Raw genomic sequence first — 144,179 nt, forward strand, 5'->3', positions numbered from 1 at the left:
AATTGAAGAAAGTAGGGGAAACTACTAGATCATTCAGGTATGACCTAAATCAAATCCTTTATGATTATACAGTGGAAGTGAGAAATAGATTTAAGGGACTAGATCTGATAGAGAACCTGATGAACTATGGACGGGGGTTCGTGACATTCTACAGGGAACAGGATTCAAGATCATCCCCAAGAAAAAGAAATGCAAAGAAGCAAAATGGCTGTCTGAGGATGGCTTACAAATAGTGTGAAAAGAAGAGAAGTGAAAAGCAAAGGAAAAAAAAAAAGTTATACCCATTTGAATGCAGAGTTCCAAAGAATAGAGAGGAGAGATAAGAAAGCCTTCTTCAGCGATCAATGCAAAGAAATAGAGGAAAACAACAGAATGGGAGAAACTAGAGATTGCTTCAAGAAAATTAGAGATACCAAGGGAACATTTCATGCAAAGAAGTGTTCAATAAAGGACAGAAATGGTATGGACCTAACAGAAGCAGAAGATATTAAGAAGAGGTGGCAAGAATACACAGAAGAACTATACAAAAAAGATCTTCACGACCCAGATAATCACAATGGTGTGATCACTCATCTAGAGCCAGACATCCTGGAATGTGAAGTCAAGTGGGCCTTAGAAAGCATCACTACGAACAAAGCTAGTGGAGGTGATGGAATTCCAGTAGAGCTGTTTCAAATCCTGAAAGATGATGCTGTGAAAGTGCTGCACTCAATATGCCAGCAAATTTGGAAAACTCAGCAGTGGCCACAGGACTGGAAAAGGTCCGTTTTCATTCCAATCCCAAAGAGAGGCAATGCCAAAGAATGCTCAAACTACCACACAATTGCACTCATCTCACACGCCAGTAAAGTAATGTTCAAAATTCTCCAAGCCAGGCTTCAGCAATACGTGAACCATGAACTCCCTGATGTTCAATCTGATTTTAGAAAAGGCAGAGGAACCAGAGATCAAATTGCCAACATCTGCTGGATCATGGAATAAGCAAGAGAGTTCCAGAAAAACATCTATTTCTGCTTTATTGACTATGCCGTAGCCTTTGACTGTGTGGATCACAATAAACTGTGGAAAATTCTGAAAGAGATGGGAATACCAGACCACCTGACCTGCCTCTTGGGAAACCTGTATGCAGGTCAGGAAGCAACAGTTAGAACTGGACATGGACCAACAGACTGGTTCCAAATAGGAAAAGGAGTACATCAAGGCTGTATATTGTACCCTGCTTATTTAACTTATATTCAGAGTGCATCATGAGAAACGCTGGGCTGGAAGAAGCACAAGCTGGAATCAAGATTGCCAGAAGAAATATCAATAAGCTCAGATATACAGATGACACCACCCTTATGGCAGAAAGTGAAGAGGAACTCAAAAGCCTCTTGATGAAAGTGAAAAATGAGAGTGTGAGATTTTGCTTAAAGCTCAGCATTCAGAAAACTAAGATCACGGCATCTGGTCCCATCACTTCATGAGAAATAGATGGGGAAACAGTGGAAACAATGTCAGACTTTATTTTTGGGGGCTCCAATATCACTGCAGATGGTGACTACAGCCATGAAATTAAAAGATGCTTACTCCTTGGAAGGAATGTTATGGCCAACCTAGACAGCATATTCAAAAGCAGAGACATCACTTTGCCAACAAAGGTCAGTCTAGTCAAGGCTATGATATCCAGTACTCATGTATGATGTGAGAGTTGGACTATAAGGAAAGCTGAGTGCTAAAGAATTGATGCTTTTATACCGTGGTGTTGGAGAAGACTCTTGAGAGTCCCTTGGACTGCAAGGAGATCCAACCAGTCCATCCTAAAGGAGATCAGTCTTAGGTGTTCATTGGAAGGACTGATGTTGAAGCTGAAACTCCAATACTTTGGCCACCTCATGCGAGAGTTGGCTCATTGGAAAAGACCCTGATGCTGGGAGGGATTCGGGGCAGGAGCAGAAGGGGATGACAGAGGATGAGATGGCTGGATGGCATCACCGACTCGATGGAAATTAGTTTGGGTAATGTTCAGGAGTTGGTGATGGACAGGGAGGCCTGGCGTGCTGCAATTCATGGGGTCAGAAAGAGTTGAACACAACTGAGCAACTGAACTGAACCGAACTGAAGGTTCTAACTGTTTTGACCCACATACAGGTTTCTCAGGAGACAGGTAAGGTTGTCTGGTATTCCATTTTCTTTAAGAATTTTCCACAGTTTGTTGTGATCCATACAGTAAAATACTTTATTGTAATCAATGAATCAGAAGTAGATATTTTTATAGGCATGGGTAATTTCCTAGGCTAATGAGTAGCTGAAGTATTCCAGCTATTTGAGGGAAGTGATGGGGATTTCTAAGAATTGGGCCACTGACCACTTTTTTACCTTTATGGTCAAACTTTGAACTGTCATGGCATTGGTGGGTTTGTCATTTAGCTTGCTGACGTGTCAAAATGAGTGTATGCTGAGGCTCAAGGTCTAGTGGAAGTCAACTCATCAGCCATCTTGGACCTATTTTGTTCTAATCAGTTTGAGTCACGTCCTTGGCCTAGGTCCCTCTTTTAAAGGTTGTGCCCTGTCCCTTTCCGTCCCATCAGAAGGACTGGGAAACTGAGCAGATTACTAAGATAAAGTCAGCATCCTCATTTGACATTTTGTGAACAACCACTATGTATTGGGCATTGTTTTGAAGGCCTGAGAAAACAGCAATGACAAAATTAAACATAGTCTCTACCCTCACGGAGTTTATAATCCAGCGATGAAGACAGGTCATAATTAAATAATCCAAGAAATGATTATTAATAATATAATACATGCTGTGAGGAAAGGTACAGAGGGATTTAAGGATGCACAATAGTGAGCCCTCACTGAGTCTGGGAAGTCAAAAGCGTTGCTGAAGGAGTGGCATTTAGGCTGAGATCTGAAGGATGACTTGGCTATGTGAAAGATATGCGACAGAGATAAAAGATCTTAATGAGGAAGGGAATCAACACACACTAAGTAGTCCTGCAGTCAGTAAGTGTTTATTAAGCACCCACTATACACTGGCATTTGGAATACAAAGATCCCTGCCCTTATGGCGTTTACATTTTTGCAGAATGTAAAATGTAAAGCGGAGAGCCCACAGGTGAAAATTAGGCAATGCTAATCACCTCGGTGTGACTAAATGTAAACAGGAGAGTTTGGAAATTAGGTTGCAGATTACAAAATCTTTCATCACGTGGTGGAGCAGGAGATCACAAGGAGCCTACTTTCCTGGATTCTGTAAAGGCAAGGGTGGCATCTCACTCATCTTTGTAAGTCTAGAATATAATAGTGCCTGACTGGTGGCAGCTGCGTGGCAGCATATGAATGAATGAATGACTTTAGACAGGCCAGTGAATAATGAGAAATACATTTTAGAAAGAGAATCTTTGGTATAAGGCAGATAAATTAGGAGCTTAGTGTTAACGTATATACACTACCATAGTATACCCAATATAGATAAACATATACACATAACATAGATAAATAACAAGGACCTAATATATAGCACAGGGAACTATATGCAATGTTTTGTAATAACCTATAAAGGAAAAAAATTGAAAAGAATATATATATTCTTTTTCAGATCACTTTGCTGTACACTTGAAGCTAACCCACATTGCAAATTAACTAATTTCAACTTTTTCAAAGAGATTGGAAACAAAAGATAATCCTCAGTGTAATATACAAGATGGGATTGAGCCCAGACCAGACTAGAAGGAATTGCAACTAGACAAGTGCAAAGATAAAAGATCAGTAGTTGCCATGTGGGTTTGCCTGTTTATTTATAAGTTGTATCCATCAGTACCACAACACTGATACTGTATAGTCGTTAATAAAACACAAATAAAATAGGAATTTTATTATTTTCTTCCTCTCCTCCAGTGGAGACTGTTCTGGAGACTAGTGCTCTGGCTGATGAGGACTGAACACAAACAGAGACAAAGGAGCTGAAGAAGGGTGTGTTTGAGGACAAGTAGGGGTCTGCTTCCCACACAGCACAAGGGCTGGACAGCAACTAATGAGAAGTGTGGATAGACAATGACACCGAACTGTTGCTCCAACAAATTCTACTATCTGACCCACATGAAAGAATTTGGTCAGACATACCTCTTCCAAGATTAGTTGGTGTTTGGCAGGATAACCTGAGTGAAGTAAGAAGACCAAAGGGAAGTTGTCTAAAAGAAATGTGGTTGACAGCAAAGCAAATCCAGGTGCCTGCCTTCTGCTGAGGGTGTTTACTGACCTGATCTACTGTGAGTGAAATCTCACCTGGGGCCTCATGCCATGAAATCAGTTTACAGTTTATCCCCTTGAGTCATGAACCCAAAATAGAGAAGCCTCTAAAGAAGTGAAGTCTCTCAGTCGTATCTGACTCTTTGCGACCCCATGGACTGTAGCCTACCAAGCTCCTCCGTCCATGGGATTTTCCAGGCAAGAGTACTGGAGTGGGTTGCCATTTCCTTCTCCAGGGGATCTTCCTGACCCAGGGATTGAACCCCGGTCTCCCTCATTGTAGGCATACGCGTTTACCATCTGAGCCACCAGGGAAGTATGACCAAAATAGAGATGGGAGAGGCAATAGCCAGGCTTATCACATTGATGATTCATCCACTCTAGAAATCCCTATAGGCAGAAATGATATTTTCTCTGTCTGCCCAGACTCACACTGTCCATCACCTACCCTGGTAATGATGATCACTACCATTTATTGAGCGCCCACCATGGGCCAGGCATTGATCTAGAAAATTTACGTTGACTTAATGCTCACAGCAGCCTTGTGAAGAAGACATTTTGCTTTCCCTGTTCTCATGTGTATACAAGGAAAGTGAGAATTAGGAGCAATGACATTGTACCACCAGTACTTGTCCAAACTGAGATTAGAACTCAAGTATGTCTGACTCTGATTCAGCTCATAAAGAATCTGCCTGCAATGTCGGAGACCTGGGTTCAGTCTCTGGGTTGGAAAGACTCCCTGGGGGAGGCCATGGCAACCACTCCAGTCCTCTTGCCTGGAGAATCCCCATGGACAAAGGAGCCTGGTGGGCTCCAGTCCATGGGGTTGCAAAGAGTCGGACATGACTGAGCAACGAAGTACAGCATCCCTGACTCCAACGAAGTACAGTACGGCATGCCTGACTCCAACTGCATTAGCCTTCCACTATACCTGGGAGCCATGGGCTCTGGTCCTAACCTCCTTTCTGGGCTCGTCAATCCCCATGCCTGCCCTTTCAGGGGCTATTCTCTGCCACACTAAATTTCCTGCTTCTTCCTTACACACCATCCTCTCCATCATGCTTCTCAACTTGTATACTAATGCTATGAGTCCACAAACCACATTTTGAATAACAAGGACCTAGAAACTGACTACAAAGGCAGAATCTCATTTCTGGGCCCCCCATGCTCCCACCCCAGACCTATTGAATCAATCTTTTAAGAAGGTCTCCAGGGGATTTATACATGCATTATAATTTAAGAAGCACTGATCTCAGCCCGAAATATCCTTTCTTTTCTTCTGCACCATACGACTCTTTACTCAATATCATTTGAGCATTTACTACGTGCCAGGCACTGTGTTTAGAACTAAAGACACAAAATCAAATTAAATATAAGGCACAAACTTAAGATGATAATGTATTCATGAGAAAGATATATAATAAATAGTATTTTTTAAAGGGTGAGCACTATGAACAAGGTAAGAACAGGATGTAGTATCTTACATATACAACTGTAAGCACCATCCTATATCAGATACTAAGAAAAGTCTCAATGACATTTCTGAAGGAAAATAAAGAAGGGAAGGCAAAAGACATAAAAGGAAGGAAGGAAATATGATAGAAGGAACTGCACTAAGCTGTAATTTCCGGGGAGTTCTCTGGCAGTCCAGCGGTTAGGACTTTGCTCTTCCACTGCGGGGGCACGGGTTCAATCTCTGGTCAGGGAACTAAGATCCCACAAGCTGCGCTGTGTGCTCTGAAATGCATAAATAAAATAAACCACAATTTCTAAAATGACAACTCAGATGAGACATACTCATCAATGACTTCCCCATGGGGTAGCTTCATTTGGATGCGCAGATATATCCCGATATCAAGATCACTGCAACCCCCAACCCACCAAACTCTCCTTCTCTCAAATTAGCCTAGAAATTTGGATTTATCCTTAATGCTTTCTTCTCCTTTAATCTTATAAAGCTATTAAAATTGCTATTATTCTATTCATTCATGTATGAGTTATTCAGTGTTCAGTGTATGCTCTGAGCAGGAGTTCAGGGGTTGAAAAGATCATAGCTAGCTGAAGTGCTTGCAGAAGGTCTCATGAGTCAGGGGGTCAGAGTGTGTGGTCAGACAGAGATCTGAATCTTGGCACAACCACTTGCTAGTTTTGATCCTGGGGCAGATTCCTACTCTCTTGGCACCACTGTCTGTAAAAGAGGATAATGATACTACCTCACAGACCTAGAGGAGGAATCAGTGAGACATACACCATTCTATTATTATGATTGTGTGGAGCAGGGTGGGATATGAACTTTCAGTCAACAACATAACTTACAAAGAGAGAAGAGGAAAGAATGGAGACCTCTTGAGGGACGGGTGAGCCATCTGCTTGGCCTGAAATCCAGGGTATAGTAGAAGCAGAGAAAAAAAGGCTAGAAGCACTACGTGGGGTTCCATCAATGGAGCACTTCAATACCAATTCAAAAGATCTGCAGTGAATTCAAATAATAACAAAAACTACCTGAAGTTTCTAGAATAGGTGGGATTAGGATCAAAATTTGCTCTGCCTTGATGTGTGGGAGGAGAATGGCAAAGATGGAGAGGGAGGAAGCTTCACCTAGAAACAAGGTCATCAAGAGGAGACCCTGGTTTGCAGGAAGAGAAGTGCCAACTCACTGAGATGAAGAAGTTGGCAGTATGTCCACATGGAAACATCTAGAGGCAGATGGACAAGCTGGTGTTGAGCTCAGGAAATATTTGGGCTGGAGGGAAGAACTTGGAAGACATCACTGAATAATAAATAATTTTGAAAATAACCACCTAGATGTCCATCAGCAGATGAATGGATAAGAAAGCTGTGGTACATACCCACAATGGAGTATTACTCAGCCATTAAAAAGAATACACTTGAATCAGTCCTAAGGAGGTGGATGAAATGGGAACCTATTATACAGAGTGAAGTAAGCCAGAAAAAAAAAAACACCAATACAGTATACTAACACAGATATATGGAATTTAGAAAGATGGTAATGATAACCCTCTATGCGAGACAGCAAAAGAGACACAGATGTATAGAACAGTCTTTTGGACTCTGTGGGAGAGGGAGAGGGTGGGATGATTTGGGTGAAACATGTATAATATCATATAAGAAATGAATCACCAGTCTAAGTTTGATGCAGGACACAGCATGCTTGGGGCTGGTGCACTGGGATGACCCAGAGAGATGGTACGGGGAGGGAAGTGGGGAGGGGGGTTCAGGATTGGGAACACGTGTACACCTGTGGTGGATTCATGTTGATGTATGGCAAAACCAATACAGCATTGAAAGGAAAATAAAGTTAAAAAAAAATTTTTTTTTCAAGAAAATAATAGTTAAAACCAGCAACATGGGTAAATGACTTGAGGGAGTTCAGGCTGGGGAGGAGGGCTTCTTAGGAAATATACCCTGGGGGAAGGCAGGAAGCAAAAGGAGTCAGAGAAGCCAAGAGAACTGGGATTTGCAGAATCCTGGAATTAAAAGAAAGGCTTCAAGGGATATCCTTAGTTGTCCAGTGGCTAAGACTCTGTATTCCCAATGCAGGGGGTCCAGGTTCAATCCCTTGTCAGGAAAGTAGATCCTACATGTTGCATCTAAGATCCAGCGCAGCCAAGTAAACAAATTTTTTTTTTAAAAAAAAAGCACATGCTGTATGTATTTTAAAAAGAAGAGCATCAAGCCCTGCATGTAAGGACTGAGAAAAGGATTTTGTGGCAAAGACAGGCACAAATGACATTCAACAAGATAGCTCACCAACTAAAGCATCCTTGGTAGTGTCTGCAGCCTATTGTAATGCGAGGCTGCTAGAAAAACTTGATGAATACTGGCCACTTGAAGAAGCTGCTGCACCTTGAGCTGAACGCATTCAGCAAAGCAGCCTGAGTCCATTGCCAGGGTCCACTTCCTGTAAGGCTTCTTAGCCGAGCTTGGAAAAGAAACTGGTTACTCTGACTTGAAGTGGTGGTAGGAGGGCTTTACCCCCGAAAGAGTCATTTCTTTAATCATATTCTCTAAGATCTTGAGAATTCAGTTAACCCCTTGCTTGCCTTCGGACCGTCTAAGTCAAATAGAAATTATCTCCCTTTTAAGAAGTTCCAGGGGTAATTCCTCAACAATTTTTGGTGGTCTGTTACAGTCTCTGAAAACTCTTACCAAGATCAACTAGAAAATAGGCCTTTGTGACCCAGAGTTTCCAAAAAGCTCACTTGACAAATTGAGTAATGAGTCAACTGACAGGAAAAAGAAAGTCAGAGACTGACCAGCTTCTGGAAACATGGAGTGTGGGGTCACTGGAGGCTGAGGGAGAGGGTTGTAAAGGGGATACAGAGGCCAACATCCTGGAGAGTGTGCTCTAGGGCTCTCACTCGGAGAACTGAGAGGCTCTGTCATGCGCAAGAACATCAGAAGCATGAAGTACAAAGGAGGAATTGTGTGTGTGCCCTGAGAACAAACTCGAACGAAGTTATTCACAAGGAGTGATTGTCTCTGAGGTCCTGTCATTAAAGCTTTTCCATTTCTTGGTGTTTAGGACTGATAACCTTCGAGAGTAGATAATAGTGCTCAAGACAAAGGGCATTGATTTGACACCAAGCTCAACATTCAGAAAACTAAGATCATGGCATCTGGTCCCATCACTTCATGGGAAATAGATGGGGAAACAGTGGAAACAGTGTCAGACTTTATTTTGGGGGGCTCCAGAATCACTGCAGATGATGACTGCAGCCATGAAATTAAAAGACACTCCTTGGAAGAAAAGTTATGACCAACCTAGAAAGCATATTGAAAAGCAGAGACATTACTTTGCCAACTAAGGTCCATCTAGTCAAGGCTATGGTTTTTCTTGTGGTCATGTATGGATGTGAGAGTTGGACTGTGAAGAAAGCTGAGTGCCAAAGAATTGATGCTTTTCAGCTGTGGTGTTGGAGAAGACTCTTGAGAGTCCCTTGGACTGCAAGGAGATCCAACCAGTCCATTCTGAAGGAGATCAACCCTGGGATTTCTTTGGAAGGAACGATGCTAAAGCTGAAACTCCAGTACTTTGGCCACCTCATGCAAAGAGTTGACTCATTGGAAAAGACTCTGATGCTGGGAGGGATTGGGGGCAGGAAGAGAAGGGAATGACAGAGGATGAGATGGCTGGATGGCATCACTGACTCAACGGACGTGAGTCTGAGTAAACTCTGGCAGATGGTGATGGACAGGGATGCCTGGCGTGCTGCAATTCATGGGGTCGCAAAGAGTCAGACATGACTGAGCGACTGAACTGAACTAAACTGAGGGATGCTAGAGAGAGAGACAAAGCGAGTGGAGGACAAAGAGGTGTCATGCAGAAAGAAGTAGATTAAAAAATATATGTTCATTGGGCTTCCCTGGTGGCTCGGTGGTAAAGAATCTGCATGCCAGTGCAGAAGGTACGGGTTCAGTCCCTGGTCCGGGAAGATCCCACATGCCATGGAGCAACAAAGCTCATACACCAAAACTACCGAGCCTGCACACGCTGGAACCGTGCTCCACAAAAGCAGCCACCACAATGAGAAGCCCACACACGACAACTAGTGAAAAGCCCTCATGCAGCAACGAAGACCTAGCATAGCCAAAGATAAATAAATAAAATTAATTAAAAATACAAAAAAAATATGCTTAAAGTAAAGAGACAGTGCTCATAGTTAAGTTATGGGAAATAGTATTTTATCAGATTAAAAAAATAAATTTAGTCATTCAGACATTTACTGAGCAGCTCCTAGGTCCCAGCCACCAGGCTGGGCAACAGGGCAGATGACACATCCCCTTGAGAGGTGTACAGCCTGCTGAGGGAGACAAGAGTGAGCAAACAACCACGAAAGAGCAGGAAAGATGCTAATAGTGGCAGGTACATGATGCTCACAGAGGCAGGGGAGACTTTACCAAGAGAGGAAGAGAAACTTACAAGAGCAGCACAGAGGCATCGTCGCACTTCTGAGGGCTCTGGTTTGAGCCACATGCAGCAGCCCATTGCTCTTTGCAGACTGAATGTTCATGAATGAAAATAGTCTTTATTGAGTGATCTGAAATATTCCTGTAGTTACTTTGCTGAGACACAAATCTGAATGGTCTGCTAGGAGGCCAGAGTGTACTTGCCACCCATTTACTAGTGAATGGATCACACCTCACACCTGGCATTTGTGCCCCAGCACAGCTTACCTCTTTTCTCATTGGCATCTATGTAGTAATTCTCACACTGTGATTAACTTTTTTTCCTTTGCAGAGTCAGAGAAATATGGAGTTAATAAGGTACATATGTAATGAAGTAAAGAGTTTATTTTAATGGCAAAATTTATTTAAGAAGCTTTAGAAATTACCTTGGCCCCATATTTATAGAACCATTAAGAGTCTAAAAAAGATCCTTTGCATTTTTCAGTTACACTTTACTGCTTTTTATAGGGGAAATTATATGTCATAGTGATATTCATGATTCTGGAGACTCATGAAGGTCATGGATGAACACTTTGAGAATGTCAGGGGTCCACGTCTGTGAATAATGAATTATATTTTATTGGCACTCTACTGGATATAACATGTTCTCATTTTTAAGTTGGAAAAACAAGATATAATCTCTTTTATATGATTTTCTTATAATTTGGAGAAGAGTACTATTGCCCTTCCCTGTTTATGAAGGCTCAGTATGTATTACCAGAAGACAAAGAATAATATTTATCCACAAAATTGCAGCCTGACAAATCAACATAGACAACTAAATTCCCCCAACTGAATGCTTTTCCCTTAGTCTATTTCCTGTAACTTAATAACCACTGAGACTTCAGTCTGGCCCCCTCCCCAAAATACCTCACACTTAACATGACAACACACGACCTCAATCTGCTTCCACTTGTCACCTTGTTTTGGCTATTAGGATCACACGTATTTAATTGCTGAAGCTGGAAAGCTTAGAACTGGCCAGACTCTTCTCTCAATATCTAATCAGTTACCAAGTAAATCGATGTTAACTCTTAAATGACTCTCAAAAGCAGTTGGGCCTCTCCAGTCCCCTGCCACTGCCCTAGCTGAGACCCAAATCATCTGGCATCACAGTATTCTGACACAGTGCCTCTAACCTGTCCTTCCTCTATCCCCCAAGTTGATAGAGAGTAATTTTTCTCAAAATGCAAATCTTGCATTCATTAGTTTCCACTGAAGATAAAAATATGGTTCCATCAATAACTGGCCAGTGAGTCTGATGCCCATGGGTCTACACATAACACTTTGAGAATTGCATTAACTGTGAGCTGCTTACTTTCCTAATTATGCTGTGTTCTTTCATACCTCTATGCATTTTTGTATCTATCCAATTCTTGTGCTGCACGGCCTTTTCACTCCTGTACTCTTACCGAATTTCTACCAGTCCTGCTAGATTCAATTCAAATGCCACTGCTTCAGGAGAGCCACGTGTGAACCTCTCAGTGGCTCCTCTATCTGGGCTCCTGTGGCCCTGAAAACATGCTATTAAAGCACATGTCACAGTTTACAGCAAGAACGTGGTAACAAAGTTATCTTCTTCCATGATCCACAAGCTCTTGTCTTTGAATCCTAGTATTTAGCACGATGCTTGGCTCCTGCCACGCAGTCAGTGTTTGCTGAATGGAAGGACCAGCGATCTAGATTGGTGGTTACATGGTAAAATGAGAGAAGCATGTTATCAAAGGGCAAAAACTACATTTTTTTGTTAACTCTAACCTGAATCAAGATGCCAGGAAAGTTAAAATAAGGATAGGGTACTTTTAGATCTCAACTGACTTTTAAATTACTCATCACATCTGTCCTTAGCTGAAGACTAACTCTAACCAGCGTCCTGTGCAGCCTAAGTCAGAACATTTCACACCTGGACACTGGATCCAACAAATGCTCAATGACCATGGAAGAAATACTTAAAAAGAAGGTATCGGCTTTAAAAATACAAATGGGAAAAAATGCCTAGTAAAACCTTTTTTTTTTTTTTTTCTGTTTGGCATTTTAGAGGGCAATGTCAGACACAGGGCACCACACTGTACACAATGCCCAACATCTGTGGTGGCAGTCTCCACAGAACAGTTACTGTGATGCTGTTTTTTTGTTCACTCATTCATTCACTCACAGAAACTGCTGTGCAGGTACTGCGGGCCAGTCACATGGCACAAGCAAAGGAAAGAACAGGTCCCTGAGATCCAGGATTTTTACAGGACAGATGGATTACTACAAATGGCCCTGGACTTGTACCATTAAGCAGTTACTATTTAAATCCAGCCTGGTTCCAAAAATGTTCTCAAGTTCTCCTTGTACTTAACAGGTCACAGGTTACCTTGGGCAACCTCAAGAAGGCTGCTAAGCATTCTAATGCAGCCAGTCTGTATCGCAAGCCTAACCCGTCTGGGGTCACAGCTACATTCAAAATGCAGCGTTTAGGGTACGTTCACTACTGCTCTAATCTCCCAATGGGTAGGGGTTTGCTGAAAGACGGTTTTCTAAGAAGGAAAAGATTTGGATGAAGGCAGATGATGAGTGAAGCTGAGTTCGAGCTTCAACCAAAACTCTTGGCGTGTTAGGGCACGGAAGAATTCTCTGGATACCCTCACCGTGTAGAGTGGGGCAAAGAAAAGCTTCCAGGGCAAACCCAGTCAGGGAAAGACGTAAATTCACTGCATTTAGCACCATACTGGAGCCCAGACTTCGGCCTTCTTCAGGGTAAAATACTAGGGGAGCTCAAGCCTAATTCTTAACAAACTACATTATAAATGGCGGGCCAATCTCAGATATAGCTGCTCCCTTAACCCTTAGGCTGCCCCAAAGGTTCACTGCCGCGTTCCCACCCAGACTCTGGACAGCGCCCCGCCCTTCTCGGTCCCACCCACCCAACCCAGGAGGGGTCCCCACAACCCCCAAGCCCACCCCTGGAGAGCCACCCACTGCAGCCCCGCCCCTCCCAAGACCCACGTGTCGGGCCCCACCCCGGCGCTGGCGGCCCTTTAAACACCCCCACCCTTACGCAGCACCCCCCCCCCCCCCAGCCCGACCCGAACGGCAGCCGGAGAGGGACAAAACTCATGGCGTTCAGCCAGCTTCCTCCGCGGATCTCGTCCCGGACTGCCCTGCCCTTGGGGCCTTCCACCCTGGGTCACAGCCCCTGGCGGCCCTGAGCCCGCGGCGGCCCGGCAGAGGAGTGTCGCTACGGCCCAGCTGCGGGGCGGGGCCGGCGGGAGCGCAGGTCTCCGCCGCTGCCACGGCTGCCTCCGCCTGCCTCCGCCTGCTGCTCCGGCCGCCCGCTCGCCCGCCGCTGGGTGCGCTGCACGCGGGGGGCCGCCGCGGTGCAGAGGTTCATGCAGCGGCGGCGGCCGCGGCGGCGGCGGCGGCGGCTGCTGCCGCTGCCGCCGCGGAGGCAGACAGACCCGGCGCTGCCGCCGCCGCCGCCGCCCTCCCCCGGCTCCATGCCGCCGCCGCTGCCGCCTCCTCCTCTCCGGCGAGGGGCGGGGGGCTCCGGCCCGGGGTGGGCATCACTCCTCGCAGCGCCGCTCCCCTCCCTGCCCTCCGCTCGGGCCCTGGAGCTGGCGGGGGCGCCCGCTGCCTTCTAGGAGCGCACGCTCTCCGCGCGCCCTGCGGGAGAGAGGGGGCGGGCGTGGGCGGGGGGGGCGGGCGTCGGGGCAGCCGGGACCCCGCAAGGCGGCGAGAGGAGGGGGCTGCCTCGGAGGATGCCCGGCGGCGGCTCCCCGCTCTTAGGCGCGAGCTGAGCCGGACCCAGAGCGGGCGGCGCGTCGCCATGCCGGTGTGACGGGCGCCCCCGGCTGCCCGCGCGGTCCCCGGCGCTGCCCCACGCCGCGCCGCGCCGGCGCCGGGCGGCAGGATGGGCTGTATCCAAAGCATTACCTGCAAGGCACGGATCCGGCGCGAGAACATCGTCGTGTACGATGTGTGCGCCACCATCGACCAATGCCCCACGCGCATCGAGGAGACCTCGCCCATCGTCCTGCGCTACAAGACCCCCTACTTCAAAGCTTCGGCCCGCGTGGTCATGCCCCCCATCCCCCGCCACGAGACCTGGGTGGTGGGCTGGATCCAGGCGTGCAACCAGATGGAGTTCTTCAACACCTACAGCGACCTGGGCATGTAAGCTACCGGCCGCGCGGAGTAGGAGCGGGCTTCGTGGCGGGGTCTCTCCTCACCCCGACCCTCCTCCCCAGCTCCTTCTTACTGCTCTCCCCATCCCTTTTATAAACCTTCCTCCCGCCTCCTTTTCCATCTCCCTCCTCCCTACGCTTTTGTTTCAGTGACAGGGCTGATGTGTGTAGGGAGGCTCCTCGCGAAGGCATTTTCTCGCGGTTTGCTTCTGCTTCCCTACGAATGCTAGGCGCACGGTGCGGGGCGGGAAGAACGCTCTGAGGAGGGTTCAAGAGACGGAGGTGGGGGTGGCTGGCTAGTGCCCTGGGAGTTTCGGGGCGCCGTCTGTGGTTTGCAGGGCTTCTGGGGAAGAGTTTGGGGGAACCTGTAGAGAGTAGTGTGGTGCCTGGGGCGTGTGGGCTGTACCGCGCGTGCTTTGGAGAAACCCGAGCCGGTTTGGAGAGGAAGGTCCCAGGCGTCCAGCCTGGACTTGGTCTGCCCTTGTTCCTTCGACTGTTGACTTCGAGCTCTTGTCCCCCGAACCGGAAAGCCTGGAGGCGTTTCCATCCGGAACCGCACCGCCGACAGCCACCTCTCTGGCTCAGCGCCCTCCGGAAGAGTACTGGAGGTGGTGGGAGTGGGAAGGCTCCGGGCGCGTCCCAGCGGAGCGAGGCTGATGGCCTTGTGCGAGCAGCCTCTGATTGGTGTGGTGCGATACGTGTCTGTGCTCAGTGAAAGTATGGGTCTCATGTCGGTCTAGGGTCTTTACTTACTCCAAAACTTTATTCTCCGGCTCTGGGAGGGATTCCCCAGCGCCCACCGCCGAATTCTGTTGGAGAGCTGGGAGCTCTCCAACTTCTTTCAGCAGCGCCGCTCGGCGCGCGCCGGGCTCCGCAGCTGCGGTGGAGACCCGGGATCGCGGCGACTCCTCTGCCGCCAGGGGCCGACAGCCTGACCCGGAACCGCAGGCTGCTGACAGTCGCGTCCAGGACTTTTTTATTAACTAAATTTTCATAACTCCCTGCCAGACTCCTTTCAGAAGTACACTCTGGACAGTTGGCAACTACAATGGCTAAAAGGTTTGGGGCCTGCATTTTGCCTGCTGTTACAATGTAGGTCTAGAACAGCCTAATTAGCTTGCAGCCCGTAGGGAAACCCTCTTCGGGAAAGTCAGCCTCATTTCATTAGTAATCTAAAACTCCAGAGTTCCCTAGGTTCATCTTTTGAATATGGATATAAGGTGGGAGAGTTTCCATTTTAAAAGGTCAAACTATCTTTTTAACAGCAGTTTGCAGGCTTTTTATTGCACTTTGGGAGCATGTAAGTTAACACTAGTCATAGGTGCTAAAAGGAATTCTGACAGGTTGCTTTGTCTCTCCTGGCTCCCACTCCCACCCTTTTCCCTACCCCAGAGAGTCTGAACTTTCCTCTCTAATCATAAAAATACAATGCTGGAGAAAGCTCCTTCCTAAGGAAGAAGTGTGACAGCCCGGTTTGCTCTGTCTCTGCACCCAGAGTGTTCTTGTCTTTCCGGAAGGCAGCTGGATGTGAGAAATAGAGGAAATCTTATTTGGGGTGAATTCTGATGGCTCAAACAGTAAAGAATCTGCTTGCAGTTCAAGAGATCCCAGTTCAGTCCCTGGGTTGGGAAGATCCCCTGGAGAAGGAAATGGCTACCCACTCCAGTATTCTTGCCTAAAGAATCACACGGACAGAGGAGCCTGGTGGGCTACAGTCTCAAAGAGTCGGACACGACTGAGCAACTAACACACGTGCCATTTAGAAACATACACCCCCTCAAAAGAATTATTATATCTGAACATGTGTGTCTCTTAAAGATTTTTTTTTTAAGAAACTTATTATTTCCAGCTAAATCAGAGAAAGCCCCAGACAGGGCAAGGGCATCCTCATGTTTGTTCTCTTGGCCTGGCCCTGACGGCAGTGTGCAGCATTGGCTGAGGGCAGTAATTGCAGCCTGGGGCCACTCTGAGAGACACTAGGAGGGACTGAGCCGAAAGTCTTACTTTTCCCAAGACTGCACAGCCAAGAGTCTCTGCCGCCTCACATCTCCTGTAAATTAGTAATCTGAAAGTAAATAAATCGTTCTTTCATAAAAGAGAATATATTCTACTTCAGGAGAAGTATAAACAGACATGGTAGTTGAACTTTCTTGACTCTATGAGAAGATGTGTCTACATGGGAACCCACTTTAGGGTGTGACTTGGTGTCTGCTGAGAGGGACACATTCTCCCTGACCCTTCCTTGCTGAGTTCTTGCCTTTGGGATTTAGAGGGGAAAAAAAAAAAAAGTTCTGCCTTTAAACTACCACTTTCAGTATTTTAAGATTCTTGCTTTTCATGTTGTTGTTGGCGGGGGACAAAAATAGTCCCCAAGAAATCATAAAGCATATTATTTTAGATTTGTGTCCAGGGGCCTCCTGTCTTTGTGGCTACAATAATGGCTGTGTGTGTTTAAGGCCACTTTGGAGCCTGGATTTGATTGAACCAATTTCCACAAAATGTTTTGGCCCTGAAAACTTGGCCAATGTAAACTTTCTGATAGAAACCCATACTGTATGAAAGTCACTGCAGCCTATTAGTTATTATGTCCATTTTAGCCAGTACCTTGAGTGGAGAAAACACCGCAGGCTGAATTTTCACCCCTGTGTAATGGTATTGTTACATGAAGCATGGTATGATGAGAGACTATAGGTTATAAAACTGCCTTTTTCAACATTTAAAAGGGCCTATGCCAGAGGAAACCTGCAACTTAAAATGCCAAGAAAACTTTATCTATAGGTTTAAAGAAAACATGAGCTTTCATGGTTTAAATTTCTCCACATTTCCAAGAAAGGGAAGTCTTCTACAGGAGCATTTGAAATAGCTGATGGTCAGGATGGCCAGAGCTTAATTTGAACTTGAACTCAAGTGACTTGAAACTCCCCCTACTGATTCTGTAGGAAGCAGACTATTAATGCTTGTGGCCCCCATTTCTTTCTCATTTGGCCCTGATGAGCCTGCTCCTGCAGCCCTGCAAAGACTGCTGCAAGGCTTCATCCTTCAGGGAGGAAGAACCACGGGATTTTCTCAATCAACTCATCAATAAACAAATGTTTATTTTACCAACTGCCTGTGACGTACCAGTGCCAGCAAAGAAAACAAAGGAATAAGCGGGCAGCTTCAGTGTTCCTCAGTGCAGGAGGTAAGGAGGGGCACAGGCAGAAAAGGCCAGTGCTCCCAAGTAGTATAGGAGAAATGCCAGTGAAAGGGACCAGGCCAAGTGTTCTAGATCTGTAAAGACTCAAGCTGGATGCAAGGGATGGGTGAGATTCAGCCAGGCAAGGAGGAGGGACTAGTTTTAAAGGGCAAAAACAGCAACTGCATGGAGGTAGGAAAATAGAAAGGGGCACAGAAAGGCAGGAGAGGAACTTTCAAGGTGAAGAACAGTGGGGGATAAAGTCAGAAAGGGTCTGTTGGGAAGGCCTAGAAGAGTAGATCTGGAAAAGGGAAGGTTGAGATCAGATCTTCTAACCAAAAGAGTATGAGGAAGCGCTTCATACCCTTTCAGTGACTCTTGGGCATACAGGAGCTTTGCAGTAGAGACTTAAGACCCTTATGATGGAACAGGTCTTTCGTTTTGTTTTGTTTTTTTCTTGCTTATTGATATAGGTGACTTACAGTGTTGTGCCCATTTCTGCTGTACAGTGGAGTGATTAGCCTATATATATATTTGAGAGGGGCTCAGCCCATAAAGAATCCACAGCAATGTGGGAGACTGGGTTCTATCTCTGGGTTGGGAAGATCCCCTGGAGCTGGGCATGGCAACTCACCCCCATATTCTTGTCTAGAGAATCCCATGGACAGAGGAGACTGGCAGGCTACAGTCCATGGGGTCACAAAGAGTCAGACATGACTTGGGTGACTAAGCACAAGCATATATGTGTGTACACACACAGACACAGATACACACACACACATTCTTTTCTGTTACGGTTTATCACAGGATAGAGCACAGTTCCTGTAACAGCACAGTAGGCCCTTGTTTATCTGTTGTATGTGTGATAGTTTGCATCTGCTAATCTCAGGCTCCCAATCCATCCCTCCCTCCACCCCATGATGGAAGTTTTGAATGCTAGAGTACAATACCCAAGAATAAGGAGTGGGGTTCATGTCCCAAAGATGCAGGCAAAGCTGAGGGGGAGAGTCGGCAGTGGCTGAAGGCCCTTCCCGCTCCCTCCGCGCCTAGGCGTGGTGTCTTCTAGAGCTGTAAGGGTCAGCTGTGGTCAGCTTAGGGCTGATGGTGTAGGGCTTGGAGAGCCTTGGCCTGGGTGCAGCTTGAGGAAGTGGGGGCTCACGCCTCACCTTCAGGAGACAGCTCCTGCCTGTCTCTCTCCTCCCGCAGAGCCAACATTACTGAAGGTTTGACTGTACCCACCCACCTCTGTTACCGTTTCAGTTTATTCCAAGCTGGTTTCTCTCAGTTCCACATTTGCGCTTGCTCAGTTCGTCTGGGCTTTCCATATTTCCAGGTCCAGCAGACACTTACCTTTTCATCGACATTCCGCATGGTTGACAGCTTCCTGTGTCTTGAATCACTTCCATCATTTAGCTCTCCTGCTGTTTTTCTGGCTGTTCCTCTATCTGACCTCAAAATGCAGTTCATTGGGACACTTCTCATTCTGTACTGGAGGGATAGTTATTTCACCCATCCCAAGGGCACCAGATGGCCTTTGGGATACAGAGTCACCTGCAGTACAGGCGTATGTGTCTACACAGTTTCCACTTGGCTGGCTGGAAGAAATCTCAAGCTCAATGTATCCAAACCTGCACTCCTGATCTCTGCTATAGCTCCCACCCAAAAGCTGCACCTCTGCCATTCTTTCCCATTTTAGTAATACCTTCAGTCCCTGGGTTGCCTTAGCTAAAAATCTGTTTATCACTGTAGATACTTCCCCATACATTCATTCCATTATCAAATCCTGCTGATCCCATCCCGCAGATAACTAATCCAGCCACCACTTTCTATGCCCACCTCTTCCAGTGTAGGACATGTCATCATCCCCTATCACTTGCTCCAACAGAGGATTTCTGACCAAACTTGCCACCTCTGTTCTTGCCCTCCATCCAGCCTATCCCCCATATGATAGTCAAGTGACATTTTAAAAGTGTAAATGCTGTTGCTTTCTTGCTTAAACCCTTTAATGGCTTCCCATTACAATCCCAGGATAAAATTTGCAAATCTCTTCCCACTCTGAATTTCTGCTCTTAAGCCCCTTCAACCTTTCTTCATTTCTTCAGAGGAACTAGCTTTATCCTGATTCAGAACTTTTCTACGTGCTGCTCTCTGTCTGAAATGCTCTACACACCTACCCTTTTCTAGCAAATTCCTACTCCTCATTCAGGTCTCAGCCCTGAGTTCATAGTTTGTATTAGGGTTCTCCTGTTCTCTTGAGTAACACACTACTCTTTTCGTTGTTACTGTTAGTAAGCAAGTATTTATATGTTTATGTAACTTCTGATTTATCTACAAGACTGTAAGCCCCATTAAAGCAGGTATTATATACACTTTATTTCCCTGTGAATAGTGCTTGGCCCATAACAGGTGTTAAACATTTGATCAAAATAAAGTGAAGTCGCTCAGTTGTGTCCGACTTTTTGCGACCCCGTGGACTGTAGCCCACCAGGCTCCTCCGTCCATGGGATTCTCCAGGCAAGAATACTGGAGTGGGTTGCCAGATCAAAATAAAGGAGCCCTTTTTCTAACCTCAAATAGTCTGTGTCCCTTTCAAAAAATCATGTCTTTCTGGAAAATTAGCCTTTCGTGTAAAACCTAGTGCTAATGCCACAAATCTCTCCAACTCCCGACTCTCCAGCAGTCGCTTAACACACGAGCGAGTGAACTCCGCCGTGCTTTTGTGTCATTTTGAGCTGCATTGTCCCACGAGATTCCCTGCTCCTCAAGCCAGGGCACGTGTCTGTCACTTCCTCTGTTTCCCTGCCGTGTTCTGCACTCAGGAGTGAGGTTCAGTAAACACTGAGGCCCGACTGTCACGTCACCTGCTGCAGAGTGGCATTCAGCGTCAGCCCAAGGAGCTGGGACATGGGAACCGTGTCGTAGCACAGTTCCACCTGCATCAGTAACTCATGGCCCGAACTCCGGGACTTCTGGAGGTGATGGTCCTAGCCAGCACTTAAGCACCTGGCCTAGTAGGGTGATTGCCCCTGAAGCAAACACTGCCCCTGTTCAGGGCAGCATGTGCAGCATAGCTTTGAGCGTGGCCCTCACTGGTCATCGAGATGCCTCCTTCACGCACTTTGCTCTTGCGGACCAGCTCGGCTCATGCGTCCCAGGAGCCGGATGAGTGTGCAGGTGCGTGTCCCACCAGGCCCAGTGTTCCTCAGCAGCTGGTGGCCCCGTCCTCAGTCTCCCTGTGGAGACCAGAACCAAAACCCCTCCCCGATAACCATGACACCCCCAGTCAGGGCCCCCATTATCTGGAAGTAGTGAAGGCTAGTCCTCACCAGAAACGATGGGGACCCTGTCCCAGAGCATCAGATGGGAAAGCAGGATCCAATTCCCCTATTAAAGTCCTGAGTGCCCTTGAAAGGGAGGCAGCCTAACCCTTTGCCTCTAATCTTCTCCATCTCGGCAAAAGAGGAGCAGCAGCAGATTAGCTGGTTTTATCAGGAAGCATTAATCTCACTGGAGATAAAGCACAACTCTGGAGTTGGAGGGGGTTGGAGGAACAGGCAAGGAAACATGATTCAGAAAAAGAAGGGGAGCAGTACGTGGGAGTTAAAATGTGGCTTGTGTAGCATGGGCTGCTGAAACACAGTTGCGCTGGGTGGAGAAAGCAGGACAGGCGAGCTGGGAGGTGTGGGCCTGCAGGGTGTCAGCGACCTTCCATGTGAGAGCAACGGCGGGTACTGTTTGCGGGGTGAGATCTGCAGATGCTTCATGTTCCAGGTTCAAGAAGGCTGCAGGTTGAGTCAGGAAATGCAGAATCTAGTGTGAGACGCAAGATCCCCTTCCCTCCAATTTGTGGAGTGCTCTGATCTTGTCTCACCCTCCCTATTATGACCCTGGGAGCTAGATGCTCTGATTATATCTGTTGAGAAAACTAAGGCTCAGGGGGTCAGAGGACTTGCCTGAGATCATGCATCTAGTTGGTGGCTGAGCTGAATCTTTGTGAGAGGGTGGGGCCAGGAGGGTGGAGTACCAGGTTCATCCATCCCTGAGCTCATTCCCTGGGAGCAGGGGGACACCTCCTCACCTCTCAGGGACCCAAGCTGGCCAGGACTGCAGGTTTTAGTCCTGTGCTCTCTCCTCCAGGATCTTCCCTGAAGCTCACATGTCAGCCCGGATGGGCAGCCCTGGACCCCAGCAGTCACACAGACTCCTCAGTTATTGTACTTGTGAGCCCATTCATCCCTCAAACTCTCCACACAATTGCTGTTTGGACAGGTGATTAGGAGGAAAAAGAGGAACCTCTTCTGGTAGTGGGAAGGACCCCTGGCTCTACCCTCACTTGGCAGAAATTCCGCTGGCTCCTAGGAATTCTTATACTGTTATTGCAAGGTTCACCCAGGCCACTGTGTTAGCTGTGTGGACCCCACTCCCTCAGCAGCTCTGACACAAGCCAGTTGGAACTGTTCACTGTGCCGGTTGAGGGTATACCAGCTATCTTTCCAGCACAGGGATGTGAGTCAGAAGACCTTGGATTCGATTCCGAGCCATATGACCTTCGGCAGATCCCTTAACAATCTAGTGTCTAGTTTGCATTCATGTAAATAGACAGCGAAAAGTCCCATCCTGTCTACTTGGCTAGGGGTCAGGAATCAAGTGAGATGAAAACTGAAAGTGTTCTCCAAACTAGTGTATTGTGCACATGTGTTTTTTTTGTTTTGTTTTTTTATAGAGCATGACTGTTATTGAGCTTCCCAGGTGGCTCAGCAGTAAAAAATCCACCTGCCAATACAGGAGATGTGGGGTCAATCCCTGGGTTGGAAAGATCCTCTGGAGAAGGAAAGGGCAACCCACTCCAGTGTTCTTGCCTGGAGAATTCCATGGATGGAGGAGCCTGGTGGGCTACAGTCCATGGGTTCACAAAGAGTCAGACATGACAGAGCCACTAAAGAGCAACACGGCTGTTGTTACTAGAGGGTGACTCTGGATCAGCTTCAAGGACTAGGGAGGTTGTGGCTTCCCGGGCAGAGAGAAGCATTCACACTCTGGGGAAGGGTCCCTTGTGCTTGAGCCACCCTCCCCCAAGTCCCACTCAGAGTCAGAGGGGAGGAGAAAGGCTCACTTTATATTCAGAGCCAGGGCTGTTTTTCATTCATACTCAGAGGAAGGGGGTAGCTGCTACCTTTTGTCCCACCCAGAGGTTGCCCTTCCAGATCTGCTCTGAGCTGTGGACTCTGGGCAGCAGCCAGGACCCTGCCGCTCCCCGTCCTTGGCACTATGCCTGCATCTCAGCCAGGTCCTCATGGGGACTGCCTGCCCTGCCCCAGACCCCCTGATGTCAGTGTCAGTTAGGCCCCAGATGAGAAGTCAAGGACTTGGGGCTGGAGTGATACTGTGCTGTCCCTTTTCAGGAAGGTCTGGAGTTTCCAGCCTGGGTGGACAGTGAGACCCGCACCTGAAATAATTTGTGTCCAGAACTATTTTTAATACATTCTTCCTGATACATCTTTAGTAGATCTTTAACTTATACGTTCATGAATGTGTCTCTGTAGAAGGGAACCTCACATAATCCTGAAATCATGAGACCTGTGTAGGACAGCCATTTTTCCTATTTTAGATAAGCAAGCTGATTAAATAACTCATGTGCTCAAGGCCACTGTGGTGGGCACTGGTAGAATCAGGGCTGCCTCATGCCCTCCTGTGCCAAGTACATGGTCTGTGCCAGCCCTGTACAGGAGGTGGGGATGAGAGAGGCCATCCCCAGGGTTGTGTACATGGAGCACCAGGGTCAGTCGGTGCACAGGCATTTTGGAGGGCACCATTTATGGTCTCTGAAGATAAGAGTGGGCAGATAGGAACATCCAAATGTGTTCCAAAAAAGCAAACAGAAATTTTCAGGCTGTCCAATTAAGCAAAATAAATAAGGCCGTGTGTCACCTGACCGCACCTCAGTGGGGTTACTGTGACAAGCCTGTCTCAAAAAGCCTCTGGCTGACTGATTCTCTTGAGACCTGACCTTTCCAAGCTGGTGTGTGGGCTGTGTCAGGCCAGGGTGCTTAAAGGCTGTCAGAAGTCTGGCTAATGGGAAGCAGTAAATGGGCATCCTCAGTCAGCAAGCTCAGCAGCATCCTGAAGGGACAGGCAAGCCAGGGAGGTCACGGTTTGTGGGCATAAGTGGTGACGGGGACAGCCTTTGGCAAGGCTGGAAACTGCCAGAAACAGGCAAAGGAAGCGTTCCTTTGCCCTGGGCGTGGGTAAGGGGAGTGAGTCAGGATCTGGCATGTGTCAAGAGGGAAGGATGAAGGAGAATGAGAGGTGGCTTTCTCCCTCCTCCTCCTCTTCCCAAGAGCCGCCAGCTGAGCCTCTTTTCCAAAACGGCAAATGACCGCCTTCACACCAAAGCCTGGGCAACTCGCTTCAAGACCAGGTTTTAACTAACTCAAATATCTGAGACTTTTTCAAATTTCCCTAAATAAACTTCACCTTTTTTTTTTTTTTTTTTTTGAGGAAGGATAAGAGATTTGTGCTAAAGAACTAAACCCAAATTCCTGTTGAAGATGTCTTCTTGGCCCTTGGAGCCAGGGAGCTTATCTTCCTGGGACACATGTACACTTTAAGAAATGGGCAGGCATTAGGCTAGTGTCTGTCTCCCCACGAGGCTGTAAACAATGTATTCAACCTAATGATGATCACAGCCACCATTTGTTGAAGACTTCGCCAGTGTTAGATGCTTCGTATGCACTGAGAGATGGGTACCATACTATCCCCACACTAGAGATGACAAAACCAAGGCCCAGAGACAGTGGGTAACTTCCCCAGCATTACCCAACTCACAAGCAACAGAGCTAGGATCAGAACCCACAATTGCCGTGACTCCTTACGATACTTCACCGCCACATTAAGGCCAAGTGGTCGAGTGAATGGATGAACCCATGGATGAGCAGAGAGCGTTCAGGATAATGCCTTGAGTGCTTGCTTTTGTCCTTGCTGTGGAGATTTAGGGAACAAAGGGGTTAAATCACTTTGGAAGCAGCCAGTCTCGTTGCCTCCCAGCTGGTTTGCTCAGCTGGTCCAGGCATGTTAATGAGATCAGGTCTTGGGGTCAGACCCAGGGGACCCTCCCAGCACCCAGGTCAGCACTCCCTCCCCTTCCAGCTGCCTCGCACAAGGCTGCTTCCAGCTACCAGTCCTAGCAGACTCTAGGTTACAGGGCAGAGGCACAGCCAGGAAAATGTGAGTGGCGGGTCAACAGAGTCACCCTTGACCTGGGGGTGTTAGGGCCGTGTGAGAAATCATGTAGCCCAGCTGCTCATGTTACAGACGCGGACAGTGAGCTCCAGAGAGGCTCACTGATACAGCGAGTGAGTGCTGGAGCCGGGAAGAGACCCGGGTCTCTCTGACTCCACCACCAATGTTCCTCACCACCAGGCTACACTGGGCCTGACGGGGAGCAGGTAGCTCACTCCATGAGTCAAGGCTGGGACACCTCGGTCTGTATTGCAGTCGTCAGGGGTCCGTGCCACCTATTTTCCTATCCCCCCGTTTGTTGAGGGTCCAAGTCTGTGGGCCGCCCAAGGGAGGCCAGAGCACAGCCCTTCCGCACAGAAAGGAACTCAGATGGGCCCGGGGGAACAGCTACCCAGGTGCCAGGACCACAGAGACCAGCCTCTTCCCAGTGTCCATAGGCAGTGATTAGCAAACCAGAAAGGAGAGGGGCTCCCTGGAGACGCCCGGCACAGATGGCAGGAAACGGGAGGGCTTGGCAGCCAGGGGAGGAGGCATGCATGGAAAAATTGACAATTGAGATTCGGCCTGGATGCCCAACAACCCAGAATCCATTTCCTCCACCCCTCAATGCTCCCCATCCCCAGCCCAAGTGCCGAGGCCATCCTCGGACCCCTGGTCCCCTGCCCACAGGCAGCAGGGTAGCTCCAGGGCCCCTGGCAGCTCCAGAAGAAATGAGATCCAAGTGATGTCAGAGATGACAGATTGTGAGGGGGCCAGGGCCCTCCCCTGACAGCAGGGCTCAGCTGGGTGGCCCCTGTGGAGCGGAGCAGATGGGGAGTCTGAAAGGGAGATCCTGGAAGCCTGGAGACTGTTTCTATTGTGGCTTTTAGTTGGGTTTTCTCCATTTTTTTTCCTTTTATGTTTTGTGAACTCGATACAGTTTAACATTGGGTTCTGATCCAGTTGTGCTGTGTCTACTTACTCTGAGGAGGTGAGGGCGGGGAGGAGCAGGAGCAAGCAGGCTGGGCTACAGCACAGTTTGCTTTGCCCTTGTTGGGATCTGAGGGATGGGTTAGAGGAAGAGGGAGCTGACTTTGTGCATCCATCCAGCCTGTCACCTCTGCCTATCTGACTAAATCCAAGATCTTTGCACCACTCCAGGCTGCCTCTCCTGAGGAAGATTCTAGAAGTTCAGCATCATGTCAGGGAGTCTGCTTTCTCCAACCTGGTCCCATTCTAGCCTTGGCCTTCCCTTTCAAAACTTGTGCTAGTGTGGTCCCATTCCAGCCTTAGCCCTTCCTTTCAAAACCTGTACTAGTGACCTACCTCTGGCATTCTCTAGAGGCCTTCATGGAGGAGGAGGCCCCTTTAGGTGTCCTGTCTGATCAGCCTATATTTGGGAAGGCTTTGCCTGCCTTCATCCCTGTCCAACACTTGTGCTGTCTCCGTGTCCATCTCAGTATCTCCTTGCTTGCCCTCTGACCCTGTCTCTGGTCAGGTGCTCTTTCAAGCTGTTGGGCTTTAGCCAGATGCCTGCTCCCAGGCCCCCTGTCTCCTGGCCCTCCTTGTCAGGCTTACTCTCTCCCTCTGAGGGGGGAACACACATGCAGAGGGGGCTGCTGCCAGAGAAGCTCACACACGCCTCTGTCCTCCTTGGACCCTCCAAGCCTGTCCTGGACTTCCACCTTCATCTCATGAGTGTGCATGATCTCTGTAAAGAAAACTGCTTGTGCCTTAAATGGGCAACTAAACTAGTTCTGCAGGTCTGATGAGGCAGCTGGAACACCCAGAACCAGAGCACCAGAGACAGCCTCAGAGCAGGTAGGGGCAGGGATGAGGGGATCAGTGTGACCAGCATTCAGACCTAGTCAGCACACAGTCTGCAGCAGAGAGAGGGGGCATGAAAGGAGGTTCAGAACCTGCTTTACAGCCCTTGGCTTCCCAGCAACCATCAGAAAGGCCTGGGTGTCCAGAGCAGACCCTCAGACAGAGAGGACAAGTGGCAGGGGTAGACGCAGTCCGGGGGAACCATAGGCAGCCTCATTCCTGCCCAGCATGCTGAGACAAGCTCTGGATGCTTTGTCCTCCCAGGTATGAACGTGGGGGGGACTGGCCCATCCTTGTTTGGACCCCACCCCACACGACCGATGCCAGAGAACAACCTCCAGCAGAGGCTTCCCTGCAGAAAAGCCCCCGCAGGAAACTTTCTCCGCATGGGTAGTCAAGCTGAGAGGCTTCTGAGATGGAAGGGAGCCAGGAACTCCAAAGTGGTCTCTCTGCAGCCAAGGCAAACATCCTCCTGCCCAAGCCACTGCCGGCTCCTCTCAGATGTCCCTGGAAGAGTTCCTCTTTTCAGGGCCTAAATCCCACTGGGAACCTAGACCATCTGGCTACTGGTGGGGTTGCTAAATCACTGTTGAAAAGACTTTCAGAAATGGACCTGATACATAATTAGATGGAGAGTTGGACCCAGAGCAAGGCTGACAGAGGGGGGTCTTGGTGCAGATGCGGTGCCAAGGGCCCCTCTCTCTCGCAGAAACCCCCAGGCCTCACCGCCGAATGGAAGGGGAGAACTTGTCCACATGAGAAAGTTTTCATGGAAACTGTCAACCTTAGGGTCTGTGCACTTTCTGCCAAGTGGCCAGTGGGCTTTCACCGAATGGTTGAATAGTGGTGTCGATCCCACACTAAAGCTGAGACATGGGTACAGTCCTCATGGAGGATTGTTTGTGTCCAAACAAACAATGGTTTCCTCGCCACTCACAGAGGCCATAGTTTCTGCAGTTTGTATCAATGCCTTCAGACTTGAGTTTGAGGAGTCAGAGGCCAGGTACCCCTACAATTGGACAAACAACCACTGTTTAATCAGACAAACAACCATTGTTGAGCCAAGAAGAGTGGGGATGCTTCTAGATCAGAACACAAGCATGTTTATGTGGTTATTCTGAGAAAGAAATCCCCTACTTCGATACCAAGAGGTTTTTTTCAAGATTTACCCTCAGCATCTGGTGCCTCCTGAAACGTCTGGTTGTCAGAATTGGTATCTAGAGTTACATGCCAGTGTCTGTGTCCATGAGAAGGAAAAGCACCTTGGAGTGTTGTCATGCCATCTTGAAAGAACAAAGACATTGAAAAAGTATTCTCCTAGAAATATCTCCAGTTAAATGGAAGCAGAGTAGCCAGAGAGAAAGAAGTGGGTGGGATGGTCAGGCTGTCTTCACTGGGACAGGTCAAGGGCTAAGATATATCTACAGTTCAAGAGCGCAGACCAGTTTACAAGGTCACAACGAAACTCCTGAACTGTTAGAAGCTTCATGCGGTTGTTTCCAGTCTTAAGCATTCATTTTCTTCAGATGCATCCCTGTTTGTCAACAGTGGGATATTTACATGACCCAGGATAGAACTGAGGTGGGTCTCCCTGGCAGAAATCACTTTTCATAGGACCTCAAAATCCCAGTACCAGGCCACTCCATTTAACTTCTGAACATTCCCGATGGGCTTCTATGTATGCTTTAAACGAATGTATTTTTACTGTCTCTTATGTCCATGAGCTCAAGCTTGTTAGCTGTGTTATGGAAATAGTCTATATTCTTGCCAAGTTCTATCTGCTCGGTCTATCAGTGACGGAGAAGTCTGTTGGAATTTCTCTCTTGCTTGGGTATTGAAGACTCCTCCTGCAGGGCTGTCCACTGTCATTTTATGCATTTTGAGCCTGAGCGTGTTTACCTGTTTGATTTCCAGTGTCCTCTTCATTTCTGACTCCTGGGGATTTGTTTTGCAACCCCAACTGTGGATCCAGTAAGAAATTTGTAACGGAGGGTTTTTCAAGATATTTAGTCTACCACAATTATGATTTGTGTATGAGATTCTTCTGTTCCTCAACTACAGACAGAGCTTTTAGTGGCTACTTTTTCCAACGTGAAGGGATGCCTTTCAAAGCAAGCTGCCTGTCTAGGCAAGGTGTTAAGGTGCTTTGATAAAAAGAGCTGAAGTTTCTTAGCACTGACATTGAGGGTGAAGAGGGGAGACAAGGCACTGTGAGGATCTTGGGCCCACAGCTAAGGACAGAGTGTCCAACAAGACGCCTGCTCTGTACTGGGCATGAATGACAGGTGCAAACCACTACCTCAGTGGACCCAGTGCCTCTGCAGTGTGGTAAGCGACTGCTGAATGATGATTGCATTTGCCAACCATTTGTACACAATTCAGGGCCCAAGATGGCCTTGGCAGGACAGAATGTTCTGCTGGAGAAGAAGCTGCTTTCCTAAGAAACCTCAAGGCCCCACTCAAGCACAGGCATCCTCAGTGACTCTCTGTAGTGGCAGACACATGAGTTGGCTCAAGATTCCCCACTCTCCTTCCCTGGGCCTTCCCCCTGAGGCTCACTTTGCACTGGCATTTGGCTTCTGGCAAATGGTGAGCTTGTTTAACCTCCTTCTGTTCCAGATGGCTCTGAGAAGGACCAACAGGAGGAAGGAGGGTGGGAGGGCAGCTGGGAGGCAAAGCTGTCTACTATTTGGAAGGCATACCCAGGAACCCCTGAGAAGGCACACATGCCTGGCATGGCCCTGGCACTCAGCAGGCTGACTCTCTCCAGAGGTAGGGGCTGGGGGTGGAGATTCCCTGTATCGAGCTATTTAGGGCTGTGGAGATCTCAAGGTGGTTGGGGCCATATAAAGCTCGACTTTGATAACGAAAGACAAAGCTAGCACATCAGTGTTTACAAAAACGCTTTCAAGTATGTTACCTCTGTTGAACTTCATGCTCACTCTTAGAGATGATATTATTGTCCATATAACAAGGGGAAAACCAAGGCTATGCAAGTTGTAAGTGATTTGGCAGGTTAAGTGAGGAAGTGGTCACACTTGCTATCTGATTCCAAATTGATTGTTCCCTTTAGGTAGCTGATATTGGAATAAAAAACACTGATAGACCTTTGGAAGCTGAAATGATGTTGAAATTCCCTGCTCTGACTGCTTTAAATTTTTTGCAGGTTAAAAGCAGAGAGAAAAAAAAAAAAAAACCCAAACATAAAAAGAGGTAAAAGGAATTGTCCAAGGTCATACAAAAAGTAAAGTGGCAGACCACTTAGCAGTCCTCAAAGGACTGCATTTATTTTAAAACTGTGTTTCTGATAGCATTTCAATTCAGTGAATTTCATTTTTTATGAAAGCTTATCATTTCTTTGGGAAACAAACTCCATACTGTAATGATAGTCTGCAGGAATGGCTAGCCTAGTAGACAACTATATTGGTAAGAAAGGTCCTGAACCACAATTGTCAGCCGGGCCTCCTGAGTTCCAGCTGGCCGAATGAATTGTTTCCTTCCTCAAGTCCATTTAGTACCCATCAGAAATCTGAGCTGTGTAACCCACTTGGCTGTCAGTGTAGGTCCTTTCCTAACCCAGAGATCTATTATTGATTCATCACCTAATAAGCACAAGATGAACAGGAGATGTTAGGTGTTTTACACAAATTGTTGTTCAGTAGCTCAGTCATGTCTGACTCTGCGACCCCATGGACTGCAGCACGCCAGGCTGCCCTGTCCTTTACCATCTTGTGAAGCTTGCTCAAAATTCTGTCCTTTGAGTTGGTGATGCCATCCAAGCATCTCATCCCCTGTTGTTCCCTTCTCCTCCTTGGTTCAGTCTTTCCCAGCAGCAGGGTCTTTTCCAATTAGTCATTTCTTTGCATCAGGTGGCCAAAGTATTGGAGCTTCAGCTTCAGCATCAGTCCTTCCACTGAATATTCACAGTTTGATTTTCTTTAGGATCTGGTTCGATCTCCTTGCAGTCCAAGGGGCTTTCAAGAGTTTTCTCCAACACCACAGTTCAAAATCATCAGTTCTTCAGCGCTCAATCTTTTTATGGTCCAACTCTCACATCCGTACATGACTACTGGAAAAACCATAGTTTTGACTATATGAACCCTTGCCAGCAGGACAATGTCTCTGCTTTTTAATATGCTGCCTAGGTTTGTCATAGCTTTTCTTCCAAGGAGCAAGCATCTTTTAATTTCATGGCTGCAGTCATCATCTGTGGTGATTTTGGAGTGCAAGAAAATAAAGTCTGTCACTGTTTCCATTGTATCCCCACCTATATACCATGACATGATGGGACCAGATGCCATGATCTTAGTTTTCTGAATGTTGAGTTTTAAGCCAGCTTTTTCACTCTCCTCTTTCATCTTTCTCAAGAGGCTCTTTAGTTCTTCACTTTCTGCCATAAGGCTCCTGTCATCTGCATATCTGAGGTTATTGATATTTCTCCCGGCAATCTTGATTCCAGCTTGTGCTTCATCCAGTGCGGCATTTCATGTGATGTACTCTGCATATAAGTTAAATAAGCAGGGTGACAATATATGATCTTGACATCTCCTTTCCCAATTTTGAACCAGTCCATTGTTCCATGTTCAATTCTAACTGTTGCTTCTTGATCTGTGAAACCTATATAGGTTTCTCAGGAGGCAGGTACACAAATTACATCTCATTTAAAGTTCATTTATATTCATCTTAACTCTGTTTCACACATAAAGAAACTGAGGTTTTTGAAAGATCATGTAACTTGCCCAAACTCACAGTGCTAAAAGAGAGAATTTAACACCAGGTTCAAAGGACTCCAAACATACACTCTGACCACCAATATTAGTATATTATTGCTTCACCTGAAAGAAAAATTCAAACTCCAGGCAGTGGTTGAGAATGCTGGGAACACCAAATAATTTGAACATCTGATAACAAAACTATTGCAAACAATCTTACCAAACTGCATGCATATGAAAGGTATTTCAAGACTTATCTGTAAGCCAAAAAATCTCCCTTAACAGAATAGTATCAAAGATTTCAGTTCTTTTTGTGTTACCAGCTTTCTAGACCCCTTACATCTTACCTTGCATTCATCTGGGGTTTCTGTGTAGGTGGACCATAGCATTGGAGACTCATTGTTGTAGTTATTATTGTTAAAGATAAAGCCATAGGTGAACAGGAAGTGTGCCACTGGGGAGAAGAGCATGGCGTTCATAGCCACGGGTCACTGAAAATGCATTGTCCTTTACTCCTCTCTGACTGGAAGCACTGTAGTATTAAGAAGCGTTGACCTTGCAGCCTCTGTACACAGGTTCAAATCCTGCTTCCACCACTTGTGTGTGTGTGTGTTAGTTGCTCAGTCATGTCTGACTCTTTGCGACCCCATGGCCATCTTCTCTGTCCAGGGAATTCTTCAGACAAGAATATTGGAGTGGCTTGCCATTCCCTTCTCCAGGTGATCTTCCCGACCCAGGATCAATCCTGGGTCTCCCACACTGCCGGCAGATTCTTTACCATCTGAGCTACTCGGGAGCCCCTCCCTGCCTCCACCACTTACTAGCTGTGTAACTTCAGGCAGCATAACGAACCTCTCTACACCTCTGCTTCTCCGTCCATAATGAGAGGTAATAATATTTCCTACATCATAAAGTTATTAGGAAGATGTAATGAATTCACATTTATAAAGTGCTTAGTGTGGTGCCTGATGAGTCGCAGGCATTATATGTTTTTGTTGCATTTTTAAAAATGGAAACCACAGTTACAGAAAACTAAACAAACTGATCACATGGACCACAGCCTTGTCTAACTCAGTGAAACTATGAGCCATGCCATGCAGGGCCACCAAAGACGGATGGGTCATGGTGGAGAGTTCTGACAAAATGTGATCCACTGGAGAAGGGAATGGCAACCACTTCAGTATTCTTGCCTTGAGAGCCCAATGAGCAGTATGAAAAGGCAAAAATATATGGCACTGAAAGATGAACTCCTCAGGTCAGTAGATGCTCAATATGCTACTGGAGAAGAATAGAGAAATAGCTCCAGAAAGAATGAAGAGGCTGAGGCAAAGTGAAACCAGTTGTGGATGTGACTGGTGATGGAAGTAATAGCTGAGAAAAGAAGAGAAGCAAAAGGCAAAGGAGAAAAGGAAAGATATACCCATCTGAATGCAGAGTTCCAAAGAATAGCAAGGAGAGATAAGAAAGCCTTCCTACGTGATCAGTGCAAAGAAATAGAAGAAAACAATAGAATGGCAAAGACTACAGATCTCTTCAAGAAAATCAGAGATACCAAGAGAACATTTCATGCAGAAATGGGCACAATAAAGGACAGAAACTGTGTAGACCTAACAGAGGCAGAGGATATTAAGAAGAGGTGGCAAGAATACACAGAAGAATGATAGAAAATCTAAGGTCACTCACCTAGAGCCAGACATCCTGGAGTGTGCAGTCAAGTGGATCTTAGGAAGCATCATTACGAACAAAGCTATTGGAGGTGATGGAATTCCATCGTTGTATCCTCAAAGATGATGCTGTGAAAGTGCTGCAATCAGTATGCCAGCAAATCTGGAAAACTCTGCAGTGGCCACAGGCCACAGGAAAAGGTCAATTTTCATTCCCATCCCAAAGAAAGGCATTGCCAAAGAATGTTCAAACTACAACACAATTGCTCTCATCTCACATGCTAGCAAAATAATGCTCAAAAATCTCCAAGCTAGGCTTCGACAGTATGTGAACCAAGAATTCCAGATGTTCAAGCTGGTTTTAGAAAAGGCAAAGGAACCAGAAATCAAATTGCCAGTATCCATTGGATCATAGATAAAGCAAGAGAATTCCAGAAAAACATCTACTTCTGCCAAAGCCTGACTGTGTGGATCACAGCAAACTGTGGTAAATTCTTCAAGAGATGGGAATACCAGACCACCTTACCTACCTCCTGAGAAATCTGTATGCAGGTCAAAAAGCAACAGTTAGAACCGGACGTGGAACAACAGACTGGTTCCAAATCTGGAAAGCAGTACATCAAGGCTGTATATTGTCACCCTGCTTATTTAACCTATATGCAGAGTTTATCATGTAAAATGCTGGACTGGATGAAGCACAAGCTGAAATCAAGACTGCCAGGAGAAATATCAATAACCTCGGATATGCAGATGATACCACCCTTATGGCAGAAAGCAAAGAGGAACTAAAGAGCCTCTGAGGAGGGTGAAAGCAGAGTGAAAAACCTGGCTTAAAACTCAACATTCAAAAACCTAAGATCATGGCATCCGGTCCCATCAGTTCATGGCAAATAGATGGGGAAACAATGGAAACAGTGACAGACTTTATTTTCTTGGGCTCCAAAATCACTGCAGATGGTGACTGCAGTCATGAAATTAAACGATGCTTGCTCCTTGGAAGAAAAGTAACGACAAACCTAGGGAGTGTATTAAAAAGCAGAGACATTACTTTGCCAACAAAGGACCATCTAGTCAAAGGTATGGTTTTTCCAGTAGTCATGCATGGATGTGAGAGTTGGACCATAAAGAAGGCTGAGTGCCAAAGAACTGACACTTTTGAGTTGTGGTGCAGGAGAAGACTCTTAAGAGTCCCTTGGTGAGCAAGGAGCTCAATCCAGTCAATCCTAAAAGAAATTGGTCCTGAATATTCATTGAAAGAACTGATGCTAAAGCTGAAGCTCCAATACTTTGGCTAGGTGATGCAAAGAACTGACTCATTGCAAAAGACCCTGATGCTGGGAAAGATTGAAGGCTGGAGGAGAAGAGGATGACAGAGAATGAGATGGTTGGATGGTATCAGACTCGATGGACATGAGTTTGAGCAAGCTCAGGGAGCTGATGATGGACAGGGAAGCTTCATGTTCTCCAGTCCCTGGGGTTGCAAAGAGTCAGACATGACTGAGTGACTGAACTGAAACTAAACTGAACAGAATGAACAGTGCCTGATGAGTCACAGGCATTATATGTTTCTGTTACATTTTTTTAAAATGGGTGAACAAATAACTAAACGGACAAATATTTATTGAATACTTGGTATGTGGCAGAAACTGTGCTGGGAAATACTTCATACTGTGAAGAAAAGCTTGCCATGGTTGTGTAAGAACCCTTTATCCTGCTGGATCAGCCTGTTGGTACTGTGCAGCGCCTTGGTACTTGGCACTGTGCTGGGTCCAGGAGGCCCACTCAGAGGAGGGAAAACCCTGTAGATGTGTAAAGACCAGTTGACATCCACCATTAGTTCACCTTTTCATCCAACTTTAGGCAGAATTTCTAGCCATTCAGTTTCCTAGAGCATCCTTGTGGGGTCTAACTTGTTCATCCCTGGACTCTGTTCTCAGAGAAGATCTAGCCTGAGCAGGCAGCAGGCATGAGAGACTTCCCTAGGTCTCCTGTTTACTGATTTCCATCTGGGTGTTATTTTTCCCAGTATCATACCTGCTTCCTATCTCTGGAACCATAGCATTCCAGTAAGAGATACCAGCTGTTACCTTCAACAGCCCCTAGGACTTTGCCGACTGTTCTCACTTCACATACAGCCAGTCTTTCCTGTCCTGGGTTTGAACAAATTTCCTTTGCTTGTGTCAGTTGCTGGCTTGCAAAGCTGTACTTTGTTTTTTCCTAACATCTCTGTGCTCATCTCCTCCTAGATATGGTCTGACTTAAACACCAAGCAGGTGAGATCCAGACCCAGAGCTCAAAGCCCTGGAATTAGGTTATGAACTCAATATTTTTAGGAACCCTGATGGCAGGGGGTGAGACCAGCAAAGAGAGACCCTAAGTCATCATCACAAAGTCATAAACTGAGCTTGAGCACGGACTACTGGGGAAGGCTAAGGAACTAATGCTTCCACAGAAGGAAGCCCAGGAAAATCCCAGGTCCTGCAAGCCCAAATGAAATGAATACTAGTGCTCAGGAGGTTCTTTGCCTCTCCTGAGAGGTTGGAGGAAATGTCCCCCAAGACATGTTCCCTGCTCTCGGTCCACTTTGACATCCTGTTGGCTTTATAATGTGCCACCCCTGGCCCAATAATCAAAAAGGTTAATTCAGAGATAGAAAAGGTGACTCAGACAGGACCCTCAATAAACCCAATGTTTTGTGGTCCCAGATGCCATAAAACCCTGAATGGAGAAGTTAGAAATTGGCCACTGAGGTCAAAAGCCTTTTCGACAAAATGGTGGTGGCAGTAACTCTGAGATATTAGTCTGTTGGACTAAAGGCCTAAAGCACACCTCTGAACTGTCCTCAGGGAAGATTCTGGCCCTTGCAAGCCATGTTACTACTAACCATCCTTCATCCTGGCAATAAAAGCTTACAAAGTGCTTTTGCTTATAGCATTTCTTTTGCTTCTCACAGGAGCTATGAAAGTAATAGTAGAGAAAGTATCATTTCTCTTCCAAATGAAGAAACAAAGACTCAGAAGTTACGTGACTTGTCCAAGGCCAGAAGGTGCAGATGGACGAAAGTATCTTTACCATCCTAATAGCCTTTTGGGTCCTGAATTTGAGAAACAGTTTAATGTGCCACCAACCAAGAGAAAGAGTCAGTCCCCTTTCATTTGGAAACCTTGCCTAGGTGGGCCCCCTTGGGTGCCACAACTGTGTCACACTGGAGATTGTTTTCGATCATATACAGACCCAAGACCGGACAGTCTGCTGACTTTTTCTAAGATAATGTTTTATGGCGTCTCTCAAACTTGTGAAGCAACTGGAAGGGAATTGGAGGAAGCAGCTGACTCTTCCTCCCCCTCCTCCACACCACCCAGAAAGGTGGATGTCCTGTACCATGCAGGCCCTTCCACACATTCCCTCTGCCCATTAGGAAGCCCTCTTTTCCTTTTAAAGCACAGGCCACATGCTGATGCTATGATGGCACCTGGTGCCAACCAGCAGGATGCCCTGGAGGCAGGATGCCAGATGTGCTCCAGGATGATATTTTTTTGCCAAACAGGTTGGGCAGGGGAGTGAGGCAGGTGGGAAATCATGCAAAATGTAAAATCTTGCCTCCGTTCCTTGTCTGGAAGACACCTCTAACTTGGATAGACAAATGTGACAGAGACATTGATGGAGCAGAGGAGAGTCTGAGGCAAGGATGGCTGTGCCTGCAGTCCTTGGCCTCCTGAGGATGTCAGACAAGGGTTCAGTTTTTTTGTCCTCAGGCACATCCTTCACTTTAACTATAATGGACTCAAGCCAACCTGAGGACATCCTGCCTCCTGTCTTCTTTGACAAAGTTTGAGATCTAGGAAACTGGAAGCAGATGTGTGCCTTTCAAATGATAGTCATGTCTGGCAGGTATTGAGTCCCCACAATACCCACCCCATCTTTTGCTTTTTCAAAGAAACCCCAAAGTTCTCCCTTTCCCAGGCAGGAGGTTGGAAGAGTTGCTTTTCTTATGGAAAGATGAATGAATCCCTAAGGAAGCCTAGGTGAGGTACCTCCATAGAGAACAGAGAGGGGGCTTCCCTGGAAGGTCTGCCCTTCACCCATAGGTTCTGTACCTTTGGTGTGCTTTTTCCCTTTGCAGCAGAAGATCTTGCCCTGAGCAAAGTTAGTTTACACCTTGTTACTGAAGAAAATAGCTGAGTTTTGAGAGATAAACAGCCACCCACTCCCTGTCTGTCAAGAGCCAGTACAGCTGAAGATGAATGAGAGACCTCACTCTGCTCCCGTCTCTGCCCGCCCCATTACTCTCTAATTCTTCCTGCTCCATCATGGGGACAGCCAGCCGCCTCTTCCCGGTCCTTGCCTCCCACCTTCCAGAACTGAGCTTATCCCTCAGGAAATATTTAATGTTCGTATGCCTCCCTTGCATAGAAGCAGTTTAAGGGTTCCTGTGATCCTGGATTTAAATCTGTCTCTTTCATTTTCTACAAATTTATTGCCATCTGTTGATTTCATTCCAGTGACACCCACAACACGATCATTCATAAGGAGAATCAGACTCATTCCTAGACCCCTCCCTTACTCACAGCTCTTTCTTCCCATCCAAATGCTGGAGCGTGCATGAATTTGTAAAAATATAGTCTCTCTCTCTGTCTCTCTCTCGCACACACACACATACACGCACACACACATGCATTTGACAGACTGCAGACTATCAGGCAATTTTACATGTTGGTATTTATTTCCTGAATCATTAGCAGTAGAGACCCACCAATTCCTTTATGCCTTGGGACCTCTGGTTACTGTGCCCACTAATCTGTGTTCAGGATTTCTTTGGTGCCTTTTGTCAGCTGTTTTGGCTGCCTCATGATTACTTACTCCTTGATAAAATTTCCTTTTTGATTTCTATCAAAGGTAAGTTAGTAGGTAGTGTCTTATCTGTCCTTCCCTCGTCCCTCCACCGCCCCTATGAAGTTTGCAGGGTATGAGTAAGGACTAAATGAGATGATCCATGCTGGCTATTAAGCCCAGGGCCTGACACGTTGTTGAGGGCTCCATATGTATTATTATTGTTGGTAGTTTAGTATCTGCCAGTCTTGTTGTTTAACATGACTTATTTAACTAATCTTTCTGGGATCTGTCTGTCCTTTTCTCTCCGTCCCCACTTCTTTAGTGCCAGCCTCCGCTTCTCATCTGCCTTACTGCCATGGCCTCCTAACTGGCCTCCCTGCCTCCCTTCTCCACACTCTTCGCCTCTACCACCCATCCTCTGCATCACAGTCAGAATGAGCGTCTCACAGTATAAATATGATCAAGTCACCCCCTCCTAAGGTTCTGCATGCCCTTCAAGATAAACTTCAAACTCCTTAGCAACTAATGCCAGACCTTCCCCACTTAGAAAATCCGAGGCATCTCTTAACCATCTCATCTGTGGTCCCTCCGCCAGGTCCCATGGACACAGTCAGTCGTGTCCAACTCTTTGCAGCCCCATGGGCTATAGCCTGCCAAGCTCCTCTGTCCATGGAATTTTTCAGGCAAGGATACTGGAGTGGTTTGCCATCTTCTTCTCCAGGGGATCTTCCTGACCCAGGGATCAAACCCACATCCCTTGTGTCTCGTACATTGGCAGGTGAATTCTTTACCATTAGCACCACCAGGGGCAGTTCCCAGCCAGGATATGTCATCTCCCCAGAGAGTCCCCCTGGCACCTTCCCCCAGCCTGGATTCAGTGTCCCTTCCACCAGCCCAGCTTCTTCTATGTGTTAATAACTAGCACTTACGTGTTTCCAGATACTTCATATATCTTAACACATTTAAACTGGGATCAAGATTGCCGGGAGAAATATCAACAACCTCAGATATGCAGATGACACCACACTAATGGCAGAAAGCAAAGAGGAACTAAAGAGCCTCTTGATGAGGGTGAAAAGGGAGTTAAAAAGCTTGCCTCGACATTCAAAAAGCAAAACAAAACACAGCATTCAAAATATTAAGATCATGACTCCAGTCACATCACTTTATGGAAAATAGATGGGTAAAAAGTGGAAACAGTGAAAGATTTTATTTTCTTGGGCTCCCAAATCACTGCAGATGGTGACTGCAGTCCTGAAATTAAAAGACGCTTGCTCCTTGGAAGGAAAGTTATGACCAACCTAGACAGCATATTAAAAAGCAGAGACATTACTTTGCTGACAAAGGTCAGTCTAGTCAAAGTTATGGTTTTTCCAGTAGTCATGTACAGATGTGAGAGTTGGACCATAAAGAAGGCTGAGCACCAAAGAATTGATGCTTTCAAATTTTGGTGCTGGAGAATACTCTTGAGAGTCCTTTGGACTGTAAGGAGATCAAACCAGTCAATCCTAAAAAAAATCAACACTGAATATTCATTGGAAGGACTGATGGTCAAACCAAAGCTCCAATATTTTGACCACCTGATGTGAAAAGCTGACTCATTGGGAAAGACCCTGATGCTGGGAAAGATTGAGGGCAGGAGGAGAAGGGGACAACAGAAAACGAGATGGTTGGATAGCATCACTGACTCAATGGACATGAATTTGAGCAAACTCCAGGAGATGGCGAAGGACAGGGAAGCCTGGGATACTCATTTCATGGGGTCACAAAGGGTCAGACATGAGTTAGCAACTGAACCACAGCAACAAAGCATTTAATCCTCACAGCAACCCTATGAACTAGGCACTGTTACTGTGGCCACTCACAGATGAGGAAATTGAGACAGAGAGAAATTAACTGATTTGTCCAAGATCTCACAGCTTGGAACTGGGATTTGAACCCAAATGAACTTGGCTCACGAGTCTACACTTGTAACCACTGGGCTCTGTCGCCTCTAGTGCTGACGGCCAAACCACAGTCCTCTCTGGTCTGAGCCCCTTGACCTGAGAAGCCCTGTGCATGTTTGATCCTGGAGCCTGTCCCGCTGTCTCACTCAGGGTGTAAGCACAGTTCCGTTTCAGGTAACCTTTCCACCAAACCATCATCCTAAGTCTGTGGGACTCAGTAGATTTAAGATTAACCCAGTTTGCCACCAGTTGCCCCTGCATCATTCCATAAAAAAAGGTCTAGAAGGCCTTCATGTGCTAAAACTTTGGAGTCAGAGACATAGAAGATACAGCTGCGCCCTTGGGAGACTTGTAATTTGGTTGAGATAGAGAACATTATGTGCAAGCCTAAAGTAATGATATTGATTCCTCAAATCACAAACAAAATCAGTTTCTTTGTTTTATAATCAGTGCTTGTGTAAAAATAGTCTCCCATTTGTCCCCACTAGATCCCGAGTCCCTTGAAAAGAGAGCGAGTGAACTGCAGCTCCGTGCCCAATGCTCAGCAAGTGCTTCTCTGTGAACCTAAGGCTTCTGCAGCTGCAATGGGTCCTAGCTTCAGTTATGCAGTCTTCCCAGGCCTGAGTAATAAAGAGCATCTGAGAGATTCCAGGTTGGAAGTGGATTTCTGGGCACAAGAGTCCCAAGCAGCAATAGACCCAAGTTGTTCAGGACACTGGAGCCTCAATAAGTACAGTCTGACCCCTCCACTCGTTACCGGTTGTTTTCCATTGCACAATAGACTCTACCAGGCAGCTGCCTCCATCCATGCAGACACGCCCTAGGGCAGAGCAGGGCTGCCTGCCACTGTGTCAGTCACCCCCGTAGCCAGTCTGACCACAGGGAAACTATTCTCAGAACAAGGAAACCCAGGACCTCTCACAGTTGGCACATTTTGCCAGGATTGCAAAAAAATACCACATTTTTGCGAGAGCAGCTCACTACCTATCAGCCTGCCTCCTCCCCTTCTCTACCTCACCCGGCCCAGAACAGTTTCCCTCTAACAGAGTCAGGGGCACTTGCAGTCTATCCCTGGCTTGTACAGCTTTGCATCCTTCAATGTGGATTAAAAGACAACGCACACTGTCAGGGGCTGCCTCTAGAAGCACCTTGGGCAGCCAGAGTGTTGCCCACTCTTCTATAGGTCACTCTTTACCAGGTCCCACGTGGATATCCAAGTCCTGTCACCTTCTAGTAGGAACACACTTTTCTCTTCTGTAAAATGGGAATAAACATACCTACTTTGCAGAGTGTTTGTGGAGATTCTACAGCTGTTTGTTTCACAAATATTTAAGTACCTATTGGGGACACAGCTTCCAGTACATAGTAAACACTCAAATGTAATAGCTTTAAAAAATTCTGTCTTAGACAAAGTGGTTTCAAAACAACATGGAAAAACACACAGGTAGCAATATTCCAACTCTTTCCCTTCAATTGTTTGATGCTCTTAGAATATGCAGGGAAATAGGGTCTCAGTAACTAGAGTCAAACCCACAGAGATTTTCATGTCTCTGAACCTCTGCTTGTGGTGGGATGTTTGCCCCTTTAGTCATCTGTCTGACTATAATGTAACTGTGTGTTGACTTATCTCTTTGTTGCACTAGGGACCATGAGGGCAGAGACTGTCTCTGCACGTTACATGTTGTTGTCCCAGTGGGCACATAGTACAGATCTGTTGGCCCATGGCGGGTGAGCCATTTGTGAGCATTTTGCCTGCTCACTGACCCAGCCTTCAATATCAAGGGAGCATCGCAAACACATAAAGGTGTCCACTTTTTGGACACTTCAGTTCAGTTCAGTCGCTCAGTCATGTCTGACTCTTTGCAACCCCATCATGCCAGACCTCCCTGTCCATCACCAACTCCCGGAGTTCACTCAGACTCACATCCATCAAGTCAGTGATGCCATCCAGCCATCTCATCCTCTGTCGTCCCCTTCTCCCCCTGCCCCCAATCCCTCCCAGCATCAGAGTCTTTTCCAATGAGTCAACTCTTCTCATGAGGTGGCCAAAGTGCTGGAGTTTCAGCTTTAGCATCATTCCTTCCAAAGAAATCCCAGGGCTGGTCTCCTTCAGAATGGACTGGTTGGATCTCCTTGCAGTCCAAGGGACTCTCAAGAGTCTCCTCCAACACCACAGTACAAAAACATCAATTCTTCAACAGTCAGCTTTCTTCACAGTCCAACTCTCACATCCATACATGACCACAGGAAAAACCATAGCGTTGACTAGACGGACCTTTGTTGGCAAAGTAATGTCTCTGCTTTTGAATATGCTATCTAGGTTGGTCATAACTTTTATTCCAAGGAGTAAGCGTCTTTTAATTAGATGGCTGCAGTCACCATCTGCAGTGATTTTGGAGCCCCAAAATATAAAGTCTGACACTGTTTCCACTGTTTCCCCATCTATTTGCCATGAAGTGATGGGACCAGAAGCCATGATCTTAGTTTTCTGAATGTTGAGCTTTAAGCCAACTTTTTCACTCTCTACTTTCACTTTCATCAAGAGGCTTTTTAGTTTGGACACTTAGTGCCCCTCTAATTCAGCTACTTTCACTTACAGAGGCAGCCTGGGCTTTAGTGTCCGAAGGTCAGATTGTAGTCACACCTCTACTGTTGGTTGCCTGAGCAAGTTGCCTGATTTTTCTCAGCCATCATTGTCTCTTCATCTAGAAAACAGATTGTAAGATCCCAGCCTCGTGGGGATGTTCTGAGAGTGAATAGGATGATGGGAATAGGAAGATTTTTAAATTTCAGGGCACTGTCCCTCCTCTCTTGCTATAAACCAGTGGTCAAAACTGATACAAACCATGGCAAAAAAAAAAAAAAAATTAAGTCTTCTTTGTAGTTGTCTTATCAAGCATTTTCTTAGAACCATCCACTGTTTCCTTATATTCAGCAACTTTGCCCACTGTTTGCAATAAGGGAAAATGAGGCACATCATATGACTTAGCATTGGCAATCTAGAAAAGGACAGAAGCCTTCTGCAGGTCAGTTTCCTCATCCCACCCTAGAGCAGCGATGAGGGTGCCTCTTTCTCTCCTCTGGCTCAGATTCATTAGTTGCCCTAACGATCATTTTCTGAAGGCCCAATGCTCTGTAATGCTGCTGTCTGACTTCCCAGGTTTATAATCAGTCTCTAGCCCCTAACAATGTCTGGATTCTAATCTGCATATTCACTTTCACTGTCCAATCCAGATCCCCCAGGCTGCAGTCTGGCTGGGGCTGGTTCTGTCACCTAATCGTGGTTTCTGCTCTTCCCTCCTCTCTCCAGGATGGAGGCAACTCTTAGGAGTCATATGTTGGTGGTGGATTGTGAGGTGGATGAAAGAATGAATAAGGAATCTGCACATTTGAAGGCTTGATGGGGAGGGGGATGTGACGGGTAGATAGCAGTTCTGCTCCTGGAATAGAAAGGCTATCTTCTAGCTAAGAAGAGTCCAGCCCTGCTGGATGGTGTCAGAAACACATGTGCTCTGCAGCTCTCTTTCCTGGTCATTTAAAGCAGTCCTCCAAAAAGGTTTGGAGAAATCTCCCTCCACCCTGCCCCACATCCTGTATGGCCTTCATTACGTCCTGCCTTTGAGGGACCCTGGCAATGGTGGTAGGGAGGCTGCCACCCTGGCTCCGCATCGTGGTAGAGTTCAGCCTCTAACCTTCATCCCGAAAGTAGGACAGCCCAACTTGGACTTGCATGATAAAGCAACAGCAACAGGCTGTTCAGCTCTTTGGCCGAAAGAATGTATTTCAGGGGCAACACAAGCCTGGCTGATGGTGTCCACAGGAAGAGTAGCCCATGGGATTTGCTAGTATGGTTAAGACCATCCCTGCACCACCTCTGCCAGCTACACATCTTGTATATATCAGGGTTCAACCTGAAACCAGTGGCAAACCCAGATCAGGCATGTCTTGGTCGTGCTTATTGGGGCTCAAATGCTCCTTCCTCCTCCAAGAAGCCTACCCCACCTCCCTGACACTGACTTAGTGGCTCCTCTCTCTCTGTTCCCTGTTAACTCTGCCCCTATATCACTGTGGCCATTTTGTCTGCTTGGGTTTCTCCACTAGACTGTAAGTGGCAAGTGTATAGAAGTGCATCAAGTGTTTCTTCCTCAGCTTTGTAGCCTCAAAGCCCAGCACAGTTCATAACATACACTGACTTGTCAACAATGCTCTTTGAAGAAATAAAAAATCTGACTAAATAAAGAGCCATAGTCATTAGTTTCCTTTTAGAGACACCTATTTATGCTACTCACAGGGATAGCATCAAAAAGTTGGGAAATACATTGGGATTTATTTTACCTACAAAGTTTCTGCATCATAGAGCTTATCAGTTGTTTCTGATGTTGGCCTGCGTGCCTGCATGCCAAATCACTTCAGTCGTGTCCGATTCTTTGCGTCCTTATGGACTGTAGCCTGCCAAGCTCCTCTGTCTATGGGATTCTCCAGGCAAGAATACTGGAGTGGTTGCCATGCCCTCCTCCAGGGGATCTTCCTGACCCAGGGGGTGAACCTGGGTCTCCTGCATCTCCTGCACTCCAGGTGGGTTCTTTACCACTAGTGCCACCTGGGAAGCCCTCATGTTGGCCAACCTGCTACTTAATAAAGATTTGAGCCCAGGCCTCTCCTCCTAGCACAGTTGCTGTGCCTTTATGTGTCTCCAAGTTTGTGTCTAAAGTGAGAACATGGATTAGCTCGGAAAACATCAGACATCCCCCTTGCTGTCTTGTGATTCTGGAGTACGTTCAGAGAACACCCCAAGATGGTAAAAGGTCTGGATATACTTCAGATAATATTTAAGGGATTGTCAGTATTTAGGGATGGAGGAAGAAGACTCAGGGATATCCCAGTTGTTTTTAATTATATGAGGTGCTATAATATATAAGATAAAAAGGATCAGACTCTCTCAAAAGGCCCTGCGGGCTAGAAAGAAGACCAGTTGTTGTTCAGCAGATAATTATTAAGCATCTTCCATATGCAGGCACTATTCTAAGCAAGGTTGTTGTTTAGTCCCTAAGTCATGTCCTACTCTTTTGAGACCCCATGGACTATAGCCCACCAAGCTCCTCTGTCTGTGAGATTCCCCAGGCAAGCATACTAGAGTGGGTTCCCATTTCCTTCCCCAGGCGATCTTCCTGACACAGGGATTGAACATGCATCTCCCATGTTGCAGGAGGATTCTTCACTGCTGAGCGACCAAGGAAGCCCTATTCTAGGCAATAGGGATGCAGAAATGAATAAAAGAGACAAAAACCCCTTACCTTATGGAGGTTACTATCTAGCGAGCAGTGACACGCAAAAATAAAATAAGTGTATTGGGTGGAGTTTCTTGGACTCCCAAAATGGGCTGCCTAGGAGCTAGTGTTTGCTGTGTTCAGGGATACTTTTATAAATGAGTCACAAAGGACTCATATATCCGTATTTATAGAGTTGGAACTGAGTGTTAGTTCAGTCGCTCAGTCGTGTCCGACTCTCTGCAACCCCATGGACTGCAGCACAGGGGAACTAGTGCTGGGACCAGAATATCTGACATGATGAAAACGCACTGGACTAGTCGTCAAGAGTCCTGGCTTCAGATTTCACTTCTGCTACAGTCCAGCTGTGTGACTTCAGATACATTAATTTTAATACTTATGATTTTTCTCCAGTGGCTGGTTAGACTAGAGCTTCTTAATGCCTTTCAGCCCTGCAATGTTATGAATCTAAGGCTAATTAAGATGAGTGATCTCTCTGTATTCTAACACCTCTAGGTTTAATAATGGCCTCTACTCTGGTGACTTTCATTCTGGGAGAAAAGGTAGATGCCGTGGCTGTTTTTATGAAAGGAATGCAAACCCAGTACTTCACAAACGTGCATGGCAAGGGGTGGGTGCTTTTTCTTGATATCACTGTGATTCTGAGGCTGAAGAAGGAGGACTTCAGAGGCTATGCAAGTCGGTTGAAGAACCAATAAGAGTGAGTCAGAAAGAGGAGGAATTAGCAAGCCGGAGAGATGGAGCCTTTGATGAGCAGAGTGAGGTGGGAGCAGAAGTAAGAGACAGAGAGAAAACCCCTCAATGCAAAACCAGAAATCCCAGCTCGCTCCCCTGTAAACCCTAATACTCACAAGCAGGGAGGCTGCCTGCAGCCCGGAATTCCAGCCACACAACTCATGTTCATTGACTAGGTCTGGGACATGTACTCTGGAAAGTAGGCTAGAAGGATGAGTGGGATATAAGAGGACAAAGCTTCTACCTCCAGTCCCATGCTCTCCTCTACAACATACACAAGACCGACTGCCCCCCAGGGGTCTGAGGACTGCTTCCCTGTCAGCCTTGCTTCTCTCCCACCCTGACTGTTCCTGAGCTGAGCCCGTTTGGCTATAGAGAGAAAGCCTGCAGGTGTGGAACAGATGCAGCTGAAGAGAATCTAGGGCTCCAGACTCTTCCAATAATACTGCTTTGCATTTTTAGGGCTGCTTTTGCCTTTCAATGTTTTCATGTCTATTGATAGCATCGTGGTGCAGTAGCAAGAATGTGGGCCTGCAAGCTTCAAGTTCTGGGATTCTAGCATTTCATTTGGTTTTGAGTAATTCTGAGACTGATAAAACAGGGTTTTATCTCCTCTAATCTGCACGTGAGGAAACAAGAGTCACAGGGGACTCATTTATCTGTATTTGTAGAGCTAGAACTAAGTATTGGGGCCAGGATATTATTATGAAATAGTGAAAATATACTGGACTAGTAGTCAAGAGTCCTGGCTTCAGATTTCACCTCCCTTCCGTCTGTGTGGCTTTGAATATATTAATTTTGTAATAGAATTTATTATCTATAATACAAATAGGTAGACTAGAAAAAGAAAATATGACGATAGATAACATCTTTGGTTCTGTTCGCCCTTTCCAGACCTGTGGCAGACATGGCTGATCGATCACAGCATACTTCTCCCCTCCGCAGCCCCAGAATTCTCAGTGCCATGCTCCCAGGGGGTCGGCGGCCACCACTGGGAATCAGAGTTCACACATAGAAGGAAACTGCTTGTCATCCCCCAGCTAATTCGCCAAGTTCTTTTCTATCCTAACATTCTGGGGTGTAGAAACCTGGCCTCCTCCCTTCCAACTCATGCTGTTTCTACGAAGTCAGCCTGGGACATTCCTTTTCTATAGACATTTAGAAGAAGTAATGGAATGAGACGATCTGTGTTCAGGCACTTTCTCTCTCTTTTAGAGACATAGTGTTCTTGACTTTAATTTGAGGGTCAATAGCACCATAGTAATGAGAAGTGAGGGGATGAGGTGAGCAAGCACTTTACTAAACTATAGAATGCAGTACATGGACAGACACTTAACAGACAAACACTCAGTGAGCACCTGCTCTATGCCAAGCACTGAACTGACACATGGGGTAGAGCCTTATTTGTACTGGGCCAGGCCAGGACCTTGAACACCCCACCAGGCATCTAGATCTTCTTCCTGCCCAGGGGCGGAGAGCCTAGACTCTCTGGAGCAGATACATTCCCAGCTATGGGCAGGGTGGCCCGGGACCTTAGGCAGGAGGTAGATTTGTCCACCCCATACTTTCCATGTGCTCATTGCTTTTTTCTTTTGGCACGTCTTTCTGTTACCCCCTTTACTCACTTATCTGCTCTTTGGCCCTCTTATTTTTGGTTATTACTTAATAAAGTTCTGCTGCCATAAAGAAAGTGAGAAGTAAGGAGTCACAGTTTGGAGTAACACTGGCAGTGAGAGCTGGCAGCACCGGCAGCAGCAATCAGGGCAGAAGGATAAGGCGTCTGGATATGGCTGTCTTGCTACCCACGTCACTGATCCGCTCTGGGGGGCCAGCACACAGCTACAAGTCTTCTTCCCCAACCTTACACCCTGTCCGTGAAGGCTCAGGCTTTCCATTACCTAGGCTCTGGGAAGATTAACGTGTCATCTTTAAAGCACTTGGCACTTCTTGGAATAAGCCATGCTGTGAATTCAGACATTGGTATAGATTGAACTCATTAAATCTCTGACACCCTCCATGCATTAGAATTCTTAGAACCTTGTTCTGTTACATCTCTTGTGTCCTTTGCTAGTTCCCAGCTGGTCTCATAGACAAGCAAATTACTGGCAGGGTTTGGTTAAGGCACTGTACTTAGCCCATCTTGAAATACTGGTGATTGACAAGTTCCCCTCAAAGGGGCTATTTGAAAAGACTTAGTGTTGAGGCTTGCTATGTTTATACATTCTTTCTGCTCCATCTTACAAATGCAGGAACCCCTGGGGATTTCCTGGGTCTTGGGAGACTAGATCTCTTCCTAGCAGATCGAAAACTGGCTTTTGGAAAGTGGGTTTGGTCTATACTGATTCTAAAATACCTCAGATTATTAACCTTTGCACTATCTCTGTGGAATGCATACAGATTGTAAATCTATTTAGAGGAGAGAGAAGCACATTTGGGCACCAGCCTCTACTCTCCTCTGGACAGACGCCATGGTGCTGAACTAGAAGTGCTCTGTGCCTGTGTTGGTTGGGGCTGCTAACCCAGAACCCTGCACCTTAGAGGAAACTGCTCCATCTGGAATTCTCTCTGGCCCGATTGTCTCTCCATCCCTTTCCTGTCCTGACCACAAAAGGAGACTCGGAGGGTGCCATCTAGCTGTTCTTTCTTTGAGTCTTTAAGGAAAATGTCTTCACCCAACACGTCTCATGCTATGGGCTGAATAGAAAACAACAGATACTTATTCTTTATTGTTAGTGAAACAGGGTCGGGGGGGTGGGGAGCAATGCATACTTTCATTAAATCATGATCTGGAAGGGTTCAAGTGATGAAATCTGAATCTTCATCAAAATGGTGTTTCCTGCTGTCCCATCTCCCAGCTTTAGCTATGGGAGTCAGTTAACCATTCCCAACATACCTTTGTTCAGAAAGGAGTTATTTTCGGTTTTGGACTTTGAAAACAAAGAATGCACTTTCACGATGTCATTGCTATAAGACTCTAGTTATAGGTTATATATCCCTGCCCCTCAGACTCCCTGTTTTCATTTTTGTTCTGGGGAAGGCACAAATCATGCCCACACAGGCATGTAAAGAAAATTCCTACTGAAGTAGATTCTACCCGGAAGACATCTGGAGAAGATAAAGTCCTGTAGGTGGACTGAACTCTTTCAGGAAACTTGTAGGAACCTCAAAATTGGCCTAATTAACGTTTTTGCATAGTAAATATACCTGTTTTCATTGTAGACTTAATTAGCTGCTTTAAAAATAATTCTTCAGGTGAAAGATGTTAATGGCTTCTCGTCCTGACCTGCTGAGCACAGCTAGAGAGCCTGATAGTTTTAGGCCAATAAAAGGAAGTAGTGCTTTACACTGTAGGTAGTGAATGTGTGAAAATCGTTGCTCCTAGAAACAGTATGGGCTGAAATTATAAATCGATTCCAGGAATGAACTTTTAGAGTCATAGATGACAAATATAAATTGGGTTAAGGAACCCAATAAGTTCGGGAACATTTTCCAAATGCTTAAGTTAACATTAGAGATGAGTCTCCCATAGTTTCTCTGACCCTTGGTGACACCACCATTAGGGGCTCTGGATAAGGTGGAGTGAATGTTGGTCTGACTCACTGAGGTGTTTTAAACTCTCATACTCCATTCTTTTTAAGCCATTTTAACCAATCGAACCTCTTGTTTTTTCTTTCTTTTTCATTCTTTTCTTTGTTTCTGCTGTTGATGATTATAATGTTCTGATCGTTTCACCCAGCCACTTTTTCAGAATTCTCTGAAATAGTCTGAAAAACCTACAGGGGATTAGTGGAGAAAACATAAAAATTCTAAGTAGGAATAAAGAAAAAAAGCTTACAGGGTACTACAGTCCAACTGTAAGACAGGGCCGCTGAGCTCCAGCCCTGCCTCTGCCGCTAACTAGGCGCTCAACCCTCCAGGGTCACTGCATTTGTCCTGCCTGGTTTTCATCTCAAAGAGAGGGAGTTCCGTCAAATGCCCTGTGAGGTCCCATTCGTGGTGAAATTCTCTGAATCTATAAATAAGTATGTTATGCACATTCATTCAAGTAATTCGTAGAGTAAAAGAATAGTGGGGTGGAAGGGTTGTTTTGTCTTGTTTTACAATAGGGATAAAGTAGAGAACTTCCGTCTTCTGATAGGAAATGGACATTGTAAGGGCAGTGCAAGGAAGCCGGTGTCAGCACCAGGAAGCGCATAACTTCCTTTTCTTTGAATTTGGTAGATGATGTGAGACAGAGATGGGGGAGGAACTCACAGTGTATGTAAGAGTGAGGCAAAATCTGAATTCAGATGTGGCCCAGTCACCAGCAGACTGCAGTCTTTTGATGGTAAAATGGAAATAATAATGGAACTTGTGGCATTGTGATGAGGCTGAAATGAGATTAGTGGCATCAAGTGTTTCTGGTATAGAGTCAGTACTTAGTAAATCATAATGTTTAGAGAAAGGAGAGAGGTGTTCCAAAACAGAACAGTTATAATGGCAAGCTCCTCGTTAATAGCCTTCAATGAAGGAGAAGCTGGTGCAGCTGAAGGAAGCAGTCTGGGAAAAGTTGCAGCCTGCAGTCCACAGCTGTGCAAAGTCTTCTGCAATTAATTAGGCATGAAATTAGCAGCAGAAAACATTCCTAACCAGTAAAAGTCAGATTCAGTGTTCCACATTATATCCATGTTTTTCTTTAAGATTGCTCAGCTTTGCATATAATGTTGTTCAAAAGTTGTACGTGTTTTAATAAATCAGTGGACATAACAATTATACACTTGTGGAGTTTGGGGAGAGATCTCCACAGAAGCTGATGTCTTGTGTGGTTCACATCATTGTCCTCTACTGGCCGAGTATGTAAATTGCAGGTTCTTTCAAGAAATTGTACCTTTGGGGTACATCTTTAGGAAAGATAAACCTAAAGTTATACAAGAACAACAATCATCTTTTCCTGAGATGTAACCTGCTCTTCAGAAAGGAAAGAAGAGGGCCTTATTAGGAGTTTCAGGCACTGCATTCAGCTCCTAGATCAGGACATTCAGCTCTGCAAAACTCAGCCCCTGTTCACCATAAAAAATGCCAAGAGAAGAACACTGGGGTCCAGACCCTAGGAGAAATACTGTTCTCAAAGATGAGAAAGAAGCCACTTTGTCCTTCTTAGAGTCAGCAATACCCCTTTCCTGCCAAGATCCTGCCAATCTAATAAAAAACCCATACCTTCCCCCAGTATTGGAAGCGCAGTTGCCCAGCAAATACCCAGTACTGCTGATGACATTGGACTGGCCCCAGAGAGTGTCCCCATATCCCTGAAGAGACACATAGGACAGTGGACACCCTTACAAACTGCTCTTCCTGCTTTCATCAGGCTTCATCTTCAGAAGCCAGCAGATATTATGAAATATTGCTTCATCACACTGATAAGCCAGTGTTATAACTCAGGTCACTGTTTATCTGATAATACTTGGGGGCCATTAGCAACAAAACTGACCTTCCTGGTTCACATAGTTGATGAACTATACTATATAGTTGTTCCTTCCCAGCAAACAACTGGAAGTGAGTGACTTTTTAGCTTTGTGCCTTCATCTTAACATGAGAATCTCTGTCTAGTTGGGCAGAATAATTTAGTGAGAAGAACAACTGTTGGGCGGAGAATTGTGCAGTGGAGGGAGGCACAGGAGACTCTTCCTCTGCTGCCACCTACAGAGGTGCAAGGAGAGGGCGATGCCTTGGGAAAGCCCTTTGTAATGACGGCTGACATTCAGCAGCCACGTGACCACACTTCCTGTGTCCTGTATGAACATCTCGTTTAATCCTCAGCAGTCACCCTATAAAGGTAAGTAGTCGTAGTATCCAGATTTTACAGATGAAGGAACCACAACGTGAATATTACATGACTTGCCTAAGGTCATGCTGTTAGATTGCAGTGTCAGATTTTGAATTCAGGAAGTGGCAGCCAACGTCAGTGTGTCATTCTCTTCATACTGCGAGTGTTGAGGGGGAAGAGGATTGGCTCCACCCCCTCAGTAACAAAGTGAGAACAGAAAAACCACTTTTCAGTTGTTTACTGAGCCACTTAGTCCCCATGTTACACAAAAGTAATAAGATATCACTGCAAAATTTCAGACCTAGGTCTTCAGAGTTCAGCTGAACGTCTCCTGCTGTGTGGGGGCAGGGCTTTTTCAAGTCACATCTCCATCCCAGACAGATCATAAGCTTAGACCCCTCAATTGTCACATTGTCACATAACCTTGCTTTTTCTTTCATAAAGCACACAGGATTTTGGAGATATCTAATTGGGAACTTCTTCAACATCTCTTACTCAATCCCAGTGATATGGAACCGCATGCAGTTGTATACATTGTCTCTATTCTCTCTCATATTGGGCCCACATCTGTCAAATTTTATCCTGTCCATGAATCCCAGTTCTACCTACAAGAGCCCCCAAGATAATTCCTTGTCAGAGATCCACATGGCTGTTGAGGAAGTGGTCATACCCACCAAGCCTCTGCTCTCCCCATCAGTCTTCCTCAGCCCCTTTCCAACGTATTGCTCTCCTGTTGATGATAGGTTTCAGGACATGGGCTCAAATGCTAAGAAAAAGTGGTATCTGTGTCTGTCAAGCCCTCCATGCCAGCATGCTGCCTCTTTTGAATCAAGGAATTCAGTAAGCAAGCCTTGGTGTAGGGTTTCCCAGCATGGCATTTTCATCTCTGGGTATTGACTCTCATTGGGCCTCTTCCCAGACTTCATACAACACTTGGAGCAAGGAAAACTGACCTTGATACTATTTGGTCTCCACAAAGCCACTGTCTGCTGGAGGGTTCAGTAATCTACTGATGGGAAGGACTGGTGTTTTCCTCTCTGACACCCTTCCCAGTGTGGCACAGTAGAGTTGCTTCAACCCCAGAGCAATCTGGCCCTACCTACTGGGATGGGGGCCCACTGCCCTCTGGCACTGCCTTCTACTATCTTGTTCAGTTTGGAGGATCTATAGAAGAGCATCGTGGACCAGGAGTGGGTGGTAGACCAAGTTATCCAACCTGGGCCTACCCGTGTGGCTGTTTTGGCATCAGCCAGGCTTAATAATAGCATCTTGGTCAGGTCTGGTGCCTCTGACTTCCTGCCATGGTGTCTGCTCTGCAGATGGATGCATAATCTAAGAGAAAGAATGTAGGGCTGGGAACCTGGAGTTTAGACAGAGGAAAATTACTGTCACTTGAATGGCTGTGTTATCGTGGGGAAATCATCTGTCTTGTCAGTTTTTCATCTGGATTATAGGGCTAATATGCCTGTTTTACATTAATCCAGGGTTTGTCAAAAATAGCACTATTTATATTTTGGCCCAAATAATTCTTTGGTGGGGGCCGGAGTAGAGGACTGTACTGAGAATCGCAGCATGTATAGCAGAAGGCCAAGCCCCTGCTCCCCAGATGGCAGTATCATTTCCACCTTGTGACAACCTTAAGTGTCTCTAGACATTGCCAAGTGTCCTCAGGGGGGCAAAACTGCCCCCTGTTAAGAAGCACTGCATTAAGTCAGAAGATTATCTGGATACATGAAGTAACAATATGTGCAAATACAGGACATCATAGTTGACATCATCATTCTTTTTACATTTTGGTGTTCTCTGATTTGACTATAATTCTGTAGAAGCAGAAACACCCTCTTCCAATGACACAAGAGAAGGCTCTGCACATGGACATCACCAGATGGTCAACACCGAAATCAGATTGATTGTGTTCTTTGCAGCCAAAGTTGGAGAAGCTCTATACAGTCAGCAAAAACAAGACCGGGAGCTGACTGTGGCTCAGATCACGAACTCCTTATTGCCAAATTCACACTTAAATTGAAGAAAGTAGGGAAAACCACTAGATCATTCAGGTATGACCTAAATCAAATCCCTTATGACTATACAGTAGAAGTGAGACATAGATTTAAGGGACTAGATCTGATAGACAGAGTAACTGATGAACTATGAATGGAGGTTCGTGACATTGTACAAGAGACAGGAATCAAGACCATCCCCTTGGAAAAGAAATGCAAAAAAGCAAAATGGCTGTCTGAGGAGGCCTTACAAATAGCTGTGAAAAGAAGAGAAGTGAAAAGCACAGGAGAAAAGGAAAGATATACCCATTTGAATGCAGAGTTCCAAAGAATAGCAGAGAGATAAGAAAGCCTTACTCAGCAATCAATGCAAAAAAATAGAGGAAAACAACAGAATGGGAAAGACTAGAGATGTCTTCAAGAATATTAGATACCAAGGGAATATTTCATGCAAAGGTGGGCTCAATAAAGGACAGAAATGGACCTAACAGAAGCAGAAGATATTAAGAAGAGGTGGCAAGAATACACAGAAGAACTCTACAAAGAAAGATCCTCACGACCCAGATAATCATGATGGTGTGATCACTCACACTCACCTAGAGCCAGACATCCTGGAATGTGAAGTCAAGTGGGCCTTCATCACTGTGAACAAAGCTAGTTCGTCACTATGAACAAAGCTAGTGGAGGAGGTGTTGGAAATCCAGTTGAGCTGTTTCAAATCCTAAAAGATGATGCTGTGAAAGTGCTGCACTCAATATGCCAGCAAATTTGGAAAACTCAGCAGTGGCCACAGGATTAGAAAAGGTCAGTCTTCATTCCAATCCCAAAGAAAGGCAATGCCAAAGAATGCTCAAACTACCGCACAATTGCACTCATCTCACACACTAGTAAAGTTATGTTCAAAATTCTCAAAGCCAGGCTTCAGCAGTACATGAACCATGAACTTCCAGATGTTCAAGCTGATTTTAGAAAAGGCAGAGGAACCAGAAATCAAATTGCCAACATCCGCTGGATCATGGCAAAAGCAAGAGAGTTCCAGAAAAACATCTATTTCTGCTTTATTGACTATGCCAAAGCCTTTGACTGTGTGGATCACAATAAACTATGGAAAATTCTGAAAGAGATGGGAATACCAGACCACCTGATGTGCCTCTTGAGAAACCTATATGCAGATCAGGAAGCAACAGTTAGAACTGGACATGGAACAACAGACTGGTTCCAAATAGGAAAGGGAGTACGTCAAGGCTGTATATTGTCACCCTGCTTATTTAACTTCTCTGCAGAGTACATGATGAGAAACGCTGGGCTGGAAGAAGCACAAGCTGGAATCAAGATTGCAGGGAGAAATACAATAACCTCAGATATGCAGCTGACACCACCCTTATGGCAGAAAGTGAAGAACTAAAGAGCCTCTTGATGAAAGTGAAAGAGGAAAGTGAAAAAGTTGGCTTAAAGTTCAACATTCAGAAAACTAAGATCATAGCATCTGATCCCATCACTTCATGGCAAATTGATGGGGAAACAGTGGCCAACTTTATTTTGAGGGGCTCCAAAATTACTGTCAGAGAAGGTAATGGCAACCCACTCCGGTACTCTTACCTGGAAAATCCCGTGGATGGAGGAGCCTGGTTGGCTGCAGTCCATGGGGTCGCTAAGAGTCAGATATGACTGAGCATCTTCACTTTCACTTTTCACGTTCATACATTGGAGAAGGAAATGGCAACCCACTCCAGTGCTCTTGCCTGGAGAATCCCAGGGATGGGGGAGCCTTGTGGGCTGCCGTCTATGGGGTCACACAGAGTTGGACAAAACTGAAGCGACTTAGCAGTAGCAGCAGCAGCAAAATCACTGCAGATGGTGATTGCAGCATGAAATTAGAAGACACTTACTCCTTAGAAGGAAAGTTATGACCAACCTAGACAGCATATTAAAAAGCAGAGACATTACTTTGTCAGAAAAGGTCCATCTAGTCAAGGCTATGGTTTTTCCAGTTGTCATGTGTAGATGTGAGAGTTGGACTATAAAGAAAGCTGAGCACTGTAGAATTGATGCTTTTGAACTGTGGTGTTGGAGAAGACTCTTGAGAGTCCCTTGGACTGCAAGGAGATCCAACCAGTCCATCCTAAAGGAGATCAGTCCTGGGTGTTCATTGGAAGCACTGATGTTGAAGTTGAAACTCCAATCCTTTGGCCACCTGATGTGAAGAGCTGACTTGAGGGCAGGAGGAGAAGGGGACGACAGAGGATGAGATGGTTGAATGGCATCACCGACTCAATGGACATTTGTTTGGGTAGACTCTAGGGGTTGGTGATGGACAGGGAGGCCTGGTGTGCTGCAGTTCATGGGGTCACAAAGAGTCAGATATGACTGAGCGACTGAACTGAACTATAGAAGCAGAAAGTTGTTTTTTAATCACTAAGTCATGTCCAACTCTTTTGCAAACCCATGGACTGTAACCTGCCAGGTTCCTGTGTCCATGGAATTTCCTAGTCAGGAATACTGGAGTGGGTTGCTATTTTCTTCTCTAGAGAATCTTCCTGACCCAAGGATCGCATCTATGTTCCCTGCATTGGTAGGCATATTCTTTACCACTGAGCCACCAGGGAAGCCAGAAGCAGAAAGTAGAAACCACATATTCTATACCATATCCCTGCATGGTTCCGCGAGTAACTTGGTAAGTCCGTTCTTTACTTCATGCAATTCAGCTGTTTCCTTTTTTAAACATATTTGGTATCAACTGTGTGTTAGGTGAAGAGCCAGAAAGATGAGTGAAAGTGAAAGTGAAGTCGCTCAATCTGTCCCACTCTCTGAGACCCCATGTAGCCTCCCAGGCTCCTCTGTCCAAGGGATTTTCTAGGCAAGAATACTGGAGTGGGTTGCCATTTCCTCCTCCAGGAGATCTTCCTGACCCAAGGATTGAACCCAGGTATCCTGCATTGTAGGCAGACACTTTACCATCTGAGCCACCATGGAAGTCCTTTTCCCAACATATTTAGTATCAACTGTGTGTTAGGTGAAGAGCCAGAAAGATGAGTAGCCATGCCTATTTTCATGGATGATAAATTCCAGTGGGAGGAATATTTAAACACAGAAATGACCGGAAATAGAGTATACATACCTAAGACAGAAAGAGGCACTCAGGTAGCAGAGAGAAAATACTCATCTAAGAGGTTCTTTGGGGGACAGGCCCTGAGGGTCGAATGGGATTTCAGTAGGGAGCGGTGTGATTGAGCGAAGAGAAGCACATAGGATTAGACGACAGGGTGGCAGGAGAGAAGACCCTGTGGCCTGTTCATGAAGGCTCCAAATGCCATGTTTGCACCATGTCTTTAGCTTGATGGGGGAACCATGGAAATTTTCTGAGCAGTGGGATGGCAGGGTCAGAGCTGTATTGAAGGGGTTTGGCAGTAGTGTCAGGGATGAATCTGAGTGAGGAAGGGCCAAGTACAAGATGCCTGAGGGGTCAGACTGGAGTGATAGTGGTTGGAATGGGGGGTGAGAGAGTGGAGAAGAAGGTACGGGGGAGAAATAACAGAACTTGTAGGAGGTGAAGGAGGAAGGGAAGGAGGCAGAGAGGACATTGAATCTGATCCCTGAGAAAGAGGTTTCCATTAATAGAACAGGAGGAGATGGAGGAAGAACCAGGAACCAGGAACTTTGGGCATTGGAGAGGAGCCAGGGAAAAGCATTAAATGCGTGTGTTTCCCGAATCCTTCCACATCCATGCATGACGCAGTCTAGCACACTTCCTGTGGGAAAGGGCACACTGTCGCTTGCTCAATGCTTTGTTTTTTTCAATGGAGGTGGGCTTCTCAAATCCATTTATCATTTTTGAGGGACTACTTATGTCCCTAACATTCAGTGACAAGAGGAGGGAAATAAACCTCAGCTTAGGGCCTGAGTGCCTGTGCAAAGCACCTTTTATAAGCAAAAAGAATCAGAGTTTGGAATTAACTAAGTTAACAGTAGGAGCAGAATTGCATGCAGAGTATATGCCATATGCTGTTTTTTCCTAACATTCTAACAGTACACCAGGACACTCTAAATCCATATACACAAGTGTGTGCCCACAGCAGGGGCTCTGAGCTCGAATTGGTCCAGCTGGGTGGGCTTCCTTCCACTGCTCACACACCCAGTCAGGAAAACAGCCTGGACCCTTGAGTACTGGAGCAGGTATCCCCATGCTTATGTTGCCACAAAAGCTTCACCTTTCCCAGGGACTCCTCTGTCACGTTCCCATCTTGTCCTGTCAGTAGGTGATAACGGTTTTGGTTTATCTTTCCTTTATCCTGACCCCCATCCCACCCTCACTCTTTATATTATTTTATTCCAATAAACTCTGCAATTACGATGTATCTAAGAAGGGACAATCAAAGGGATGGCTCCCAGGACACCCATCTGTCTTCCACCCTACATACATGTTTAGTCATTAATTTTTATCTGTTAATCAGCTAAAGAGATCCTTCATGCATATGTGCGGCTGTCACAGGAAAGATGGCCATCCTGCCTCAGCCACTCTCATTGACAGCCCCATGCTGCGTTCACTCTCGGTGGGTAGTGGGAGGAGAGGTCCAAGGACCAGGTGGTCTGGCTCTGGTTTATAGAAGTTGGCAGTGGGAGCCAGCTGTGAACCTTCTTCCCTCTGTTCTCCAGCAATGATCAAAAAACCACGCCTTACCTGTGGATACCTGTTCAAATTGATCAAGAATTTTCATCCACATTAACCCAGCCAGCTGGCATGATGGAAACTAGCATAGGTATTAAGTTGCCCCTGCTTTGTAGGGGACTGAGGTGCAGAGAGGTGCATGGCTCACCCAGGGCCACACAACTCCTTTGTGCCAGAGCAAGGACCGGAAGCCCAGTCCTCTGTCCAGGCTCCTGCCCCCTGGTGACTTCTGTCAAGTCGGTCACCTTTGCTTTCCTTTCTGCTGCTGCAGGCTTCCCCTGGTCCATTCCACTGCTGATCAGGGCCGCCATGGAATGAGGAACAAATAAGGGAGGAAAAAAATAAATGCATAAAATAAGTGACTTGGGGATGAATAAATAATGAGTAAATAAATGAATGAGGAATGACTTAACTAGAGGAATAAATAAAGAAATGAAAGGATATGATGTACAGAGAAGCAAAGTTTAGCTCCTGGGAATAGATCTAATTATAGTGTCAAAGTGATATTTGTTGGCTGAGCTCTCCTATTTCTCTGTTTACCCATTTCCTTTAGCTCCTGTGTCCTGGGCTTTTGTTTTATACATGTTTCCTGAGATTCCTACAATAAAGTTTATACTAGTGAGGCCAGCTTCACACGTGCTTTTTATCTCGTAGAGAAATGCCTTGTCTGATATGATGGCTCTACGTTTTATATTGGTCACTCTGAAGATAATCACAGGTGCACACTCAGTAGTTCTGTGCAGAATATCCGTTTGCCGCCTGACCGACTAGGACTGCCGCAGGCGAGGTGTGGTCTTGGTACCGGCCCAAGGGCTAACCCTCGCAGGCAGTCTGTGCTCTCGCATCTTGGTGCAGCTCTGTCACTGACTTGCCCACACATGTCATGGCTGTTCAGACAGATTTGTGAACTAAATTTATCTTTCTCTTTCCATCATTAAGTTTTCCTTCTCCAGTGTCTGTTCAAATTGGCAAGACAGTTTTGGTGGCGGTGAGTTCCATTTCTACTAGTAATAGCAACAACCGTTTATCAAGTACCTACTACATGTCTCTCACTCTAAACAGAGCTGCAAGTGCATACAGTAGGCCCAGCTGATAGGAGAGGAACTGCGGAGACTCACGGTTGGGCACCTCCGGAGGTGAGGGTGGAGGACAGTGGACTCGCCATGCACAGGGACAGATAAGGGGGACGGTGCCCCACAGTCCCAGGGGAACTCCAGGCTCCCCACTATATTGGCAGTGATTGCAGGGAGGCTATCAATACATATCCTTTCTCTCCATGTTGTTGCAAATGTCATTATTTTATTCTTGTTTATGGCCGAGTAATAATCCATTGTGTGTATATACCACATCTTCCGTCAATAATAAGGACAGGACCTACTATATGACAGGGGCTCTACCCAATATCCTGTAATAACCTATGTGAGAAAAGAATCTGAAAAATAATGGATACATATATATGTATAGTTGAATCACTTTGCTGTATATCTGAAACTAACACAAAATTATAAATCAACTATACTTCAATTAAAATTTTTAAATATATATCCTGTCTCTGTTTGAGACAGTGTTGAACTTTGAGATTGGATTGTCACTGATTGCAGCTCCAAGAAGCTGGGGGAGGAGATAGGAAAAAAAAGATGAACTGCAAGCGTTTTTCAGAGCCCTGGTACATATATCATTTCATCTAATCTGCACGACTACATGAGGCAGGAGTGATTGTTTCCATTTCACAGGTAAGGATACTTGTCAAATGTCATATGACCTGTCACCCAGCAAGAGGGAACACCCAGGCTTCAGCCACAAAGTCTATTGTTCCTTCCACAATACCAGAATTGGACAAGAGGATTTCTAGCATTCCTTGCAAGTTCAGAAACTTCTGAATCTTGGGTCCCACTCAGCCTAACTTGGTTGACATGGGAGGCTATCAAGAAACTTCCTGGTTTGCCATGTGTGGAGATGGGGGTATATAGTACTAGGATATGCACATGGGTTGTGATTGTGGTTAAAGCTGGTTAATTCCCGGCTCTAATACAAATCGTAGCACGTTGGGCATAAACTTTCTCTGCCTTGGTTTGCTCATCTGTAAAATGGAGACGATAGCAATATTCATCTTGTGGCCTACAAAGCCCCACCCCACGTGGTCCCTCGTAGCCTCTCATCCTCACCTTTCCCACCTCACTTCTTCCCAGCTTCACTGGCCTTCTCACCACTCCCTGAACACTGCCATTACATTTCCACCTTCAAGCCTTCACATTGGCCATTCTCTCTGTCTAGAATGATCTTCCTCTGTCCTGCTGCTGCTAAGTCGCTTCAGTCGTGTCCGACTCTGTGCACCCTCATAGATGGCAGCCCACCAGGCTCCCCCGTCCCTGGGATTCTCCAGGCAAGAACACTGGAGTGGGTTGCCATTTCCTTCTCCAGTGCATGAAAGTGAAAAGTGAAAGTGAAGTGGCTCAGTTGTGTCTGACTCTTAGTGACCCCATGGACTGCAGCCCACCAGGCTCCTCCGTCCATGGCATTTTCTAGGCAAGAGTACTGGAGTGGGGGGCCATCGCCTTCTCCACTTCCTCTGTCCACACAGCCTATTCCTTTACTTAAAACAAATTTTTGCTCAGCTATCATCTTCTCAATGAGGACCATACCCCAGCACTCCCAGTCCCTCTTATCTGTATTTCTGTTTTATCTATAGTATTTTTCCCTAACCAACTTCATATTGACTTTGTAGTTTACTACTTGTTTATTATCCATATTGCTTGCTGTCTATATGCAAGTTAAAGGTCATTGTCTGTTTTGTTCACTACTGTGTCCCAGGTGCCCAATACAGAGCCTGGCATATACAGATGCTCAAGTCATAGCATTGGAAGGATTTACTGGGAAATCCTTTGTGAGATTGGTGAGAACTAGAGAGTGCTTCTTAATCACTTAGCTCAAAGCCTGACCCATAGCAAACACTCAATAAAAGGCTGCTCTTGTATCTGACCTTCACGTTGATTAATTTGTTGGGTTGAGGTCCCACTGGAGGGAAACTCAGGGTATGTTCCACAGGCTCATCCATTGTAGGCAAGTTGCTACCCACCTTCCTAGTGGACACAGATAGAGCATTTTGTGAAGCTCTGTGACCCTCTGGGGCTGGAGAAGCCAAGTCAGGGAGCACTTGGTAGCTGGTTTAAGGAAAGATGGAGAGTCAGATACCTGCCTGTGTGGCCATCCAGCAATGGTGGGAAGGTGCCGCTACACTGAGGAATGCCTCAGCCCTGGGAGAGAATCCCCTCGGCACGGTGCATCCCAGTGCTGGCCTTACCAAGTTATGGGTGGAAAAGAACTGCAGTTGTCAGAGCTCAGTGCAGAACCTTCCTTTTTTGTGCCACTAGACAAGTCTCAGAAAACTGTAGAAGCCAAATTTGCCTAAAGAATACGGAGACAAATTGGAGAAAAAGAAAGTGTGGCCCAGTCAACCAGAGATACTCCACAGAAATGGCCTGGTGGGCAGCAGGGCCCGGCCAGCCTGTGTCGTGTCTGTGCCCATGCCCCACTCCCTACCCTCCCCCGTCCCGTGACCGTCAGGGCACAGGCGATGTGAGACTGGACTCCTCTGATCCCGTTCCTTCCTCGGCCCTGCACACCCAGGGGCCCAAGTAGCCTTTTCCTCTTCCTTCTTCCTCCTTTTGTCTCCCAACAGAGAAGGTTCTGTTGAGTCCTGACTGGCAGTGTTTTGTGAAGGCCCGCTCAGCCATCACTAGCCATGTGAGGATGGTTGTCACTGTCCCTGAATCAGGGGTTCCAGCCCAACACTGCCAACTGAGGCTCCTCAAGCCATTTCTAGGGACAGTAATTAGGAATACAGACCCAGATCCATCCTGGGTTTGAACCTGGCTCCTATAGACAGAGGATCCTGGTGGGCTGCAGTCCACAGGGTCACACAGAGTCAGATACAACTGAAGCTACTTAGCACACACTAGTACTTATTAACTCTGTGATCTTGGGGAATGAGGACTAATAATAGTGCCTATATTGTCAAGTTATTGTAAGCTACAAATGAATGTCAAGTGCCCAGAACAGTGCCTGGCATATAGTAAATGCTTGTTTTTCTTGTCATTATTATTGTTTAGTGTTATTCTGTAATAAGCGCTATAAAGATTCACAGGGGTTCTAGGAGTCCAAAAAGAGACTTTAATCTGGGAAAGATTCCTGAAAGAGGTAACAATGACCTGAATCTGGAATGATAAGTAGACATTACCCCAGTTGAGAAGGTGGAAGATGGTGCAGGGAAGGGATGTTGATAAACCACGAGTGTGATGTACCCGAGTGTGTTAGGACCTTCACGGAGGCTAGTGTTGCTTCTGTTTTGAGGTTCGAGGCAGGATACTAAGGGTTGAGGCTGAAGCAAGGTCAGATCATGGGGGATTTTATTAGCTCAGCACCTTCTTCTGAATTCTGTTAGCCCAGATCCCGCTCTTCTTCTCACTTCCTCCAGGTCCAGGTAGCAGTCACCTTCCCTGTACTACTGGCCACAAGAGTTTTGGAGAGATCGGTGTGTGCCCCAAGCTGGCCATTCATAATGGTCCCCAGGAATTTCTGCTGGGGCCTGGGAGGACCAGCCCACGGCTCCTCGTGGCATATCGCTGGAGGAGTGTGGTTCTGCGGAACTAAAGGCCTCTTTCCAGCCGTAACATGGTCCCCAGTCCCAGCCTCTCAGGTCCTGAGACTGCCCAGGTGCCTGCAGGCCTTCCTTCTGTGCTGTGAACTTTCCCATTGTCCTGCCAGCAAACCTGTTGGTAGAATCTCAGCTTCTTCTAGGGAGTTTCTGGCATTTGCAAATGAAAAAGGCCTGACTAATAGACCACGCCAAAGAGCTGGGATTTCATCTGCTGAGAGTGAGGAGCTATTGAAGGGTGTTAAATTGGGGTCGGTTGGGCCTCTCAGAGACATCGCCCTGACAGCACTGTGGAGGATGAATTAGAGAGAAAGATTGCAGATGGGGACACCAGGTACCGGCTGTCATCCTCAACTAGGAGAGAAGTGGCGAGGGCCTGACCTGAGAGAATTGAAGTAGGAATGGGGATGACAGGCGGATCCTAGAAACGGAGGCAGGTGCCTGAGGCGGCCCAGAGCAGGAGGGACCAGGAGCTGACCGGCGTCAGCCACGTCCCCGCCCGTGAACCCCAGGGCCTGAGGCCTCTCGACCCGCTGCAGGTGGCCTGGCTTGGAAGGTCAAGGCCAGGTGGTGGCAGAGACAGGGAGAAATTCTGTTCTCCCCTTGCAGCAAAGCCTTTCTGCTCAACACACTGTCACCTGACTGTGGAGGGTCTGCCCCCACCCCCCGCCCACCCCAGTGGTCTGTTATCTGTCACTGCTGAGGGGTTTCTTTTAAATGTGTTTGTCCATTTTCCCATCTTTCTTAGAGTGATTCCTCATCAAAAGTTGGCCCTGCTCTCTGCTGCCTTTGTGCCTTCCCGGGGCTCCCAGCCTGACCATGTTTCCCCCACATGGAAGAGGCCTCCTGGAGCTGTGAAGAGCCTGCCCCATAAGGGCCTAAAGGCGGCATGAGAGAAGCTTGCCAGGGGGAGGAGTGGAAGGGGAGACGGCTTACGTGTAGAGGAGAGCACGTTTTAAAAGTACATTCTACGGGAGGAGCTTAAGTGCCCATCAACAGACAAGTGAATACAGAAAAGGTGGTATATGTATATATTTATAAATGGAATACTGTTTAGGCAATAAGATTGAAGTTTTTTCACTTACAGCAACATGGATAGACTTGGAGGACATTAGGCTGTGAAAGAAGTTGGACAGAGAAAGACAAATACTGTATTATGATGTCACTTATATGTCGAACCAAAAAGTACAACTAACTAGTGACTATAATGAGAAAGTAGAAGGCTCACAGAAATAGAGAACAAACTAGTGACTTCCCGTAGAGAGAGGGTATGGAGTAGGGAAAAAAGAAAAAATGGTTACTGTGAGATTATATAAAACCATGTATGTGAACGCTTATAAAATCGTAAAGCACTATAGCATTTGAAGAACCTTTCATTCAAGTTTTTAAAATTTTAAAATTAAAAAAAAATTAAGAAAAAAGTTCATTATATAGACGAGAGACTTTACAAATATCATTTGATTTAATTCTCACAATACCTTGGTAGATACTTTCTACTCCATTTTACAGGTGAGAAAGCCAAGCTGTTAAGGGAAAAAGAAGTTTTGAGCCCAGCTCCTTGATCATTCTCACCTTTAGACAGTTTTTGTTTTTTTTTTCCTTGCCATTTTAGAGTGGGTTGCTATTATCTAAGTCCAGCAACTATAATTATCTAAGATGTGAGTTGTTGGATATCCAACATAGCGTTGGATAATAAACTTTACAAACATAATATGAAACTGATGGTGTTTTCTTCACTTTAATTATCTGATTTGAGTAGAGATGGGTTGCACTTTTTAAAGAACCAGGTTGAGGTACAGAAGTTTTCTTTTTGTTGGTTTGTACTCCCCCCCCAGTTTCAGAGCAGGTACCATCACTGGCTTCTAGACACTGGATCTTGGCCAAAAGGCCAAGAAGCAATGCACTGGCTTCTACAAATCTCATTCATCTCGGGTGTTTTCCACCTCTCACATTTTAGGCAGATCTGTGTCCTGAGCAGAGCAACTGTTTTCTGGTTATCAGCTATGGCATCAAACCACACGTGCCCTCAAACCATGCTTACCCCTTCCTTAGGGAAGATTCAATTCCTTATCTCCGCTAAATCAAGGGAAAAAATTCATCTTCTAAGTTACTTCCAACTCTTCAAAATGATTCTTCAGCAAGTCCACCACACAGACCTGGGAATTAATCTGTGATTCATCAAAGGCATCAGAGATGAGGGATGTGACAAAGTTATTCCAAACATTCAGGCATATGGGCAACAAGTATACTGTAGGTGCTCCATAGTGCCTGATTGGAAGTTATCTTGAGGGCCATGCATCCCTCTGGGAGGGAGGAGCCTAGGAATGTCTTCTCAGCCCTTCAGAACTCCATACACTGTGGGGTGCAGGACTCTCTAAGGCATGGGGTCTAAGGACAAGGGTCTCAGAGTGGTAAGAGCCTTATGTGCCCTGAAGGTGGGCTCTACCATGTGAGGAGGGACATGGAGTGACGGGTAAGAGTGAAGACCTATAGCCAGACAGCCCACTCCATCAGATATAACCCTGGGCAAGTAGCTTGTCAGTTCTGTGTCTCAGGTTCCTCCTCTGAGAAATGGCGATAATGGTTCCTAGCTCATAGAGTTGTGAGAATTACCTAAGTTAAGCCCCATAGAGTGCTTAGGGCAATGATCATTACATGATGCTCAGTGGGTATCAGAAAAGATCATTATCACTCTTAGACCCTCATCCTTAGACCCTTAGACCCTTAGACCCTCCTTAGAGAGCCCTGCACCCCACATTGTATCGCGTACTAAAGGGCCAAGAAGACACGTCCAGACTCCTCTTTCTAGACCATAAGCTTCAGGTAGCACGACTTCAGAATCTCCATGAAACAACCTCATATCTGCTAGAACTCCTGTAGACCTTTTCCTCACGTCTGCCTCTTGGGGGTGGACTCCACTGCCTTGGGAAACCCCAGAGGCCCCATGTAACTGAAGATGATGGTGTGGATGGAACCTGGCTGTGGTCTTCGGTGTCCCCACCTGTGTGTGATCAGCTCTCTGTGGACCGCAGGGCCTGCACCTGTGTGTCTGTGGCCCCTCATGCCTGCTGGGGGTGTGGGTGTGCTCCTCATGGACTGCAGTGTCCACATCCATGTGACTGCTGTGTCCCGCCACCATGGTCCTGCAGAAATCGGTGGAGTCTGATAATTCTAAATTTGGATCCAGTCTTCCAGACATGAAGCTTTAGAGTTGTCAGGGTCAGAGAAGAGCACATATTTTGTTTAGCAATTTGTAAGATTGACCTATAACTTTAAAATACTTACTCATACTGTATGTGGGCTCTTCTTAAAAAAAAAAAATTCTTGTCCCAGACCCTGAAAATTTTAGGGGAGTTGAGGGACTGTGCTGTTGATATTGGTGGTGAAGGGGGACATGGAGAATGATTGCCAAGCTGATGTTCTGGGCCCAGCACCTGGAAGTGACAGCAGGACGTATTGATTTGCTTTCTCACTTCCTCCCTCTGCTGACTGGCCAAGTAGAGAGAAGGCAGAGATGTTAGAAACTTAGGAGTGACAAACAAAACAAACAGCGTGTGCAGGTGCAGCAGGGTTCCTCAAGTCAGGCCGAGCCCCCCCACCTCAAACATCTATCTGTTTGTGCTAGTTAACTGGGAGCTCTTGGTGGGGATCCCACTCTCCCTTCTCTTGGAAGCAGCTTTCGACTCCTCCTGTTTTCTCCACCCACCTCACTCCAGATCCAGCTGGAATCTTGTGTTTCTGTTATCTTCAGCATCCCTGCAGAGGCCTTTGGGACCCCTCTTCAGGAGCCCTAGGGTCTGACTTAGCACGATTGTCTGTACATCTGGCACTCTCACCAGCCAAGATAATTCACATAATTCAGGCCAACATAAACAATTGTATTTCCACATAGATTGGGTTTGTTCTTCCCTGTGTCACTCTCTGCCTTCCCTCTCCAAATGACCTTTGAAAGTTCCAGAAGTTCTGGTTTCAGTATGACATAGAGCAACTCAGTGCCCTTGGTTCCTCAACCTGAGCACCCCACTAAGTATGTGAGGCACAGTCAGCCAGCACCTGCGGTTAAAGAAAGTCCCCAGATGTTAGAGGTGGCACTGAGTGATTGGAAGCACCCACACACAACCATGAGTTCAAAGCCCAGCCCCAACACTTAATTCCTGTGCATCTTTGGGCCAGTCACTTAACTTCTCTGAGCTGCAAGTGCTACATGTATAAAATGAGGATAATAACGCTGACCTTAGGGCTGTGCAAGGATTTAAAGAACGGCACATGTAAAACCCCTAGCATAAGACCTGGCACAAATAAATTCTCAATAAATGTGAAGACAGTGACCTTATTTATTTTTGATTCCCAGCACCCCATCCAATGGCTGACATGTTCTCTTCTTTAAGCTGTTAGGAGCTGACTCTGCTGAGAGGAGCAAACTGGTACAAGTAACAGCAGATCCCACTGGCTAAACCCCAAGCACAGCTGCCTTTGTTGATCCATCTTCTCTCTCAGTTATTAACTTTCCTCCTTTGGCTAGAAAATGTCACCCTTGAAATTTGAACTTGAGTTGGAATTGGGCAGGAGTACTGTGGGCCCAGGGAACCACACTCATGTCAAATGTATCGCCTTGGCAAGGCTTGCGGGGTCTCCTGTGGCCACTTACAAACCTCATCATTTATTCTCTTGACCACTTATGTCAGGGTTGCTGATGCACTTTAATCTCCTGCATGAATATTCTTTCTTATCTAAGAGAGATGTGTAATAGAAGTGGAAATGCAGAAAATGTAAGGTTTGTAAATGGCAAGGAAGAGGAAAATAGCCCTCTTAGGGAGGCAAAGTAGGGGCTGGCTTTCAGCTTATACTCTCCGGGACAAATGTAGATTGTTCTGTTGGTCTGATTGATCCTCGTCGCTCTGGGAAATCTCCCACAGGGAAAGTGGAGGCCTGACTTGGGCCTCAGATTGCCTGTTTGTTCCTTTAAATATGATTGTGGGTACATAGGGCTTGGGGTTTTTTTCCCCCTCCTTTTGCACTGTCTCTTTTGGAATCTGTTATTTCAAAAGAAAGTAAATATCAGGTACTCATATGTTTTGCTGTTTGTAGCAGACGCCACCAAAGAAATTGAAGGCAACTGAGTGTGTTAAAATCATTTCAACCCATCAGGGCTGCTTGAAGTAATTTCCCTGGAAACCTGTGAAAAGGATTTTCAGGCTGAACTCAAGACAGTTGTAAATGTGTCCTTTGTTGAATAACAGAAGGTGAATGTTAATGCTGAGAGGGGCTCGGGGAGCCAGGTGAGTGCTTGTCTTAGAAGCTCTCAGAAGCTTGCACTGCCTCCCAAGGCCTCAGCCTTCCTGGAGGAGCAGTTTGGAGCTAGCTTTTTCGGGTCAGAACTTGCAAGGGTGAGACCCATCACGTGGTCAGTAGGTGTGTGGAGTGACCATGGGCCAGTCAGTCCACCTCCGCCCTGGGGCCCTGGGTCTGTGAAATATGAACGTGGCAGGCCGTGAAGAGGTGCTTGTACAGAGAACAGCCAGGGTTGGGAAATATGGACTGAGGTAGGGATACAGCAGCTTGAGTGTCAGATGCTGTGATTCTTACACCAATTCAGTCACCAACTTACTCAGCCTAAAGGAAGTCACTGAACGATGTCAGTCTCTGTTTTCTTTTTTGTAAGTTTTGGCTGCGCTGGGTCTCGGTTGCTGTGCACAGGCTTTCTCTAGTTGCGGCAAGCGGGGGCTACTCTCCACTTCTGATGCGCATTCTTCTCATTGCGGTGGCTTCTCTTGTTGCGGAGCCCAAGCTCTAGGGCACGTGGGCTGCAGTACTTTTGGTGCATGGGCTTAATTGCCCTATGGCATGTGGGTCCTTCCTGCACCAGGGCTCAAACTGGTGTCCCCTGCATTGCAAGGCAGATTCTTAACCACTGGCCCACCAGGGAGGCCCAGCCTCCATTCTCTTACCTATAAAATGGGGGCTTCGATTAGACTGAGGCCTGTACACCACCAGGCTCCTCTGTCCATGAAATTCTCTAGGCAAGAATACTGGGGTGGGTAGCCATTCCCTTCTCCAGAGGATAGAACCCTAGTCCCCTGTACTGTAGGCAGATTCTTTACTGTCTGGGCCATCAGGGAAGTCCCGGATTAGATTGAAGGGTGGCAAACCTTTTCTCTAAAGGGCCAGAAAATAAGCATTTTAGGCTTCACAGTCCATTTGGTCACTGTTGCAACTACTCAACTTTGCCATTGTAACATGAAAACCGTCAGAGAAAATGTATAAGTGAATTAGCATGACTGTTCTAATAAACCTTTATTTGTAAAAACAGCCAGTAGGCCATAGTTGGCCAACCATGGATTAGATGACCAACAAGGTCCTGGTTTTTTTTAACTTACAGGTTTTTAATTGACAGCTTTATTGAAGTATAACTGATATACAAAAAACTGCACATATTTAATATTTAATTTGATGAGTTTGGACATATGTATCCACCCATGAAGCCATCACCTCAATCAAGGTAATAAACATTACCAGTAAGTTTCTCCCTAATAATAAAGTTACAGGTTTTAGCTTGTGAAAGCACAAACCCATTAGAATGTGAAATTGTTTGTGATTTTATTTGCTATGTGGTTAGCTAGGTTACACATTAGATGACTATCTTGGTATGCACTTTTAAAAATCTCATAGAATGGTGGACTCATAATTTAAAGGGTCTTAGGGATCACCACCTGCTTCATCCTGGAAGCCCCTCATAAGTTCCTGATTTGTGCTTACCAGTACTTTGCACTGAACTCCCCATCTCAGGAGACAGCCCAGCCCATCCAGGCCCTTCCTGCTGTCAGTAAGTTCTCAGCAAAGGCAGACTCGCTTCCTTGTGACTTACCCCATTGGTCCCACTTGTGCATGCTTCTTGCTTCTGCCTTCTCTTTCTGCCCTCAACCCCCACAGATGAGTTGCACTTCCTCTTTTGAGTCCAATAGGTTTGCCTCAAAGGACCATTTCAATGCTGTCTCCTTCCTTCCAGTAGAAAGCTGGCCCACTGTCCCTGACTCCTCACACCTTCCCAGTTGCCACGTGTCAGGCTGGCTCACCCAGGTCCAGACTTTTGGGGGAAGCACTCCCACTCCAGGAGGACTGCATGTTAACTTTCCATCCCAGCTACACTCCCAACTCTACTTCTCAGACTGCACTTGGTTCAGCCCCTATGCCCTTCCCAGATATCCAGAAGCTCTTCCTGGATAGCCCTTGGGCCCCAGTATCCAGAAACATTTAGAATACATGATAACTCTTCAGATATTTAAAGTCTGCTCTTTCTTCAGACCAAGCAGACTCCCTAGTGTCTTTCAGTTCAGTTCAATTCAGTCACTCAGTCGTGTCTGACTCTTTGTGACCCCATGAATTGCAGCACGCCAGGCCTCCCTGTCCATCACTAACTCCTGAAGTTTACCCAAACTCATGTCCATCGAGTCGTTGATGCCATCCAGCCATCTCATTCTCTGTCATCCTCTTCTCCTCCTGCCCCCAATCCCTCCCAGCATCAGGGTCTTTTCCAGTGAGTCAACTCTTCACATGAGGTGGCCAAAGTATTGGAGTTTCAGCTTCAGCATCAGTCCTTCCAAAGAACACCCAGGACTGATCTTCAGAATGGACTGATTGGATCTCCTTGCAGTCCAAGGGACTCTCAAGAGTCTTCTCCAACACCACAGTTCAAAAGCATCAGTTCTTTGGTGCTCAGCCTTCTTCACAGTCCAACTCTCACATCCATACATGACTACTGGAAAAACCATAGCCTTGACTAGATGGACCTTTGTTGGCAAAGTAGTGTCTCTGCTTTTTAATATGGTATCTAGGTTGGTCATAACTTTTCTTCCAAGGAGTAAGCATCTTTTAATTTCATGGCTGCAGTCACCATCTGCAGTGATTTTGGAGCCCCAAAAAATAAAGCCTGCCACTGTTTCCACTGTTTCCCCATCTATTTGCCATGAAGTGATGGGACCAGATGCCATGATATTAGTTTTCTGAATATTGAGCTTTAAGGCAACTTTTTCACTCTCCTCTTTCACTTTCATCAAGAGGCTTTTTAGGTCCTCTTCACTTTCTGCCATAAGGGTGGTGTCATCTGCATATCTGAGGTTATTGATATTTCTCCTGACTATCTTGATTCCAGCTTGTGCTTCTTCCAGCTAGTGTCTTTAGCTTACCTATAAACCCACAGTTCAGCCATTCCTGCTTTGAAAAAAAAAAAATAGTTAACTGCCTTTTCAACAGAAATCTATGCTAATGAAAGCATATATCCATTGAAAATAAGTGCCATTAAAAGTGGGAATGAAGCAGCAGCCCGAGGAACTTTGACTCTCGGGTGGGAGTAAATGGACTCTTATGTTATTAGCCTGTCAGAGAAGTAGAAGCTTGTGCTGATGAGGAGACACAGCTCTGGGAGTACCGAGATGGCAATGGCTGCACGTCTAAATGAGCAAAGAAAAACTTGCTATTTGGGGGTCTGTTATTTTGCTGTTGTGTTTATTGACCACTAACGGTTAACTACATGTTCCACACAATATCATATTAGGCAGGAATCCTCTCCAGGGACTTGTGTTTTTCCCTAAACTGGGGGGAGATGCAGAAAGAGACCATGGAAAGGGAAACGTCAAGGTAAAATCAAGGGACGTGGTGACTTCTCAGACAGGACAAGATGGCAGGGAGGTGTCATTGAAAAGGAAGAGTCCTGAGACCTTGGAGTCATGTGGTCTCATCCCCTCATTTCGCGGACAGTCACTGAAGCCCAGGTGCTCAGAGTCATAGAGCCAGTACTTAAACCCAGCCAGTATTCCCCTATGAATCAAGACTGGGTGTTTCAGATGAGGAGGGTGAGGCTTCCATAGGACAACTCTGATTGAAGAAAATACCCTGGAACATCAGGTGGATGTGCATAAAGCCCACGATAATTGAAAGGAAATTCTCTTCTTCCTAAAGGGACCTAGGAAAAAGAGCTTTTCAATCATGGAATAAGATTTGTGGAAAGCACTTCATTCTAAGTTCGTTGGAGATTATTTGGTGTTAAACTATGACCTTGCCAATCTGCTGATGAAAATTTACTCCCAAGATGGACCTTCTTGATAAAAAGAACAGGCTCTGCTCTTTCCCTGGCTGAGGGCCTCTTACTGCAGAGAACTGTCTCTCTGGACAGAGCCAAGTCTGGTGTGCATTAGTCGCTCAGTTGTGTCTGACTCTTTGCGATCACATGGACTGTAGCCCAGCAGGGCCCTCTGTTCATGGGATTTCCCAGACAAGCATACTGGAGTGGGTTGCCATTTCCAGCCACACTGGTGTCCACAGTACGTGAGGAGTCTACAGGTTGCAACCAGGCCTCTGGTTGAGAAGCTTGGCTTAGATCTTCAAAGACTGAGCCACCAGCTCTGGTTGGTCTCCAGAGGAGGGAGAGAGGCCAGGAGTCTTTGCACTAACAAACACAGAGTCCTAATACATAGGAAAATAAACCCATGCAACGAGAGAATAGCAGTGTTTCACATCTGTTTGGGGCTTTACAGTTTTCAAAGCATTTTGACATCTATGACCCTGTTTTTTTTGTTGTTGTTGTTGTTCAATCGCTTAGTCATGACCAACTCTTTGTGATCCCATGGACAGCAGCACCCCAGGCTTCCCTGTCCTTCTCTACCTCCTGAAGTCTGCTCAAATTCATGTCCATTGAGTCGGTGATGCTCTCCAACCATCTCATCCTCTGCCATTTTTTTCTTTAAAGAACAGATATTATTATTATTCCCATTCTATACACAAGAAAGTAGAGGCTCAGAGAGGAACTGGACTGAAATAGCAAATGAGCAAAACTGGGTCTAGAACACAGAACACAGGATTCCTCCAGCTTTAGTGACATCTCTGGAAGGTCTTTCCTGAGCCCTTGGCCCCTCCAAGTGCCCCCTCAGCACTGACAATGGGGTCCTGGACTCCCTCTCTTTGTCTGTCACCCTTTCCTAGACCATAAGCTGCACGAAGGTGGGGGCTACAACTGTTCACCGGAGTATCGCCAGGTCTTAGGACATGCCCGCCCCGGAGAAGATGCTCAGCAGACCCTGAATCAGATGCACTCAGGTGCACCAAAGTTCATTCAAACTGGCTTCCAGGGCCCATAATGTCTGCCTCACCCTTGGATCCACAGCCCCCACGACCTCACCTCTACCCACCTTCCCCAAGATGACCTCAAATGCATGAGATACTACCACTGTGGGGCCTTTGCCTTGGAACCCACCCCCCTTTGCCTTCGCATATACAAGCAGCTGTCTTCCTCACTTCATTCTGTTGTTTGCTTAAAAATGACAATGGAACAACATTCCCAAAGAGGCCTTCCTTGCACTTCTGTCGTAAAAATCAGCCCCATTCCTCATTATCTCTATCCTGTTTATTTATTATCTATTTCTCCTACCACATAAGCTCCCTGAGGGCAGGAGCTTTGTTTTGTTTGCTACTGTGACCCCAGAACTTAGAACAGCAGACATCTTTCAAATGAATGAACAAGTTGTGCTGTTCCATGTTAAGGCACCAAAATTTGCTTTCTTGTTACATCTGGAGAGCATAGTGGTACCACATGCCCCTCCTCATCCCTCATTTGCATCCTCCACCCTTCCACGCAACCGCCCCTAAATTGGAGAATCTCCATCTCCATGCTAGCAATTAGAGAATGCTGAGGGTAACCTCTTGTACAAGACCAGACTGTCTTCCTAGAGCTTCCCTGGTAAAGAATCCGCCTGCAATGCAGGAGATTCCTGGTCAGGAAGATCCACTGAAGAAGGGATAAGCTACCCACTCCAGTATTCCTGGACTTCCCTGGTGGCTCAACTGGTAAAGAATCCACCTGAAATGAGGGAGACCTGGGTTTGACCCCTAGGTTGGGAAGATACCCTGGAGAAAGGAACAGCTACCCACTCCAGTATTCTAGCCTGGAGAATTCCACGGATTGTATAGTCTATGGGGTCATAAAGAGTTGGACAAGACTGAGCGACTTTCACTTAGACTGTCTCCCTGGGAGTCAGGAGCCCTGAAGTTGACAATGCTAAGACGTTGGCTGCCGCAGTTACAGTTTCTGAGCTTTGAGGGGAAAAACCCCACAAAGAACCTAAGCTGCATTGTTGCCTCTTTTAAAATAAGGAATCCACATTGTTATACTCTCCTGAGCTGGCAACACGCCTTTCTCTTCTGTGTCCTCCGAGGTGATGAGCACAGGGCTGGGGAAAGGTGCGTGGGATGGGGCAGTGGGGGGGGGGGGCAGGGAATGGGGGGGTGGGGGGTGCGGTAAAGGCCACCGCCCCACCCCCACTCTATTATAAAGCGGGATGGACTAAATTTTTTTCAAGTCCTGCTGGAAATCTCCTGCCTGGAAACCTTCCCAGATGTCCAGTTTTCTTGCTTGAAGTGCATTTCTTTTCTCCTTGAAAATTAGTACAGGAGAATTTGTCTCCATTATAAACCTCATCCTGGTGACAAGAGTGTTCAGTATTCACACAGAACTTCCTAAACACTTGGTGTGTGCAGAGCACTGAGCAGGGGCCTGGGGCTCCTAGGGATAGGATGCCAAGGACGTGGGGAAGGGAGAGGTCACTCAAAGGAATTTCCGTGGACTCTGGTCTGACTCAGGGATATGTAAACTGACCCAGGATTCCTCTGTGTCAAGACTAGGAAGAACTCTCTGTAAGGCTGAGGTCAGGAAATTGGGGTGCAGATCTACACGCCAGAGGAGCCACATGCCCCATTCCTTTTTAAACTTCTTTTCTTCCCTCAGGGACCAAAATTGCAGGGGGCTCAGGCCATTGCCATCTGGAGACCCAGAGGAAAGCAGAATTGGCCTTTTCTTTGGGAACAATGGGCTTCCCTGGTGGCTCAGATGGTAAAGATTCTTACTGTGGACAGTAACTCAGACCTCAGGAATATCTTCATTATTTGAATAAGTCCATCACACACCTAAATAAATGGGTGTTCTGGGTACAAAGAACAACTGGACATAGACCCTGCCTCCAGGATGTTCCCACTCTGAAAGAGACAGACGTGTAGGTACATCGGGACACAGTGGGAGATGAGGTCAGAACATGGAGAACTTTGGGAGCCTCATTAAGGAGCCTGTTCTTCATTCTGTAGGTGACAGGGAGCCACTGAAGTGTTTTGAAAAGAGGAGTGCCTTGCTTGGTTTTTCAGTTTCAAAAGGACTCTCAAAGGGGATTCTTAGGAAGATGGCTGACTTGGACTCATCTTGGAGGTCCCCAGCCACCCGTGACCATGAGCACCACCTCCCCTTGCCTCCATCAGCTGGACCAGGTGCATCTGCCAGGCTCTCATGCTACACTTGGACTTGTCCCTGTGACCGCGCTCATCCTCACGTAGGGCTGCCTGTTCTCCTGTCATGCCCCTCCCTAGAACAGCAGGCACTAGCTTACATGTCTTGTTCTATCACAGTGTCCAGCATGGAGCCGGGGACACTGCTGGTACTCACTAACTGTACACATTTTTTTTTTTTAACAAATGTCAGATGGAATGATTGCAGTAGCACAAGAGAGACAAAATCAGGGTCTGGGTGAACTAGAGTCGTGACAGCAGGAAGATGGAAGGAAGGAGAGGACTTGCAAGGTGGTAGGCAGCCCTGTATTGGTCAGTGCTCCTGGCAACCTGCAGAGCAGTGGTCAGTGCTCCTGGCAACCTGCAGAGCAGTGGGAGGGTACAACAGCTCTCTGCCTTCTGTCCCTGTCCTGCTTTTCCCTTTTGTAAAGTGAGGTTTTCGCACCTCCTCCCACAGATGTCACAGAGATGAAAAGAGTGTGTAACATGGCAGCTGACCGCCAGCCAGTGTGATTTGTGATGCCGGGCTTCCTGCGTCCTCTGTGTCATGGTCTCTGGACCCATAGGAGCTGAGCAAAAGAGAGGCACAGTTTGAAGTCAGTAAAAGTTCAGTTTTCTATCTGTTACTCCTCCCTCTGTGTTCAAGAGAGCAGCCACTGTCCCAGCAAGACCACATCAACCAAATAGACATCTCTGTCCCTCATAGGCCACTGGATGCTCTGGCCTCAACAGTCAGTCTTTTCTAAAAGATGACAGATCTACACCAAAATCAATTAAGAAAAACCCCAGCCACTTTGTGACTGATGAATGAATAAACAAATGGCCTTTAGCCTGAGCTCTGTTATTTACTTTGATTCAGGGTACCCTCTCTGAACCTCAGTGTCCCAACCTCTAAATGGGCATTAGACTATTTTCTGCAGTTTGTTTCAAGGACTTAGTTAGAAAACACATGTGTGAGCACCTCAAAAATTCTAATGTGCATTAGAAATGCCTGTTTTATATCATATATCATATTCCCCAATGGTCCCCAACATAGAGTGAGCACAGAGTGGGCCTTTGCCTGAATATTAAGAGCATAAACGATGTTGCTTTGATTTACTTACTGCCCTGCATCTTGCTACATAAAGAGTCTGCCTGCCGACAAGCATCCTCAGGGTGGTGAATCTTGGGATGGTAGCAGGTGTTACAGGTTACAATGGGCTGCCTCCTTTTGGCCTGTGTTTGACCCGCTTTGGATTATGCATTTGGATCCTGACACTGCTCCCGTCAGAGCTGGCATCTTCCCCTACCTTCCCCATCTCGCATGACAGAGCTGAGGTTTCACAGCTGCTCTCATCTGCGTGCAGGCCCCACTCCCCACTGCCCACCCCCGGCAGCCCCTCTGTACCAGGAAACATCAGCGCATTTCTGTGGTGGGCTGTTCACGGAAACACACTTGAGTGTGGGTGCACCAGGCTGTTCAAGGAAACACACTTGAGTATGAATGCACAGAGGCCACCTAGAACAACACAGCAGGGCCAGAGCCTTTCTGAAGCAAGGACAGAGGCCTGCCTGCTGGAGGAAATAAATGGGGTTCTTGGATTCCTGGTGTCACGTCAACAACCCAGGGCTTCAGCCTCATTTGCTTTGTCAGATTCCTCTTTTAAAATGCAAGTACGCTTTAAAATGCAAAACTCCCAATGGTCATTCACACCCTGATGAAAATGCATCTTGTTATATATTTAACTGCTAACATTTACAAAGCTCTCCTTGTGTTCTCTCACCACACATTTAATGTATCTTCACAACTGTGATGGACCGATTAGCTCTGCTTCACAGCTGAGAAAACCCAAACTGGAGTGGTAAAGTCATCTGAACATATAGGTACAAGTAAGAGAGATGGAATTTAAAATCCAGCTCCCCCCTCCCCCCTCCCCGACCCCTACTTGTCTCTTGTCTCCAAGGAAACCTGTTGGGGGGCAGGACCCTAATAGGGAAGGGCTGTGAGTCCAGAGCCCGCAGAAGGGGAATCCTGTCTGAGTACAGCAAAGCGGCCCGGAGGCTCATCATGAGAGTCAGCTTGCTCATCTGCTGCCCACCCACCCACACCCAGCCCCGCACCTGGACCAGGACAGGGCATGCAGGGTCTGCGGGCCAGTGACTGTCTTCAGGCTCAATAGCCATCAGGCAGGGCACAGCCAAGCCTGATTAATGATAGTAAGTTTCTGTAGTTTTATTTCTTAATTAGGAAGCATATTTGTTTTTAATCTCTCATCTCTCTAATTTAGCCATGTACATTTAATGACGTACTTTGAGTGGACTTCCCAAGAATACAGTCTAATGGTTTCATGTCTCAGCTCTGGCGCATATTAGTGACTTTGGTTAAATTATATAACCTCTCTGGGCCTCACTTTGCACATCTATAACATAGGGGTAACCTAGTCTGTGCTTTATAGTATTGTTGCAAAGATGAAATGAGGTGACTGTATAGAATTCTTAGCATGGGGTCTGGCATATAGGAAGTACTCCCAGAATTGTAGGTGATCCAGGGCCTTGTTGTCAAATCCCAAGCCCAAGCTCAAAGCAGGGTTCTAGGAGTCCAGCCTATTGAGTCCAAGGATCTCAAATCCTTCTTGATTTGAGGACAGGAGCTCAAACAATACCTGCCTCTTAGAGTGATGGAGCACTTACTGTATTTTAGTTGCTCCTTGAATGGTGAGCCATCTGCAGAAGAGTGGGACGTTAGTGTGTGCTCTGCTCTTCAGGGAAATTGATGAATTAACATCTCCTTCAAGACCTTTTCTCAGGTACATTACTGAGGCAGTGCCATGCGCGCTGAGGGCTGGGAGCTTGGTCTGACAACATTTAAAGGAGGATTATGAGGGAAAGTACCCTTTTGGGTTCCAGAGGTTTCTGTCCAAGGTAATTCAGATTGTTGACCTAAGCAAGAACTCTGGTTAGTGCCTAACAGACATACAGAACATATTCGTGGTTGCCAAGTTGGAGGGATATGAAGAGGAAATGGATTGGGGAGTTTGGATTAGTAGATGCAAACTATTGTATATGGGATGGATAAATAACAAGGTCCTACTGTACGGCACAGGGAACTATATTCAGTATCTTGTAATAAACCATAATGGAAAAGAAAAAAAAAAAACTGGGTGAAGTGAGGTGAAGATTGGGCTTCAGTGGTGAGGTGGCTCAGTGGTAAGAGAATCCACCTGCTGATGCAGGAGACACAGGTTAGATCCCTAGATCAAGAAGATCCCCTGGAGGAGGAAATGACAACCCACTCTAGTGTTCTTGACCGGAGAGTCCCATGGAGAGAGGAGCCTGGCGGGTCCCAGGCCATAGCCACAAAGAGTCGGACAGGAGCACACACAAATGAGGTGGAGAACAAAAGAGAAGAAATAGGCTGGACTCCATAGAACCCTGCTTTGGGCTTGGGCCTGTATTTTCCCTTAACCTTTCTCTCTGTTTTGTGTCTGTCCAGGGACTGGGGTTGTGAGCATGATTGTAATAGAAATGTGATAAATAAGAAAGTTAATCTCTAGTAAGTCTATCCTGGAGAAGGAAAGACTAAGCGGAAAGAGGATTGTAGACAGAACCAGTGGGGAGGTACACCCCAAGAATTTAGACAGAAGCAGCAACGCCAGAGACCTGGCTGCTTCTGGAAACAAGATTACAGAATATAACCAGGGAAGTTCATAGCACTGAGTAATGATTCCTGATGTTAATCAAGTCTCTGAGAACCTGGATCATGCAACGTACTGAATTCAATTTATCTCTTAGGCAAAACCACTATGACCTGGATAGAAATTTAGCCAGAGAGCATTAAAAACTGGAAAGCCATAGGCAATGAATTAGCCTCTGGGAAACCAGGAGCCCTACTTTCTGGCTGGTTCTATTTTAAATATTATAGGAAATTAGATAATTGAACATTCCGCAACTACTTATTATGTATTAAGAACTGTACTTCGAATAACCTGCATTCCCTGGATCCCCTCTAAAAGCCCTGTGCAGGAGCCATCCTGGTTTAGTAAGCACTTGACAGTTTTCTGTTATAAACACATATTCTGGGACCTTGTGATTTGACTTTTCTCCCACTTTTCTTTTTTGCCAAAAAGAAATGGCAGTCCCCAGTTATTTGTACCTAAAGGAAGAGACTGATTACATTTCCAGAAAAAACTGTAGGTACATCAGAGACTGTACATGGACCACAGTCAATGTGTCCTTGGTGGATGACAGCTATTCTAGCCTCTGTTACAGGTTGTCCTGGACTTGTCTGAGACTTCCAGTTTTCTGTCTGCATTGATGAGATCATCATTTCAGGCATCTTGACTTGACAATCGAGCTCTGAATGCAGAGGCCCATTTCCTGGGGTGCAGAGTACAGACATAACACCCAGTATAATCGTATCCTTCCTATTTCTGCCCAGAAGTGCTGGAGAGAGTAGCTACTTTTAACAAAGCATGCTTTCGGGGTCTCCTAATACGGACGGAGCAGATGCGCTGAAAGGTGCGTTCTTTGAACTGACCCCAGCTGCTTAAATCCCATGGCTGCTTGACCCAGGGGACATATGAAATAGAAGGGTCAGGTCCAGACCAGCATTTGCAAGGCGGTCAGGAGACCCTTATCGACAGTGGTCCCATCAGTTGTCTTCACGGAGAGGCTTAATTTTTTCTGCTCTCCAGCTGTGGTCATCAAAGACCGCTAGCTCATCCTGGTCACTGGGTTTTCCACAGCTATGGTGTCCTTCTTCATACTCACTCAGCAGGGACCTCTCAGGTTTCTTGGTCATTCCTGTCGACACTTGTAGGGCACAGGACCTCTCAAAGCTTGATGGTATAGTGCCAGCCCAAGTTCACAACTGTAACTTTTTAATTCTCAGTATTGTAAGCAAAGAAGCTGGAGGCTCAGAGCTGGTGCCTGTCCCGGGCCATGCCATCCCATACCTTCTGCCTTGCTCCTCACAAGTCCAGGCGTGCTGAGTTTCCTGGAGTTCTGCCCAACAAGATAGCAGAAGCTGAATCTTTCATAGTTAAGGGCCACAGGCTCTACTTTCCCAAAGCAGAGGAGTGCCCAACTTTGTGGAATCTGAAGTGCCTGATGCCCACCTAGCCAGCAGCCAGTGTGTACAGGGTGGGCTCAGAGCATCAATGACCAGCACGCAAGAAAGGAGCAGGGAAGGTCACTGTTCGCTGGGATTTGGGTAGCCGCTCATGGGAGGAAAAGCCAGCCATTGCTCACTGCTTACCTTGGCCTCAGCCACAGGAAGAAAAGATAATGAATAACGTCCAAAACAGCAGAAGTAAGACAGCAGTTACAGCCTCTCACTGCCTGACTCTTCAAAGGTGCCCAGCTGTGCCGAGGAAGGATGTGAAGTCAGGATTTCATGACACCCAGGGTCAGGGCCAGAGATAAATCCTGCTCTTTTCCTTTTGAAGACAGCTCTTCATTGTCTCTTGATCCTAGGACTCCAGCCTGGTTTCCCTGGTGACTAGACTGGCTTCCAGAGGCAGAGGTTAGGGTGCAGTAAGATGCAGAAAGACCTGCCGTGATGGGTGTTCAGGACAGGAAGGCCAACTGGGTGAAAGGAGGATGAGAACACTGAAGCAGTCCTCTCTGATAACTTCAGGGCAGCATCTTGGATGATGAAACTGAACCAGCTAAGCAGCTAAGTAACCTGCCCTAGGTCACATGGGAAGGACAGTGTAGAACCAGGAATTAGATCTATCATGGAGTGACTTTTCCTTGTTTCCAAAGAAAATGCTGCCACTGAGCAGCCATCAGAAAGCTGAGCGCTTGAAGTTGCTTCTCTTGGAGAAGAGACAGGTGTACAATGAGGTGCATGGGGGGCTGTTAAGACTGGCCAGTGGTTGAGCTTCTGGCCCACAGGTGGGAGTAGACCCACCTCACTGCCTCTGCTAGCCAGTGGCCAGTCATCCGCAGCAGTCTCTCCTGGGTAACAAGCAACAGGCACCCAAAGGAAAGCTGGAGATCCAAACTTGTGTTCTTCCCACCGGTCAGAACAAGTCAGGATGAAAACTAGCTGAGAGCAGCAGAGAGCCTCCTGGGATGACTGGCAATTTGAGTTTCTTAGAGACAGACACTCTGCTGTACCAGACGTCATTTTCAGCTAAAAGCCTATGGTTATGTTGCATAGCTGATCTTCTTTATTTACTCTGACCCGTAATCCAGAAGCTGCTCTAGATTGAATGTGGGCCGTTAAGCATTCCTGTGAGAACCACAGCTCAGTATTTTTAGGTGTTATCATTGCCAGCTGGGGAATTACCTTTCTGTCTGCAGCTTGTGCGTGTAGGATCTGATTAACTCTGTGCTTCTCCTAACCATCACCAGTCCTCGGGAGTCAGCGCCTTGCTCCTCTCTGCCGGTGGAGTGTCTCCACCCACAACGGTTCCCGATTCCCTCCCCTGCTCCAGCCCCAGACGCCTCTCTGGAGAGGGTCTGTGCCTCACTAACTGTATCTATCACTTGGGCAGTGCACTGCCTGTTTCCCCCAGCCTCCGTCTGGGCTGGGGTGACGAGAGGGATGACTAGGGGTGCCCAGGGTCCCCGGGGGCTCAAGAGTTGTGGGGCAGAGGCAGGGAGTGAGGATTCTCTGCCAGGGCCTTGCCCAGCAGTCTGTGCTAGAGGCCCCGGCTGGACCTCTCCTACTGAAAATGCTCGTGCTGGCCTTCCTTCCCCTGAAGTCCCTACCTCCGAGCTCCTGAGAGCTCCTGACGGCCCCTGCTGCCCCATCAGGAAGCTGTAAAGTGCACTCATGCCCCCGATGTGCCTGAACCTCGGGCCAGCATGGGGCCAGCCTCTGTGTGTTCTGACTCCTCCCTCTCCGTGAGCTCGCCTGCCTGCCTGGCCTGGCTCCGGGCCCACTGGCCACTTGCACTGCCGCCTCTACCTGCCTCTCTGGCTTTTATTTAAACTGTCCAGATGCCTCCCCATTACCCTGGTCTCACCTCTGCACTCCTCCACCCAAGTCCCTCCAGGCCTGGCCTGCCACCGCAGAGGGGCTGAGACAGAGGGAGAAGCCTGTGCACTGAGCTTGCCACGCTCAAAGGAAAGGAAACTGCCACCACAGGGCCTGGCAAGCCCTTGGAGAATGAGGAAACATAGCCACGTGAGGCCCGGCCGCCTGAGCCCCCAGGTGTGTGGCAGCCTTGCTTCTGCAGGGTCCTAAGGGCAGGTGCAGATGGACAGAGGTCTCCTGCCTAATGATGAGGGCAAGTATCTTACCTACCAGCTTGGCCACCTCTGACTCACCAGCTTCTTGAGCTTGCGTTCTTATGTATTGAAAGGCTCTAACAATACCCACTGTGCAGAAGCATGGTTCTCAGTACTAAGGGAAGAAACGTCTATAAAAGGCTCCTCAGCCTCTGGCATGTCACAGGTGCATAAACCACAGTAACGAGAACCACTCGTATTGCTGTCTCTGCAGCAGAAGCCTTGCCTTGTCCCTCCCCTGCACTTCTCAGCTTCAGGTGGCCCCAACCATCCTCCTCTCCTCAGGGCTGCTCCCAGAATACGTGACCGTTTCAATTCATTGCCCCATCCATATGGGGCCAGAATGTTCACTTCAGAAGAATTAAGGCACGTTCTGTCCCCGGATCTACAGGACACTCCTGCCCCGTCAGCCTTCTAGCTAAAGTACAGACTGTTTGAAGCAGAGGGAAGTTTTTGCTGGCAGAACACGACAGCAGGAATCCGCAGACTCATTGCAGCCCCAGTGCAGCCTGGCCAAGGGCAGAGAACGCTGGGTCCACCTTGACTGGAAAATGCCTGCCATAGCGTTCTCGTGGAGGACAGATGTCACCATGGCGCACACCTCCGGGAGAGAAGCTGGCAGGCCGATCCCACAGGAGCACAGGACATTTCCTGCCTCTGTAGTCGGGTGGTGGCCTTCCACTTCCATCCCCTCCTCCTGGCTGCAGCCTCACACTCCACCAGGACCACATCGACTTTCATTCCCACCACTCCTGTTTGCTCTTCATTTGCCACATGTTTCTCTTGGGTGTGGGCACTTCCCTAGGCACAGGCCCCCTCAAATGGCTTCTGCTGTGGGGCTGCATTCAGCGTTTGAGATCAGCCCTGCATCCCGGCCTCCTGCTTCCCCTCCCTCTGCCGGCCCTCTGGCTCTGTAGAACGTGGACTCCAGAACACACACACATACACACAGATTCACACTCCTCACGTGCCCCCCTCTCCTGTACCCCACATCCACATCTGCCTCTCCCCTCTGCAGACATTGTTCCCAAGATAACGCAGTCTCTTCCTTGCAGCCCTATTCTATCATCCCAGCCAATCAGGAGGCATCAAATCTTCCCTAAAAATCAATGCCTGCCTTACTTCTAGTGCCTAATCTACATTTGCTCATCCTCTCCCTTTCTTTAAAAAAAAAAATTAATAAATAATAAAGCGCTCTTTTCACATGACCCGCTTGCCTGCCCCTGCCAGGGCCCTGAAAAGCTTCTGCTGATCAGAAACCTTTTATTCTGCAAAGAATTGCTCTGACACACTTTTCTCTCACGAGCTTGTCCTCTGTTCATGTGGCACAGGTTTTTAGAGGCTGTACGTGTGGGAAGGGCCAGGAAGATATTTGATAGCATAGAGGGCTCTTAAAAGGGTTCTCTGAGCTCTGGGTCCCATACGACCTGGCAGGGAGTGACATATCAACCTCTTTCCTTCTGCTTTTGGCCCAGGGGAAAAGGAAATAAAAAGCAACAGATGCCTCTCCCCCCACCACAAGCCCATGTCAAGAATTATTATTATTTTTTAAAATCATTGTGTTGAAGTATAGTGGATCTTCCCAACGCAGGGATAGAACCCTGGTCTCCCTCATTGCAGGCGGGTTCTTTACCAGTTGAGCCACCAGAGAAACCCATAGTTGTTTTACAATGTTGTGTTAATTTCTACTGTATAGCAAAGTGATTCAGTCATACATATATATACATTGCTTCCCTGGTGGCTCAGATGGTAAAGAATCTGCTGGCAGTGCAGGAGATCCTGTTCAGTCCCTGAGTCAAGAAGATCCCCTGGAGAAGGGAATGGCAACCCACTCCAATATCCTTGCCTAGAGAATTCCATGAACAGAGGAGCCTGGCGGGCTACAATCCATGGGGTCGCAAAGAGTCAGACACAACTTAGTGAATAACACACATAAATTCTTTTTCATATTATTTTTCATTACAGTTTATATTATAGGATATTGAATTTAATTCCCTGTGCTATACAATAGGGCCTTGTTTATCCATTCTATAAATACCAGTTTGCATCTGCTAATCCCAAACTTCCAATCCATATCTTCCCCAACTCTCTCCCCTTGACAACCACAAGTCTCTGTAGGACCCCTTTTTTTCTTGGTAAGAGTCGTAGGAAGGGCAGGAACTTAGAATAGCTGCTTGAAAATTAGAACTCATGATCAGCTGTGTATTCTCCCTGCTGCTCACAACCACCATTCATCACTAGACTTGAGACATGATTTGGCCATGTCTTCCCACCACCCCTTTCTGCCCAATACGTTTTTGGGGGTCATTTCTCACAAACTGACATGCCCACTTTAAGGAACTGGACATACAGATTTAGAGAAACTAATAAAACCAGAAAACTGACGGATGCTTATTTATAAAGATTTTTCTGTTCCACAGTGCTTCCCTGAGAGGCTCGTTTAAGGAGCAGCTGCCCAGTGTATTTGTCTCCTTACATATCCTTAACTACTGCTGAAGTTCCAAGTGGATCTAAGAGTATAGGCTTGGGGCTCAGACAGGCAGAGGTTTAATTCTAGCCTGGCCACTTACTGGCAAGTTACAAGACCTCAAGATCCTACATGCTTCTCTGCAGAGTGGACATTGCTGAGAGGATTAAACAATTTCCTTATCACTTCACTCATCAAAAATGTGGTTTAGAATGGCATGTCTGAGAGACCGCTTTACTGCTTCACACAAAAAGAACCCGGCAGATGTGAGCCAATTTAAGAGACTATGTTTGGGATGGTTGGACCTAAGATAAAAACTCTGCTGTGCACACAAAATTCACTTTGGGGAGCCCATGTCCATGGCTCACCAGTGTCAGGACTGGAGCTCTGGGTGGGCAAGGCTGGCTTGTAACTAAGGGTCATGGAATAAAGGAGAAGCCAGGTCTGCATCCTGATTGACAAGAACAGGCTCAGGAAGCCTGAAGTGTGAAGGCAGAGAATAGGTAGAGAACCAGAATGGAATCCAAGGTGAAATGTCTGCAGAAGAGAAGACGAGCAGGACTAACTGGAGGCAGGAGGGGGGTTGCGACCACTGACCACCTGGAGGGGTCCCTTTAAACAAAGCCCCCAGAGAGAGTAGGGTCAGGACCATCAGGCAGGTTTCGGGGGCAGGCCATCCCAGGACCCCCAGCTGGGGAGCAGGGCCATAGCCCCACCATCTAAGAGACAGTTTCCTGTGACTTTCTACCTCCTTCCTCAGTGCCTGTCTCTCTTGGCACAGATAATTAGCACTGATGGTAGCTCATTAGCTAATTATTTCTGGTTCATATTTACCAAGTGCATTATGGACAATTTGAACACGTCTTTCTGAGAGTCAAGTACTGGAAAATTCTTCAGAAAAAATAGATGCTTGATACATAAGGCTCCCATCCCCCTGTCTTTCAGAAAAATGATAGCTCAACTGTCTACTACAGCATTTCTACGTTCTCCTCCATCTTGGCTCAGTGACGGCATGTGGGGAGTGTGGCAGGAGACACAGAACTGCCAGGCTCCCCTGTCCATGGGATCACACAGAGTCAGGCACAACTGAAGCGACTTAGTACAGCACAAGCCAATATTTGGCTGTTGTTTTCTCGTTCAGTCACCAAACATTGTGGAGCATTTCCATGGCAGCAGGAGGCAACAGGATCACAAGGAATCGTTCTTGAGACCCTACCTGCCTGTACCAACCTGAGCAGACAGCCCTGGGGCAATTGTCAAGGCCACTACCTCCTCTCCAGCCTCGTCCTCCCTTGTTTTTAGCCCAGCGTCTGTTCAGGTGATACAGAAATTACTACCTTTTTCTGCCCACCCCACGCATCAAGGCCCTTGCTCACACCGCTTTCTCTTCTGCATTCTTTCTCCTGATTCTGCTCAGGAGGCAGCTGGCCTGCATTCAAATCCTGTATTACCCTAAGACTAGTTTCTTCACCTCCCCAAACCTCATTTTTTCCCATTTAAAATGGAGACAAGGCTGGGACTTCCCTAGTGGTCCAGTGGCTAAGACTTCACACTGCCAATGCAGGGGTCCCAGGTTTGATTCCTGGTGAGGGAACTAGATCCCGCATGCTATAACTGCAGATCCTGCATGAGACAACTAATATGCAGAGCAACCAAACAAATAAGTAAATGTAAGTGTTAGAAAATAAGTAAAATGGGGACAAGGCTGCTGCTGCTGCTGCTGCTAAGTCGCTTCAGTCGTGTCCGGCTCTGTGTGACCCCATAGACGGCAGCCCACCCGGCTCCTCTGTCCCTGGGATTCTCCAGGCAAGAACACTGGAGTGGGTTGCCATTTCCTTCTCCCAGGGGACAAGGCTAGTTCCAGCCTTACTGGGTTAAGATTAATCAGATAATACATGTGAGGGGCCATGAACAGTGGCCACACAGAGCAGGTACTGCATCAGCGTTGGCTGTTGTTATTGCCACCACCATCCTCTCTCCAGAAAAGCACTCCTTCTCCCATGATGATGTGTCTCTGTCCCCAAATAGACCACATTGTGTTGAAGTGGTCTGCCTCTAAGTCCTCCCCAAATAATGTTGACATTCTCTGAGGACAGGGACCCTGTCTTATGAGTCTTGATGGTCTCTGTACCCAGACAGAGCCAGGCACATGGTACAAGTTCAAGAAATCATGGAACTGACTTCAAATATCCCTGTGGTGGTTTTTCTTTTTTCTTTAATACCATTTTTTTATTATACAAGCAATTCATACATAAGCATGTAAGGCAGAAAACAAAATCACCCTCAGCACCACTCTCAGAAATAACATGACATTTCAGGGTACACTCTAGATGACTTCTGTCCTGTCTAATGGCATCTGAGCTTTGGGTCTGGAATGAAGACGCTACAGTTGGGTGGGACTTCAGTGTAACTGCTTTCCACAATTTATCTAATTAGGTGTGCAAGCAGGATGCTGCTAAAAGGAATTTGGCAAACTTCCCTGCCTTCATATCTATTTGATCATGATTGTTTTTTTAACTGAAGTATAATTTGACCTACCACACTGTGTTAATTCCTGGTGTACAACATAGTGATTCAATATTTCTATACATTACAAAATGACCACCACGATGTCTAGTTTCCATCTGTCACCGTGGGGTGGTTTTTCTTTACTGTCAATTTTGACTGGAACAACAATCCTTTCAGTGGAGCTAGTCATAGCCATGGGAGGATGGACTTAACCTATGATTTTGTATGGCTCTGACTCCACTGTCATCATCAAAGTGGTCAGCTTCTAGCGCCTGCTTCTCCTGATGACCTTTACTTTTTCAGCCTGTCTTCCTGTTGCATGAGGGTCAGTTTTAGCGGCTCTGGAATGTGGTCTGTCTGTCTAGGGGCAGGGCTTGTGAATGAGCAGATGGTTATCATGGTCCTGGCTTGGAACATGAAGATTCACCCCCACAGCTGTATGCTCAAGAGCCCTGAAAAGTGATACACACGGGACAGGGCTTCCTGTTTCCCAGTTTTCATGTTGACATCTTTCAATCCACATGAGAGCATCTGGTCAGAAAGTGGACACTGAGAAGAACTGTAGGCCTGGGCAGGACAGGGCGAGTGTTGTATAACTGCCCTTGGTATCAACCTTTGTATTACAGAAGAGCTGCTTCTGCAAGAGGCTATTACCAGCTTCCTACCTGGCCTTCCCTACCTCCTCTGCTGTTCAGCTTTATCATTGCTGCCAAGAGGACGAAGAGCCCCAGTGGGGCCCAGGGGCAGTGAAGCTGAGACTCACAGAATCCATGCAGCATTTTTGGCCACACAGTTCCAGACCATGAGGGAAAGCTGCTACTTAACCCCCACTGCAGTTATGTTCACAGAACCCCTGCCTCCCAGAGAGAGAGCTCCCTCCTGCTGAATCCAAGGAATATACGTGAAATCCCAACTCCTGCAGATACCTGGAGGCAGGGCTGCCCCATCCCACAGTGTTATGACAACACAGGAGCTCGCTCCTACTTCCCGGTCTGTTCCCCAGCCCCCAGGGCCTCTGGATGCCCCAACTGCACAAGACCCAATCAGGAGGCAGCACGTACCCCTTCTGAGAGCATCAAAACAGACCATCCTTCAAGACTGCACCTATGACATCTTAAATTCAAATACTCACTCTCAGGTCTTCCACTGGACTCATCTTCCATCTCATGGAGCCCTCTGCTTTCTCCCTGCCTCCTCACCTCTCAGGCGCATTATCATCATCCCTTATTTTGCAGCACTCTCCATCCTCTTGCCTCTTCTGCAGACATTCACCCTTCCACAAATTCACAAAACAGCACCATGAGCCAGGCTCTGGCAGGTGCTGAGTCTGTAACAGTCATCAGAGTACATGTCCAGTCAAGCATGAAGAGACAGAGATTAAGCCGTAAATGCATTCACACATATGTAATTGCAAACAGTGATATGTTCTATGAATCTGGGCTCAATAAGAGACCTAGTTTAGCTCAGTGATCACGTGCAGACCAGAGAAGATCCCAGAGGAGGTAATACTTGCTCTGACAGCTGAGATTACTCAGTTATCCACATTGACAGTGGGAGAAGTGCTTTCTCACCAGCGTGTGCCAAGGCCCTGAGTCAGGAAAGAGAAGGCACGTTTCAGAACTATCATGGAAGCTGGTGGGGATGGAGAGCTGAGAGCCTAGGGAGTATAGTGTGAGGTGAAGCTGGGGAGAGAGTCAGAGACCAGAGTAGGTAAGGCCATGTGGAGCAAGTTAGGGCTCTGCGTTTTATTCTACCTGTGATAGAAAGCCTTTGAAGTGTCGTAAACTGGGGAGGCCACCAGCCCAGCAAAACCCAAACCCCAGATTAATCCAGCATCTGCTTCCTGTGCCCGTACATCTGGGAAGAAGTCACACAGCCCTCTGGAAGTCAGGTGGGCTAGACTAATCACGAAGCCCTTCACAGAGATTCAGAGGGTGGAAATGACTTGGCTGTAGCTGAAAGTTCCTTGGTGAAGCCTAGAAATTGTAATGGACAGAAAACCTAGCATTTCACTTCCCATGTAACTCATATGGTGGATCCCCAGGAGGGTGTTATTATCTCCATTCTGCAGCTCAGACAACTAAGGCCTAGAAGAATCTGACTCCTGAGAGTCGAGCCGCTGAAAGACAGCTAGGAATGAGGGCCTGGAGCTTCTGCCTCCCAGTGTCTTTTCTGCCTCACCCAGCAGGGTCTGCAGAAGAAAGAAAATTCCCTTGGAAAGAGAGTGAAGTGGAACATGGTGGGGCCACAGGCCATGCAGCTGTGATGCTGGTGTTCTTTCTGAATCCACGGTAGCTCCCACATGGCTTTGATGGGCTCTCAAATAAAGGAAAAGTCATAAAGCTCCTGCTTTCAACTGACCCTCTAAAAAGAACAAGGTTTCAGAAGCCTCTGTTGAAAGCCAGCTCCCCTCCTGGCTCTCAGGCTGACACCAGAATCATCAGAGCAGAGATGATCCATCCAAGGGAAAGAGCCAGTCCCCTGAGTGTTTGATGGAGGTGATCAACAGCTTGAAGGGAACTGGCTCAAAGTGTGTAAGCCTGGACTTCACACTGGGGAAGGCTGACTCCTGAGCCACCTTCCTCAGGGTGCAGAAGGAAACAGTGGCAGACGTAGGTGCGCCCTGAATCAGCTGCATCTCCATACACTAATAATGAATTATCAGAACAGGAAATCAGGAAACAATCCCTTTTACAGAAGCATCAAGAATAAAGTACCAAGAACAAGTGCCCTCTGCCATCCTCGACACCCCAAAATGTTCTCTGGTTGAGCAGCACTCCTCACCTTCCTCCTTCCTCCTCGGATCCCGGTCACCATACCCACTGGGAACCAGACTACAGCCAGCTTTGGTTCCCTCACCCATATTGCCTTGGACACAGAAGGACTTCAAAAATTACATGTTAAAGGAATTAAACAATCAACGAGCAAAGCCTTGTCAATAAATACAGTTGTCCCTCAGTATTCACAGGGTATTGGTTCCAGGATCCCCGGAGTATACCAGAATCTGGGAATGTCCAAGTCCATTATATAAAATGGCATAGTATTTTCATATAGCCTATACACATTCTCCCATATACTTTATTTATTTATTTTTACTTTTTTGGCCACACTCCATGGGATATGGAATCTTAGTTCCCCGACTAGGGATCGAACCTGTACCCCCTACATTGGAAGCATGGAGTCTTAACCACTGGACTACCAGGGAAGTCTTCCCATATACTTTAAATCATCTCTAGGTTACTTATACCTAGGTATAATACCTAGCACAATATGAGTGTGTAAATAGTTGTAAATACAATGTAGAAGTGAAGTGAAGTCACTCAGTCATGTCCGACTCTTTGCGACCCCATGGACTGTAGCCTACCAGGCTCCTCTGTCCATGGAATTTTCCAGGCAAGAATACTGGAGTGGGCTGCCATTTCCATCTCCAAGTGCTATGCAAATAGTTGGCAGGAGGAGATGGGAATGACTGAGAATGAGATGGATGGCATCACCGACTCAATGGATATGAGTTTGAGCAAACTCCAGGAGATGGTTAAGGACAGGGAAGCCTGGCGTGCTGCAGTCCATGGGGTTGCAAAGAGCTGGACAATACTGATGAACAACAACAATGGCAAATTTAAGTTTGCTTCTCGGAACTTTCTGAAATATTTTTCCCAATATTTTCAATGCACTGTTGGTTGAATCTGTGGATGCAGAACCTTTGGATGCCGAGGGCCTGTTGTAGTGTAACTTCTTAAAATTGGAAACACTATATGGCCATGTAGGAGGCACACCACGCTCTGTCCCATGTTAGGGGAAAGAGCACGGCATCAAGGCATCGCTCTTGGGCTAAATCTCAGCTCTGTAGTTACTAGCCAGGAGAATGTAGATAGGTTGCCAACTTCTGTCAACCTAAGTTGCTGCATTTCCAAGTCAGGGCTTTGCTTCCCTCACAAGGACAGTTATGAACCCTGGACTAGTTGACCAAGGACCTAGCATGCTGCCTGAAGCATAGGAGGTGCTCAAGAAAAGGTATTTTTCTCTGTTTCTGAAGAGCCAAGTGCCTGAATCTGGGCCATGGAGAGAACTGCTTGGGTGTGAATCCTGGCCCCGTGGTTACCAGTCATGTGATCCTGGGCACCTCTTAATCTTTCTGCACCTGTTTCCCCCTTTGCAAGATAGGATGGCAATAATATTGGGTTGACCAAAAAGATTGTTTGGGTTTTTCTGTCACATTTAACAGAAAAGCCCAAACGAACTTTTTGGTCAGCCCAACAGAAAGCACCTGGTAGTGATTCAGATACAGTGAGGACAAGTGTGTGAAGCACTTACCTCCATTGGAACCAAAAGGGGCATCCCACCCGGACATGCCACACTGGGAAACACCGAGATGCCCTGCACGGAGCCCTCTGTGCCTGCACATGTGCGGATCTCAACTCCCTGCACATGGCTGCTCCTTCCGTGTGCTAAGCAGACACCTGTCTAATGAGTTCTCTTCATGGCTCTGTCACCAGAACACACACGGAGCTGCCAGAATCCTCATGGTCTGCCCCCAGCTTAGCTGCTGCTAGTAGCTCCCCACATCTGCTGCCCTGCTCAGCGTGTGGTGAAATGTGGCCTGGGATGAACACACAGTGGAAAGCTAATGAAAACAGTCAACTGTGATTTTCAAAGCCTGTGTGGCTGCACGCCTCCACCTCCATCCTCAGCCTGGTCCGTTCTGTGTCTCTGTGTCTGCCTCTCTCCTCAGCTTAGCCTGGTGAACCTGACCCTTCCCTCTGCCTCCTTTGCCACTGAAAGTGAAAGGAAGTCACACAGTCATGTCCAACTCTTTGTGATCCCATGGACTGTAGCCTGCCAGACTCCTCTGTCCATGGAATTCTCCAGGCAAGAGTACTGGAGTGGGTTGCCATTGCCTTCTCCAGGGGCTCTTCCCGACTCAGGGATTGAACCTAGGTCTCCTGCATTGCAGGCAGATTCTTTACCAGCTCAGCTACTAATAACACCTTGGCCATTATTTGGCAGAATATAGGAGCTCCCTGAAGAAGCAGTGGAAGGATTTGGCAGCTGGAGAAGGGGAACAGGCGTATCCATGTTCTGCCAATGTGGCTCACAGCTGCACCTGGCCCAGTACTGGGGAGAGAGGACTGGTCCCAGCAGCCAGCGGCAGCAGCCAGCAGTCCTGTCCTTCTGCCATCAGGCCTCCCCTGGGGACCTTCAGTGTCACTATAGTGCCACCTGTACAGGGAACCAGTGTCTGGGACTACTCAAGCAATCAGGCTAGGGAACGGTGGTCAATACCTTTGGTTCCAGGCAAAAGGTGGGCACAGGTGCTAGAGAGATAGGTTCACACCAGCTCGGCCGCCTACTTGCTTTGTGACTTTGCCAAGTGATTTAACTTCAGTTCCCTTAAGTGGGGAGAAAAAAAGGTGGAGGGAGTAGCAGTGCCTCCTTTGAAGCTGATGTGTCAGGCATTTAGTAGATTTGCTTGGCACACAGTAAGCCTCCAGCTCTTATGAGTAATAGCAGTATTAATAATACCTGACTTCTGAGAGTCTCCCCTCTGTCTGCCTTGATCGTCTCAACATTGTCAGCGTGGCTGTTTTGCTCAGTCTGATTCTTCTGGTCTTGTTCTTGCTCCAATTAATGTATTTTTAACTTTGTTTCCCAGCTTCCAGACTTTAACCTCCTCTAGACCACTGAGGCCAAGGAGCCCACCCCCCAAAACCGTGCATAGGCCCCCCACCCCTCGGGCCACTCTTGAGCCCCAGTCTTGGCTCAGTGGCACAGACCAGAGTCTGTTAGCCTCTCCACCTGCCTCCCTAACTCTAGTCCCCCAAAGTATCCAGAGCTCTGTGGGATGTTCCTCGGGGCCAGCTGATGGGGTGGGCAAGAGAGGAAGAGGGCAACGATTCCCCTTCCCCAGGCTGGAATCAATGAACCTTGAGCAGCTCTGGTCCAAGGAGAAGGGTAAGGATGCTCCCTGACACCAAAGGGTGGGTGGCGCCCCTGCAAGCCTGCAGAGACTTGTGCCCAGGAGTCCTGCTCTGGTTCATTCATTCACTCAGATGGTAAATATCTAGGGACTTCCTGTTCATCTCGGGGAAGATTTGGCAATTGTGTCATTACCCATATCTCCTTGATCTTGAAGAATTTTTCCCCTTTAATAGTCCTCAAATTAGATGGAAATCTAGAAATCACAATAACTGCTGTCCAGGCCAACAGACAGGAAGACTTCTGAGTTCTGGCCTCAGCCCCTATCCGTGTTAGGTGCAGATGACAGACTGGGGTGGCAGAGTGTCTGTCTCCTCCTCCGGGCTGCCCAGGGCTCCCAGCCAACCTTCCTCTTATTGCCTTCATCATACATATGTGCCACCATCAGATTCAGCCCCCAGAAAACTAGCCATATCTGTATAAATAACAGTTAAAGCTGCATATATTCTGGGGTAAAAGAGTCAATGAGACTGCCGAGCATGCAGGGCCAGATGGTGTCAGCTCACTGAGATGGAGTAAATGGGAGGACCTCAATATGTCCACCCCCAGGATCAACAGAAGATTCCATACTAGGAATCCTACTTGAATAACAAAAAAAAAAAAAGAAGCAAACCACACCTCCTCCCAGTCAGGAACAAGAAAGAAGAGGGAAAATGCAAAGAAAGAAAGAGATTGGATATTCACACTCTGAAAGGCCTTTCGTCATCACAAAGCTCCCAGATTCTGGGCTCCACTGGGAACTGTAGGGGAGGCCTGGCTTGGGGCTGAGATCCAGGCCATGTGAAGGCAGTTATGATGTCTCCTTCCACCACCAAGGCGCAGGTTAGAAGCCTGACAACTGGCAAGTCAGAGACGCCCATCGGGGCTCAAGAACTGCAGTGGCTCCTCCGCTGCAGGCAGTGCAGGAACCTCAGTCAGGATGATGTCAGACCCTGGAGTGGAGTGTGAATGAAGGGAAGCCACCGTAAGTCCCCAGTGTTCCTGGACCTCGGGGAGAACAATTTGTGTGGGATCTTGTGTTCTGGAACAGTGCTGTTCCCTGTCCTTGGGGAGTACCCATGACATTTCTCTTCTGAAACCAGAGCTTCTTCCTCCGTGGCCCTGCACACCCTACTGGCCATCAGCACAAGGACTGAGGTCTTTGGTCAGAGAGCATAGGAGCTTATTCATGAGGCTGTTTGTTTCATTCTGTCAGTTTTATAGATGAAGAAATTGAGGATGAAAGGGCTGGTATTGGAGAAGGAGCCCCACAAGTCATCCCAGAAGAGCATGAGAGGGTAGTCTCTCACCAGGCTAGTAGCTTCCAAAAGAGGTATTTTAAAATTGAAAATCCTTCTCCCATGAAATTGTATGCAAAATTTGACAGCGTTGGTGTCCTTGGCCCTCTGTGTTAACCACAAAGTCTGACTCAATGTTGAGAAGAAAGTTCAATTCAGTTCAGTTGCTCAGTCATGTCCAACACTTTGCAACCCCACGGACTGCAGCACATCAGGCTTCCCTGTCCATCACCAGCTCCTGGAGCTGTCTCAAACTCATGTGCATCGAGTTGGTGATGCCATCCAACCATCTCATCCTCTGTTGGCCCCTTCTCATCCTCTGTTGGCCCCTTCTCCTCCTGCCTTCAATTCTTTACAGCATCAGGGTCTTTTCCAATGAGTCAGTTCTTCTCATCAAGTGGCCAAAGTATTGGAGCTTCAGCATCAGCATCAGTCCCTTCCAATGAATATTCAATGTTGATTTCCTTTAGGATTGACTGGTTTGATCTCCTGCTGTCAAAGAAACTCTCAAGAGTCTTTTTAAACACCACAGTTCAAAAGCATCAATTCTTCAGCACTCAGCTTTCCTTGATAGCTCAGTTGGTAAAGAATCCACCTGCAACGCAGGAGACCCCTGTTTGATTTCCTGTGTTGGGAAGATCCTCTGGAGAAGGGATAGGCTACCCACTCCAGTATTCTTGGGCTTCCCTTGTAGCTCAGCTGGTAAAGCATCTTCCTGCAATGCGGGAGACCTGGGTTCAATCCTTGGGTTGGGAAGATCCCCTGGAGAAGGAAAAGGCTATCCACTCCAGTATTCTGGCCTGGAGAATTCCAAGAGGGGTCGCAAAGAGTTGGACATGACTGAGCGACTTTCACAGTTTTCTTTATGATCCAACTCACATCCATACATGACTACTGGAAAAACCATAGCTGGGATGGAGGGGATATACTCAGGTACCCACATCACCTGCATAAAAGGAGGAAATACCTCTTACCCTTTGAGCATGCTTGGGTCCCAGCCAGTCAACATTCTCCCTAAATGAGCTGTGTCTATAATTACAGTTTTCATTCATGAAGCACCTACTCTGTGCCAGGCACTAAAGAGATTGCTTTGCAAAGCTTTCTCATTTATTTCTAAAAGCAACATGTAAGATAGGTTTTATTATTATTCCCATCCTTGTTGGAAACTGAAAACCTGAGAAGCCTAGCTGTTTGCCCAAGGCTGTGTGGTGCATCAGGAAGCGCTCTCCAGAGCTACACACAGGTCAGTGTCAGCCGCACCCGCTGCCTCCCCGTGTCGCCTCCAGTCGCCACTCGCCTGCCCAGCTCAATTCATCTCACATTATGTTGCCACTCCTCTTCCTCTTTTTTCTCCCCAAATGCGTCATGCTCATGATATGCAATCCTGTGAAGCATCTCATCACTTCTGATTGCAGAATAGATACACATCAATTATTTTTTATATAAGCCCAGTGACCCAGTGTTAGTCACTCAGTCATGCCGAACTCTTTGCAACCCACGGACTGTAGCCTGCCAGACTCCTCTGTCCATGGGGTTTTCCAGGTAAGGATACTAGAGTGGGTTGCCATTTCCTTCTCCAGGGGCTGTTGCTGACCCAGGGATCAAACCCAGGTCTCCTGCACTACAGGCAGATTCTTTACCAACTGAGCTACCAGGGAAGCTCCCTTTTATATGAGAAAACATACAAAATAAAAATAAAAGGGAATACCCATAACCTTATCATCATACTTTTAACATTTTGATGGTCTCCACCCAACAATATCTTTTTTAAATTTTAACTAAGATTCTACCTGTAGTAGCAGAATTCCAAAATAATAAGAAAAAAAAAAAACACATGTCCACTTTCCCTCTTCCTCTGTCCACTATCTGTCTGCTTCATGGGATGCCATGCCTGAATTGTGCACCCACCACCACCCGTCTCCTATGGCCTCTCCCACTGCCTGGGGAGCCGGGCCCATGGGCAGTGCTGACTGTCAGAAGGAGGGCACTCAGCACCAAGCCAGAAGCCCCAGGACACTTGTCCCAATGCTTCTTCATCCAATCCCTTTGCATTCCTTTGGCTATCATATCAGGCCTGTCTCCCTGGTCTCTTGAAGAGCCTTCCCCATCTCATCCCCTCTGCTGCAGATGCAGCACATGGACTTCCACACTCTGTTGTTCACTCCCTCTCAGGAGGTGAATTGTAACTGCAAATTGAGGATGAAGAGGAGTCAAGCATTGAAAGAACTGGGAGAAGGGAGCTCTGGGCAAAGAGAACAGCAAGTCCCAAAGCCCTGAGGTGGGAAGGTGTTTTTTTCCAGGGTGAAGACAGCCAGTGTTGGTGGAGTGTAAGAAGCCGGGGAGGCAGTGGAGATGAGGCTGGAGGACTGAGAGGGGGAAAATAATGCATTGTGGATGTTAAGTGCAAGGGATACCATCATAGGAGTTTTCAGAGAAGTGAGGCATGACCTGACTTAACATTTCTTAAAAGCCACGTCTGTGGCTTGTGGGGGTAGGGCAAGTTTAGAGCTGGGGCCCAGCATTGCAGCATCCCAGTGAGAGGAGAAATGATGAGGAACAGGATGGGGGCCACGCACATAGAGAGAAAAGGTGAATTCTGGTCTCCAACTCATCAGGAGGTATGGTCTGTCACCTCAGGCTGGCTGTGAGCCCTTTGAGGGTAGATACAGACCCTCACGTGCCAGGGCCTGGTCAGCTCTGTAGCGGCCATAGCTCATCATTCCCACCCCACAGGCGTATGTGAGGATGCTCCATGGGTAAAGCTACCCCAGCCTGTAGCTCACTCTCGCTCTGTGGGGGAAGGACTTTGCTCCAAGAAACTCAGAATGAGAGTCAGAGACAAACCATCCCCAGACATGACCCAGAAAACTGGCCACTGATCCAAGACCTCAGGGCTATCAAATAAGACAGCCCAGCAGAGGCCTCTGAGACAGGGGCTTCGAGATGGTAACTGACCTCCCAGTGGTGAAGGATAAGTACATACTAAAAGGTGTCTCCAGTGGTAGAGACACCCAGTCTAAACAGAACATGAGGGTGACTTACCAAAGAAGCCTTTCACTCAAACGTGGAGTCTTGCCCAACACTGATGACTCTAAAAACACTGGAAATTGTCCTTTCTGCTGTGGGGGGAAAAATGCCTCCCTGTGTGCCAGAAAGAAAAGGATGTGGTCAGGAAGGAAGGGGGAGGTGGGAGGGTGGTATTTACAGGCTTCTCAAGAATCTGACATAAACAGAGCAGAATGAGGAAAAACCTAATTTTAAAACTTACTCTGTAATCATGGTGCAGACCATCTGAGAGTCAGTGTATGTGCCAGCACCCGGGCTGGGACTGGTGCCTGAGTGAGCTGAGGGCCCATGGACTTCATGACTCCCCTGGGTGACACAGGGTGCTGGCTTCACCCCACCCCCACCTCAGCCCTCTCCCAGTCCCCACCAACTCTTTCCAGAGGCGTGTCTCCGTCCTCTCCCTCTCAGCCTCCCCACCTGCCTTGGACTGCTGTTTCAGAGCCTTTTCTGCAGTGGGCCGTGGGGAGGAAAGATTCTGGGTGCTGCACGTGCCAGAAGTGATGCAGAGCAGGTTTCCTGGGACGTGGGCACAGGGCTCTTAGCACAGTCGGGAGAAAAGAAGCTGAATTCTCAGAAACCCTGGTGTGCTCTTTAAACTTCCCACATTCCTGACTGGTAACTCCACAGGTTCAGACCATGACATAAAGAGACAAGGTAGGGGCCTCTTTTCCACCTTCTAAATGCAGTAAAGTTTACACAGCGGTCAGACGTCCTTTAAGAGCAGGCTTGTGATGGTGGTTAGGCCAGAGACTCTCAGAACAGGGCCTGTGACATGATCACGACTGAGGCTCAACGGCGGAACTTGTCCTCTGCCATGCCTACAGTAACCCTTTAGTTGCTGGACAGAACCAGAGCCCAAGGAAGAACCTGGGTAGCCTGGGAGGGTGCTCTTCGGGAGAGGGGAGTCAGTTTAGAACCATCCAGGATCTCAGAGCCTTCCCTGGCAGCTATACAGGCATGAAACCATCATCTCGTGTGGGGTTCTCTGATTCCCATTCCAGTCGCCATCAAAGGATGTTAGTATCAACCGTGCCCTGCACACCTGCCCACTCCCTGCCTTGAAGAATGCTGCTGCCCCTGCCCACATCCACTTGGTGACCACAGGGCTTCCATGAGAGCAAAGCAAGGGTCCTTCAGAGAGGTTGCTCTGGCCCTCATGGACACTGGGAAAACTAGCTGGGTCTGGGTAGAGGCCTGTACTTAAACCCAGGGACTGGTTATTTAAATGAAATGCTTCACATAAGCTTGTTTGATTGAGATTTGCGTCTTTATTCTAGAAATGGGATTCAGAGAGCATGAAGGTTGCAGTAATCGATGTGTTCATTATCAGCTCCATTGGCGAGTCCATTAGCTGTGAGCTTCAGGTCAATGGCTGATTGTCTAAAACAAAAGCACTGTGTTTATCACAATGAGGAGAAGGGTTGTTGGAGAAGGAGGGGAATGAGATGATAAGGATTAATATTGACCTAGTGTGTTACAGTTTACAAAGCAGTTGTTCACACATCACGTCCCTTCATCTGATCCTTGGAATAGCCCTGAGATTAAGGAGGTGGGCTTATTTTTCTTCCCATTTTACACATGAGCAGCCTGAGGCTGACTTGCTAAGGTCAGCCAGCAGCCACCTTGGGACTGACATCCAAGACTCCTGAGGGCAGTCTTGGTGCTTCCTCCATCCATCACACCAAAGACTTCAAGGAAGGAAAGGTGAGATATAAAACTCAGAGGAGCTGTTCCCACAAGTGTGATGCAGTAGAAAAGGCAAGAGTTTGAGGTCAAGGAGATTCGGCTTTAAATCCTGGCACCGGCCCTTTCCCATCTGTATGACTTTGCATAGTTCTCTTTTCCTTATCCATGCTCAGGCGCTAAGTCATGCCCAGCACTTTTGTGGCCACGTGGACTGTAACCCACCATGCTCCTCTGTCCAGGGGATTTTCCAGGCAAGACTACTGGAGTGGGTTGCTATTTCCTCCCCCTTTCCTCATGTAAGAACACCACATAATAGTCCCTGCCTCTTACAGTTGCTGCCAAGTGCTTGCACATGCAAGGGTCCTGTGGTTGTTTGTTTCCTTTCTCTCTAACCCTGTCCCATCTCTGTTCCTTGCCCTGTGCTCAGTCACTTCAGTCATGTCTGACTCTGTGACCCTATGGACTGTAGCCCACCAGGTTCCTCTGTCCGTGGGATTCTCTAGGCAAGAACACTGGAGTGGGTTGCCATTCCCTTCTCCAAGGGATAAGTAAGTTATATAATATGTTGTTGTGGTTGTTCAGTTGCTAAGTCATGTCTGGTTCTTTGAAATCCCATTGACTGCACCATGCCAAGCTTCCCTGTCCTTTCCTATCTCCCAGAGTTTACTCAAACTCATGTCCATTGAGTCAGTGATGCCATCCAGCCATCTCATCCTCTTTCGCCCCCTTCTTCTCTTGCTTTCAATCTTTCCCAGCATCAGGGTCTTTTCCAATGAGTCAGCTCTTCACATCAGGTAGCCCAAGTATTGGAGCTTCACCTTCAGCATCAGTCCTTCCAGTGAATACTCCGGGTTGGTTTCCTTTAGGGTTAACTGGTTTGATATCCTTGCAGTCCAAGGGATTCTTAAGAGTCTTCTCCAGCACTACCCTTTGAGAGCATCAATTCCTCAGCGCTCAGTCTTCTTTCTAACTCTCACATCCATAAGTGACTACTGGAAAAACCATAGCTTTGACTACATGGACCTTTATCAGAAAAGTGATGTCTCTCCTTTTTAATGTCTATGTTTGTCATAGCTTTTCTTCCAAGGTGCAAGCATCTTTTAATTTCATGGTTGCAGTCACCATCCAGTGATTTTGGAGCCCAAGAAAATAAAGTCTGTCACTGTCCATCTTTTCCCCATCTACTTGCCATGAAGCAATGGAACTGGATGCCATGATCTTAGTTTTTTTTAATTTCTAGTTTTAAACCAGCCTTTTTACTCTCTTTTACCTTCATCAGGAGTCTCTTTAGTTCCTCTTTGCTTTCTGCCATTAGGGCAGTGTCATCTACATATTTGAGGTTATTGGTTATCTTGATTCCAGCTTCTGATTCATCTAGACTGGCATTTTGCATGATGTACCCTGTGTATAAGTTAAATAAACATATAAGTTAAATGTATGTACTCTGCATATGTCTAATATTGTATATTAGACTGCTGTAGAGAAAAATGAAGCAAAGATGGGGGATGCGGAGGGCTGGGGCAAGAAGTGTTGATTTTAAATATGGTGATCAGGAAAGATTGCACTGAGATGCAGGAAATCAGGAAAGATTGCCAGGAATGATGGGGGCAAAGGGGAAAGCCTTCAAGATAATTAAAATCCAGGACTTATAAAGACCTGGAGATATCCATGGAAATGCAGAAGAAAGCTTCCTGGAGGAGATAGTACATGCAATGATCCTCAAATATCAGGTAGTTACACACAGTAAACTTTAGGAGAGGAAAGAGCAGTGCAGGCAGAGGGCACAGCATGAGCAAAGGGCCAGAGGTGAGAAACAGCATGGTTTATGGGGACAGGAAGGCCAGGCCACAGAGGGCCACAAATGTCCTATTAAGGAACTTGAATTTTTCCTGTAGGTTGTGCCAGTGATGTCCATGTAAAGGAGACTATGAAGGGTTTTAGGCAGAGAAAAGACATAATCATATCTGCATATTGGAACATCAGTGCAGCCTGGAAGATGAATTTAAGAGGAATCAGTTGGATGCAGAGAGACCAGTTGTGGACCGTTATAGTAGACCAGGTAAGAGATGCTGAGGGCTTGGTTTAAACGAGGGCAGTGAGAGTTTGGTGGAGAAAGGGAGATAAAGTCAAGCATCACCTATGGGAAAAAATTCACAATATGCAGTAACACAGTGGCTGTGGCAGTCTAGGGCAGGGCAGAGGAAGAGCCAAAAATGATCACACTTCTGGCCTGGAAGATGGGATGAGCAGTGGGCCAATGCCTGCAGCAGAGACAGGGTGAAAGGACCAAGTTTATGCCGAAGGTCGCTCAGTCATGTCCAACTCTTTGTGACCCCCATCGACTTTACTGTCCATGGAATTCTCCAGGCTGGAATACTGAAGTGGGTAGCCATTCCCTTCTCCAGGCAATCCTCCCAACCCAGGCATTGAACCCAGGTCCCCCACATTGCAGGTGGATTCTTTACCAGCTGAGCCACAAGGGAAGCCCAAGAATACTGGAGCGGGTAGCCTAGCCCTTCTCCAGCAGATCTTCCCAACCCAAGAATTGAACAGCAGTCTCCTGCATTGCAGGCAGATATTTTACCAACTGAGCTATCAGGGAAGCCCAAGTTTATGGTGGATGTGGTGATTTAGTTTAGGTCATGTGGAATTTGAAGTGATTCTGGCATCTCATTTGAAGTAGTTGTAATAGTTATAGAATGATTCCAGTGGTGCTATTCTTGGAACTTATCAGGGATCTCTTTGCAAACTATTACAAAAGCTGCATTAACCAGTTATGCATTTTATAGGCATAACTCTTCTTGTAAAAATCCACTACCTTGGAATGCACATTAATATCTATTTTTCATAAAAGAAAGATGATATGATACTTTTCAAAAAGAAGCCTACTCTCAATCACTAGGCTTAAGTCAATGAGTTTTGGCTGCTTCCAAAATCAAACACTTCCTTAACCATTGTAGTAGTCCTAGGGCACCTGGGGCTGTGAAAGAGACCATACCTCAGACCTGAGGGATTTCCAATAGACCAGTGGACAGTCACAGCAATGGGTGGAATGAACAAATGTGTAGCCTCCCAAGGTCACCACATTCACTGGCTACACTTTCCAGATGCATTTGTTTTGATATGATGATTGTTGTTCAGTTGCTAAGTCATGTCTCTTTGTGACCCCATGGACTGCAGCACTCCGGACTTCCCTGTTTTTCACTGTCTCCTGGAATTTGCTCAAGTTCATGACCATTGTGATGATTAAGAAGCCTGTTTCATTTCTCTGTTCCAGAGAATCTTCCAAGACAAGGGTATCATCTTTCTCTTTCAAGATAGGCACAAGAGTGCAACTTTGTTTTATTATCTCTGTTTTCAGAAAATCTGGGACCAAACTAAGCTTTGGGCCCAAGTCTCTGCTCACATAATTTTGTGCAGGAAAATAGAGGCAAAGTATGAACTGTAAATACTTTATAGAAAAAAATAACTAAATGGCAAGATATTCAGCCCAGAAAAGGACAGCATTATAACAAGCCAAATTCCCTAAACAACATTCTACAGGTGGCCCAGTGTTTAGGACAGGAGAGCAAGTACAGTTTTACACTATTGAGAATACTTGTCCTCCAGTCCCACAGAGGAAACCACAGGCCAGCGGAGCCTGGTCACTGTAACCAGTGAAGAAGTAGGTTGGAGCAACACAGAAAATGAGTGCCTTGTGACTGAATAATTGTAGCAATCCTTTGACTTGGGACACAAAGCTACCTCCAGTGTGGTTGTTTCATCAACCCAGCAAGCAGTTCAGTTCTCACTTGACCTGACCCTTGTATGATTATATCCCACTCAAACAACACTTATTCCCCTTTGTACAGTAATAAGCAGCTATAGAATTATCTGGCAGCTACTCCTTGGTCCAGCTACAACTAGCACAGGTAACAAAATTGTAACAAAATCTCCAACTTTCTGCATCAAGTCAATTCCTCTTACTTAGTTTCTGCTAACCATTATACACTGCAGTTATTGCCAGCAGTTATTAAGGGCATGGAGGCAAGATAAAGGGTTCTTGAAGCTGTGAGCTCACCTCCTCTCCAGGCAATCCAGCCTTCCCTTCCCTTCAGGCTGGGTCTGACTAGCATAGGGAACGCAGGGGTGGGGGGTGGGGTGGGGGCAGTGGCAGCAGGAGGCAGCAGTTAGTGTCCTTGTGTGAAGGATTCTGAGACAGTTCAGTATTAACCTGGCAACATAGCTCCCTTTCAGGTGATTGGTATAAAGTCCTGCAGCATCTCTGTCACTCGTTGTATGGAACAAGACTACCTCTTTGCTGATGAGTGGCGCAGTCTCCTTTCTTTCCTTAATTATTAAATTCTTACACAATATTACGGAGTTATTCTTGGTCCCAGGAAAGGATATATGGAGGTTGCATAGCCAGACTCTGCTGACTCAATATCTGCCCCCAGTAGGGTCCAGTCCAGCTTCCCATGGCTGCTCTGGGAGCTGCTAGATCATTGGACAGCCTGAATCCCCTCCACTCTGGCTTTTTCCAGCATCGTGTAAGGCCACTTCAGAAGGCATTGTTGCTTTGTGGTCAAAAGCATAGACTTTGGAGTCAGACGACTCCCAGCCCCACGACTTACAGCTTGTAGAACTCTTGCATGCGCCTTAATATTTTTAAGTGTCTATCCTCTCAAGTATAAATGGAAATAAAAATATATTTATCTTGTGGGATATTTTGAGCATTAACTGAGATAACATAAAAAACTCAGCACAGTGGTTGGAATAGAGTAAGCACTCAATAAGTATCAGCTATGATGATGAAGAATATTCCATAGCATTGGAGGAGAAACATGGGCTAAGAATATGGGCATATCTTCTCCTCCTTCCTTCCGTTCAAAGTTAGAAGCAGCCAGGAGGAGTAACAAAGTGCCCAGAATGGCGTGTTTGCTAAACTAAGCAATTAAACTTCCAGGCTGGACTTAAAGGTGATGGGAAAACAGCACAATAGACTATGTATGCCAATCTGTGGCACAACTTGCACACTGAGGTGGTTTCCCAAAGGTGACCCTTATCTCCTATTACAAGTTTCTATGTGCAGGTTTTCTAAATACTGGATTGGCCAATGACTAGAATTTAAACATTTTTATTTGTTGAGTAGAAATTCTACTATTGTGATTTCATATGAAATCAGTATAACCTTTAACCTTAGCTCTCTTTGCCCTCCTTTCCACCTGCAACTTCCTTACAAGTATGTCAAATTCCAACCACCATCTTTTCTTGACAAACAAACCTTACATAAGCTCACACTTCCTGAGAAAGTATTTTTATTCAGTTGAATACCTCTAGATAGTTCATTACAATTATACGGTTGCAGATAGTTGATGCCTTTGTGGATCTCACAAATGCTTCTTTGAGATTTTTGCTCTCTGTTGAACTACTTATGGCTTAACTTGATTTGTGTTGGTGTTGCATTTTTGTTCTGTTTTGATTTGTTCTCATTTAATCCTGAAGCAGCGCAGCATAGACATTTTTTACCTGAATTCCCCCTCTAAACTTCCCATTTTGCCCAAGTTGACTGTTACTAAGTGGTGGGCACCTCTCCAGCTTTTAAAAAATTCATTCAGCCTCTTCTTTTCTTGTGCATCTCTTCTGCTTTGCCAGGTCAAGCTGGGAACTGCCTGACTTGAGGGAAGGGAGAGTGAAAGCCATCAGTGACTCAGATGGGGTGAGCTACCCTTGGTACGGGAACACCACAGAAACTGTGACCCTGGTTGGCCCCACCAACAAGATCTCCAGGTTCTCCGTCAGCATGAATGACAATTTCTACCCCAGTGTGACATGGGCGGTGCCAGTGAGTGACAGCAATGTGCCACTGCTCACACGGATCAAGAGGGACCAGAGTTTCACTACCTGGCTGGTGGCCATGAACACAACCACGAAAGAGAAGATCATTCTGCAGACCATCAAGTGGAGGATGAGGGTGGACATTGAGGTGGACCCTCTGCAACTTTTGGGGCAACGGGCCCGCCTGGTGGGCAGGACTCAGCAGGAGCAGCCCCGGATCCTGAGCCGGATGGAGCCCATACCCCCCAACGCACTAGTGAAGCCCAATGCCAATGATGCCCAGGTCCTCATGTGGAGGCCCAAGCGGGGGCCACCTCTAGTTGTGATCCCTCCAAAGTAGAAGCAGACTGGCCTGACTGTGTGTGGAGCATATGCCACTGAGACACGCAGTGAGGTTGCCAGGGGTGGCAGGAGCCAAACTGAGTTTCTGAGCCAAAGCAGACCTCGTGGTTTGCCAGCCTTTGCAGCCACTTGTGAAGAGTAGAGCTGCTCCTTGGTTGGTAGAACCATAGTCCTTAGGAAAAATCCCTTCCTTTTAGGAATAAAGAAAATCGCTGCTCTGAAAGACTTGCTGTGATTACCATGCAAGTAGCCATATTTTGGAGCTGACCAGGATGATTCTTTTATCTGAACTATTGACCATTTCTTTCCTGTGAGAGGCAGGGGATGGAAACAAAATTAAACAGTGCCTGTGGCAAATGCTGCTTCCCAACCAATTAGAAGTGAGAGTGAAAACATCCACATCAGGTGTTTGTAAGACATATGTCCCATTGTCTAACTGGAGGGTGCTGGGGAATGGGGCGGAATGAAAGTGAATGGGCAATGGAAGGAGGAGGGGATAACTTTGTTACTGCAAAGTAATACCTATGCATGTATTAGTTAATCATCAGATCATCAACACACTCACTGAAATGAAAGAAACGCTAAGAAAACAATATGTTGCTTCTGTTCCGAGGGAGAGCCTCCTAGGAACTGTCCAGGGTGCTGACGGTGGTTCTAGTTGACGATGATGACAGCATTTCCATCTACCCACATCTTTCCAAAAACTGTTTATTCAAAGTATCCTCAGTCACAGTATTTGGATAGATAGTTTCTGAATTCTGCAATAGCTGTGATATTTGGGGCCTTCACCATGTTTTTACTGAAACCCAAATTGTGATTTTGTTTGCAGCTGCTGCTTCTCTTCCTATTACCAGCCCTAATTTACAAAAAGATAATTGTTTATAAGGCTTGAACCCATGTAGAGTTTCGAGACCATTCCAACAAGTAAGAATAGTATTTTGCTGTTACACATTCACACATGCAAACACACATGCCAGCATGATTGCTGGCAGGACCTGCTAGCTGTATCTGCTTGTGTGCTTATAGCCTTTCTGCATACACAGTACATATGCTGTGTATCTCTATATGTTTATTTTAGCTCAGTTTCACAGAAGCTCAACTTTAACTGCTTGAGCATTTGTGAGAAAGTGCTTCATAATGCTTAACTTCAGACTCTTAATGAAAATCTGAGCTACTCACAGCAAACAAACCTGTATTGATGAGATCCAACCAATAAGGACGAAAGGCCATATTTCCTCTAGTCAGGTCAATATAAGTTTTTAAAGGTATCCAATCTTTGCCATAAGGATCACCACAAAAAGAACTTTTAAATCATTACAAAAGAGCTTTTCCTTTTATTCTTGATAGTGCTAATTTTGATAGATAGATAGATAGATCCTTGTTCAAAACCCTCCATGCAAAATAATTCTAAAACTCCCACAATACCGTTGTGGATTTTATGAGTGGATATTGCCAGCCTAATTTCAGAGCCGAGAGAGTTAATGTTCATGCAATTATTATAATCCCATGGTTGGCTCCACTGATCTATCTTTTATCTGAGTTTGAAGATGGAGAATAAAAAGCAGGAAGACTTGTTTATTACTTTTATCAAAAATGGAGTTTGGTCTTATTTACTTCAGGTTACTTCAGGTCACAGGAGTAGGTGCTTATTTACATGAGAAGTTTAGCAGATCCACTCCAAATTTTAACCTCATATCCTAACCACCAACTACTCTCTTATACATTAGTTATTGATGGCAAGCTGAGCTATTTATAACACCACATTCATGACACAGCAGTGACTCACAGAAGACCTGGAGACATTCCATTTAGAAACAGTTCAACTGTTACATTTGGATTTCCCTGTCCTTTCCTATCTCTCCTTATTTTATGGGAGAGGTAGTCTCAGAGAGCTCCATGGTTAAAATACAAAGCTGCTTAATTTTCCATGTTGACATCAGAAATAGGAATCTCTCCCTGTGATTGAATTAGATGTTACCCTTATGGAATTCTGGAGTGTGGATACTGATCCTGAAATCTAATCCTTATGGCCCTACTTTAAGAAAACCTGATATTTAAAAATCTAAAATTGTAACAAACAGAAGGTTAAAGAGGAAAGGTTTTTTTACATTACAAAATGCTACACATGATTTCTGCCCATGAAAATATGATATGACTTACACAATTATGTTTACATATAGCATAACTTTTTCAAGGGCATATCTGTATTTATAAATGCTACATACTTGGTTAGACATTTCTTCCCACTGAAAACTCACATTTTCTAGAGTTTTAAAAGAAATTGCCCTGGGCAAGTTTTCTGGAAAGTTAGGTAATAACAAAAATGAGAGAAATAGGAAGGTACTTATAAAAGTTAAAGGTACTGTGCAAATATACATTATGACTACTGTCAGTGATAGTGCTGTGAACTCTTAGTTGGCTGTCTCAGTTCTGAAGTCAGCCTGGCAGAATGTTCTGTTGCTCTGCAGCCTATTATTTTGAAGTTAGAGTTGCTTTACAAGGAAATAGTGTCTTTTCTGTCATCCATAGGTCATTACCTTTCAGCTTCCTCAGATATTGCCAAATGAAAGGCTCTCCAACAAGAGTGAATTCGTCTTGAAATCTCTGTTTGGGTCACCTCCATCCTCCCATCAGGCCTTTCTTTCCCTGACAGTCCTTGTGTCTGACACCAGATGCCATCAGTTTAAAGGGGTTCGTGTGGTGCCTCGATTAGGTTTTAGTTGGGTAGTCTTAGTACTATATTTGAATTCTAAACACACATACATACCACAACAGTCTCTTAGTGGCACAGGAGTTTTAAATTGCTGTGTGGAAAAGAGCATTTTATTAAATCATAAATTCCTCATAGATTCCTTTGAGATTTTTTTTTCCATAATCTCAAGGAAATTGAGGTCTCATCTATTCAGGGTCACATCATTCTCAGGGTCATAATCAGCAGCAGAGCCGAGAGAAGACCTGGGTTCCCATATCTCGTATCACAGCATTGTCACACTTACCTGAGACCGTAGTTCTCCTCTTGGCTCCAGGCAAAACATTGTCACAGTCCTTGAGCCATTCACCCTCTTAGCACTAGAGACAATGAAATCCATCCTTTAAAGAACAGTTATGTCCAAGAAATGAATGTTCCTGATTCTCTTTTACCTATACCAACTGTTTTGAACTCTTAGTCTGGGTCTTTGCAGCATCTTACATTCCCAGCTTGTTGCTTTGGTCCACAGCACCCAAGAAGGTGGGAAGCTAGTTCTTTCTCTGTCTTCTTTTCCATGGGCCTTTTTGCAGCTCTTTTCTGGAGCTAGGAATATCTCATAGATCAAAATCATGTTCTCAGCAGTCATTCTGAGCAGTAAAATAAAACAACTGTGATTTATGGAGTAGTTTACAAAAGGCTTCCACGTGCATTTTTCCATCCCCAGACAGTCTTAGGAGTGTAACAGTAAATTGAGATCCACAGAGGCTAAGTGGATAGGCACACAAATGGAAAATATGGGGAGTTGGGATTCAAACTGAGCCACTTGGCTCCACATCTCTTGCCATGATGCTACATTGTGGCGCCTCCTGAGTTGTTCCCTGCCTGGAGAGCACAGAAGAGAAGGAAGGAGAAAGCAGGTCACTTTCACCTACACAGTCGTGGAGTCCCTACCCGTCAACTAAGTGGGCATATTAAACTAATTAACACTGCTTTCTTATGCAGAAAACTGTGTAATCCACAAGGAGACTTGCCCAGAAAACATTCCTGCCAGGGGCTGCAGTGTGGGTGAGCTGGCTGTCACTCACCAGCTTGTAGCACAGTACTGGTGGTCGGTGGAGTAGGAAACCTACTCTCCTGGTCTCAGAATCCCTGAAACACCAAGAGCACAAAAGGGGGAGGAAAGCAAGCATCCCACAGCTGAGGTCCCAGCTGAGCAAGGCCTTGCCACCCTCCACCCCTCAATGCAGCAGGGGCAGCCCATGGGGCGGAGGCATTGGAAACAATGGCTTTCCAAGCTCCAGTTGGCACATTGACTATTCTTGTTAGAACTGAGGGCACAATTAAACATTGCCAGAGCCAGCTCCCAACTGAGTTGCAAAAAAAGATGTAAACACACACACACACAGAGACCTGCTACACTCACACATGCTTCAAGCTGAAAAGAAAATTAATCAAAACCCCAATGAATGCCTGAACTCTATAATTAAGCCTAAATGATCCTTAGATAGAAAGGGAGTGGAGTGAGCGAGCTCAGTGCCCAGAGATATTTTTACCCCAGAGTCTTATTGCCATAAATTTCTTTTGAGATCTTGAGTACGTCTGGTTCCAGTTTCTTAGTTAGGACATCTGCCTATGGAAGGCCTTCAGAAGAGTTGCCAGCTCAGTGACTAGAGGACAGCCAAGGTTGTTTGGCCATTTTTAAACACTCATAAGAATGCTTTTGGAGAAATGGAGTCCTTCTGCTTACCTTGGTTAGCCATGCTCCCTCCCATGATGGATCCCGTTACTAATTAACCTCATTCCTCCTAACAATTCCTTTGAGGTCTACAGCACTTTACAGCTTAGAAAGGGTGCTTTCTTCCCTTTACATAGAGTATAAAACATCTCTATTCAAGATAGAAATTCTTAGTATTGGTCTAATCCTTATAACAACAATAATTCTCATTTGATTAGTTTGTTGCAGTCTGCATAGCACAGACACAAATGCTTTTTGACTTGATTCTCAATAACCTTGTAAGGTCTAATTTATATCCCCATTTTACAGATGAGAGACTTGAAGGTCAAGTGACCTGTCCAAGGTCACACTACTACCAATGGTGCTCTTAAGATTTGAATTTCAGTCTTCTGGCTCCTCTCCTTTCCTCCACTCTCATGGAGCATTTTCTCCACTGCTCTTCCTCAGGCAGGGTGACTACCTTGCAGGGGAAGTCTGTGCACAGCCGCCCTAATTGATCTCTGGATGCACTTTGACCAGGCAGAGTAAGCTCTCCTGAGGAATCTGGGTTCAGCGGTCTTAGGATCTGTGTCTTCAGTGACTTCTCTCTTCTTCCATGTTGGAAAGGAGGCCTACTTGGGTGCTCTGAAGTCAGAGGCCAGAGCCCAGGACCTCCGAACGATCTGAATCTTCTGAAGCCAGCTGATGAACTAGACCGTCAACAAATCATGTCATTCATCTCAGCCTGTTTCGTCCTTTGTTAACTGAGCCACTAGCACAGCACAGCCAACATTGTAGTCAGGAAGACACAGCGATGTGATGTCTGGAAACACTCAAAAATGTCTGAAGTGCTGCCTGATGTAAGGTCTTGTCGTGTCAGTAGAATCATGGGGCCCAGGAAGAGTTGCAGGCCTTCAAGCCCTATCAGATTGGAAGCCAAAGACCGTCTCAGGGAAGCCCACTGTCCCTGCCAGGGGAGGCCCGGCTTTGTGGGGAATAGTGGGGATTAGACACCTTGTTGGTGAGGCCTGGACCCTGGCAGTCAAGGAAAGAAAGCAGATCTCTACATAGCCCTGTAGAAAGCAGCTCTGGGAAGAATTTATAGCTGGAATTCCAAGAGATCTTTCAGAAAGGAAAAGAGGCTGATCAGATCTGGGCCAGACTTGAAATCCCAAAATGATTTGCCTATTTAAACCTCCTGGAGAAGCCAGCCAGGGACAGCTACATTTTTCCTATCATGGGCTCAGGCAAGAAATACAGAGGGGGAAATTATGCTTATTATTATATGTATACATATCTTTATGTGGGTCTCCACTGGCCTGTCTGTCTCTACACAGTTCCCATCTCTGCAAGATGCACCAGATTTGGCTGGGACTTCAAGTTTGTGGGTAACGTTACAGATTTGGTCACATGGGTGCACATAAAAGGAGGAAATACTTCTTCCTACACTGCCCCCCACCCCCAAGCTGTCTCACCACACTGGAAATATAATTGGCTATGGCCCCTCTCTCTGCCTGTCCTGCCTGCTAAGGCCCTATTTCACATGCCCCACCCTGGACCAGCCACAGAGCTTGCTTCAGGGCTGCTTCCCAAGGCTCCCTGCTCCCACATCCCAATCTGTGCCTCACTCCCAGGTTGGCCACACCACAGAATTTCTGGGAAGAAAGGCAATTTTGCCCAGCTGGAGAGTGATCCCAAAGAGAACCTACTATCTTTTCTCACCAAAACAAACATGAAGTCAGGCCTTTGGGCAGCAGGTCACATGGCCATGCAAAGGAGGCTCTTCTCTGCCTCTGGCTCCTATCTGTCCTTCACTAACCCAGAAAATGTGGCCTGACCCTTAAAACAGCTGAATACTGGGTCAGAAATGCCCAAGAGAATGGAAAATAGACATTCAAGTTAGAGGAGGAAGGAGAAAGCCAAGACGCAGAGCAGCAGCCTAGCTGCATGCAGACCTCCCTGGGGATTGTGAGGGGCTCTGAGAGTGCACGTGAAGCATCTGAATAGAGAGATGGCTAGGCATGGGGCTGGGCTCAGACGGCTGAGACCCCACATCACGGGGAGCAAGGAGGAGACAGGAGAGAGGACGGAATGCTTTGCTTCAGGCCAGACACAAACCAGCCAAGGTGCCTGCCCTGGAAAATCAAAGGCACTCACTCCTGTTTGCAAACACTAATTCTGCATCTGCTGAGAGGGAGGCCCCTTCGGTGTCTGCCCTGGGCACCTGGATTGCCTCACCCCAGGCCCAGCCCTGTTTCCATGCCATCTTCTATGCATTGTTCTCTTCACAAGAAGAGCAGATATGGGGAGGTATTGTGAGGTCCCTCTGGAGACTCACTCTTAAAACAAGTGTTTATAAGAGGTGTTCACTCTTGTAGGCTAAACAGAGTCTGCAGGTAGACAATGCTCACAGGAAACAGGAGCTACTCATTTTGCCTTTGGAGTCACACATCTCAGTGAACCCAGGGACCTTGGCAGGAGGTCCCTTGGTATGTCTGGCCCAAGAGATCAGTAAGGATGTTTAAGGTGGCAAGGCAGCACTCTGTCAAGCTCTTTGAGCTCCTCCAAGGAAAGGCATTGGGGAAAACCTACAGCTGCATCAGTGCATACGTGGCTCTGGTGATGAGAGGAGCAGCTGGTCATCTCCCCATCTGCTCTCATCCCCTCACCCCCACCCCTTCAAACCAATTAGAATATTCCTCATAGACGTGATCCAATGAAATATTAATTGGAAAAATAACAGGAAAGATAATACATGCATTTCAGGCTGAGAACAATTTCATTAAACTGGACTTTGAAAGCAAAACAGCCAATTAGATTATTTCCCACTTCATTCCCTTATATACCAGAAACTATAGAAAGCTATTAATTAGGAAAGAAAGAAGGACTCTGTGTGTGCATATCCAATGAACAGGGACCAAGGCACTATCCCACCCACCTCTCCATGCACAGCGCTTATGCATACACAGTGTACGTACACACACACACACACATCAGGGACTAAAGACTCACTATCTCACCTGAAGAAACAACAAGAAAATACCACCTCTGAAAAGCCATTCACAATAGCAAGGAGAAATGCTATCTTTGGGCGTGTTTATCATAAAGGAAATGGGCCATTTCTTATGAGAGGATAAGCAACTCTAAACTCAGCTGGATTCCAAACTTTCTGCAGCCAGAAAATCTTGTCTTTTCCTCTTCAGTAGAGAAAGAGTCATTTCCCAAGCCTATTTCAAGTGCTCAGGAGGTCTTGTGGATGCGGAAACCTGAGAACCCCTAAGGCTTTTTATTGAATTGACTTTATTAGGCAAGACTTCTCATACAGATCACCTGCACTTTTCCATCTGTAAAATGGGAAGAAAACCTGTCCTCAGTGCCACAGTCACTCCCTTAAAGTTTTTAGGTTTGTGGGAGCACATTGACCAAGAACTCTAAGCTTCTTGTGCCTTGCCTTGGGGAAAATTGATAGATGGAACTCAACTATGTAGTTGAAAAAAAATTTTGTGCAAAAATTATGCTACTCTAAAGGCATCCTTATTGTATAACTACTATAATAGGAATATGATAATAAATATAATAGTCATATAAAGTGGTCATCACGATGATGTGACTTTTGCACACAGGTATCTCTCCACTGTGGTCCATGAGCAGTAGACAGATTCCGAGGTTGACTCCAAGCCTCTGCACACCTGTATCCACGCAGTACCCCCACTCTTCCCCATCACGTACCATATGTGTCTCTCTGTGGCATGCATAACATCAAACGCTGGCAGAGCCCAGCACAAGCAGTCTCTCACTGCAGGAAGGGGAACTGGCATTCACTGACGCTAGAGCATGGCAGTTATTCCAGAGCACAAGATGAAGGGAGGGACAGTTTCTAGAATGGCTTCTAGGCTATTAAGTCCCCATTTGTATATATAGTGGGGTTGTCTGCAAACTTCAAACAGCTGGAACACGTTTATTTCACCATCTCTATAAGAATTTGAGTTTTTTTTTTCCTTTCTGAAACTGAAACCATGCCTAAAATCTGAATGCAACTGTGTTCATTTGGAATCACAAAAACTCATTGTGCCATTATAGTAGTACATTGCTATAACCAACCCCGCATAATAACAATCCAATGATACGAAGTGTAAACAAATGATCAGGAAAGCAAGAGGAAGATGTCCAAAGCTTGGATTTATCTCAAAACAACTCCGTTCATGCATTCAAAAATACCCTTTCTATTTTAAAAATTCGGTTCACTTCTTTAGGACCACAATTTACCATATATGCAAGTACTCCCCAAAAACAGTCTTTTTGAAAGAAGAAAAATTGATCAACAACTCTAAGTTGAGTAATACAGATTCACATTCAAAATGTTTTAGCAGAGCTCGAATATATGCCCATGCGCAGGTATACTGGGAGAGCCATAGATAGAGTTCTGGTGAATCAGCAATTCTTAAAAATTCCCTTGTGCCTTTGGATGCTGAGAACCAAAGCCATAGAGGGTCTGGAATTCCCACCCATTTCTGTAGACCCTTTTGTGCCTTGCTAGTGGGTTACACTTATAGCCGATCTAGAATCTAATATTGTTTGTGCTTAACAGCCACATAAATACTATAGACTCTCTTGACAGAGCAATGCATATGTAAATAAGTACTCATAATTTTGCATAAAAGTCTCAGGGTCATTGTCCCCTTGCAATCTACTTATGAAGCCCAGATTATAAACATCTGCTTTTAAGGAATAACATTCTTTGGCCACTGTCTTAATGCCCATTTTATTTACATGTCTCCATGTCCACATACAGGTCACCTAGTAGAACAAGGCACGTCCAGGAGCAGAACCACATGGCAGAGACTAAAGAGGAGGAAGTGAGCAATGGCTGCTGGCTCCAGAAGCGGAAGCCCTGGATAGCTGCCTTCCCACTAAAACGGGCGCCACCCTACCTGTCTCCTCACCATCCTCCCATTCCCTCATCCCATGGCCTGTCCTCCCTCGCACCCCACCACATGCCGTGCAGCACTCTCCACAGCCTGGCTGGTTGGCTCCTGGGGAGCTGTGTTGAAGCGGGAGTTGTGCCTGCTGTATCGTTTTGTGTGGAGAGATTGGGTCCATCCAGATCTCAAGTCCATCCCCACACCTCTAAGTGAACCTGGGATGAAGTGCCGGTCAGTTTGGACTTCAGATACCTAAAATGTCCCAGCATTGGTTCCCAAGCCCTAACTTCCCTCCCTATACTTTTGGATGAAAAACAGAGGGAATATATATCTCCTCTCTTTCTCCCTCCGCCACACGGGTGGCCAGTGTTAATACTCTCTCCAGATTCCTCTGATCCTTGCAGAGCCGGGGCCAAAGCGGTCCTACTTCCTCCATACGACTGGGCTGGTCACCTTCAGGTGACCAAGGGCCACGTGTGTGTCACCAGGATCAATGGGGTGAGGAGAGAACCACTTTAAGAGAGCAAAAACTGTGTGCATTGTTTTGTTTATTGCCTTGCTTACTGGTTTGTTTATTTATTTATGAAACATGTGTTTATTATATAACAGAAAAATCTACTCCCATCTCACCCCAGAGTTTGTCTTCTTGGCCCCATACAGCACAGTGAATTACTCCTCTTTGAAGTGACAGGAAATGGGGCGGGGGGCGGGGGATTCTCTCCCTGTGCCCAAACACCTCCACCTCAGACAGATTTTAAACCAGAAGTGGATTAGAGACCTAGTGAGGCTGTAAAGCCAAACAAACTAGTAGACGCTTGACTGTCCAAATAGAAATTCTCAGAATCGTCCCCCACTGACCCCCCTCATATCGACCCATCCCTTCTCCTTCTTCATACGATGGTGGGGACTGATCAGTCAGCTCCAGCCTGGCCCTCTCAGAACAAGACTTCTGGATTGCTCTGGTGCTGTCTTCTCAACTAACGCCACATGTACTTTTGAGACACCAAGGAGCTTACAGAAAACTCATGTCTGATCCCCTCCCCAACCGCATTCCAGCAGAATCTTTGGGGGTGGGGCCTGGGACGGGTGTTTTTAGAAAGTCACGCAGATGATCCTAATGTGAGATAGGATTGAGAAGCACTTCTAGTGTCTTCCCACCTTTGCCCCTCCCCCCGCCCACATTCTTCATCCGTGATTTCCCAAGTTTTCTTCTGTGCCAAGAATAGGAAAAGGCCATTGAGGAGTGACGAGTTCTCCTCCCACTCCTCCAGCCCTGAACCTTCCTCATTTCTGACTCTTCCCCATTAGGTCAGTCAACCAGAGCAAACCCCTGGAGAGCTGGCAGATCCCGCCTGCTGTACCCGCGTGGTTCCTGCACGCGGCCTGGGGCTGATCTCAGACCTACCCTTTGCCAGATTCTCTCTCCACTTGCCCCTCCCCCAGGCTCCCCAAGTCCACATGAATGCCTCCAAACCCCAGTCCAGATGGAAAGGCCCACGCCCAGTGTTTATAACCCAAGCCTTGGCCGTTTCTGCAGAGCCACCCGAACTGAATGAAAATCTGCTGATAACGAAGAAAGGAGCCATGTTGCCTGCCCCAAGCCAGTCCTTTCCCCAAGACCTGGACCCATCCAAATCCCCAATGGCTTACAAGATCTCTTACTGTGGAGTATGAGGAAAGGTGTGTGTGTACACATGTGCACAGACTGTATACACACCATAGGGACATACAGAGATGTACTCTGTTCTTAAAAGTCCCGAGTGAATTCTGTTGGGTTGGCCAAAAAGCTCATTTGGTTTTTTCCATAATATGTTATGGAAAAACCTGAATGAACTTTTTGGACCAACCCAATATATTGGGCATATACCCAGAATGTTGTAATATTTACAAACTGTTAGATATACCACACACACACACAGACACACGCTAAGGAAACCTGTGATGTGGGAGGAGTTGTTTTTGCTACCCCATCCCTCCCAGGGTTACTCTTTTGCCCCTGAGTAACCTCCTGGAGCAACTATTAATACGATGTCACACACCCTCAGCTGCCCAACCTGTCCCCCTCCTGCATCCCACATCACCAAGCCTTCTTCCCCCAACTGTCAGAATGTGCCCACCCCTCCATCCCATCTCTCAGGGTCCTACTCTGGATAGGAAACAGACAGTTCAGTCAGTGGGTGCTAAAGAGTTGAGTGTTACCCTCTCCGGTGACATTTATATTTTAATAGGGGCTATAGATTTTGCCTTAATCTGAAAGTGTGGCTCTTGTGGGAATTTCAGGCACAGTTGTGGGCCAGTAAGGGATATTATTTTTTATCAAAAGGGGGCTTTTTAGAGCTCCTAAATCACACCTGTGTCTAAAATCAAGCCCTCTTCAGTGCATGAGCACAAGCAGGCACACTTACTGTGTACACACTTGCCATAATTTTGAGACACCTCCCTTATATCAGCTTCATCTTAAAAAAAAAAAAAAAAAAAAGGAACCAGCTAAATTAATTGAGACATCACTGGGAAATGTAGCCTATTTTTCACTGGCTGCCAGCCATCTGGCCACCCCACCCTGTCCCATTTCCCTTCTGCCTCTTCACTTTTCTGCTCCCACTGTGTCAGTTCATCAAATTGGACATCTTCTCCATGTTCTTCTGCCCCACCTCCCCACATGTATTTCCTTCCTGTCCTGTTTCCCAATTGGAATTGTGCTGTTTTCTGTGTTGTCAGGACAAAGAGCAGGTTCAAAGCATGAGCATGTGTGTATCACTTTGAAGAAAGAGAACCCCGGTATTCTGCTACAGTTTGGAGAAAAACCCAATGAAGGAAGAGAATGAAAGCTGGCTCTGCAGAGTGCCTTAAAAATGACTTTTAATTAGGAAATTCTGAATTGTCAGTCTTTGGACATTACATAAACTCAAACAAATGTTGCATTTCACTTCTCTGGGATTAAAAAACGTTAAATACAGTATGTACTCAACAACAACGTATCTTTTCTCTTTAATTTGGTCCTTAAAGATGCAGTGCTGGGTTTTCCAAAAAGCCCAGGGAAGGCTCCAGGAATAAGCAAGCCTGGGACATACAGAGGCAGATGCAGGAGCCCTGCTCAGCGAGGAGATCTGGCAGACTAAAGCAGAGTGCTGCGATCATCATTGGTCCAGAAGGCAAGTCTCTGTTGAGAAAGAAGCTGGATGCCATTGAGTAAGGAACAGAAAAGGGTCCTCATCCTTCCTGGTGATATTCTATCCTAGTCTGTGACTCAGTGCTTTAAAATTAGGGGAAGGAGAACAATCTAGAAACACAGAGGGCAAACTTTGCTCTTCCATCCTCTCTCCACCTTCACTTCCCTGGAGCACTCTTTGACCAGTTTCTGCTTTGCTTTTGCTAAATGATTTTCCTCTAGCTTAACACTTGCTACTCAAGTTCTGACTACACCAAGATAGTTGGAAGAGTCTGGGCTCCTGAAGGCAGTTAAACCTTCTGGGATATTGCCTTCTCTCCCTCAGAGTTACATTTTCAGATGATCAGATGGCAGCTAGGCAAGAGTGGGAGGTGTAGTGAGGATGGACCTCTTAGATTCTGAAACCCAATGGAGATAAGAGGAATTGATGACCCAACCCATCAGAATCCCAGCCCCACCCCGCCTCTTCCTACTAGGACCCTGAACCTGTTTTTCTGCTTTGGAAGTCGGTGCCTGGCTGGTAAGAGCTTGGAGTCCTCCAAGTAACAGTTCTTCTCTCTACTGCAACTTTTATTTAAATCTGCTGTGGCTATTTTAAATAAGAGTTGTGACCATTCTGTGTGATCAGCAGTTTTAAGAGGGCTAACAGTCACTAGTTCATATTCTCTCTCTCATCTCTCTCTCTCTCTCTCTCTCTCTCTCTCTCTTTCTCTCTCTCTCTCTCTCTCTCTCTCTCTCTGTCACACACATGCACACATCACTTCCATTCAGTCGCTCAGTCATGTCCGACTCTTTGCGACCCCATGAATCACAGCACTCCAGGCCTCCCTGTCCATCACCAACTCCCGGAGTTCACTCAGAGTCGCGTCCATATAGTCGGTGATGCCATCCAGCCATCTCATCCTGCCCCCAATCCCTCCCAGCATCAAAGTCTTCTCCAATGAGTCAACTCTTCGCATATGGTGGCCAAAGTACTGGAGTTTCAGCTTTAGCATCATTCCTTCCAAAGAAATCCCAGGGTTGATCTCCTTTAGAATGGACTGGTTGGATCTCCTTGCAGTCCAAGGGATCTCAAGAGTCTTCTCCAACACCGCAGTTGAAAAGCATCAATTCTTCAGTGCTCAGCTTTCTTCACAGTCCAACTCTCACATCCATACATGACCACAGGAAAAACCATAGCCTCGACTAGATGGACCTTAGTTGGCAAATTAATGTCTCTGCTTTTGAATATACTATCTAGGTTGGTCATCACTTTTCTTCCAAGGAGTAAGCGTCTTTTAATTTCATGGTTTGCAATCACCATCTGCAGTGATTTTGGAGCCCCCCAAAATAAAGTCTGACAATGTTTCCACTGTTTCCTCATCTATTTCCCATGGAATGATGGGACTGGATGCCATGATCTTCATTTTCTGAATGTTGAGCTTTAAGCCAACTTTTTCACTCTCTTCTTTTACTTTCATCAAGAGGCTTTTTAGCTCCTCTTCACTTTCTGCCATAAGGGTGGTGTCATCTGCATATCTGAGGTTATTGATATTTCTCCCGGCAATCTTGATTCCAGCTTGTGCTTCTTCCAGTCTGGTGTTTCTCATGATGCACTCTGCATATAAGTTAAATAAGCAGGGTGACAATATACAGCCTTGACACACTCCTTTTCCTATTTTGAACCAGTCTGTTGTTCCATGCCCAGTTCTAACTATTGCTTCCTGGCCTGCATACAGATTTCTCAAGAAGCAGGTTAGGTGGTCTGGTATTCCCATCTCTTTCAGAATTTTCCACAGGTTATTGTGATCCACACAGTCAAAGGCTTTGGCATAGTCAATAAAACAGAAATAGATGTTTTTCTGGAACTCTCTTGCTTTTTCCATGATCCAGCAGATGTTGGCAATTTGATCTCTGGTTCCTCTGCCCTTTCTAAAACCAGCTTGAACATCAGGAAGTTCACGTTTCACGTATTGCTGAAGCCTGGCTTGGAGAATTTTGAGCATTACTTTACTAGTGTGTGAGATGAGTGCAATTGTGCGGTAGTTTAGCATTCTTTGGCATTGCCTTTCTTTGGAATTGGAATGAAAACTGACCTTTTCCAGTCCTGTGGCCATTGCTGAGTTTTCCAAATTTGCTGGCATATTGAGTGCAGCACTTTCACAGCATCATCTTTCAGGATTTGAAACAGCTCCACTGGAATTCCATCACCACCACTAGCTTTGTTTGTAGTGATGCTTTCTAAGGCCCACTTGACTTCACATTCCAGGATGTCTGGCTCTAGATGAGTGATCACACCATCGTGATTATCCAGGTCGTGAAGATCCTTTTTGTACAGTTCTTCCATGTATTCTTGCCACCTCTTCTTAATATCTTCTGCTTCTGTTAGGTCCAGACCATTTCTGTCCTTTATCGAGCCCATCTGTGCATGAAATATTCCCCTGGTATCTCTAATTTTCTTGAAGTGATCTCTAGTCTTTCCCATTCTGTTCTTTTCCTCTATTTCTTTGCATTGATCACTGAGGAAGGCTTTATCTCTTCTTGCTATTCTTTGAAACTCTGCACTCAGATACTTATATCTTTCCTTTTCTCCTTGGCTTTTTGCTTCTCTTCTTTTCACAGCTATTTGTAAGGCCTCCCCAGACAGCCAGTTTGCTTTTTTGCATTTCTTTTCCATGGGGATGGTCTTGATCCCTGTCTCCTGTACAATGTTATGAATCTCATTCCATAGTTCATCAGGCACTCTATCTATCAGATCTAGGCCCTTAAATCTATTTCTCACTTCCACTGTATAATCACAAGGGATTTGATTTAGGTCATACCTGAATGGTCTAGCGGTTTTCCCTACTTTCTTCGATTAAAGTCTGAATTTGGTAATAAGGAGTTCATGATCTGAGCCACAGTCAGCTCCTGGTCTTGTTTTTGTTGACTGTATAGAGCTTCTCCATCTTTGGCTGCAAAGAATATAATCAATCTGATTTCGGTGTTGACCATCTGGTGATATCCATGTGTAGAGTCTTCTTTTGTGTTGTTGGAAGAGGGTGTTTGCTATGACCAGTTCATTTTCTTGGCAAAACTCTATTAGTCTTTGCCCTGCTTCATTCCCCATTTCAAGGCCAAATTTGCCTGTTACTCCAGGTGTTTCTTGACTTCTTACTTTTGCATTCCAGTCCCCTATAATGAAAAGGACATTTTTGGGGGGTGTTAGTTCTAAAAGGTCTTGTAGGTCTTCACAGAACCGTTCAACTTCAGCTTCTTCAGTGTTACTGGTTGAGGCATAGACTTGGATTACTGTGATATTGAATGGTTTGCCTTGGAAATGAACAGAGATCATTCCGTCACTTTTGAGATTGCATCCAAGTACTGCATTTTGGACTCTTCTGTTGACCATGATGGCTACTCCAGTTCTTCTAAGGGATTCTTGCTCACAATAGTAGATATAATGGTCATCTGAGTTAAATTCACCCATTCCAGTCCATTTTAGTTCACTCATTCCTAGAATGTCGACATTCACTCTTGCCATCTCCTGTTTGACCACTTCCAATTTGCCTTGATTCATGGACCTGACATTCCAGGTTCCTATGCAATATTGCTCTTTACAGCATCAGACCTTGCTTCTATCACCAGTCACATCCACATCTGGGTGTGTTTGAGCTTTGGCTCCAACCCTTCATTCTTTCTGGAGTTATTTCTCCACTGACCTCCAGTAGCATATTGGGCACCTAATGACCTGGGGATTACCTCTTTCAGTATCCTATCACTTTGCCTTTTCATACTGTTCATGGGATTCTCAAGGGAAGAATACTGAAGTGGTTTGCCTTTCCATTCTTCAGTGGACCACAATCTGTCAGACCTATCCACCATGATCTACCTGTCTTGGGTTGCCGCACGGGCATGGCTTAGTTTTATTGAGTTAGACAAGGCTGTGGTCCTAGTGTGATTAGATTGACTAGATTTCTGTGAGTATGGTTTCAGTGTGTCTGCCCTCTGATTCACTCTTGCAACACCTACCAACTTACCTGAATTTCTCTTACCTTGGGCGTGGGGTATCTCTTCACGGCTGCTCCAGCAAAGCACAGCCACTGCTCCTTAGCTTGGATGAGGGGTATCTCCTCCCACCACCCTTCCTGACCTTCAGCGTGGGACAGCTCCTCTAGGCCCTCCTGTGCCCGCACAGCCACCACTCCTTGGACATGGGATTGCTCCTCCTGGCCGCTGCCCCTAGCCTCGGGCGTGGGGTTGCTCCTTCCTGCTGCTGTCCTTTGCCTCAGGCGCCTCCCCTGGCCTTGGACATGAGGTGGCTCCTCTCAGCCGCCGCCCCCAGCCTCAGACGTGGGGTATCTCCTCCCAGCCGTCGCCCCCGACCTTGGACGTGGGGTAGCTCCTCTCGGCTGCCGCCCCTGACCTCGGACTCAGGGTAGCTCCTCTTTGCCGTTCGTGCGCCATCGCAGCCTGGCACTCTAGGCCGCTGCCCTGACCTTGGACGGGGGGTAGCTCACCTGCACACATACCACCACTCAAAAGAGGGAGAGCAAGAAAGGAAGCCCAGATATAAAAATAGTGGTAAATAGTGGTTTCCATTCCTGGAAAAAAATATTTCTCTATCATACATGTCATAAGATGAGGGGAATACATTTTTAAGCACATGTATTTTTAATCAAAGATACACCCCCCTGCAACCTTAACAAGTCAGCCAAGCAGCACATCCTAAATTCCATGGGAAGCAACTTTGTGGACACATTTTAGGAAAGAATTTCTGCATATTCTCTACTAGAAAGCATATTCTGAGGTACCGTCTCTGAGAAAGGGCAATTTGCACTTTTTTTTCTATATCATGCGTTTTAAGAAACGAACAATGCACTGGCAAAGGCTGAACGCACCAAGTATGAATGTATGTATATATAAGTGTCTCTCCCACTATCCAAAAGCGGAGCATCCAATGAAACTTTTCATTAATCAAAATGGCATAAAGCAAAGAAGTAATTACCTTAGGACATATCTTGCTAACCAAATAAATTTAGATGCACCAAATAAATTTAGATAAAGCACAGATACTCACAGACACAATTCAAAGCCAGGGAGGCTTGATGCTGAGAACATAGTTCCTAGGGATGGAGCTTGGCAGCACCGCTCTCATTGCTCTAGGTGACCTTCCAGAATCAGTCCTACCTTATGCCAAAGTCACCTTCATCACAAATCTCTATGCCTCTGCTTTATGCCCAAGTCAAGGAGCTGAGCTCTGTCCTCCCTAGGTCAGCAGTCTCATAACTCATCCTGCTCCGAACAGGGGTGGGGGCCCCTTGGAGGTCCAAGCTTCTAGCCTGTAGAGGAGGAGTTGGCTCTCAGTCCTTGTAAATGCCCAGGTTCTCTTTGCAAGTTGATGTGTTTATTCCATGCCCCTTCCCTGAAAGCCTGCTCTTGCATAAGTGAAGGAGATCACTGGATTGATCCCCAGAGAAAAAAAGATTTTTTATTTCATCAAATACTTATTAATGACCAATATGTGCCAGATGCTCTGTTCTAGATGCTGAACATTCCTCAGTGAAACAAACAGATGAAAATCTGTCCCTCCTGGTACTTCCATTCTAGCAGGAGGAAAGACAGACAATAGATACAATAAATAAGGACATTGTACAGTAGTTAGATGGAAAGAAGTACTATGGGAGGGGAAATAGAATAGATAAGATGGATCAAGAGTGTTAGAAGATCTGCTTCTAGGTGATTTTCTGTGTAGGCTAGGCTATATACAAAGAAACAGTGTCAAAAGCATTTACTAATAACAACAACAAATAATTATGGCCTCTCCAGATACCCCATTTAATCTCTGCATTAACAGTCATCCTTTTCCATGTAAAGCTTGAGATCTACAGTTTATACATTCCAAAGCAGTCTTAGGTTTATTGCCTCCTATCTTAACCCATGAGGATTAAGTTTATTGCAGCTGAGAGAGTTTAAGTGACCTTCCCAAGATCACATAGCTACTAAGTGTCACAGTGAGAATTCCAATAAGTCTCTCTTGACTCCACTGTGTGATTTTCTCAATGCATTTGTAAAGAGCACAAGATATGAAACCAGAAAATCCAAAACTGAGACCCAGCATTGTGTCTTACTAGGTGTATGAAACCTTGAAAAGTTCCCTGCAAATGAAAGATAAGACTGGATTTTAAATTACATTATAAATCATAAGGCACAGTACAAATGTGACACCTTGGGGCAACTCTGCAGGCTGCCTCAATACTTCACACACCTACTATCTGTGTGATTCATTAAGTAAATAAATATAATTAAAAGGAGTTATTTTTATAGCATGCTGCACACAACTCCCAAAGCAGTTCTTACTAAAGTTGGACAAATTAAAACGGTAAATATTTTCTGTTTTTAAATTAATTATCTGATTCAAAGAGATTCAAAGTAAGCCTGCTTTGAAGGTGTTCTGTAACTGCACATGCATAATCAAACTAAATGTATTGAAGAAGCACTGGTACATGGGCCTTGTTAGGATCTCCTGAGCATCAGTGCAGACAAAGACATTCCTGTGATACATCCCAGGGTACAGTTTTGGCTGTGAGCAACTAGTCGTGTTTCTTATTCTCTTCTAGGCCTCTTCATCATTTTTGTTATCTTTGTTATCTCAGCAACTGGAGAATCCCCACCAGTTAAAAAAAATAAAAATAAAAACTCTCACATTGGCATGAAAGGTAGTTTGTACTGGGCTTAGTCTGGTACTATTTCCTAGTCTAAGCTAAGAAATAAGTCTGAATTTTGTTTCTGGGAAAGCTTAGAAGATACATACTATAGGAGGAGAAGTGTTATGGGCCGAATGTTTGTACATTCCTCAAATTCATATGTTGAAGCCTTAATCCTCAAAGTGATAGTATTTGGACATGGAGTCTTTGGGAGGTAATTAGGTTTGAAGGAGGTTGTCCTGAACCCAGGAATCAAACCAGTGTCTCTTGCATTGTGGGCAGACTCTTTACCCTCTGAGCCACTAGGGAAGCCTGTGTGGGAGGAGCCTCAATAATGGGTTTGGTGCCTTTAATGAAAAGATTCCAGGCATCTCCCCTGCCCCATGTGAAGAAACCAAGAAGAGGGCCCTCACTAAAATGCAATCATGCTAGTACCCTGATCTTGGCCTTCCAGCTTCCAGAATTGTGAGAAACAAATCTTCATTGTTATCTAAGCGATCAGTTTATGGTGTTCTTGTTACAGCAGCCCAAACTAATGCATGAGGCATACATACTCTATTTTCTGAAATGGTTCTTAAATCTAACAGTCCAATCCCTGTGCTTCTCTAAAGGGACATACATACTTGCCTTCAGGGAAAAAATTTAAAAGTTCTCCAGTTTATAGAACTGCCAAATGTTGCCTGCTCCCTTCTCCCCATGGTCGGGGGAGGAGACTTTCAAGCAACCAGGAAAGACTGTAATCTCTTCATCCACCCTGCCAGCTTGGAGGATGCATGAAAACTGTTCTCTCACTACTTCTGCTGTTCCTACCATAAAGAGTCCAAGAGAAGCTGGGGGGGGGGGGCAGTCTTAAGACGGTGGAGGAATAGGACAGGGAGACCACTTTCTCCCCCAAAAATTCATCAAAAGATCATTTGAATGCTGAGCAAATACCACAAAAAAACTTCTGAATGCTGGCAGAGGACACCAGGCACCCAGAAAGGCAGCCCATTGTCTTTGAAAAGAAGTAGGACAAAATATAAAAGATAAAAAGAGAGACAAAAGAGGTAGAGACAGATACTCGTCCTGAGAAGGGAGTCTTAGAAGAGGAGAAGTTTCCAAACACCAGGAAACCCTCTCACCGGCGGGTCTGTGGGGAGTCTTGGAATCTCAGAGGGCAACACAACCAGGAGGGAAAAATAAATAAATAAAACCCACAGATTACGTGCCTAACAACAACTCCCAGCAGAGAAGTAGCCCAGATGCTCACATCTGCCACCAGCAAGCAGGGGCTGAACAGGGAGGTGCGGGCTGCATTGCTTAGAGTAAGGACGGGCCTGAATGCCCTGAGGGCAATCTGAGGGAGCCAACGTAAGGTACTAACACAGACTGTGGGACAGCCAGAGGGGAAAAAACAAAAGAGGAAAGAGAGAAAGAGAGAACTTTCCCACAAAAAGCTCTAACCTAAGGTACTGCTGGGCCTGCTCACAGAACAAAGGACTGAGCAAATACCAGAGGAGAGCTAGCCAGCTGTGGATGGGCCCATACCCTGCCAGAGGCAGGAAGGCAGGTGGTCGCCAGCCAGAGCTGGAAGGCAAGGGGCAAACTCGGCCCCAGAGACACCATCCTCTACCAAACTGCGAGCAGGCTTCCAGTTGCTAACCAAGTCTTCCTGGGATCCTGGACAGTTGACATCCACCGGGAGGGTCGCAGCCAAAGATCAGCTCTCCAGAGGAAACACACAGCACACCTGAGAAGGCGCTCTCACTGCACACCCAGGAAGCCCAGCAGCTGGGACCGGGGAGGTGATAAGACGCACCGCCTACCTGGGGAGAGTGCGCTTGCCAAGCACCTGGCCGCCTGAGCTGCTTGGGCCTGGGAAGGGCACAAACTGCAAGCCCAACCAATTCTGTGCCTTTGTGGAGTACCTGAGAACCTGAACCTGAGCAGTGTAGATCTGGGAAGCGCAGGCAACCCAGGGCCCGACTCAGACAGTTCCCAGCAGAGCAACCTGGAGCCTGAGCACTGTAGACTGGGAAAGCACACACACCGTGAGTGGGGGCAAACACAGTGTGGCCCAGACACTGAGAGCACTCCCCACACACGCCAGTGATATTTGTTTGCAGTGTTCCTCCCTCGCCACAGTACAATTGGACAAGTGAGCCTAAATAAATGACCACCTTCACCCTCTTGTGTCAGGGCAGAAGTTAGATACTGAAAAGACTTGCAAACAGAGGAAGCCAAAATAAACAAAGAAGAGAGAATGGCTCTGGAAGTGACAGGCGCAACAGATTGAAATGTAGCACTGGCTACATTGGAAGAAACCTATAGACCTTGAGAAGAAGTATAAGATGGAACAAGGAACTATCTGAAACTGAACTGACCACACACTGCCCTCAACAGCTCCAGAGAAATTCTTAGATATATTTTACTATTATCATTTTTTTATTTTAAGTTCTTTATTACTCCTTTAATTTTCATCTTAAAAACCTATTAACTTGAGGGGAAAAGACCCTATTATTAAAGCAAATTTCATATTTTTTATAACTTTTGCAATTTTGTTCTGTTTCTTTCAATATTGTATTTTTGATAGTTAACCTCTACTCTAGATTGTTGATCTTTTCTTTTTGGTATTTGTTATTAATTCTGTACCTTTAAGAATCCAATCTTCAGTACCCATTTTTAGGTAGGAGTGTGATTACTGGCTTAATTGCTCTCTCCCCTCTTGACTCTCCTTTTTCTCCCTCAGATCACCTCTATCTCCTCCCTCCCCCTTCTCTTCTCTACTTAACTCTGTGAATCTCTTTGGGTGTTCTGGGCTGTAGAGAACACTTAGGGAACTGATCACAAGCTAGACTGGTCTCTCTCCTTTGACTCCCCCTCCTCTCCTCCTGGTTACCTCTATCTCCTTCCTCCCCTTTTCTCTTCTCTGTGTAACTCTGTGTACCTCTCTGAGTGTTCCAGACTGTGGAAAGCAAATAGGGAATTGATTGCTGGCTAGACTGCTTTCTCCCCTTTTGATTCCCCCTCTTCTCCTCCTGGTCACCTCTATCTCTTTCCTCCTTCTTCTCTTCTCCATGTAACTCTGTGAACCTCTCTGTGTGTCCCTCACTGTGGAGAATCTTTTCACCATTAACCTAGATGTTTTATCATCAGTGCTGTATGGATGGAGAAGTCTTGAGGCTACTATAAGAATAAGACTGAAAGCCAGAGGCAGGAGGCCTAAATCCAAAACTTGAGAATGCCAGAAAACTGACTCCAGGGATGATTAATCGACAAAAGCTCATCCAAAAGCCTCCATACCTACACTGAAACCAAGCTCCATCCTAGAGTCAACAAGTTCCAGAGCAAGACATACCAAGCTAACTCTCCAACAAAGCAGGAACATAACCCTGAGCATTAAAACACAGGTGGCCAAAAGTCACATCAAACCCACAGACACCTCAAAATGCACTATTGAACACTTCATTGCACTCCAGAGAGAAGAGATCCAGCTCCACCCACCAGAACACCAATGCAAGCTTCCCTAACCAGGAAACCTTGACAAGCCACTTGTCCAACCCCACCCACAGGGAGGAACCTCCACAATAAAGAGGAAACACAAACTTCCAGCATACAGAAAGGCACCCGAAACACAGCAACCTAAACAAGATGAAAAGGCAGAGAAATATTCAGGAGGTAAAGGAACATGATAAGAGCCCACAAAAATGAACAAAGAGGAGGAGATAGGGAGTCTAATGGAAAAACAATTCAGAATAATGATAGTAAAAATGATCCAAAATTTTGAAAACAAAATGGAGTTACAGATAAATAGTCCAAGACAAGGATTGAGAAGATGCAAGAAAAGTTTAACAAGGACCTAGAAGAAATTAAAAAGAGTCAATCAATGATGAATAATTCAATAAATAAGATTAAAAGCATTCTGGAAGGAACCAACAGTAGAATAACTGAGGCAAAAGATAGGATAAGTGAAGTGGAAGATAGAATGGTGGAAATAAATGAAGCAGAGAGGGAAAAAGAAAAAAGAATTAAAAGAAATGAGGACAACCTCAGAGACCTCTGGGACAATGTTAAATGCCCCAACATTCAAATCATAGGAGTCCCAGAAGAAGGAAACAAAGAGAAAGGCCATGGGAAAATATTTGAGGAGATAATAGTTGAAAACTTCCCTAGAATGGGGAAGGAAATAATCACCCAAGTCCAAGAAACCCAGAGAGTCCCAAACAGGATAAACCCAAGGCAAAACACCCTAAGACACATATTAATCAAACTAACGGAGATCAAATATTATAACAAAGAACAAATATAAAAAGCAGCAAGGGAAAAACAACAAATAACCCACAGAGGATCCCCATAAGGATAACGTCTGATCTTTCAATAGAAACTCTTCAAGCCAGAAGGGAATGGCAAGACATACTTAAAGTGATGAAAGAGAAAAACCCAGATTACTGTACCCAGTAAGGATCTCATTCAAATATGAAGGAGAAATCAAAAGCTTTACAGACAAGCAAAAGCTCAGAGAATTCCACACCACCAAACCAGCTCTTCAACAAATGCTAAAGGATCTTCTCTAGACAGGAAAGACAGAAAAGGCTTATAAGCTCAAACACCAAACAACAAAGTAAATGGCAACGGGATCATACTTATCAATAATCACCTTAAATGTAAGTGGGTTGGGTGCCCCAACCAAAGACAAACACTGGCTGAATGGATATAGAAACAAGACCCCTATATATGTTGTCTACAAGAGACCCACCGCAAAACAAAGGACACATACAGACTGAAAGTGAAGGGCTGGAAAAAGATATTCCATGCAAATAGAGACCAAAAGAAAGCAGGAGGAGCAATACTCATATCAGATAAAGTAGACTTTAAAAACAAAGGCTGTGAAAAGAGACAAAGACACTACATAATGATCAAAGGATCAATCCAAGAAGAAGATATAACAATTAAAATATATATGCACCCAACATAGGAGCACTGCAATATGTAAGGCAAATGCTAACAAATATGAAAGGGGAAATTAACAGTAACACAATAATAGTGGGAGACTTTAATACCCCACTCACACCTATGGACAGATCAACTAAACAGAAAATTAGCAATGAAACACAAACTTTAAATGATACAATAGACCGGTTAGACCTAATTGATATCTATAGGATATTTCACCCTAAAACAATGAATTTCACCTTTTTCTCAAGTGCGCACAGAACCTTCTCCAGGAGAGATCACATTCTGGGCTGTAAATCTAAAAAAATTGAAATAATTTTTAAAAATTGAAATAATCTCAAGCATCTTTTCTGATCACAATGTCGTAAGAGTAGATGTCAACTACAGGAAAGAAAAAAAAACCCATAAAAAATACAAACACATGAGGGCTAAACAACACACTTCTGAATAACCAACAAATCACAGAAGAAATCAAAATATGCATAAAAATTAATGAAAATGAAAACAACAACCCAAAACCTATGGGATTCAGTAAAAGCAGTGCTAAGGGGAAGATTCATAGCAATACAAGCCTACATCAAGAAACAGGAGAGAAACAAAATAAATAATCTAACTCTACACCTAAAGCAACTAGAAAAGGAAGAAATGAAGAATCCCAGGGTTAGTAGAAGGGAAGAAATAACAAAAATTAGGGCAGAAATAAATGTAAAAGAAACAAAAGAGACCATAGCAAAAATCAACAAAGCTAAAAGCTGGTTCCTTGAAAAGATAAATAAAATTGACAAACCATTAGCCAGACTCATCAAGAAGCAAAGGAAGAAAAATCAAATCAACAAAACTAGAAATGAAAATGGAGAGATCACAACAGACAACATAGAAATACAAAGGATCATAAGAGACTACTACCAGCAACTATATGCCAATAAATTGGACAACATGGAAGAAATGGACAAATTCTTAGAAAAGTATAACTTTCCAAAACTGAACCAGGAATAAATAGAAAATCTTAACAGACCCATCACAAGCACGGAAATCAAAACCATAATCAGAAATCTTCCAACAAACAAAAGTCCAGGACCAGACGGCTTCACAGCTGAATTCTACCAAAAATTTAGAGAAGAGCTAATACCTATCCTACTCAAACTCTTCCAGAAAATTGCAGAGGACAGTAAACTTCCAAACTCATTCTATGAGGCCACCATCACCCTAATACAAAAATCAGACAAAGATGCCACAAAAAAAACAAAACTGCAGGCAAATATCACTGATGAACATAGATGCAAAAATCTTTAACAAAATTCTAGCAAACAGAATCCAACAACATATTTAAAAGATCATACATCATGAGCAAGTGGGCTTTTTCCCAGGGATGCAAGGATTCTTCAATATTTGCAAATCAATCAATGTGATATACCACATTAACAAACTAAAAGATAAAAACCACATGATTATCTCAATAGATGCAGAGAAAGCCTTTGACAAAATTCAACATCCATTTATGATAAAAACTCTCCAGAAAGCAGGCATAGAAGGAAAATACCTCAACATAATAAAAGCCATATATGATAAACCTACAGCAAACATTATCCTCAATGGTGAAAAATTGAAAGCATTTCCCCTAAAGTCAGGAACAAGACAAGGGTGCCCACTCTCACCACTGCCATTCAACAGCATTTTGGAAGTTTGGGCCACTGAAATCAGAGCAGGAAAAGAAATAAAAGGAATCCATATTGGAAAAGAAGAAGTAAAACTCTCACTGTTTGCAGATGACATGATCCTCTACATAGAAAACCCTAAAGACTCCACCAGAAAATTACTAGAGCTAATCAATGAATATAGTAAAGTTGCAGGATATAAAATTAACACACAAAAATCCCTTGCATTCCTATACACTAATAATGAGAAAATAGAAAGAGAAATTAAGGAAACAATTCCTTTCACCATTGCAACGAAAAGAATAAAATACTTAGGAATATATCTACCTAAAGAAACAAAAGACTATAGAAACTATAAAACACTGATGAAATAAATCAAAGATGACACAAATAGATGGAGAAATATACCGTGTTCATGGAATGGAAGAATCAATAGAGTGAAAATGAGAATACTACCCAAAGCAATCTATATATTCAATGTAATCCCTATCAAGCTACCAATGGCATTTTTCACAGAACTAGAACAAATAATTTCACAATTTGTATGGAAATACAAAAAGCCTCCCATAGCCAAAGCAATCTTGAGAAAGAAGAATGGAACTGGAGGAATCAACCTGCCTGACTTCAGGCTCTACTACAAAGCCACAGTCATCAAAACAGTATGGTACTGGCACAAAGACAGACATATAGATCAATGGAACAAAATAGAAAGCCCAGAGATAAATCCACACACACATGGATACCTTATCTTTAACAAAGGAGGCAAGAATATACAATGGAAAAAAGACAATCTCTTTTACAAGTGGTGCTGGGAAAATTGGTCAACCACTTGGAAAAGAATGAAACTAGAACCCTTTCTAACACCATACACAAAAATAAACTCAAAATTGATTAAAGATCTAAATGTAAGACCAGAAACTATAAACCTCCTAGAGGAAAACATAGGCAAAACACTCTCTGACATAAATCACAGCAGGATCCTCTATGACCCACTTCCCAGAGTAATGGAGATAAAAGAAAAAAATAAACAAACGGGGCCTAATTAAACTTAAAAGCTTTTGCACAACAAAGGAAACTATAAGCAAGGTGAAAAGACAGCCTTCAGAATGGGAGAAAATAATAGCGAATGAAGCAACTGACAAACAACTAATCTCAAAAATATACAAGCAACTCCTGCAGCTCAATTCCAGAAAAATAAACGACCCAATGAAGAAATGGGCCAAAGACTAAACAGACATTTCTCCAAAGAAGACATACAAATGGCTAACAAACACATGAAAAAATGTTCATCACTCATTATCAGAGAAATGCAAATCAAAACCACAGTGAGGTACCATCTCATGCCGGTCAGAATGGCTGCTATCAAAAAGTCTACAAACAATAAATGCTAGAGAGGGTGCAGAGAAAAAGGAACCCTTTTACACTATTGGTGGGAATGCAAACTAGTACAGCCACTATGGAGAATAGTGTGGAGATTCCTTTAAAAACTAGAAATAGAACTGCCATATGACCCAGCAATCCCACTGCTGGGCGTACACACCGAGGAAACCAGAATTGAAAGAGACACATATACCCACAGCACTGTTTACATGGAAGCAACCTAGATGTCCATCAGCAGATGAAGGGATAAGAAAGCTGTGGTACATATACACAATGGAATATTACTCAGCTTTAAAAATAATGCATTTGAATCAGTTATAATGAGGTGAATGAAACTGGAGCCTATGATACAGAGCAAAGTAAGTCAGAAAGAAAAGCACCAATACAGTATATTAACACATATATATGGAATTTGGAAAGATGGTAATGATGACCCTATATGTGAGACAGCAAAAGAGACACAGATGTAAAGAACAGACTGTTGGACTCTGTGGGAGAAGGCGAGGGTGGGATGATTTGAAAGAATAGCATTGAAACATGTATATTATCGTATGTGAAATAGATCACCAGTCCAGGTTCGATGCATGAGACAGGATACTCAGGGCTGGTGCACTGGGATGACCCTGAGGGATGGGATGGGGAGGGAGGTAGGTGGGAGGGTCATGATGGGGAACACATGTACACCCATGGCTGATTCATGTGAATGTATGGCAAAAACCACCACAATATTGTAAAGTAATTAGCCTCCAATTAAAATTAAAAATAAAAATAAATAACTAAATAACAGTGGGGGAGAAAAAGATTCCAAGAGAAGTTGGATAAAATCACCTGAAAGACAAAAATATCTTGATGAGCCCGGGTCCAGAATTAAGGAAGTAGGCAAATCTCATTTTCATGGGAAAGAAAAGAGAATGAACCAAGATAGAAAATTAAAAAAAAAAAAAAAAAAACCTTCAGAAATAAATAAAAAGGAAGTAAGAAATGCTAAAATCATGATGATCATAGTTTTCAAACCAAAAATTTGTGTCACAAATGAGACAAAGGCACGAAATAATTTGAATTAAATCTATCTGCAAAATTCTGAACCTACCTTTGCCTCAGCCCCACAGCCCTATCCATGGTGTGACAACAGTTCACTCTAGTGGGATTATCTACATGAAGATGATGGGAATCGTTTCCTATCACTGAGGAAAGAGAAAGAGAAATGGGCTCTAACTGAAGCTTGTTAAGATTCTGAGTGAGTAAAAAGTGGTATCTGGTGGAGAATTTTTCTTCTCTTCCTAACATCCCTCTCCCATCCCAAACAGAGGAGTCCACACAGCGTCACCAAATGCAGCAGGCTGGAGGGTTTGTTCTGGGCAAGTCTGAGTTGACTCTGACTCTTTCTTCCGAATACCACAGTGGTAAACAGATGGCTTGAAGGACACCCCAAATGCCAGCTCTCTAAAAGAGCCTGCCTCCAGAGGGAGAACCACCTCTCAGGGGAAAGCCGAGCACTCTGGGGCACCCATGACCAGGCTGTATTTAAGGTTGTCAAGAGGCCTCAGGTAATCTGACTCTTTTGACTGTTTCAGTTCAGTTCAGTCGCTCAGTCGTGTCTGACTCTTTGTGACCCCATGAATCGCAGCATGCCAGGCCTCCCTGTTCATCACCAACTCCTGGAGTTCACTCAAAATCATGTCCATCGAGGCAGTGATGCCACACAGCCATCTCATCCTCTGTCATCCCCTTCTCCTCCTGCCCCCAATCCCTCCCAGCATCAAAGTCTTTTCCAATGAGTCAACTCTTTGCATGAGGTGGCCAAAGTATTGGAGTTTCAGCTTCAGCATCAGTCCTTCCAAAGAACACCCAGGACTGATCTTCAGAATGGACTGGTTGGATCTCCTTGCAATCCAAGGGACTCTCAAGAGTCTTCTCCAACACCACAGTTCAAAAGCATCAACTCTTCGGCACTCAGTCTTCACAGTCCAACTCTCACATCCATACATGACCACTGGAAAAACCATAGCCTTGACTAGACGGACCTTTGTTGGCAAAGTAATGTCTCTGCTTTTGAATATGCCATCTAGGTTGGTCCTAACGTTCCTTTGAGTGTTTAGTGGTGTTCAAATGTCTCCTCAGTGTCAAATAAGGAGTGACCTCAGGACTGCCTTCCATTTGTAGTTATCATTTATTCTGAGAGAGAAGTGAGCTAGCTCCTAGAAGGTTAAGGTCTCATATACTCCCTGACTTGCAGTTTCCTCTCATTCCCAGATTCAGAGATTTCTAAGCATGTTCCACTGTATAAAACCTTGAAGTTGATAAAAGTTTGTCTCACACAGTAATTCAACTTATCCTACCAGTAATCCTGTAGGGTGATAATTGTTGTGCAGTCTCTCAGTCATGTCTGACTCTTTGCGACTCCATGGTCTATAACACACCAGACTTCCCTGTCCTTCACTATCTCCCAGAGCTTGCTCCAACTCATGTCCAAGAAGCCAGTGATGCCATCCAACCATCTCATCCTTTGTTTTCCCCTTCTTCATGATACTAGCCTGGATTTACATAGGAAGAAAACAGAGATTCAGACAGATTGAAAGTAAACATTGGCCTGAACTTTCACTGAAGTGTCCCATCTCTACTCTATGCGGGCATTTTGCATGGCTCCAGCTTGGAAGTTTAGAACTGAAGAAATAAGCCCACCTATCATGCAGTCAGGCCATTTTAGCAATGAGTACCTGAGGTTCAAGAAGTCATTGTATTTTTCACTTAGGCACAGGACTCGCCCAAAGTGCAGAAAAGAGGTAACTGGATCCCCAACACACATCTCATCAGGGTCTAGCCCCAGGTTCAGGGATGGAGAGGCGGCCAACCAGGGAAAGGGCCCTCACTCTCAGCTCTGGCTTCTCCCTCCCTAGTCAGTTGGGGACAGGCAGAGAAAACCACAACTTATTTCCTGTGGATTTGTGCTCTTCCAGAAAGTTTATGATGTATCTCTTCCACCTGAGGTCAATCCTCTGGGAACCATCTACCTCCATAACAAGAACAAGCTGCAGAACTAGAATTCTCCCTCTGAACTCCTGGGCAGGGTTAGGATTAGCTGGGGGACCTCTTGGGCATAACAGCAAGACACTTATTTCACAAGTAGCATCAGTTCTGTGCCTAAAGATGCAGAAGCAATGGGAAGAGAAAATCAGCTGCCTTTGGATGAGAACTCAAAATACCACTGACACCCACAGGCCAGCCCATCTACCAACACACATGCCTGCTTGGTCTGGCACTGGGTCCCAACTCCATTCAAGCTCCCTCTAGCTGAAGGCCCCTAAGGACCAAGGTTCCCTCTGCTGTGGGAAGAGTGAGGGGGGCTGAGGCTGAGGCAGCTGTGTCTTGGGGTCCTGCTAAGACCCCACAAAGGCTGAGGACAACCTCCCATTCCAGCCCTGAAGAAATCCCCCTGACCCAGGAAGGGTGATTCCCAGGGAATTCTGGCTGACCCAGCTCTGGGAGGGAATGATGGGATTTCTCCCCTCATGATTCACTCCTGTTTCACTTTTCTGTCTCATAACTCCTACCTCCCCTAAAGACAGGGGAGGGGTACTGGGAGGTCTCAAGGTGGATGAAACGAAGACGAGCATCACTGCACTGATGGTATGTGTATGGCTAGTCTAGGAAACTGAGTGACTCAGTAATCGCACAGCCTGGGATCCCAGGGACAGGGAGGCCACTGCAGGAGCAGGAGGAAATACAGCAACAAAGCTAATCAGGGACCCTGGCTCTGTACTGCCTGCTTCCCCCCAGTGAAAGATCTCCCTGCTGGTGAGTTCAGGTAGGCAGAAATCAGAGCCTATACAAGGACATTCTTATATCTCTGTTTCACAGCTTTGTTGCCAAGCTACACTAAGAAAATACTGCCTGTGATGGGAGAGGCAGAGGGGATAAACAAACATCTGAGCAGCATCTACTGTGCAGGGGATGGGAAGAGGAGCCCTACTGCCTTCCTAATCCTAAGCTCTCAAGGATGAAGTGGAGATCTCAAGGATGCTGTGATCAGGTCTGCCTAAAGGGCATAAGGCCTCTCTGAAACAGGGCTGTGGGCCCCAGAGCCAGGGAAACAGGGGCTTGGAGGAGCCAAGCAGCAAATTTCTCTTGTAACCCACAGCCACCATCCAGCGCCTTTCAGCAGATGTACAAGATAGGCCCAGCTACCTCCCTTCAGTCTCATTGTTCAGCCCTCAGAAACAACCATGTCTTTACTGTTTATTCAACATACACATAGGGCATGCCTGATACACTCTAGCACCCACTCTAGGAGTGAGGAACCCAGGAGTGAGCAAGGCAGGCAAGGCTCTGCCTTCAGGAGTTTACAATATAATTGGGGACTGGGGAGTGATAGATGACACAGACAATTTGTAAGCAAAGTATAATTTATGTGAATAAGTGCTCTGGAGGAAAATTAAGCAAGAGACGAAGGGTAGATTAATGAGGGGTTGAAGATATGATGGTCAGTGAGGTTTCACTGAAAAGGGAGCACTTAAAAAGAGACTTAGAATTGACATGTATACACTACCATGTGTAAAATAGATAGTTAGTGGGAACCTGCAGTATAACACAGGGAGCTCAACTCAGTGTTCCGCAGTAACCTAGAAGGGTGGGAAGAGGGCTGGGAGGGAGACCCAAGAGGGAAGACCTATACTTATACATGTAGCTGATTTTGGGGGCTCCAAAATCACTGCAGATGGTGACTGCAGCCATGAAATTAAAAGACGCTTACTCCTTGCAAGAAAAGTTTTGACCCACCTAGATAATATATTCAAAAGCAGAGACATTACTTTGCCGACTAAGGTCCATCTAGTCAAGGCTATGGTTTTTCCTGTGGTCATGTATGGATGTGAGAGTTGGACTGTGAAGAAGGCTGAGCACCGAAGAATTGATGCTTTTGAATGTGGTGTTGGAGAAGACTCTTGACAGTCCCTTGGACTGCAAGGAGGTCCAACCAGTCCATTCTAAAGGAGATCAACCCTGGGATTTCTTTGGAAGGAATGATGCTAAAGCTGAAGCTCCAGTACTTTGGACACCTCATGCAAAGTGTTGACTCATTGGAAAAGACTCTGATGCTGGGAGGGATTGGGGGCAGGAGGAGAAGGGGACGACCGAGGATGAGATGGCTGGATGGCATTACGGACTCAATGGACATGAGTCTGAGTGAACTCCGGGAGATGGTGATAGACAGGGAGGCCTGGCATGCTGCGATTCATGGGGTCGCAAAGAGTCAGACACGACTGAGCGACTGAACTATGAACAGCAGAAATGAATGCAGCATTGTAAATCAACTGTACTCCAATAAAGATAGACTGTGAAATACAGGTGGGAAAAAACAGAAACAGAGCACAGATACTGAAACCAGATAAAGCTAGACACATCGAGAGCCCTTTATTTTCTAGGAGAGTGGATGTGAGCAAGTCACTCAGTCTCTAACGCCTCTAGTTCTTAAAAGGTGAAGAATGATATACCTACTTCATGGGCTGACTGTGAGGATTAAGTGGGATAATGCAAAAAGTGCTAGCTCAGCCCCTGTCATGCAGTAGGCAGTTAATATATGGCAACTACATTTTTTTTTAATGTGAGTGAGTCATGCAGTTACCTAGGGAAGGACCTTACTAGGAAGAGAAAACAAACAGTGCAAAGGCCCTGAGACTAGACTAAGCTGGACATGGATGAGATTGAGGAACAGCAGGAGTCCAGTGGGGTGAAAGTGGAATGAATCTTGTCTTTAGGACCCAGCATGCCAGGAGCTCATTCAAGAGCCCTCCTGAGTCTGAACTGACACTGCCCACTGGTCTTCATTAGAGGTGAGGATGTTCTGGCTGGGTGGGCAAGTTCCTCATGAAGATATTTCAGTGGCTCCTAGATTTATGACAGCTGATGGAGATGATTTCAGAACTCTGAATAAAGGAAAGGAGGAAAGAAAATAAGAAGAAATAAATATAGGACACTTGGGGTGGTGGCAAGACCATGGATGTCTGGACAGAACTTTGTGAACATGTCATGCTGATTTCTTGCTGCCTCTGCACAAGCTCTTCCATCTGCAGATGTCCCTTGCTCCCTGACCAACTCATGCTGCAGGGCCCAGTCATTCCAACCTGCCCACACACACCTCTAAACTCACATCAGCTGTTCTGCAGTTTATTGTGAGTTTCTCTAGATCAAGACCAATACCATATTCCCAGGACCTCAAAATAGATATTCATTTAGTGAATGAGTATGGAATTCTAGGATCAGAGAGCTTTCTTGAGAACCTAATTCTCTGAGGGCAGTTATTGCTGCTAGTGGAGGGAGCATATACATGTGTGTGTGCTAAGTCACTTGAGTCGTGTCCAACTCTGTGTGACCCCCATGGGCTGCAGCCCACCAGGCTCCTCTGTCCATGGGATTCTCCAGGCAAGAATACTGGAGTGGATTGTCATGCCCTCCTCCAGGGGATCTTTCCCACCCAGGGATCGAAACTAGGTCTGCTTGGCAGGCAGATTCTTCATCATTGAGCCACAAAGGAAGCCCAGGGAGCATCCATATTGGAGCAAACCAGTTCTTTTTTGAGTTATTCTACTCTCCCCCTGCATCTGTGGGGAGACACAGTACGTCCTTGAAACAGGCCGTCTGTCCCGTTCTCTGTAGGCTTGAGACAACATCCTTGGTGTGGGGCAGGGCCTCCCAGAGCTGGAATCAACTGAGCACAGCCCTATCTTCATGAAGACTTGGAAAGGTGAGGGATGTGAAGGGGCAGGGGACAGCTGAGGATCTCATTATTGGTACTAACTGCCTATACAGAAAACCTGAGCAGGAACTCACATCAATGCCATTTTTAGGAGCCCAGAGGGATAAGGAAAACTTCATTGGCTTCAGTTGTTTATCTTTTGCCATGAGTGTGAGATTTTAGCCATGGTATTTGCTGCTTCATGAGCCCGGGGTTTTTTGTTTTTTAGTCCCGAAGTCACATTGGACTCTTTTGCGACCCCATGGATTATAGCCCACCAGGCTCCTCTATCCTTGGGAATTCCCAGGCAAGAATACTGGAGTGGGTTGCCATTTTCTTCTCCAGGGGATCTTCCTGATCCAGGTATCAAACCTGTGTCTCCTGCATTGGCAGACAGTTTCTTTACCATTGAGCCACCACGGAGTCCAGGGCTTACTCTCAAATGCCCCTGTTAGAAAAGGCTGCTTGGCAGGAGCCAGTTACCAATGGAGATTACATTTTAGTATGAAGAGGCACAAGCTCAGGTGCAACTACAGCCCCACGCCACCCTGAATGCCACGGAAGCCCACTCCCAAGTGGCATTTGTCCTTCACATCTCATGCACTCACAGCACTGCCCCTGCCTCTTAGCCGTCACACAGAAGCACACCAGCCACCATTCAAGGCGCCAGCGAGGCAGATGTATTTCTCTGGGGCAACAGGGTGTGAGAAAACAAATCCTTTGTAGAGCAAATGTGGAGAATGCTTATTTGGTTGTTAGACATTTCAAATCATGTTTTCGGTAAAAACTGGCTCCAGGGCTGCATAAAAAATCTTGGAAGCTGAGATAATGAAAGCACAATACAGGAGGGTCTGAAACACAGCCCTTCAGACAGGAGGAAGACAAAAGATCTTATCATCTCTCAGGAGAAGGGTCTTAGAAAGTAAGAGCAGGGTAAGCAGAATTAATTCTTACAGAGCACCCTTTTGCCATATTTGATTTGTTTCTATGTATGTGTAATAGCTTTTCAAAAGTTGCTAATTCATCATATTTAATGTACATAGCCTTTCCCACATCTTACAGTGATAGTTTTACCATTCCTATGTATTTCCTTTCCAAGAAGCATTGAAAACTACATTTACTGAGATTACTAACTCAGTTAGTTAGTTACTAACTCATTACTAACTGAGATAACCAACTGCTTAAACACCCTCATTTCACCTTCACAACAACGCTGCAAGGTCACAGGATGACCACTTCACAGGTTTTCCATTGAAGAAGCTAAGGCTCACCAGAACTGAGTAACTCTCCCCAGACCACCTGGTCCAGAAGTGGCAACGTTATCCTAAAATCCCTGTCATCTGGCTGCAGAGTCCCTGTCAGTCCACCTTCTTGTCTCCTGTGTGAATCCTGAACAAAGTGATCTGGATGAGATTTGGGGAAAGGTTCCAGAGAAAAGATGTTCTGTTTAATAAAGACTAAGAGGCAGAAGAGGAAATGAAGTCAATCTGCTCCTTCCTCTGGCCTGCACACATTTCCTGTTTTCTGACTTACCTTTTCAGGGGTGTTTGCTTCCCCTGAGTCTTAGCAATATCCAAACTTGTGTTGTCTTCCAGACTGTGTGGACAAGACAACAATTAGCTGTTCTTACCTCTGTGAGCTCCTTAGTGTCTCCAAATCAAGCCTCTATCGACAGCTTCTCTCCCCACTCCCACCTCTCTCTCTCTCTCTCTTTTTCACACACACACACACACACACACACACACACACACACTTCTGCATCCACTTTCATATTTGTCAAACCAACACTCTTACATCAGAATATAAGCTCTACACTAAGTTAGACTAACTCCACACTAAGTTACGCTAAGTTAACACTAAGTTAGACCTGGTAGCTCAGTGGTTAAAGCATCTGCCTGCAATGCGGGAGACCCAGTTTCAGTCCCTGGGTTGGGAAGATCCCCTGGAGAAGGAAATGGCAACCCACTCCAGTATTCTTGCCTGGAAAATCCCATGGACGGAGGAGCCTGGTGGGCTACAGCCCACAGGGTCACAAAGAGTCGGACACGACTGAGTGACTTCACTTCACTTCAAGTTAGACTTATTTCCAGAGACTGGAATGAACTCTTGATCTAAGTAGGGGTAGGCATAGAATGAATGAGCTGGATGAACAGTGAAGATCTTTGTACCCAAGGCTGTATTCTCGTGGTGGGAGATGCAATGACAGATGCATGGTTTTCTCAGGAGCCTCAGGGAACCCCATTTCCAGCACCCTTGATGCTATATGCTGAATGTCTGTGTCCTCCCCAAGTCCATATGTTGAAATCCTGATCCTCAGTGGTATTAAAGGGGCGATTAAGTTATGAGTCTCATAAAGGGGATCAGTGCTCTTAGAGACTCCAGAGAGCTCTTTTGTCCCTTCCACCCTGTGAGGACACAGGGAGAAGATGGTCATCTACAAATCAGGAACTGGCCCTCACTGGACACCAAATCTGTTGACACCTTGGTCTTGGACTTTTCAGTCTTCAAAATGTGAGAAACAAATACTGCTGTTTAAAGATTGCCGGGAGAAATATCAATAACCTCAGATATGCAGATGACACCACCCTTATGGCAGAAAGTGAAGAGGAACTAAAAAGCCTCTTGATGAAAGTGAAAGAGGAGAGTGAAAAAGTTGGCTTAAAGCTCAACGAAGATCTTCAGAAAACGAAGATCATGGCATCCAGTCCCATCACTTCATGGGAAATAGACGGGGAAACAGTGGAAACAGTGTCAGACTTTATTTTGGGGGGCTCCAAAATCACTGCAGATGGTGACTGCAGCCATGAAATTAAAAGACGCTTACTCCTGGGAAGAAAAGTTATGACCAACCTAGATAGCATATTCAAAAGCAGAGACATTACTTTGCCGACTAAGGTCCATCTAGTCAAGGCTATGGTTTTTCCAGTAGTCATGTATGGATGTGAGAGTTGGACTGTGAAGAAGGCTGAGCGCCAAAGAATTGATGCTTTTGAACTGTGGTGTTGGAGAAGACTCTTGAGAGTCCCTTGGACTGCAAGGAGATCCAACCAGTCCATTCTGAAGGAGATCAGTCCTGGGATTTCTTTGGAAGAAATGATGCTAAAGCTGAAACTCCAGTACTTTGGCCACCTCATGCGAAGAGTTGACTCATTGGAAAAGACTTTGATGCTGGGAGGGATTGGGGGCAGGAGGAGAAGGGGGATGAGATGGCTGGATGGCATCACTGATTCGACGGGTGTGAGTCTGAGTGAACTCCAGGAGTGATGGACAGGGAGCCCTGGCATGTTGCGATTCATGGGGTCACAAAGAGTCGGACACGACTGAGTGACTGAACTGAATTGATAAATGCTCACTCTGTGGTAATTTATTATAGCAGCCCAAACAGACCAAGATATTGCTTGAAAAATACCTATCACCACCCCCAGTGGGCAAGACCACGAGTTCTTTTTACTCTGAAGGCAGCCTGAAGTGGTGGTGAGAAAGCCCGTCCCCGTCATGGCTGCCGTATGTGTCTATGGACTATATGCTCCACAACTCATGCGATGTCATTTACACATCATAATAGTGGTGTGCCAAAGAAATGATGCTTTTCACCTGTGGTGTCAAGAAGACTCTTGAGAATCTCTTGGACAGCAAGGAGATCAAACCAGTCCATCCTAAAGGAAATCAACCCTAAATACTCATTGGAAGGACTGATGCTAAAGCTGAAGTTCCAATACTTTGGCCACCTGATAAGAAGAACTGACTCATTGGAAAAGACCCCAATGCTGGGAAACATTGAAGGAAGAAGAAGAGGGCAACAGAGGATGAAATTGTTGAATGGTATCACCTATTCAATGGACATGAGTTTGAGCAAACTCCAGGAGATGATCAGAGACAGGGAAGCCCAGTGCACTGCAGTCCATGGGATCACAAAGAGTCAGACACAACTTGGCCACTGAAAAACAACAGAGGTGTGTGTGTGTGTGTTGGCGATAAACTTTCAGCAGATGGTGGTCAAAGGTCTAGTCTCGGTGCTGCTTGCACCCAACAGGACAGAACTCACGTGATGCGACTGCCTTGTTGCCCTTACCCCCTATAGGGGGTGCAAGCATCATGAGCGGTGTCTTCTGGGGTCTCTTCTTTCCAGCAGGGCTTGTGCTCATGCTCCCTGGTGGTTCCAAGCTACCTCCACCACCTCCTTCTGCATCTTGACCAGGACCTGCGTCCCACTCTCCCATAGGAAACCTTGCTTGGGACTCTAGCCCAGGAGTTGATGGGCAGTCACAGGGTGGGGAGAAGGGGTTGGAGTGGGTAGTGAGGTGTCAAGGGAGCTCTACCTGTTGACCACTGTAGCCTCTAGCTACAGAGACACTCTTGCTTCCTAGACTGAATGCCTTCAGCTGCTCTGCCACAGCCCCTAGTGCTCCTGGGCTCCTCTCATCCCCCCAGACTTGGCAGGGTCCCCTTTGGAACCACAGCAATGACTGGAGCTACCAACATTGCAGGGCTGGGCTTCTAAAGGGCTCTGTCTCCACCATTGTAGGTGCCTCAAATGCTCACTTTGCTTTCTCCGTTCTAATGGCTATCTTTCTCAACAAACTGGGGAACTGATTCAACACCTGTGCCAAAATACATCTGTAGGGTCCCCACACTCCTACCCTGAAACTATCTCACCCTCCAACAATCCCTAGGAGTCCCAGCACATTGGCTCCCTGTCTTTCCAGGGTCATCCTCTGTGAAGCCAGGGTCACTTCTCGGCCACAACTA

General features: G+C 46.0%; 1 protein-coding gene across 1 annotated transcript; it reads left to right on the forward strand.

The window, feature by feature from the left end:
* The first annotated feature begins 14,098 nt into the window (after window positions 1-14,098).
* On the forward strand, window positions 14,099-105,572 carry FAM78B (family with sequence similarity 78 member B). Its single transcript, XM_068966199.1, has 2 exons — window positions 14,099-14,361; window positions 105,050-105,572. Exons 1-2 carry the CDS (start codon window positions 14,099-14,101, stop codon window positions 105,570-105,572), a joined length of 786 nt encoding a protein of 261 aa, XP_068822300.1.
* Window positions 105,573-144,179: the final 38,607 nt, after the last annotated feature.

Source organism: Capricornis sumatraensis, chromosome 2 (assembly GCF_032405125.1).
Source record: "Capricornis sumatraensis isolate serow.1 chromosome 2, serow.2, whole genome shotgun sequence".
NCBI classification, from domain to species: domain Eukaryota; kingdom Metazoa; phylum Chordata; class Mammalia; order Artiodactyla; family Bovidae; genus Capricornis; species Capricornis sumatraensis.

Coding starts and splice junctions, on each gene's coding strand:
- FAM78B (XM_068966199.1), top strand. CDS start 14,099: ATGGGCTGTATCCAAAGCATTACCTGCAAGGCACGGATCCGGCGCGAG. Junction 14,362..105,049: donor ACCTACAGCGACCTGGGCAT/GTAAGCTACCGG, acceptor CTGCTTTGCCAG/GTCAAGCTGGGAACTGCCTG.